This window comes from Numenius arquata, chromosome 12, assembly GCF_964106895.1.
Source record: "Numenius arquata chromosome 12, bNumArq3.hap1.1, whole genome shotgun sequence".
Classification (NCBI taxonomy): Eukaryota; Metazoa; Chordata; class Aves; order Charadriiformes; family Scolopacidae; genus Numenius; species Numenius arquata.
The window spans coordinates 35,626,107-35,770,285 of NC_133587.1; the positions used below are offsets into that span (position 1 = coordinate 35,626,107).

The 144,179-nt window shown below is 40.2% G+C and overlaps 3 protein-coding genes across 3 annotated transcripts in view; 1 reads left to right on the forward strand and 2 right to left on the reverse strand.

Annotated features, from left to right (window-relative positions):
• Positions 1–5,242: 5,242 nt before the first annotated feature.
• Positions 5,243–82,580, reverse strand: UBE3C (ubiquitin protein ligase E3C). Its single transcript, XM_074157038.1, has 23 exons — positions 82,515–82,580; positions 73,135–73,188; positions 70,140–70,214; positions 69,319–69,465; positions 68,473–68,588; positions 66,398–66,555; positions 64,153–64,306; positions 63,118–63,338; positions 62,682–62,836; positions 61,419–61,606; positions 53,957–54,043; positions 53,053–53,210; positions 52,249–52,481; positions 47,048–47,152; positions 46,321–46,408; positions 42,689–42,786; positions 39,590–39,722; positions 35,876–36,123; positions 23,494–23,706; positions 15,539–15,727; positions 15,375–15,441; positions 14,378–14,508; positions 5,243–9,138 (listed from the first exon to the last, which is right to left on the reverse strand). The coding sequence occupies exons 1-23, from the start codon at positions 82,578–82,580 to the stop codon at positions 8,968–8,970; spliced, it is 3,255 nt and encodes a 1,084-aa protein (XP_074013139.1). The 3' UTR covers positions 5,243–8,967.
• Positions 82,581–125,722: 43,142 nt separating this feature from the next.
• On the forward strand, positions 125,723–129,132 carry MNX1 (motor neuron and pancreas homeobox 1). The gene is made up of 4 exons (XM_074157565.1): positions 125,723–125,877; positions 125,918–126,541; positions 128,546–128,706; positions 128,797–129,132. Exons 2-4 carry the CDS (start codon positions 125,923–125,925, stop codon positions 129,130–129,132), a joined length of 1,116 nt encoding a protein of 371 aa, XP_074013666.1. The 5' UTR covers positions 125,723–125,877; positions 125,918–125,922.
• Positions 129,133–141,239: 12,107 nt separating this feature from the next.
• NOM1 (nucleolar protein with MIF4G domain 1) overlaps positions 141,240–144,179 on the reverse strand; it is a 14,547-nt gene continuing 11,607 nt past the window's right edge. Inside the window, exons 8-11 of the mRNA XM_074157451.1 lie at positions 143,714–143,846; positions 143,233–143,364; positions 142,428–142,537; positions 141,240–141,429 (exon numbers count right to left, since the gene is read on the reverse strand). Coding sequence (XP_074013552.1) covers positions 141,252–141,429; positions 142,428–142,537; positions 143,233–143,364; positions 143,714–143,846 — 553 coding nt within the window. The 3' untranslated portion in view covers positions 141,240–141,251. The remainder of the gene's footprint in view (positions 141,430–142,427; positions 142,538–143,232; positions 143,365–143,713; positions 143,847–144,179) is intronic.

Genomic DNA, 144,179 nt, shown 5'->3' on the forward strand with positions numbered 1-144,179 from the left:
AAACAGAAAAACATAAATTCAAGGCTAGTTTTGAAAACGTTTATGTGTTCATGGTTATGTTTTCCTGGCTTCTGTTTGTTCTCTGATCAGAAGAACGTGGCTTGCTGGTGAGCAGGGAAGGATCATGCCCTTCTGCCCAGTGCGCCTGCTGCCTCAGCCCAGTTTGGCAGCACACCCACCTCTTACCCCGTCAGGTCTTCAAGGGTCAGCTCAGCCTCTAAGGTTTTTCAGGCTAATGTCATCTAATCCATATGCGTCCAGGCAAGGTCTCTGCTTCTCCCGCATCACCCAAAGCTCAAAATAGATATCATGGCTATGATTACTTTGCTTTTCAGAGTAACACTCTGATAAAACAACGTTCATAACGCTAATTGTGTACTGCTGAACCACCTCTTTACCCTCCTTTCTCTCATTCAAGTTACATAGTTCAGGTACCACAGGACAGGACTGACTGGTTCCCCAAGAATTCATTAAAATTCACTAAAATTCTTCTGACCCATAGTTCGATTTGATCTGTATATTCAGCCATGCTCATTTCAGTTAGGATTTCTCAGAATTATTTTTAAACTTCAGTGTTAATCATATTTAGATATCTTACAATGGGTTGAATGTCCTTAAGTGACAACTGCCCGTGTCGGTGTTTTCTATGCAACAGAAGGATCTTGCAGTGTCTGTGTAAAAAGTTAACACTGATAAACAAAAGGAGGAGGAACTGCATAACATAAAGAGCCAAAACCACCTTCCTCCTCATCAAAGGTAATGCCATGGGAAGGATTTTAGAAACAGAACTTATGGAAAGAGGGAACATATTTAATTAGATCTACTTACAGGACTAATAAAACAGAAAAGCTTTTAGATTCAGAAAACCTTCTTCGAAGGTATTTGCAAAAGTATAAAGTAAAAGCGTTCCATGTTTTTATGGCTCGCTGCTTGCAGCAAAAGCCTGGAGTATTGTGTTAAATAGCATTAAATCTGATGTTGCTGGCAGAGGATCAACATTCCACTAACAGAAGCTGATAAAGGCTGGTGGGTCTGTCGAAGCTGGTGTCAAAGATCCAGGCAGCCCTGGGCAGGTCTCCAAGTGCTGAGTCATAAGTCAGAATAAACTCCGTTATCAAAGGATCTTCATTGTTCAAGAACTGTCAACTTTCACCTGGGAACTCAAGGCAAAGGTCTGGTTTCACTTCAGGTAACTTCAGCTGCCTGGAAGTTAAACATCTAGTTTAAGGCCTCTGACTATGAAGAGAGAGAGACGGCGGGGGCACCTCCAGGGGGATGATTTATTCCACCCACTTTGGAGATGTATTTTAGAAAAGAAAGAACCAGCCTCTGGAGCTCTGTCTCTGGGTCGCCTCTTTCATCGGAAGTGCCTCGACAGCCACCTTACAGATGGCTGAAGTTAAGTGAGATGAATTCAGACCTAACGGGTAGCTATAACCTAATGATGGAAATAATGTGGCAGCATTCCAGGAGGTATTAGCAATTCACATAGTTCCCAGATTCCCTTTTTTAATAATTTTTTATGACTTATGGAGGTCAATTATGAAAAGCCCATCAGAACACAAGAAATGCTTGAAAATGCTGCATTAGAGAGATATTAATATTAGTTCCTTTGATGCGGTAATGGCTGTAGCCTTCCCGGCCTGCTGCTCTGGCCTGCTGCTTAATGCATCCAGTTTTTCTATTTACAGATTTACAGACCCTATTTTTGGTATTAGCAAAGAATATGAGCATATGTATCAAAGACTGTTCTCACATCATTTAATTATAGTACTACTGGCAAAGTAATTCTGGAAAGTGCCACTTAATTAAATATAAGCATTAACTTTTTGCTGATAGCTTATCAGAAACAATTAGACTTGAAATATGGGCAATACACCTAATGTTTAAAACTCTAAGTAGAAGCATTAAAAGCACAAAATAACCAATTTTCATTAGCATTCTCCAGAGTTTTTCTGCCGAGCATAATCTCAATTTTCCTCAGTACAAAGCTTCTCAGGTAACCAAGAGACTGCAAATTTATCTGGACTCCTCTTTGTCAGCAAAAGCTTGAGCCGAGTGGATGTTTTTGAAAGTGGTTGAAACATTTCAGGATGGTTGGGGGTTTTGCCAATTCCTCGTGAAGTATCAGATCTATTCTACTGGTTATTTGGGGTGTGCAGGCAACAACTTAACAACTGTTGTGGGCCGTCAGATCTCACAGCTTACGGCAAGCGCTTATTCTTTGCAAGGACAGCTTGATCAGCACTTACGTTCATTAACTCAACCAGGGATATGCTTTCTTATCCATATGCCAGTGCCAAATATTAGTTAATTCTATGTCATTTTTCATCAATAGCCAGATAGATCTAATAGATAATTAGACCTAAAATATCTCTGCAAAACTTTGAGCTCTGCTGCTGTTTCCCTGAAAGTGCAGAGGGGAAAAAGAAAAACAGTAAGCAGAGCTGTAATGAAAAGAATTATTCTTAATTAAAGATACAAAGGCTAGAAGGAACTAATTTCTTTAGAAGGTGTGTTTGACAACATGCAACAAAACTACATAGCAACTGATGAGAGATGCTTTTCCGAGATCTAACATTTGGGTAAGCAGAAGTAGCAAGATGATCTGAAATAACACCATCTGGTGAATGCCTGTTTCCTTCTTCAGCGATCAAGAGCTATGTGTAACTATAAACAGAGAATAAAATAATGCAAAACTACTTTTCAGTCAAATGTTACACAGAATGAACTAACAGCTGCTCTGGGAATGCAGGAAAGAATGATCTTAAATATAGTAGGACATTTGAGCAAGCTGTTCCTATAAATACTTTAACACTGCAAAGTGAGTCTATGTCTTCTGCAGAGCTGTGGACAGGTAAACTTCGTCCCAGGCTGGAAAGCATAGAAACATAGAATCATAGAATGGTTCAGGTTGGAAGGGACCTTAAAGATCATTGAGTTCCACTCCCCTGCCATGGCCAGGGACACCTCCCACTAGACCAGGTTTCTCAAAGTCCGGTCCAACCTGGCCTTGAACACCTCCAGGGATGGGGCAGCTATTCTGGCAATAAAACGTAGCAATGATTTAACCATCTCACAAGAGAAGTTCATCCCTTGACGGCTTGAGATCAAGCCTTTAGGAATCTGTGTGCGCCTTTATGCACAAGCAGTCCCGTTGCACCAGTCAGAATTCCCACGTTTCTCCTGTCTGACATCCTTTGCTGGATTGCACTGAGCACTGGGCTACCCAGCCTTGGTAGAAGACAGACAAATCACAGGAGTTTGTCCAACAAATTGCACCTTCGGAAGAAATGAATACACATTGAGGTGATTTAAGATTCAGCATTAGTCCAAGCTCAGCAGAAAATGACCTGGGGTTCCTGGGAAGCAAGTTGAGGATGAGCCAAAAAGGTGCCCTTGCAGCAAAAGTGGCCAACAGCACCCTGGGCTCCATGAGGAAGAGCATTGCCAGCATGCTGAGGGAGGCGATTCTTCTCTGCACAGCACCGGTGAGGCACATCTGGAGTGCTGGGTCCAGTTCTGGGCTCTCCAGTACGAGAGAGAGATGGACATGCTGGAGAGTCCAGTGCAGGGCCACAAATACCATTAAGGTTTTAGAGCATTGGTCATATGAGGAGAGGCTAAGAGATCTGGGATTGTTCAGCCTGGAGAAGGCTCAGGTTCCTCTTCGTACTGCCCAGTGACAGGACAAGAGGCAACGGGCACAAACTGCAATATGAAAAATTGTGTTTAAACCTGATTAATGGTGGGTTTTGGTAAAGGTGATTGAAAACTGGAACAGGTTGTCCCGAGAGGTTGTGGAGTCTCCATCCACAGAGACATTCAGAACTCCACGGGGCAAGGCAACCTGCTCTAGGTGAACCCTGATTTGAGGACTAGGTAATCTCCAGACACTCCTGCTGACCTCACCCATTCCGTGTTCTTTGAAATCGATTAAAATGGTGTAGCTTCATCATCACTTTTTGCCTTGTGCTGTCTCTCTGCACACATCAGAAATTTTATGAGCTTTCCAGACTACCTGATACATACTGAAACCAGGGCAGGTATCTGGGTGTTTGTGTTCTGTTCATGCTAGGAATTAGCCTCCTACAAGAGGAATTTTCTTTAATTTTCTGTTTACCGCATACATTTTTACCGGTAGACAAGCTGAAGCATATGTATTTCACAGAATCACAGAATATTAAGCTGAAGCATATGTATTTCACAGAATCACATAATACTTTTGGTTGGATGGGACCTTTGAGATCATCAAGTTCAACCAACAAAAAAAAACCAAAACAACACCCAAACAAACAAAAAAAAACCCACACCCAAAAAATCCCAGAACACCAAACACCAAAACCAAACCAAACGCCCACAACCACACCCCACCCCACCCACAAACAGACACAAACCAACAATCTCGGGCACTAGAGCATGCCCTGAAGAGCCATGTCTACACGTTTCTTAAATACCTTCAGGGATGGCGACTCCACCACCTCCCTGGGCAGGCTGTTCCAGTGCCTGACCACTCTCTCAGTAAAGTAATCCTTCCTAATACCTAATCTAAACCTCCCCTGCTGCAACTTCAGACCATTTCCTCTGGTCCTGTCATTATTCCCTTGGGAGAAGAGGCCAACAGCCACCTCTCTACAACCTCCTTTCAAGTAGTTGTAGAGGGCAATGAGGTCCCCCCTCAGCCTCCTCTTCTCCAAACTAAGCATGCCCATTTGTAAGCATTCCGAAATAAACATGCACAATACTAACGTTATAAATGTTATCGTGGAACTAAAAAGTGTATTTAGCAAAGAAAATAACAGAAAAGCAAAGGGAAGCAGATAATTGTATTTATCAAAGAAGACAGAAAATAAATTACACCTTCAGAGGGGCCCACACGTGATTAAAATTCCAGAAGCTGAAAGAGATGGTTTTATGTGTTTGCTGAGAGAGTGGCATTCTTCACTATGAATTACAGCTTCTCATCTTTTTATCCAAGGAGGGAGTTTCGTTCTTTCCAAAGGTTTTGCAGAAGTTTTCCAAAGCACATCAGTGATCAGACTGACAGAGCGGGAGCTTCAGAGCTCGGAAACCGAAGTTACAAATCACCCCGAAGGAGTGGGAACTTCAACACCAACAAAGAGTTAATATTGGCTTCCCTTTTAGAACCTGCTCAGCACCATCAATCTTTAGCAAGAGAATGCCAAATTTACTGCAAAAAAAAAAAATGAAAGAAAAGAGTGTTTCTGCAAAGTTTCAAGAAAACTCAAATTATTTTATTCACAAAAGCAGAAGTCAATAAAAATATAGATATCCTGATCAGTTTTACAGACCATTTCTTCTCTCCTTCACTGACAGGCAAAGCATCATGAAAAAAAAATAGTAACACGCATTTACATCACAAACCATTATTAACACAGATCGATGTATATGAGCAAATGTTTTAAAGTTTTTTGCATATAATTATAAATACAAATAAAATTACAGCTCCAACAAAACATTCCAAGAAAAACAGCTCTCTTGTTTTTCCCTTTTTGCTTCTGTGCTGTACTATTTTTCAGTGGTGAAAAAGAGTATGTGCTGTCTGTCTGGCATTTAACAAATAGCTTTTGGGTTAAACTGAAATTTAGCATGAGCTCACTGCACTCCTTAGAGTCTTTTCTTTGAATTCCAAACCCCTTTATAGATCAAATTAGGATGTTTGTGCTAGATTACTCAAGTGATGCCAAAAAAACAGTCCACGTTGCTACTAGTAGCATCAGGAAGCTCTTTTTTTTTAAAATACGGAGCACCCCACTCAAAAATAACTGAAGATCTCCTTGTTCAAATCAAACTTCTATTGGCTCAGTGTTTACGCGTGGAACTTTGAGCCAAATCTTTCCTCTTTTGTAGACATAAATTCTCCCTAGAAATCACGAGTGAGTTTTGTGAAATTTATACAAGTCTGGCTTTCAGGGCCATGATGGAAGACAACTGAGATTGAGGAACGAGGCCAGTCATTTCTGGTTTGGTTTGTTGTTTCTTTTAATCCAGCTCGTGTAGGACTAAACCCACATCTGGAAAAATTGTCACTGAGATAAACAGATCAACTGCTAATTTTATTTTTTTTTATTCCGCTTTTTATGCCTTTTAACTTTGGAGAGATGAAGAATTTGTGACCTCTTCCATCATAAAGATAAACCTTAACAAAAATGTTTTAAAAACCGTTCACAGAATTATAAAACAAAATTATTTGAAAACGAAAACCAAAAAGAAAATGCTGTCATTTTTCAAAAAGCAAGTACTGAACTAGGAGGACAAAACACTGAAGGACAGAAACTGACTTTAACGAAGGGTTGTCTTGCACAGAAAACAACTCCAAACCCGTTAATTATTACTGCCGTAATTTTGATGGGATCAAAATCTAGAGTAACATTTCAGGTTCCTTGCATTGCAGAGTGCTGCCTGCCTCTGCCTACCTAAACTCCGGGAGCATCACCACTGGGAGAGAGTTCGCCCTGCTTTTAAAAAACAGAAAATCCGGTTTCATATATAAACAATTCTTGCTACGTAAGAGCTAAAAGAGGTCGTTTAGACCACTTAGCTCCTCAGGACATGATTAACTATACCTATATTATTTGTCATACCTTTATCGCCTGTTCCTTAAAATATCCAGCAATAGATCATTGAAAAGCAGGGACTCGTGCTTCATCCTGACTCCAGGAAAACAGCTGAGGGTCAGAATTAAAAGCACTCATTGCCAAAGGAAAGCCCTACCCTCCTCTTATTGCAGTCTGGCTACTGAGGGTGGTGTAAGCTGCTGCAGCACGGATTTCCACCCCACTGCCTGCAGGGTGAAATCTCGGCTACAACCCCACAATCCAGTAGGGCAGAATTTCATACTTAATGTACTGAATATACAAAGAAAGATCACCGAGTTCTATATACTGAAGAAATAAAGAGTCAGAGTATTTTCAGAAAATTCAAATTCTCTTCTGAAGTTTTCTTACACGACTACACCTGTATCTGCAACTCACACTTCCCCCAAGCCGACCCTTTCTGTTGCGATCCTGGCGACAGGCAGGAATAGTGTGTACCCTCTCCTTTTCCCAAAGCAGAAAGCCTACTTTACCAGTCACGGTTACTTGGCATGACTCCCAACACGATCTTCATAATACAAATATTCAATAGAAAATTTAAATTTAATTTTACAAAATACAGATAGAACACTACCCACAGTGTAGCAAAATAATGGGATTGAAAAATAATTTCAAAATATTTAAAGCATTAGGTTCTAAAATAAATAATGCTATCTAAAAGAAGTGTTCAGGTTTTGCAATTAGGAGGAGGCAATTCCACTATTACTGATCTCTTTTTCAACTTCTTTACAAGTTTCATAATTTATGTAGAAAAATATACAAGAAAAGAATTTTGGGATAAAGAATAGGTTGGGTATCTAACATTTAACATAAATAAAAAGCCTAAAGCAAAACCAAAAAGAAAACCAATCGTTTTATTTCTGTACATCACAACTACAAATAGCATTTTAACACTTCATTTATTAATCAAATTAAGAAATTATACATTTTTATACGGTTACTAGTAAACATCTCAAAATCACTCGGTTTCCCCACCTTTAAAAGGATATTGCTGGTTACTGCTTATTAAATATTAAATCCAACATAGTTTCCAGTAACAGCAAAATATTTTTTGCATAAGAGATGAATACAAATTTGATTGTAACTTTTGATGATTTAAAATATAAAACTAAGGTTCAGAGGGATGCACTTATGAATCTAAACAGTTTGAACTATAGTTCCTTTTTGAAACTGACTGCAGTTTGCATACAAATACCCAACAATGTGCCTACTACTAGAGGATCAGTTCCTTCCTATGAAATCAATTGTTTTTCCCATATATCGAATTATATTAAGCAGCATATCCCCACCTACTTTTCTTAGCAGAAATGCCGCAGGCAGATGGATACAGAAGCTGTTTAATCACAAAAAAAAAAAAAAGGTGGGACTAGTGCCTACAGCACAGGTATGATATTTAAGATGAAAAGAAATGACAGGGAAAAGGAATGTGAACACCACAGGCTTCAAATATAAAAGATAAAGCCTGATAACTTTGGTTCAAATAATTTTAATAGTTGTTACATGTATATTTTTCCAAAGTGATGACTTTCGTATGTACTGTTTATGCAATAGGAGTCTGATACATTGAAAAAAAAAATAAATCTGTACAGGCACAAAAGAGAGAAACAGAAGAGAGGAAATATGGATCGTCACATCCATTTACGACAGTGTTCAAGTGGTAATGACGCAGCCGAAGGTTGAACTTAAAATAATGCAAATCCGATTTCTCCAAGGTATTTCAGAAAGCACAAATGGAATATTATAAATGTTTTATCTCAGTGCCTACCATCCTGAGGGAAGGTAGTATATAAAACAAAATCAGTTCTGCAAAACTATGATTTGTAAACAATTCTACAATGTAAGTAAAGATGTCAGGTTATCGGTAATGAGCATTTTCATCCTCTCAGTTCTGGGATATCTGCAAACATCTGCTTCGCTTCCATCTAAAAGATTAATTACAGGATGTTAGCCCTGTCTCGTCCCAATGTGCTGCACGGTACACAACTTTATTGCCAGTTTCTGAAATTATTTATATTTGAACAGCACAAAGCCAAAGCTTCATCTTTGGTTCATTTCACTGAGATGTCACTGTTCTTTAAATGTCCTCTTTCTTCACATAAACACAGAAAACAGCCACACTGCACACGGCATTCATTGTTTTGAATCATAAAGCAGTGTCAATGTAATATTAATGAAAGCTAACTAAGAAATCGTGTTTAAAAATGAAACCTATTTGAGGACATTTGATAAGACACAAGAGCTGCAGAAATCTAGACAGAATTCCCTTAAAACTGCTTGGGTTTGGGTGCTGCTTATAGAGTAGGCACTGGTTAGTTCCTCTGCAGATCATCCAAACGAGCATCAGTTCAACTCAGCTCAGTTCAAATCCAGCAGCACATTCAATGGCATAAAGAAGTTTGCTTCGCATAAGATTTTCATCATAAAACTCGGGAAGCTTCAGCAAGTTCATGCAGGTACTGGCAGTAGGCAGTCTGTCTAAATCAGATCCTCCATTGTGAATGCAAAATGCAGGATACAACTCCTGAAAAATGCAACAGGAAAACACGTATCAAAAAATGCATACAATCCAAAACCTACCCTGTAACAGCTGGCAAAGATTTCTAGAAATAAATTATTAGGTTAAAATCTGCCACAGTAACATATTCAAATGTCATTTTCTTTCATTCCTGGTGGCCCGCAAAGCACTCTTGAATCGCACAGTGCCTCCCTCCACCCTGTCGCCACCAAATAATTTGCAAAACAAAGTAATTTTTCTGGTTCTAAGGAAAAAATAGTAACTTGTTACTGCTCATGCACTCTATTCTGCAAATTTATGATGCTACAGAAGCAGTGAAACACAAAATGGAAAAAATAGTACAGCAGTATGCAAGAAAATTTTTGTTTTATTTGGGAGAAACAACTGGGATTCACAACTTCAGACTCCCCTTGCAAACCCTTCCAGATGCCCATGGGTGCTGTTTGTTCTGTAGGAACAGGAAAAGGCTGGGTTCCTGCTACACTGCGGTTTCTGACAGTGAAATACCTACTGAACACAGGGGACTACAGACCACTAGCAGTAACACGGGTAGATGGAAAAGGACATTCTGCCATGTTTGAATGACATATAATATTTGTCATTGTATAATGACTTGGCTTCTTTGGAGAATTATACGTTCTGGTTTTTCTTTCCAGGCAGGGAAGACATTGTTTCTGCATATACAAAAATCCCAACAAAGACAATTTTTCTCTAGCTAATGAAGTAATGTGCTATACCAATTTTATGTACAAATTCTCTAGCTGTCATGTTAAAGTGATGCTCTGTGGAGAATGATGAGTAAGTGACCAGATCTAAATACAAATTATAGTAAGTACTACATCCATTTCTTTGTGACAGCCAACAACAACAACAAAAAAATACCCCCAAACAAATCAACAAACCATGATCAAACAGACCCTTTCAGCGCTTTCCTTCTAGAGCTTTAGTTTGTTAGAATACCCCAACATATAAAAGAAATTATCCAAGTGGGTACGTCTTAAGCCATCATTTTCCTTCTACTCACCACAACATACAATGATCATTTATTTCTCTGTTAAAATCAATTGTCTGAGAGAATGCTAAAGGCATTTCTTGCCCTAAAGGGATTTCTGTCTAAACTAATCTTTCAGCAAGCCTACAACCTATGAATTTCAAGACAAACAGAACTAATGACTTCAGTGGATTTGTTCATGTATAAGATTAAGCAAGTATTTACAGTACCGTGGTCTAGAACGCTGAATCAAAAAGTACTTTATATTCTCAAAAAAAAAAAAAAAGCAAATAAACATCTGACTTTAAATAAAGCAATTATATTTGGTGTTTCTTCACAGAGTGTTTATAAAGTCACTCAGCTGTTACTGGAATGATATCAATGTGCATAGCGACTCTGTAATGACACAAACTTGTCAAACCCTGATTATTCTTCTGATGTGGTAACTACTGATCTGAGGAATGGATTTTTAACACATTTTGTATGTAATATTTAATTGTTTTAGTAAAATGTGGTTGTTTTTTTTTTTCTTCTGAGAAAGAGTATAGTGAAAAAGATATTTTTTTGTTACCTCTAAAACACTGCTTTTGCTGGCAGGAAAGTATTCATTTTATCAAATGCTCGCCTGAGGTAAAAGAACTCTGATTTTAGAAACTGGGAAAAAAAATCCCAGCTCCAAAGGCAGAAGGTCAATTAGATTCTAAGCTAAATTATTGTTCAAATGGAGGCCTTAAAAAGTATTTCATGGCTAAAATGCTGCATTTTTAGTGTTCCTTTCAAAATGCTAATTGAATTCCCCTACTTTAGCTTTAAAAATGGAAAAATGAAGTTCTAAATTGAGATGTCATGCCAAGGGCACCATTTGTTGCATAATTAAATACTGCGCAGCGGGAAACTGCAATAGTTTGGAAGTGAAAAGTATCATCAATTTATTATGTGACCTGATTGGAACTTAACAATTTTCAACCATGCTTTAATGATTTTTTTTCTGTCTGTAACAATCACATTTATTAAACTTATTAAACTTTAATTAGCTTTCGGAAATGTTATTCTAAGTCTGAATCTGAGAGTGAGAGTCTGAAGTGAGAGTTTAAAATTTTCCAATGATGCAAAGCCAGACTGTGCTATCTATAAGCTCTGAATGCCAAGACGTTTCCTTATCTTAGGATGCACTAACTTTAAGAAAAAGTGAAGGTTCCACAATACAAAGCATACAGAAGATTTCAGAGTAAGAACCTGAAATTGCATTCCTCTCAGAAAAATGTAGCACCCTTATTAAAACTTTAAACAAATCTTGAGGATAGCTTGTGTTAACATCTGTCATCAACACTGCTATATCCAGACAGTTATTTGGCTGGGAATATTCAGAGTGAAGGCTCTACGCTCTTCATTTTCAAAGTTCTAAACCACACACTGGCACAGGCTACCCAGATGTTATTGCTGATGACAATAACAGTTACCCACTTCCTTTTCTGGCAAACATTTCCTGGTAAACCCCTGCTTTGTTGGTAAATCCATGTTAACAAGATACTGCTGGAAGCACCAGGCAAGTACTGACCTAACTCCCGCTCAGTGCTGCCCAGCAGAACAGCAGTAAGGCCTTTTCACTCTGCTTTCTGGTGCCAAGACTGTTGCATGTGGCTGAGCTTGCAAGTCCATTGTGCAGTGAATTAATCTTTTAACTTATTGCTATCATGCTGAAAATTTGATGACTATTTTACTTCCACTTTTTCCTAGCCAAGTATGTTAAAGTCAGGTTATGGTCTATCTCCTAAGTACACACACAAACTTCAACTTTCCACATTCGGCTTCACTACATCCTGTTGCTAATGTGTCACTGTCAGCCTTAGTATTTTTAGACTTTTGATTCACTTCCTCCATCTCTTCAAATGTCAGGCTGGCAACCTCAAAGCTGGGTAGCTACATCTGCATTTCCTGCTCTCCCCTTGTAATTAAAAAGGATGACAACAAATGGAGACTTCTCTTTACTTTGTTTCCACACAATTGTTTCCCAGTTCTCCCCTCGTGACATGACTGATGTGCGCTCTTCTCTCTTGGTCTCATCCCACAGGTTTCTAATTGTTCTTCCCACTGTCCCATAAAATCCTGTCTGTTGCTGGAGTACTGTACAGTGATATTCACACTGACTTGGGGAGTTTAAGAGCAATGCTTGCAGGCGTTTAAATAACCCATCACAGAAATCAATCAATGAGTGCCCTAGATAGGATTCATGTGATTAACCAGCCATTGCTGCTGTCTCCACACCCACATCTAGTCACCGCAGGCTCTCTCTACTGTTCAAGGGGATGTAGCGAGTATGTTTCGTGGAATCTAAGACATGATTCATTTCATCTTGAAGCAGACACATAGAACAAACTGACAAATTACCAACTGAAAGTCCTGATTCCTCTCCTAGGTGCCTATAAAAGGAGTGTAGCTGAGATACAGAATATACTGAGCCTATCCACTCGCCAACAGCACCACTGTTTAAGCCACTGGGAGTATTCTTTCCTCAGCTGTAGCAACTGATCTACATACTACTGTATGACAGCCCACGTATGCTTTTATATATTTTAAATCAGTCAAATGGCAAAGGTCTGCAACGGAGACTACTGTGATTGCAGTATCAGAGTATCATCTTGCCTGTTTTCCAGAGGAAAACTGTTTTTATGAGAAAAGTAAATCATCAAAAGTTTGAAGAAGAAAAACAGTGGTACATACTACAAACATCTAAGTTGTGTGTGGAAGAGGAAGGTGGGGTTTCTGTTTCATTTTTTACTTCTGACATCTTTACCATGTGTCACCCCCAGGACATGTCACAGGAAAGGGCTCAATTCCTACAGCCAAGAAGTTGTTTTTCTAGTATTTGCCTTCCAAGTATTCTTTTAAATGCCAATTAAAAAAAAAAAAAACACAAACCTAAAAAAAAAACCCAACCCCCAAAAACAAACAAAACAAAACAAAGAAAAAACAACAGCAACAAAAAAAACCCCACCAGAATGAACTTTCACAATATGATTAAAGAAGAAATTGTGCAAAATTTCAAGTATGTTGTTTCCATCTCCAGACTGTCAGGTATATCTGAACTCCTTGTTCCTACATAAAATGTTAGTATCTGTCTCTGAAGTACTTCTACAATGCCAAAATGTTCATTCAACACCACTTGTTTTACAAAACAGCTAATAAACCTTCAGGACTTACACAATATCTGCATTCATTTCTTATGGGTTCATCTACCTATTTTACCTAATAAATGTAGGAAATTAGTTATTATCCACTGCTAATTAAATATTGTATCACAGTAGCTTCTAATGTGAAAATTTACTAAGTACAGGTAATTCAAATTTTGTTTAGCAACAAATCTTATTCTTATTTGTAAGCAACCGGATGATGCAATGCCTGCATTTATGTTCCACAAAAAACCACCTTTGCATTAATTTTACTGAATAGTACATTCTGTTTACAATAGTAAACATGCTGCTGACCACTGTACTGAAGGTGATGGTGTTGCTATGAAGCACTTTATTCTTTTATTTTCTTACAGAAAAGCACTGAATGTTCCTACATTTTAGGGGAAATGAGGCCCAGGGTCGGTTCTTAGCCAGAATTTTGCAGCCCAACTGAAACTCACAGGCAGAACATCCCCAGAATTTAATTTCAAAATGTCTTCAACTTGCCTTGTCCTCTCTTTATTTTTATAAGCAGTACATGGAAGTTTCCTTCATACTTAAGCTTTACTGTAAATAGCAATCTAAAGATAGCAGCAAAATATTTAGATTCAAAAGTTAATGAGCTGTGACCCTGTAAGCAGATAAATGGTAATTAGAAGGAAACAATACATCTCCCACTTCAAATGGTTAATTTAAGAGGTTTAAATTTAATAGCTGCTTTTATATCCTAAATCCTCTTTTGCCTGATTTAAAAGACATTATTCTTAACTCAACCTGTTCCTTGGAACTGGTAGCAGTGCTGCTTCTGTACAGCAACGTGAAATGGCAGCAAGGATCTACCATAACAAGGAATAAGCACTCTAACCGATGTGGTTTTAGGCTTATCAAATTTTGCAGTTAAAATAGAAAACAACAGAACAACATTTCATGAAATGTTTTAAAACTATACTCATTGTACGTGCAAGTGCAAACATTGAAGCTGTTTCTGTAGTCACAGAAGAACATTCTTCTCAAATTGTAAATGCCTACAGACAAGAGAAGCTCGTATCATAATCTGTAGTATTTACAGAAACTTGACATGTACCTTAAACCCCAGAAGAGGCGGTCGAGAGCAGCTTGTTACAAACTTCAGTAATTTGCGTTTCTCTTCATCAGTGAAGCTTTCTACAACTCTCCAGAATATTTTAATTACAGGATGGTCTGCTGTGTAGCCACCTATAATGAAATTTAAATTATTTATAGGTACAATAATTTTATGTAAGAAATTAATTCTTCAGAAAACAAGCATCAATCCTGAAAAGCTTGGGGAAAATATTAAAATGAGCAGGCGTACACTGCCGACTACCAGTATCTATACATCTCTTTGATCACTGCCTTTTGAGTTTTTCATTCATTACTTACCTATGGCTACTATCTCCCTCAGCTTCTTAACTGCAGGGTTTTTTCACTGAATCCTACTTGCTTATTTTAAATTACCTTATTTAGTTTAACATTTACCTGGTAACTTTGGATTAGTGCCTTCTACTCCCAAGAGTCTGCAAGACTCAGGATGTTATTTAATGAATCAACTTACCTTGAGGTAAGCTCGGATGTGATGATATAATAGCTACTTTTTGATTACATTCATGATAAATGCAGGGGAAAATTAAGTAAGAACCCTTGCATTTGTCACAGGGAAAAAAAGTATGAGCTCTCTCTTCAGGCTGTCTGAGAAATGGTAAGTATCTGAATGTGGTGGTAGAAACAACCATCCCAAAGTCATTTGCAGACTTATTTTCAGGGCAACCAGATACAGCATTGACTAACATCCATTTAGAAAAGGAATTATGTGTCCTCTAATTATCTGGCTATAAACTTGTATTTAAATGTACAAATAAAATAAACTGCATACCTGTATCTCCCAGCATTTATAAAATCAGGTTGTAATTTTACCCAATCTTTTAAAATTCAGGCCCGTCTACAAAGTTTGGTCAAAGTTACCAAGAATGACCCTACAGCTTTTATTTAAAAGCTAGGATAAAAGTTTATTTATTCCTCAGTCAGTCATAATACATCTTTTTATTTAAGTAAAATAGACTCACCTGAATAGTTTGTGAAAGATTTAAGGTCATCCAAACTAATGGGAACCTGGGCACCAGAAATCAGAACCTAATAGTGAAGGAAGTTAGGCAATTACATTACAGGCAAAAATTAGCATTTATTTCTGTTTAAAGCAATTGCTTTCTGCAGTTTTAAGCAGAATTACCTGTATTTCCTGTTGATCAAACATTCGAAGCCATTCAAGATTTACAACATTGGCCAGTCCCTGACGGAAAGCAAGGCAATGCTGTCGAATTTGCTTGTTTAACCTGTAGTCTGCCACCAGATGGATGTACGCGATTCGGTTAGCGCTGGTAACAGGAATGTCTTTTCCACCGGGCTTCAGCTCAACCACCTACGAACATAACCATTTTCATCATCTTGGTAAACTTTAATTCTGTGTGCTGTAACCGTAAAATTGAAATGCAAAACATTCTAGTAAATGATGCATGTATTTGAAGTTTACTAGAATATAGTCAAGAATATTCACCTCAAAATAATATAAAAGATTATAACGAGTGATAAAGTTTTTTTTGTTTACTCCTAAGAGCTCATTCTATCTCATCCAGTTCTTAAACCTACACCTCCAGCTGCTAATGCAGCTGACTGCATGGCCTTGTGGTTAAATACCATAAAGCAAATTCAGCAAAGTCGGAGCTCTTTTATAGGAGGACTGTGTGTAATACTAAATTCACCACTGCAAGCCAGACAGAAACTGAGATGAAACTCTTGCCCTCGGCAAGCTCACCCCTGGCTTCACCGGTCCTGGTAAGTGCCTGGAAGAGAGAGTAGCCCGTACAAGCACGGATCTCACACACAGCACTCTCCTCCCAGTTGGACTAGAAAAGCTGTGCTTGACTGCCCAGGCTCTTCCCTAACTGTTTGGTGACCATGAATTCTGCAGGATCACACCAAAGCAAAAGTAATGTCCACTGAGTCAAAATCAAGATTCTGATACAGGTCTAATTTACAGAACAATAAGCATTCACAATTCCTACTGTTGAAAATCCAAGTTATACATGTGCAGTTCTTTCAACAAAAATACAAAACAAAACAAAAAAAAAATAAAAATCAAGCCTTGTTTTTCTGCTGAGAAGTTTTTGTCCTTCAAGTACACTAAGATACCTCAGCATTGAAGAGCTGGTAATGAAAAAAGGAAAACAAAGATACTGTAATTGCACTAAGATATAAACCAGGATCAACAGTAGTTGTTATTAAAACTCTACTGACCTTGACATATTCTACTTTTTATTACAAGATGATAATTTTGCTGAGTAGTAGCCAAATCCAAAAGGGATTATTTGAGTAATAAGAGGAGGATTAAAAAAACCTGAAAAGCTGAGATCTTTCAGTCACCTTCTGAAGCCTTCAGAAAAAAGTCTGGTTTTCTACACTTTGGAGTCCGCAATTTTTTTTTATTTTTTTTTTACATACCCTCATTTCAGTTTGTGATAACAATCACATCTTTAGAGTGCAGAGTGCAGAGAATTAAGCATGTGAATAGCTTCTTTTGTAAAATTCTACTTAATAACGTCAGCTGCTCCAGTACTAAGCAAAATGCAAAGTGGCAAGATTAAAAAAAATGCAGTGCCTTTGAGCATTCAGATTTTTACTTGATTCATAGGTTTTTAAGGCCAAAAGAGAACATTAAGATCTGTGAATTTGACCTCCCAGATAACATGGCCCAGAGGATTCTGTCTAGAGATTCCTGTATTTAACTCAATAAATCCATAGATGAGTTAAAGCACATTTTTTAGAGAGACAGGCAATCCTGGTGTAAGGCCTCCTTCCCTTGATAAGCTAGAACAACCTGGATTACAATAGGTGTTAAAAATGTGTCTTCCCACTTTAATCCTTCAGCTGAAAGCTTCTTGATTTTGTTACACCTATAGTAAAAACCCCCATAACACCCCACCATCTTTGGCTGTAGGTAGTACTATGTTTAAGTCCTACTCCCTGAAGAATTAAGTAAAATGAAGATGCCAGTTTAGCTGACTCTTTCACACCCTGCACACATGAGCTTGCTCCGTTCTGAGCGAGTCCCCTTCCACCAGAACCGTGGACCCCAGAGGCAGGATGGCTTTTTCTGGGGAGAGAGGCTCCCTGGTGGAGCCTTGCATGCGATACAGTTGGCCAGTGTAGGGGGTACAGGCCAGTACCTGGTGCCACCGGCTGACCTGTGGGTGAGGATAATTTCCTGGTCAAGTCCACAAGGAATATTAGTAGAAATACGGGACAAGTTTCATACCACAATGGAAACATCGGATGAGAAGGGGCTCCTGTGCTGCTAAGCCTTCTCCTGCTGCTGCAGGCAACAACGCCATCTGGAAATCTGTGTTTCTTCCCACTGTATTAGTTTTACTATTGTCACTGGAAAGTTAGTCAGTAATTGGATTCATCTAACGATTAGAAACATTCTAATTTCCACTTCGAGTCCAATGGGTAAAGTTTGTTCATACCCATTGTTCTTATTTCAATATTGCACTACAGCTTAACCATCTCTTTACCTTCCTCCCCAATTATTTCCATGATGTATTACTTATGGACAACAACTTCATTAATCTTCCTGAAGACTTTTTCACAGAACTGAAATAAGTCAAGTTCCTTTAATTTCCTCCTAAAAAACACCCTTTTACAAAGCCTAACAAGATCAGAAAGCTTTTTCTTAATTATTATTTAAATTCCTGTCCTCTTTAGTGTTGCAGGACCAGAGCTACCAATGGTGTTCCGCATAAACAGATCATTGCTGAGACCTTAACACTAGTAATACTTCGCTATCTGCCCACTTACAAATTTTCTGTGTTTGTTTTGCATCATTACTTGTTCCATTGTCCTTTTTAAAAATCCTACTTTTGCTTTTATTTTTGTATTTTTTAAGAAGCAAAGCTTGATTTCTGATCCTGCAACACTTCCCCTTAACGCTGCATTGCCACAAGTAAGACTACAGCATTCATTAATCACATTTGCTGGGGTTTTCCAGGGATCTAACTATCCATTTTCAGAGTTTGTCAACGTGAGATTAATTCTACCACGATTTTGTGGAAGTATCATCACACTCTGAAACAAAGGGACTAATGTAGCAGGAATAATATATATATTATGCCATAAAGGCTAGGGAGGATGTAAAACACAAGATAGAAAATGGTAACACCCGGGCTGGCAGTAATACTATAATAAACGGAGATGTAGTTCACTTTTTACTCATTCCTTTCTTTCGTGGCATTTTAAAGGGCATATTGCAGAACTCCCACTTAATCCTAAATGTCAGGAATGATTGTTGAAGAGTTTCTTTTCAAAAAGGCCACAACACAATTTATAAGATCTAAAAAGATTTATCAGCTTGCATTTTTATTTTTATCCATCCAATATTCACCACTAGATGGTGCAAGACAGTTACACAAGACGGGCAAGAATAGAAAACTTCCCAAAACGTGCAAACTTGTGTCATCACCTTATTTTCTATTTTTTATATCTAAGTTTAAAAAAAAAAAAAAGAAAACGAAACCAACATTTTAACTTGGCTCTTTATCAAAATCACATATTTTAAAAGCAATCAAATTATACATATTAATTAGACATGTATTCAGATGATTCATACAGTACCACAGACAACTGAATTTGATTCCATAGTCACAACATGTGTCTTCAAAATGAAAGGGAAATATCAAAATGGGATGTAAAAGTCCCATATTTTAAAAAGTCTGCACCACGAAGTGTTTTGCATTTTTTAGTGATGTGGACAGAAGTACTGCATTGGCCTCTGACTGCAGGTTAGATACACTCGGAAGTACGGCTGCACGCACTTACTGTTTTCTTGGCTAGAAATTCAACTACATGTTTCTGCAAGTACAATACTACAAAAATGTGCTCAACTTACATTTATATTCTTATTTAAGAAAATCACTGTAAAAAAAAGTAAATGTCTATTTTATGTATGGTTGTAGTTCAAGTGAACGGTTCAACCAATTGATCATTTTCAGTATTGTATCTACCGTTTTTAACATTAGCATAATGATGAAATAAATAAGCAGTGAACAACATAGTATTTGTCAAGCAGAATTCAGGGGATTTATCTTCTGGTTTACTGATAATAATCTGTCACACATAGTTGCTTTGTAATGTGATTTTGAGCAGACAACGGCAACTCTCCCTTGGTAGACAAACTTCGTGCTAGCTGCTGCTTACACAGACCTGGCAGTGGCAGCTGCTTCCCAGGATAATGGAGGAAAGGGAATATTTAGAGGGTAAAGTGGGAAATATTTTAGGAAAGAATAAGGGACCTGTCATATCGGTATTCTTTTTTTGTGTATGAAGACGTAAAACGTATCTTTCAAAAAGCACTCTCAGAGATAGTCAAGAATTCTTACAAACTTGTTTATAGGACAGATTAAAATATTTTATCTTCTCTGTTGGACTCTGATCACTTTTGTTCACATCACCCCTAAAGTTTTTCCCCATTCTGAAAACAAGCAGATAAAGGCTTGCTTTCTTTCCGTGTCATCTGCCTTCCAGATGTTCAGGCAGGAGTTCCAGGTAGGACACTGCATTTGAATGCCTAAGAATGCATTTATCATAAGTGTTATAAATCTGCCTGAGAAGGATCAGCCTCAACTTAAGTATTTTCCTTCCGAATAACCTCCAAAGTCATTCATCTAAGCCACTGTATCCTAGTAAAGAAGTTGCCAAGACAGAAACTTTCAGAATTGTTTTTAAGGGTTCAAAATTTTCTCTTGGGGAAATTTAAAGGCAAAGTACTGTCCTTTAGTGAGTCAACATATTTTCAGTAACAGCAATGGCATTCACATCTGTTTTAAAAAGCCAAAGACAGTGTCCTGACACCAACTTCTTATACTATATGGATTTCATAGAAACTGCTGCTATATATATATATTATAATGCTTTTCTGGGGATTTGTGCTTCCACACTTCATTTATGGAGTCTTCTGATTATGGAGCCATCACATATTCAATCATTCCGATCCATGTAATCTCAAGAATCAATGTCTGGGAAGACTCGCTGGAGTACAGAATCTAACGTTTCTGAAGGAGGAAGAATACATATTTGAATTTTCCTCTCTTCGCTTGGGCAGCCACAAAACTCACCTTCCTCGCTGAGAGAGAGGGGGCAGGAAGGGAAGAAAGTCTGAAAAGAGGAGGTACTTTCTTGAATTTGTTAACCTTCCACTTACTATATACATTTTATAACCACTTTATCATCACCTAATCTACAAGATAAAAGGAAAAATAAATAAATCTACACGGCTACCTGAAGGCACCTGTAACTACAGGCTGACATTCTTTTGAGACATTTTTACTGGCCACTATATTATGCAGCAGATCCAACGGTTGAAGTCTAGGCTGGTATCACGGCGTTAGATAGATCTTTATCAAAAGCTAAAGCTCTTTGGGGTTGGAAGATAAGGTTGATGGCATAGCTCCCCTAATTAGCAGGTCTAATGTGCAAATTATTAAGTACCTTTTTCAACTTCTGGTGAATGCACTTTGACAATAGTTTAATGGGATCTAAAAGCACATTACAGGATTGGGATCAATACGCTGATAATAGAATTTCCACCTTATATTACTGACAGAGGCGATAGAGCCCCTTTTGAATGTGTCTTTCATTGCAGATAATGCTTTTGTGCCACAATTGCTGGATGGACACTGTCATGAGGATAGCTATTTACAATGAGAGATTTATGATGCATTTCTTGGGTGTTAATTTATTAGCGGCTAAAGTGGTTGTTTAGCTGAAAACTAGAGATAATGTACATTCAACGTAAGGAGTGCAAATTAAGCTCTTTTCCCAAAGTGAATTAGCCTTACCTTGACACAATTAATTAGTATGCAACGGTTACATGAGTCAAATACCAGACAAAATGTATTTATCCATATGAGGTCTATTAAGATAATGAAATTAAATATAAAAAGTAACTTGTTGCATTAAAACACAGAAGACAGTGACAAGAACCGATTAGTTCTGTTGAACTACACTACCATGCAGTCTCATTAAAAGATGGTTAATGCTTCACGGATACTGTGTTCTCTCTTCAAGCATAAACAGCAATATGGGATCAGAATATTTAATTTAACTTACATTTCATTTAGTTACTCAGAAACTTGCTATTATATTTAATCTTCCTTTCAGAGTTATGCCAAACAATTAAAAATGAAGTCTTGATAATACTAGCCATAGCCCTCAGAGAATTTTAACAAACAGATTAGGCTTCTTGGCAAGAACGCACTTTTTACAAGCTTTTTTTGCAGTAGGTAGAGCTGGACACATCTTTAACTTGGACCTCCTTGTATGTTATTACTGAGCTATTTCTCTTTTCTGTGACCTCCTACCTTCCATGTTGAAGCAGGTTCTAACTTGCTTGGCTAATTTTTTGAGGACATACAGAGTAGATGTATGAAGTATGGAAACCATAAGCTCTCCAGAAAATATTAGCTACTTCTCATTTTTAATTAGAGACTGAACTGCATTTGTATTACCTGTGATAAACAAAACTATTACTTTAAGTGCAAATGAATGGCTTTGGAATAGAAACAACAGACTTTTATTTTCGCCCAGAAAATTCTGGGCTATATTGGAAACTGTCATCTTGTGTGTTTTGCAACCAAGTAACCAAATAGATGGATACTATAGAACTCATCCGAGTATGGGTCACTTAATAGCACATGCTAGAACAGAGCACAGGCTCAACTGTACAATATTGTACAACAGAGTAGGCGCTCTAAGAACATACATCTGTACCACATGCCTTTATTTCAAGGTTTTGAATGTTTTTCTAATGACAGTGCAGGTCAGAAGTTTTCATATAAGGAGTGTAACCCAGGGCAAAAATGACATATGGCCTATGTTTAATATGAAACATTACTTCTCTCAGGCAATTGTTGACTCTCCCCTTCAGTATGATTCAGGAACCCCAAATCTGAGGATGCTATTATAAAATTGTAATGCTATCCAGGTTTCAGGATCTTCCAAAATGTCAGGAAATGGATGACAGAAGACTAAAGATAAAGTCCAAGTCTCAACAACCTAACAATTTCCAGGCCTCCAGTGATGCTGCTCTGTGAGGTGTGCACGGTCCCAGGCTTCCCTGACCAACAGGCAAAGCCAAGAGAACTGCTCACACCTCCCTTTTACAGCCTCTGCTTCTTCCACAAGAAACAAGGCTGAATTCAGATGCGGCTGCATGTCACAATGTTGTCAGTCAATGATCAAATACCTTTTTGATCCAATTATTAGTTAAATACCATAATCAAGTATAAGTAGGCCATGAGTAGTGCACAATTTTAAATCCTCAAAGACGAAAAGAAGCAGCATGACAAGACTTTAACCAAGGAGGTTAACCCTATTAGCAAATAAAGGCACACGTTTCAAGCTCTGGTGATGTTGATTTTCTACTATGAGCACGAGTGATCTTTAGCACCCACAACAGAGCAAAGAAAAGCCATAACCTAATTATATAGTATAATTGTGTTAAAAACTCGTACTTAAGGACCTAACTAACTGGCTTAATTTTTAGATGCATTGAACACCCAGTTCTCCCAACTGATTCACCTGGTGTCTCAGCCCCTCAAAAAAAAAAAAAAAAAAAAAAAAAAAAAAAAAAAAAAAGGATTTAAAATAAAAAGATTTAACTTCAGGCCCTCTACTTTGAAAATTACAGCTAAAGGAGACCACACTTATCTCACAATAAAGAGTCATTATTATTTAAAACCATTCTGATTTCTGATTCCAAAATCAGACTTCTATAGTTTACATATCATGTAACTTTTGCAATTATTTGAACTGCAATCAAAGAAACAGCGTAATTTCTTAAACAAAGTATTTTATCTCAGGCGATAGAACTTTTCATGAATGACTTAGAAAACAATCACTACAGTTTACTCTTAAAAGACCAGAGCTTTAAGTCATCATCAAAAGTTATTCTTTTTAAGCACACAATTAATTATTGTCTACTTCAAATATTGAATCAGAATCCCTATGATGCCTCACAGCACCTTTAACAGTTCTTTATGATCACTTTTAAATTAAAAAATGAATTAGTAGGGGTAGTAGTGATTCATCAGTCATACAAAAAAAAAAAAAAATAAAAGCAAAAGCCATTCTTACCTGTGCTTCCCCAAGGTCATTATTTACCACAGTGAAGTTTAGTCCAAGTTCTTCCACATCCCCATCATAGCTCTTGAGAAAAAGCAAATTTTTGTACATTTCTGGATCCAGTGAAGCTAAATGATGAATGTCAACATCAGCACTTGTCCCCAGTAATTTTGAGAGGAAAAAACTAGCAAATGGCAGCTCCACCAGCATATTTTCATAAAGAGCCTGAAAAACAAAGCAATTAAAAGCACATTAGATTTTATCGTTGTACATGTAGGAATTTTGAAGGCTATTGTCTTTTTCTCAACTTTCTGGTAATTCCTTCTTAATTTGGTGCCTGAATAGGATCTTCTGGTATGGCAATAGCCTAGGTATTGCATGAATTTAAAAATACTCATCCAAAGCTAGAAATTCGAGTATTCTTGTTAAACACCAAGCTCCCAAATTTTACAAATTAAGTATGTGGTGATTTAAAAGGTAAGGTCACTGCTTATCTGTCATTAATCTTCTTGTCCGAAGTATGATACCAAACAGGAAATGCATCAATTGCACAGACTGGCAAGAAAAGAAAAGTTTGCTGAAGGATAATGCAACTGCATCAAGAATGTCTTTCCAAAAAAAGTGAACATCTCTACCTCCATTAGCATCATCACAAGCAACATTTCGCCATTCATATCAATTGCTACATGTAAAATAGTCTGCCCCTTAAAAATAACTATGAAAAAGCTTTATTTTAAACTACATTTTAAACTAATCCAAATAAACTATTTCTCTTTTATGTTATACAGATTCATCACTGCATACTTTTAGTGAATTCTACTGCTTAATGCATCATCAAACCATCCTAATTTCCAAGCAGAGAGTTTACCAGCTATGACTGTCTTACACGCCTAATCCTTCCTGTGCCTAACACTGTTACAAGTGTCAAAAGATTACTGAACCAAAAATGAGCCTGGCTCCAATATGCAGCACTCATGAAAAACGTATTTTTACTGAGTTCCCTCAAAAATTTTCAAAAAACATCCAAAACTCCAGCAATGCCATTCTCAGTTGATCTATGATATGACCACATTTCCATGTAACACAAAGCAACTTTCTGTATTTTTCATACAATAAGTAACAACTTCTTGATTGGAAGAAAAAAGTACTTATGGCAGCTCTCGAAAGAAGGAGAGATGGAAACTTCAGAGCTAGAAAGAGAAAGCATGACATCATTTAGAGAAAGCCTATATGGATAAATGGAAAAATAAAAGACCGATGCCTTTGAAGAAAACATTCCTGAAACACACTGTCTGCACATGGCCTTTCCCATTGTCCAGTCTGTTTGCCACATCAGCATCTCTAACAACGACAACCAAATCTTTATGGCATCGTTAATATCACTGCCAGGCTGATCAGAAAAGGCATCATCAGCATAACATTGTTTTTTCTCTTTCTACTCTTCAAGAGCAATGTTTTAGCATTAATTCCTCCATAACCTGCTGCAAACTTAGAAAAGGAAGCACAATGAACAAAAAAAAAAAAAGCAAAAAAGAAGAATAAATGTAGCTGTAATCACTCAATGATATTCCAACAAAGACGCTAAGAAAAACATACACAATTCCTTAAACTTTTGAAAGAACGTTTCTGTGAGATGAGTTAAACCTTACAGAAAGAATGGAGAATAACGAGTTCAAAGCCAAAGGGTGCATTATATTTAGAGCTATATGATTTATTCAAGGTGTAGAAGTCGAAATCCTCATTTGTATAGTTGACTTTAAAAGCAAACTAGAGGGATAAATCATTAATTTGCAATGTATAAGGTCAGTGTTTGCTGTTCCTGCATTAGTAACAATAAAGCCATTGTAATTCCTTAAATATATCAAAGCTACCCGAATTTAAAATGGAATTCCATCTATGACTCATAAAATGTAAATGTAGAGGTGTAATTTTTTACACGAGGCAGGTTTAAGCCTTTAGAGCATTTAATATACAAGGACTAATAAATGATAGCACTAAAAACTATGATCACATCAGCTAAATGGATTATAAATTAAATTTCCATAATGTATGCAACTGAAATACAAATGTAGACATAAATCAAGGTATTTTCTAAACACAGGTTAATTACACAAATTCAAAACCTGTCTATTTTTTATGCAAAATAATCCACTTAGCATTTTTCAAACTGGTCTTAAGTCTTAGCCACTTGCAACACTTGATCCTAGAAGCCTATCAATAATTCCTTGTCAGGGAAAAACAGCAATAGGTATATTGAAGAAACTTGTATGTTATTTTTCAAGTGTCTGTCTTTTATGAGTGTTTATTGCTAGAAATTGTGCCAAAATGATTTGAAATAAAAAGGATTAATTATAGTAGAAGCTTTTTAATATAAGTGAGTGCAGCTGCAATGCAATTAATGCAAATTGTGACGCTATCAGGAAAATAAATGTGAACAACATCACTGGCTGTTTCTGTTTGCTGCCAAATAACTTCAGTAATTTACTACATTAAGAATCAATAAAAAAATAATGCATTTCAAATGCATCACTATTAATCTTCAGGTAGTTCCAAAGTGAACATTTATAACTTCATCTAAAAACTATATAAAGCATTTTTAAATAAACTAAATTGTGCAACTTGAGAATAACTTTAATTATTCTTTCTTCTCTTGGCTAAGTGATTGCGATATTAAAAACAAAGTATTTTTGGAAACAAGACAAACAGTAGTGTTTTAATTAGTTTGAAAGTCAAGCTGTCCTAATGAAGTTTAATAAAAAATGCACTCAAACTGTGGTAAATAAAATCATGATAAACTTTGGGTTTGTTTCAAAGAGGTAAATGACACCATTGCTCCAGCACTGTGCAGAGATGCTGAGAAATACTCTGTACAATTGAATACAACTAAATAAACTGAAACTTTATTTTTCGGTTTCCATCTAATTTCCCTGTTTCTCAGTCAGCATAAATTAATCAAACTACCTCTTGCTGCCAAAAGATGTGACTCTACCCATTCCTGCCAGAGCAATGAAACAAATCAGGCTGCCGATTCACTTGGGTTTGTTTGTGTGTAGAGTAGTTGTGTAGTAGAGGTTACACAAGCGTTATACATGCCAAGTAAGATTCAAAATTTGCAGATTATTTGTGTTGTGCTTATTTTGGGGTGTTGGGTTGGGTGTCGGTGGACACAGCACAGACACTGAAGTTGAGCTTGCTTTCAAATCCAAATCAGATCCAGCTCACGGCTATGGCTGAAACTCGGTAGGAACAGCAAGACCATTTGTTTCAATGGAAGCACAACCTTGGAGCTGCCAGTTGCCCATGGCAGTCCACCCTGATGGGTATTTTTCTTACTGCAGCTAATTTAATGGCCACAAGGGGAGATTCACTACTCTTTTCCCCCTTAGTGAAGTGTCTTGGGGAGCTAAGTTACCTGATTTTAAGCTTAGTTTTCTGCCCTGTGAGCTCTCTGAACTGGCCTTCTGCAACATCAACATAAAGGAGGCAGGAGCCCAGCATCAGTGCCAGGGAAGGGAATGCTGACCACCTCTTACAGAGGTAACCAGCTGTCAGATGGGAGTATGAGCGTTCCACTTCCACCAGAGTGCAATTTGCACATGGCAGCTTGGGGCAAGAGGCTGGTCTGAAGCAGAAGCAGGGATGTCTACATCAAGGGCAATCACACAAGCAACAAGCAGTGATGCATTCCCAGTAGCTAAAATGGTATGTCTGCTTAAAGGTCAAATCTGGATTTCCCAGCACTACTTCAAACTCAGGTAGGTTAGGGATGCTCTTTAGGCAAAGTTATGACATCTCTAGATAACCATGAAAATAGCTTCTGAAACAACTAAACAAAACAAAGCAAACAAAGCTGGTTTTCCATAACAAATTATTTTTTGTACTCTTCATCACAGTGCTTTCCCAGTTATCTCAAGATACCTTGTTAGTCTTGTTTTCTTTTTTATTGTTTTTTTTTTTTTTTCCTTTTCCCAATGGTTAAAAGAAGTTTGTTTTTTTCTGGTTAAACGGCCAAGAGCAATTACTTCACTACAGAAGTAGTAGTATTCAGAAAAAGGAATTTTATACACTTTCCCCACCCCTTCGCGTGAATGCCTGTAGAACACAACAAAATAAAAACCAAGGAAAATAACAGAAAGCCTACTGTGGTTAATAGGTGTTGACTTCACACAGAAAGCACGCAGTCTGAAGTCTACTGTTTCTCTTTTAAATAATACTAGCAAGTTGCAATTACAGTATAGTTCAACTATAATTGATTGCAACACAAACTAGCTACAAATGCCTTTACTTAGTTCTGTGACACAGATCGCAACTTGGTCATCTAAACTGAAAAATATTACATTCAGATACTTAAAAATGTATGAATGCATTCATTAAACACCTGTGATGTGAGGAACAAGGAATGGTTCTTTAAGGTAAGCAACTTTCAGAATATAGGCATGCAATTAGTAGCTCTAATATATCATGGAAGAAGTATCTCAGCTGGAAGGACAGCTGTATACAATACAGAAAGGAAGAAAGAAGACACGGTTCTCTGGGCAAGGAAGTTTTTGACATAACGAGAATAATCTCTGACTGGGACTACTGGTGATAACTATCACAAGATTATTTAAGCACTATATGGTCGCACGAGGTATTGTTCAGGTATGATCTCAAGATTTAGGTAAGAGTTCTTCAGAAATAAAAGACTTTGCACCATAATTTAAAACCCGACAAAATTTAAGCTAGACTAGACATTTCAGATAAATTAGTTATATATAGTAGAGGTTACATGAGCGTTACAACACACTAAATAAGGTTCAAATTGTGTAAACGAATTCAGATGAACCAACTAAACCTCCCTGACTGCGAGACAGCTTTAGTGTCTTTACTTACACTTTCAGGTCTACAATTAATTATCTCATTTATTATTTCAACTAAAATCTTTCTTAAGAAAAATAATTAATCAGTCACTGCTCCTACTTTCCATTAATTCTTTACAACCCAGAACTGTATTTTAAAACCTAAACAATGCTAGAGTCACACCCCTAGAAAGACACACGGCTTATGGGCCAAGGCACTAAATGACCGGGTTTAAATTCAGTTATTTCCCTAATCAGCCCCCAAGACCATAACCCTTTCTATTTCAGTCATTTTAAACAGTTACTATTAAATAATACTTAGCACTTACAGAGTGCAATAGATCTTCAAAGCTGTACAGAACCATTAATAAAAATGATAGAAAAATAGCAAAACCATTAGAACTTCCTTCTACCTTATTATTTATATCCTTGAAATAATTCATCACACTCACAAAGCTTTTGGGGCCAGCAAAGCCCTTTCTACCCTAATGAAAATGATAAAATTAAAAAAATAAGTTACATTAAAATTAACACATACTCGTATTTTTGAACCCCTTTTAAAGCTAGCATTTAGTAATTTTAAGATAAAATAATTTCTTACAGATATATTGAATAATGTGCTTTAAAGTGAACAAAAACAAATTAAGAATGTTCCTAATGCTAATATGATAAAATAAAACTAATTCTACCAGGTAGGTGTCACAATAGAGTAAGTGTGCTACCTGGTAGCTTTAAGTCACTGTTTCTCAGTTCCCTGAGCTCTACTATAGCAGAGACTTCTAGATGCATTTGTATAACCATAGTAATGGGAAATCCGGTACCACAGCTTCCTTATATGACTGCAAAAAATCATGGTCGCTTTTTGTTCAAATACTGGATGCCTTTTCCACATTTTAGAAAAGTAGGAGTCCAAAATTCCACAGCTAGATGCCTGCAATTAGGCTTCTGAGAGCACTTCATTAATACTCTTTGTGGCAGTGCTAGTATCCTCAGACTTAAAAATATTTTTTTCAGAAAAAATAAAGGCTTTTGTAAATTGTTTTTACTTCTGATTTTCCACTCACTGGAAATTTGAAGGTCAGGAAGTACAAGTTCACAGAAATTCTGGAGATTTGAGGTAGCAAGACTTGGATGGGAAGGGCCAGCCTGTGAAATCTGGTGCAGTCAGTGCAAATACCTGAACTGGCTGCAGGTGTGTGATAAGCACCAAACGAACTCATGCCTGACTCATGAACACATTACCATAAAAATATAGGGATCCATTTCCAAAGACTCCATTGGAGCATATAAAGTATAATGACCATGAGTTAATTTTTAATTTAAAAATGGAAAGTCATGCTAGTATTTTTATTCTAGAAACTCAGGGCGTATTTAATTATATTACAAGAATTTTTATGACCAAAATAGAGTGCTTCAGAAATGCTGGTATCTGCAACCATTCACCATTTCATCAGCTTGGTATTTCCTCTCTGTTTTAATGGGAACAGTTATCTCTGTAACTTACGCCGTATCTGTGATATAAATGGCTGTCAATGTCATTTGGGAGGTTTTGAGGGATGGGAGAGGGAAGGAATAGAGGTAACTGTGGATGCAAGGGATAACTGATAGTTACCATTTACTACTGAAGTTCCAGTAAAGGCTTAATAGATTTTTCTTGTCTCAAATTTAAACATAATTTAGTAAGAACCGAAGATAAAATGAAGACATCTCCTTATTTAAGTTCTAATCTTCTGAAAAACCGAAACATTTACTACTATATAACTAACCTCTGGATATGCTTTTAAGATAAATTTGTATTTTAATTGCAGTGAAACTAGTAATTTTTGAAGACAGTTCAAACAGAATAAAGAATTTCAGTAAATATTTGAAACCTAATTGATTGAAATGGATGTAGGTGTTCCCAACTGTGAAAAAAGATCAGGATACCATTACCACACACTCTTAGCTGTTTATTTATTCCCTGTCTAGGAACCTGATTTAGAGGCAATAAAATGCAATCAGTACACAAACCAGAAGCAGGAATCATCTGCTAATGGAACTTTTAATTGAGGAGTGACCACTGACATGAGGTAATTCTTTCCATACAGAACTCCTTGCAGAGACCTCTATGCACTTTATCACGGTAAACAATCACTAACATATGCATTAAAGAAAATTTAAATACATTATGACCCAATAAATATCACAATCCATCAATACACACTTTTCCTTCTTAAAGATTTAGAGTTAAAATACCACATTTCAGTAGTCTTTTAGTGGTAGACATATATTTACAGGGTTAGTACTAACATAGCTGTTTGTAATCAAAAGATAATTGGTTATGTTAAATGAACCAGTACACAAAGGAATTGTCAGGCTGAAAAACAGTGTCAGAAAATAGATTCAGATTAGTTTACATCTACATTCATAAATCACGAAATAGCTTCCATAAGGTATCAATTCCACTCTCTTATGATTGTGTTTCTGCACGCTAAGTGTATAATTAAAAGAGCACGCCATGTTACATGGTAAATCCCTGTTTTGATTCCATTTCAGATGATTCAGGATTTTCTGAGACAAATAATCAGTTAACTTGCTTTTAAGCAAAATGCTGAGTCTACAAAATCAGGCACAGGGTAACTGAAATAAATAAAACAAAAAATTTATACAAATTACCTTCTCTTTGTATCAGTATCACTAATTCCACACCTACCTTTCTAGGTACTAGTAGTATCAATTGTGGCTGCAGCACAAATCAATTAAGAGTGTACTGATTTAAGCCAAGCCAAAGTGGATCTTAACTAAATGGTCAATAAGCAAACAACTAAAAAAACCGCTTCACCAGTCAGAGAAACAGGAAGAGCAGCAGCACAATGTTTGATGCACCAGCCCATCAAATATTCAAGTACACAAACCGCAGTTCTTCTCATTGTACACTTTCGTTGCTTTGTTTTCTCTCTACAAGCTTTTCGTGCAAAAAGGGCACACAAATATGTTATCAGAAACATTTGCTTGAAGGTTTTAACTCAGTATATGCAGTTTATTAATGATTTAGGAGTTTAGGATCTGATCCAGATCTTGCTATGAAAAGACTCCCACCAATTCAATCCATTTTAGATGAGGCCCCAGGATGATTAAGGACTACTTTAGTTTTTCTACAAAATGGATATTGTAGATGTGAGTAATCTTAGAATTGTACCTTCCAGCCAGGAATAATATCTTGCACAAGAAATAATCTATCACAGCTGTATTCAAAGTTACGAACTGGAACCACAAGGCACGCACTCTAACATATAGAAAAATAATTTAATCAATAATTAACAGTCCCAAATTCACTACTAAGGTAATAAAAGTTATATTTGTTCTATTATTACCCTGCTAATGTTTAATTTTACCAGAAGTATTTTATAACTTTTTTTTAATTATGTATGTTTAACAACATTTAGGTATGTTCACAGAACAGTTTGTTATATTTTAAAACAGTGCAGTAATCTATAAAAAGTCGTATGAAAATAAAACAACTAAAACCTTCATCAATATAATACCCACCAGGCCACGCAAATTACTGACCTCCTATATAACATTATCTATCAATGATCAAAGACTAAACCTAGATTGCCTCATCCGTCATCAAAATAATGCGAAAATTTAAAATAAACACATTATTTTTGTTCAGTCTTTGCTAATACTTCTACTATCCAAGTTCTTAATTTGCATCCACAAAGGAATGACTCGGTTTAAAACAACAACTCAAAATCCAACATTTTGTTCTTTATACCGCCTTCCCAACCATTTAAGACAAAAGCTAAGTCTTGGCAAAACAAATTTAAAACATTTCAGGAATCTCCAGTATTTTCCAAGGACTGCAGATTCTATTGCTTAGGAAAAGACACTTAATATTTTTATTTCAAAGATAGTGTATATGTGCTTCAGCGACATGAACGCATGACTCGCTAGCGCTCTTCAAAATGCTGGAGTAAGAGGAGAGAAATGGAGATGTTTGAATTCAGTATAACCAAAGATGCTGAATGTATTAGACAAAAATGTCTAGTCATTTTTTAAGAGTGCAAAGACAATCATTGCAAAACATAATCATTGCAAGACATGGCACTTCAGGGCATGCTCTAGTGCCCGAGATTGTTCGTTTGCGTCTTTTGTGGGTGGGTGTGGTGTGTGGTTGTGGGTGTTTGTTTTGGTTTTGGTGTTTGGTGGTGGTTTTTTTTTATGTTGGTTGGACTCGATCTCACAGGTCCTTTCCAACCAAGAAGATTCTGTGGTTCTGTGATAATACATGCAAGAGCCAGCAGGTTTACATCAAAAAGAGGAAACCATAAAAATCATCACTCTAATCTTTCTATGGACTTCCTGCCATATTCTTAAACTAATGCTAATATTTCATGAAATTTAAGTACATTATCATAAGAATTATCTACTTGATGTCAAATAACTCCAAATGCAAAGAATGTCTTTTTCCACAACGTCTGTCACATTAACATTTAATAAATGCAAATGTAAGCTGGAAATGGAGACAGTTAATATGGTATACAAATCTGAGTTTAGGTCTGAACGTAGGGAAGTTCAGATTTTAGTTCTGTATCTGCCACTGTTCTACAAATCACTGTTTCTGTTGGAATGGTTAACCAGTGTTTCCCTCTTTCCAGATTTGCAGCAGACCATTCAAGACCACTCAGAAAATCCTCACTGAAGATTCTCAGGTGGTGCTTCCAAACGTCCCTTCTCTGGTTACACTGCTCAACGTTTTGGTGGCCTGCCAGGGTAGCAACCTTTGTGTTCTCGTGAGCTAAGCCCACTACGCTGCCAAAGCTGCGGCAGGAAGGTTTCCCTATGGGAAGATTTTTAGCTTTTACAGAACTACTGCATGTGGTAAGGAAGCCTTGGACTCAGAAAGTCACTGCTACACTTCCACAGCAGGGAAAACAGCAAGGTTCCAGTTTCAGACCCCGGCAGTGGTGGGAAACTGCTGCCAGAGGTGTGCAGGGTACATTGAGCTTTTATTTTCTCTTCCTTAAAAGGAAAAAGCTTAAAAGCTAGCAATGTTAAAATAATATTTACATTACAGAGTAAAAGTCACTGAAAGTTGAGAAGTGTAAACCATGGAAGTGTTTGAGTAGCTGTTGTTTAAGCAAACTCATTTCTGCTTTTTTAAAAGAATGCTTTCAGACAACATATGCAATTACATGATCACGCAGTATTATTTCTACAAGGTGTTTTGCTCATTCAGTGATCAGTTCAAGTTGCATGGACAGCCATGCAGTTTGTATAGCATACAGATTTCAATTTCTTCACTAAGTACAAAAATACACCCCAAAATAGTCAATAATTTATCTAGGGTTAAAATAATTTAAATTTTTGGATACACCACTTTTAAATGTAAGCTTTAAATTTTCAGATGTTTCTACACCTGAGCTGACCAATTAACTCGGAAGATGTCAAGTTGCTAGAAACTTCATGATGAGAAGAAAAATTGAATTGGGTGTAAATCTATGATACTGAAAGTTAAATGCATTTGGGTATTAGTATGAAATGGTTACCAAGAGACAGAGAATTTCTATAAATTATTATATTTTAATGTATTTGTTTTCTGAACATTGAAACTTCTTACTTGAGAGTTTTTGGTGGCAGCGCTCTTTACATACTGGTTTCCACAAATAAGAAATTGCTGCGGATGCCTGATTGCTTCCTTTGCATTATATCTATTTTGTTTACAAAAGGGCTTTTAATAATCCACTATTGCTCTCAAATAACCCTGTGCGAAGCATAAAATGGACACATTTTTGAAAACGGGTGAGTGACTATTCAATAACTTAACCATGATCACAATACTGGCAGGTTTTGAATAGTATGGTCGTGCCTTATCTTTCTGTTTAATTCATCAAGTCTCTAAATACACTTCTAAAAAGGTGTCTGTGCACCTGGGTAGGGGTAATTATTAAGTAACCCTGTCAATTCTTACCTTATGTAAACGTACTGCAAATACAAAAAACAATTTATGTTTTCAAAATATTAAATAATAGATCCTCTGATTTTAAAAAGACAAAACCAAAACTATACTTGTGGCACCCTATAGGAGGTTAAACACGTTTTGCAACTTCTGTCTTTATGCTAATATTTGTAATCCAATTACAGAAGGGAATGTGTTGTTTTGACAGAGAAAATTAAAGGTTCAAAATTACAATCTTTTTTGCGAAATAACATTTCAAACTTCCCCTTGACAACTGAGCTCTGCCCCGTTCCTAAGTAAACATTTTTGGAGTAACTTCCTCGCAATACCACAGCAGTATTCGCTTCCCCACTCCAAAAAATCTATAGATGCATAAAGAAAATGAAGCCTTGGATATATAACACAGGTCATAATTACAAATTATTGTATTCATACTGAATCCTTCTCCCATTACGAGCAGGAACATCCTTCAAAGATTATTTTATTGAAATGGCTGGCTTGAAATTTTCATTATTTAACGAGTTTGGATATTGCAATAGCTAGGATGCATTAGCAGAGAATTTGCCTACAAATTGGCAGTTTAATCTAAATCAGTGGACTGGGAACTCTAAAGAACAGCTCTCTGTTTCGACAACTGGACTTTGCCAACAACAACCTCTTAAACTGCTTCCAGCTACACTGAAAGGACATCCAACTATATGTTAAATCTCACTGCAAGTCAGCAGGATTTTAGCCTCCAAAATAACTCAGGCAGTTAAGTGTGACTTTTACATCTTAAATACCTTCAGTTTTAGACAGCTGAGTAGCAATCAATACATTTTCTTCTGAAACAGAATTTGTATTCCAAACTCTCAAGTATTATCTCTACAAAAATTATTTCAAGGGCTTAGAAGGAAATAGCCTCATTACTACACCAGACTATAAAAGAAAACTGAATGTAATGTATGTTTGTAATGGTTTCTCTCTTTTTTTTTTCTTCCCCCCTCAAGGCAGGATTTTTCATCTAGCTCAACAAGTGTGTCTTTGAACACTCACACCACCAAAATATCAAGCACTAAAACTCAAGAAAGATGCAAAATGTACAAAAAACCAAACAGATTAAGTGAAAGTTAATTTGTATATGGCTCTTAAGCATGGTAAATGCTCATAGCAAATTTTAAATACCACAAGAATTGTGTACCTCGTACAACTAGTAACTTTGTTTCTGAAAATATTAATTTCATGTATTCCAAATTATGACAATGTAACTGCAGTAAAATTCCAGAAAGCTCCAGGTTAAAAATCACCATAAGAAGAGCAGTTCTATTGGCTTCAATCAACTTAACTTTAAGCAAGAGGATAAACACAGAAGCAGACATATGCACACTTTGCTCAGCTGGCAAGCCAGGGTATTTCAAACTCTCTGTACTTCTCAAGTATGTAACTTATTAAAATGAAGCAGAAATTTGGGTGATACATGGAAATAATGTTCAGATCCAACATCTGAAAGTTATTTTTTCTTGACTCTAGAAAAATCATCATTTTTTACCATCTACCTCTATATAAAAAGAAAAAAACACATTACTGAATAATCTCAGTACTGCTACAGCTTGATATTATACAACACAGTTTTTACCTTTCCAAGCATTCTTCCAAGAAAGTAGTAATGTCGGGCGTAAGAGTCTCCAACGAGCATCTGTGCAGCGGGGTTAGGGTAAAGAAGTCCCTCATTGGTGGTCTTAAAAAATCCCTGGTTAGGGTTAAATCCTGATTTAAGTAGTTCATTCAGAAATTCTCTGAAAATTCCACCACCATCAATACCGGCTTCATCAAGACCATGTGCATTAAGTAAGTGAACACGAATGCGCTTTTTTAGGTCAGGTTCTGCAGAGAAAGGAAAGAGACAAACTCAAATACAACTATCTGCTTGAATTTTGTCTGGATAAAAACACATGTAACTACACATACAAACATCTACACTAACTTTACATAAAAAAAACCAAACTCCTAAAGAGTACTGTAGCAAAAAATCTATTACTGGCTTGCATTTTGGAATATTCAGTACGTGAAACTCACTTTGTACAAAAGGTCTTGCTTTAAGAGACATCAAAAGATGGGAGTGGAAAGACATCAGGTAGGGGAAGAAAAAAAATCCTGAAAAATATTTTAAAGAGGCCCAAGAGTAATTGGAAAATTCTATTTATCTAAAATACTGTGAATGCAAGCTTCAGCTTTCTCCTATCTGAAGGAACCGTCAATAAGCACTGCATTCCCTTAGAGGGGCCGACTGTTAAAGCTACACTGTTAAATAACATTCTTTGAAACTGAACTTAGTATTTTTTATACTTTGGACTCATTGCTATGTCATGTAATTCCAGTGAGCAAGGAGTGGTAAAGATGGGCACGTTCTGAAGGCAGGTGTTCTGCTTGTTTCATAGAATGCTGCTACCTGAGAAAGCAAGCAATATTTGGTCCTTGAACTACATATACATAACAGGGAAGGAGGACTTTTTTGCTCAGTTCACCGAAGGCTTCCAAAGATCTAACCAAATACACAGCTTTTATTTGAACCCTTGCATTGAGTACACTTGCAGCCCAGAAAAGCAACCAGTAATAAACCAGTAACAATAAAACCTTCTACTGCTTCAATGTGCTACCAACGCACACATTATGGATAGACAGCTCATGGTGCTCATGGAAGAATCTTCAGCACTTTGTAGCAACATAATTTCTTCTGAACCATCGAGTATCTTACTCGCACTCACCCATTACCAAATCCCTCTACATATACTAGTAGCTTCTCATTCACACTCAGCCAGTTTTAAAAATTACTTATTAGTTCTTCATTCCAGTGAAATGCTCTCCTGCACAAAAATTCTGGAAAATGTTGGTTTAATGCTTTTGGGAGCCTTATGAAGAAAATCAGCTATTTGTATCTTCGTCTGCATACTGACAACCAGATTCATAGCAAGGAGGGAAAAATGGTCCTAAAACAATTCACTTGTCAAAACAGGTGAGTAGGTAAAGGTGGACCCCAAGTTAGTGCAACCTCTGAAAAGAAGAGCTAATTTTGTAACTCGTACAGCTACAATTAAATTAAACTGTTACTGGAGTCCACTAGAGGCTATTATGGAATATGAAAATTCCAGTCACAGAGGAAAAAATAATTGAGAAATATTAGCACATTATTAAGCATATGACAACCAAATAAAAATATAAACCCACAAGAACCAACCTAGTACACTTCTGCTATTCCAAGCTTGTTTTCTTAATGATCCCAGTTAAGGTACTAAGGAAACATTAGCTGTGAACAGCTCTCTTCTCAGAGAATGTATACATGGTGTGTTATGCACACATGCAGAAAAACAGATTTTCGGACTTCAACAGCCAACTACCACTACGGCTTCTCTGTACCTGTAAACAAGACAGAAGTCTTCACCTAGAGATTACTACTTCCAGTTGCTGGCTACAAGCTTATTTGGTTCTCCCTTGTCACTGTTTTATGAGTAATTTTCTTCCTAAGGATAAAATGTCACCACTGCACCTTATGAAACTGGCTTCTGCAGCTTCCCAGCTGGAGTGATACCAGCTTTTTCTCATATGCCACACGCCTCAGTCCCCTGTATCATCTCGTTGGCCTTCTGGAGGACACATTCTTATATGTTAATGCTTTTTTTTTTTTTGCACTGGGAAGCCCAAAGCTGGACACAGTTAACTGGTGCTATAACTGTGAGCTATGTTCTTGCTAATACAGCCCAGTAGGCCGTTAGCTTTCATCTCCTCAAGGGGAACTCTATTTGTTCAACTTGTTGTCCACTCGGAAGCCCGGAGTCCTTCATGGAAAACAACTTTCTAGCCAGTCAGTGCTCAGTCCATGCTGCTCTATAGGGTTATTACAGCCCAGGAACAAGATTTTGCTTTGGTCTTTCCTAAACTTCATGAGGCTTCAGTAAGCCCTTTTCTTCAGTCTGTCGAGGGCCATCTGAGTGACAATGTGATCTTCCAGTATATTGATTATTCCCCTCAATTTCCTATTGCCTGTGACCTCACTAAAGTTGGAATACATGCCAGCACCCAAATTGTCAGACTGTAGGCGAAGTTTAGAAAAACTTGCATTCTAAAACCACTTTCATAGTTTAATAAAACTACAGTAAGTGAAAATGTAGTCTTCAAAGAAAATGTGCTTCTCATTTAAAGCTCTCTTCTTATTAAACAAATAGGTTGACTTGCCTGTTACTTGACATTGCATTACTCAAAAGCCTAGACCACAGTTTCTGAGTTGTATTTTACTACATTTCAGGGAGTGGAAGGGGAAACACAACTGACTCGACTTTTTCTATTTTCCAATTCCATCTCACCTTTCTCTTTTTAAAAATCAGTTAAAGACTCACATGAAACTTAGTACAATGAAGCTATTCCCAATCTCTAAGAAAGAGGCTAAACAGTCAATTGCACATATAATCTCAAGATGGCTATAATGTGGCATCCCCTGATTAGCCTTTAAAACTTTCCAAAACCAGAAGAAATCAATTTGCAAATAATTTAAAAAAAAAAAAGTAGTCTAAATATATCTCTTTTAGGTAGTTACAGTTTTAAACATGGGTATTGAAATACAAAATTCTACTTATAAATAGAATAGTATCTTTAATACTACTAGAGGAAATTAAGGAAAGGCATGCTCTCCAGTAATTTTATACTAACAAAGAATACCAACACCTCTTCTTCTTCCTCTCTAAAATAAGCAGTTCTCCAGGAAGGAAATTACGTGGCACAGCAGGTGAGGTTCACATGGCAAACGTCAAGTATTTGGCAAATATTCTTTTTATATGCAAAAATACCTTATAACCAATAAGGACTTTATTTTGGCAGGTTTTACCTACGTTGGAATTTTACCTTATAGAGCAGCTGCTCTCACACAAATTCACACTAAGGTATGATTTAAATCAATGTGGTAAACATATAGTACTACATACTATCACTACAAAGTGCACTGCATTATCCTCATCAGCCACACTGTACTATTTTTGTTGACACAGATTATCAAAGTAGATAATCTATAATGAACTACATAGGTAAATATACAAAGTACAGTTATTTGGACAAGTAAATGGGAAGAAAAGCCCTATAAAAGTACGTTTGAATTAGGAAGGGTGTGTTACAGATAATGAGACTGCAATAATCAGAAAGAACATGGATGAGAATTACTTCACGTGAAAACAAGGAAATTTGACTTTATAAGAAGTTTCACACCTCAGAGCTGATACACTTTTAACATCCTACTCAAAGTAAGCAAATATGTAACTACAGAGTAAGAATGGTTAAATGTTATAAACATTTATTGTAAACCTACCATTTTCGGGAGAAAGTTTATCATAAGCATCTTCATAAATATAATTTCTTCTGATAGTGACATTAATTCCATCCAGAAATGGCCCATCTCCTTGAACTTCTTGTTTATCAGCATAGATCAGTCTTTGAAAAATCTGTTAAAATGAGCAAAAAGAGAAATCCTGTCATTGTGCAGACCTAAATATTCAATGAGAGATGGTTATTCACTACTATTACTGTCCTTTGAGTTGCTTCTGGGCACTCACTTTCAAGTGATTTGGCGTCTCTCTCATTGAGCTGCAAAAACATAATACAGAGCCATGCCCCAAGGGAGGGAAGGAGAGGGGACAGACATGCAAAAAACTGTTTTGTGCTAAGATATCATCCTCAGTTCTTTCTACATAGAGAGGCACATCTACAGACATCGTGTCAGTGATTCCAGTTTCCTCTCCCTAACTTTCAGAGTTCTGAAATGCAAAGTATTCAAAAACAAAGAGGAAAAGTCACATGAGTATTTTGCACACAGAGACAATCCTCAATACTACTAAATAATTTTTTGTCATTTTTTGTAATGCTTACAAACATTTCCAGTAACAAGAAATTAGGTATCAGTTCTCCTCTCAGGAACAGCAAGCAAATAATTCAAAGCAAAATAGTGGATAGCACTGCCCTGTTAAACTAAGAACCACAGCATCACACCAATTCAAAAAAAGAACACCAGCTGAACTACAAATCAAACTTCACCTTGTCCCTTTTGTAAGTCTTCACTAAAGGAACCTGTTAATAGTTCACCTGAAGAGTAACTGTAGCAAATCAGGTTTCTATGCCAAGATATAGCACCTAATACATAATACTGTTCAATATACCCTCAATCCAGGAAATGTCTGTTTACTACATCCTCTCTTGCATTTTCCATATTCAATAAACAGTCCAGTACATTTTCCAAGGGATGTATTCTCCCAATAATATCACAGACTGCTTTCTTAATTAACAAGATTAAGTAGGAGTCTCCAGGGACATTTAAAAAAAACCAAATATACCATGAAAGAGGAAAATCTGACAACAGCGGACAAAGCTAGAGTAGATCTCAAATCTACTGTTACTATGGTCAACTGTAGCTGGTGGAGGAGATGGTCTCCAAGCAGGAAGATTATAGTGTGGACAAAGCCAGATTCTTCCCTAGAGTACACAGGAAGAAGGCAAGAAAAAAAAGTCATAAACTGAAGAAAGAGAAATACTTATGGATCTAAAGAAAAAAAAATTCATGAGAGTGATTAAGTATCAGAAGAGGTTACACGACGAGTCTGTGAAATCTCCATCTTTGGAGACAGTCAAAACTCATCTGGAAAAGTCCTTGTGCATCCTGATCCAACTCTGAAGTTACTTCTGTATGAGGAAAGAGGTGGACTACAGTACCTTCAGAGGTCCCTTCTGACCTAAATTTTTCTACAGTTGTACAACATCAAAACATATAGCCACAGATACCTTCTTTTTACAGGGCATGAGAACATGCTCCCCACCATTCTCTTTCCTGCAGCATGGCTAGATAAGGTGTGTTAACTATTGCTACAAAACACTAGATGGAAAGAATTGCTTGGAGGTATATCTCATAACAAAATTTTTTTGATAGTCTGGACTCCTACAGAACCCAATGTTAATGCATATGTTAGTCCTGAAGAGCCTACCAGGAAACTTGACTCAATAATTGCTTGTAAGAGTATGTAGTATCTGGTAATTCAATATAAAAATCTCACTAAGAAGTCTAAAAATTAAAGGACATGTAGAACAACCCATATACGGAAACAGCACTGAGCTGTATTACCACATTAAATTACAGCATAATAGATGGCAACTAGTTGAAAGAAAAAATAAAAAATAAAAACAAAACAATCGGGCCATGATAAGGTATCTTCTTCCTTTACTGCAAGTTGTTTTGCAGGGGCAGTGGGAGACTCCAAAAGGATGTTGAGTCCCACTATTAGATTAAAAGACCGTACTTTGTCCAACAAGCAGTATAATAGTTCAGCTTGTAGCTTTATCCTTCTCTCCAAGCTCTCATCCAATTGTTATTTCAGTTTTTGATTTTACTAATCAAACAAGGTTTTATGAATTGAAGAAACTTAACATATAGGCACCTCAACATAGCTTTATGAAGTCCAGAGGATGTAGACAGTGACTACATCATGACCTGGAGAACCCTGCTTGAGCTCACTTCCAATTGTTTCCCTGTAATCCTACTGCAATATTGCCATATGGTATTGAGATGTTTTGTTGGCACACAAGTTTCATAGAAGCCTGGAAAAAACACTCCTTTCCTACCAAAGCTGTCACTGTCTTTTTTGAAAAATACTGATTTATTTTCCCTATGGAACTATGCTTCATTCTTTTGATGGTGTCCTGCAACTTAGTGTTTCCAAGACAATTCAGGGAGCAGTTTTTAAGTAATTGATACCGTTAACAACAAAAGCAGTTCAGAAAAGAAATTGTAACAGAGTAATAAAAAAAAAAATTTAAAAAAATATGATGCAAACTGAAATAGGTAGCAGAACTAACAATTACATATTTAAAATCTAGAAAACATTCAAAAGCAAATCCAATAATACAAGAATCTTGCAAGTTTTAAACTACATACTCTATTAAAGTTCAGCTACTCAGCTATGAATGCAGAAATTTAATCTCTAGGCGTTACTTTCCCAAAATGGACATCCATCATTTCATTCTGAGTAAATCCACCCACTGCACAAAAGTCTCCAGTCTTGACCTTGCAATCTGTTTATTACAGATACACAACTAGTTAGTGCTCTGCTTACCACAAGAGGGTGCAATCATGTAAATCAATCATTGAATCAGGATCGCAGTTTATTATAAACATCTTGGAATACATGGTTCTAATTTTAATGCAATCATTACAAAGGGTAATACAACTAGCAAAATAAGAGAAAAGTAATTAACTTCAAATGTTCACTTGCCACATGAGTACTGCAGTAAAACAGTATGGCCTGTCACACCCTTCTGTAGGGAAACAATCCAGTTTCTACTCACCAAAGTGCTCTTTTCACACTTATTGAAAACTTTAAAAAAACTAAAAAACCAATTGCATAATAAATTAGAAATTAGGTACCTTTACTCTTTCTTCAAAAGGAACTACAAAAGGTAGCTCTGTCAGAATTGCAAGTTGTCGTTCTTCAGATACAGAAAGAGGTGCTGGTTCCAAACCCACTTAAAATAGAAATAATAATTTTTAAAATTTTGGAAAGAACATTTTTTTAAACAGTTTATTCTGTATCAAGTGACTCAATTTACTTTATATAAACATATGTATATTAAAATAGTTTATTTACTTAACAGTCACACAAAGCCTTACCTTTCTTTAAACATTAGTTTCTACAGGCAAACCGAAAAATAAGTAGTGAAAACAAACTGAAAGCAAAACGTGTGTAAAACTAAGTACTCCTGTGTTGTTCATTTTATTCAGAAGAAAAAAATGGTTTTCATTTTTTGTCTCATGGTTGACATTTTAATTTTTCAATTAAGAAAAAAATGCATGATAGAAGACAGTTAAGAAGGTGTAAGTAATTAGAATTTTCATCACAGGAATACACAATATTCCCATACCAGTGATCAAAATAGTTTAAAGGTACTGTGCTTTCAACTACATCACCTACTTTCAATCAAATCATTTTAGGCGTAAAAACCTAAGAATTAAACCAAATCTAATGAAACCAACAGAAAGATAACTTTTATTTCAATGATTTTTCTCTCCCAACAGCAAGGCCACAGTGATCACATTAAGTCCTAGTCACTGCAGAAATAGTGAAAAGAACATCAAGAAATTGTATAAAGTGCTTAAGAAAAAGAGATCAGAAAAGAATTCAAGAAGCCACAGAAACAGAGAGACTCAATCGCATGCAGGTCCCAAGCTACCATGCAGCTCCTTCTTTTACCCACAGACGATGTTCTCAGGAAACAACTCGACTTTGGGGGATGCACAGTAGAAGCGACAAAGTGACAATCCTGCTCTAACTTCATGAGAAGAAACTCAGTTACTGAGTATGTATCTGACTGTAAGTTAATTAACTGCAGCAATAAAAAATGGTATCGCTCACTGACTAGACACTGTAGTTAAAGATCCACCCAGCTTCACTCTACTGAGGAAACAAAACCCACAGCTCCTTCGTAGTTTCATTTTCGTGTTTAATAACCACCTTCTCCAAAAAAGACTCCAGAGTGTAGACTATTTATAGACCATATTACAAAAGCGAAGTAAATGCTTCATGTTACTATCCAGTCTGGAAGTTTATGAAGACAGTTTCAAGTTCTTCCTTTGGCTCCTACCTGTGGTGACTTGCATCTTGCTGCCTTTCTGCAACTGGACATCACTTCTTTTCTTTTTCTCTTTTTTTTTTTTTCCTCCACTCCTCAAAGCACTTTAAGTAAGGATATTTTAAGCACCAATTTAACATGACATGACCCAAAACATCACTATACTTGATGTATGTTCACACTATACTTGATGTATGTTCATTTGGGGCAGGTTTCAACATTGCAAGCCTTTGGAATTTCTGATAAAATGCTTATCTGTGCGACTACTCTTAGTTTACTTAGTAAACATTTTTAATTAAAGTCAATGTATGCAGCCTATTAAGCTAAGGGTTAAAAGCATTTTAAATAAAAAGTGCATGTACAGCAAAGGTAAACTACTACACGACTTCGACAGTTCAATTATTCCAGTCAATTAGTCAATTTTATCTGCATTTCTCCATCACAGCTTCTTTCTTTAAAGAGAAATATGGGATGGAGTCATCAATGCAGAGGGCATTTAGAACTCACGAGTCTGCCATTAAAGTAAATGAAAAAGCACAAATAAACATGACCATATGTGATTCAGCAGTACTTTCATGCTAATTGGCTTTAACCCATATGGAGTCAAAAGGGATCAAACAAGTCAGGTGCACATTGTTACCTGCTTGTTTTCACACATTCATGTTGACTGCACCTTTTTTATCCCAATTTCATATGAAAACAAGGTTTACATGAACACACTCTATCATCTTTCCTCGCTATCTTGCCTCCAACACACCTTTTGAGCTAACCAGCTGAATTTTAACCGTGACAGAGAACAGGAGATTCAAAAATACTAAGTTTTGTGAAAATGTTCAGCTGGATAGAGAATAGAAATTCCTTTAGTGACCCGATTCCAGAAACAGCAAGGAGAGCTCAGTATCTGCTCCGTTCAGTGTGTCAGCTTGTCCGAGAACCAGCCAGCAAAATGAGGGCATGCAGCTGCTCCGCACCAGCCCCAGCACGTGAATTCCTGATCTACCCACTGCCCAGACCAAGGCAGCTAATGAAACAGAGGAAACTGGTGCTATTAGGGGAAGGAAGACAAAGGAGAGAGCACAAGGCATTGTATGTGTGAGGGGAAGGAGACCAGTAGACTAGTAGCATGGGGTAGAATCTGGGAGGAATAACTGTTGGACACGTCTGACAGCGGAGAGCATCAAGACAATATAGCTGTCAAGAGCCATGTAGGTCAATGGAAGAAACAGGGATTACTGATGTAGAGTCCATAATGCACATAGGATACAGGCCTGTTGAGGCCTGGCAATTTTTGCTAAAACACCTGCTTTTAGGATTTCATATCATCAGTCATTTAGAATAGGCCATTTCCAAAGAGAAAAAGTAAATTGAAAAAATTCAATTCAAAATTCTGAGGAGTACCTACACTGGACCAACAAGTTGTTACCTGGCAACTAGACTAATAAGGTAATCCATGTAAACTTATAACATCATAGCTATTCGATTAAAAAAATATCTTTTTAAGAAGTTCTTAGGTTTCAACCTTGGACAAAGCCCTTAATTCTGTACAACTCTATGGCAGCATTCAAAGGCTACAGTCTTCTCTAAATGATCTACTGTATCTGGCTAAGATATTCAAGCAGATTACATCACCTTGAAAGAGAGTATGGACTCTCGTAGATGAATCATTTTGCTGTTTAAAGGCTCCATTTTTCATTCATTATGAAATCTTCATAAGTATTAGTGATTTAATGATTATTTTACCTGAGCATAGCAAGGTAAAATTCTAGAATAGTGAAGATACAAAGGTATGAAAAGCTGAAAGAAACAGACTGTCTATATGACAAAGTATATTGGCACAACTAAACTAGTGTAAATTTACCGATTGCTAAGTTGGACCAATTCTCTCATCTTTCCTTGGAAATTCCATAAAGTCCAGATATTTTGAATAATTCAAGGGGTTAAGTTGCTGCCTTATCTAATTAGAGACAATATTTATAAACAGTAATTAATACTTATCATGGTACCTAAAGCTTGTTTGTTACAGTTTAATATATAATAAAGAAGTTTCATATAAGTAAAAACAAAACATAAATACTTTGTCTCTTCTGCAACTATATTAATAAGATATAATACTTTATATCTTACGTAACTATAATACGTATATTTTTAACACATATCATTTGTCCACCTCATCATTTTCCCTCATCAATGCCAGCAGAAGTTTGGAGAAAGCTGTTATACATTAAATACTCTAAAGACGTACACTCACATACGTATACAAACACATTTTTTAAAATATCTGAAACAAAATTATGAAAGATTGCCTTGCTTTTGGCTATCATTAAGACTTTTATACAAAATACTCAACTGAGCTCTATAAATATTTTCTTTACATAAGTCAAACTGCTATTTTGACTTAGTAAAGCAAAAATTGCATAGACAGTATCTCACCATCCAAAGTAGACTGCAATGGTCCTATTCTTCCCATTCTTCTGACTCTCCAGACATGTCTAGCAGATGGCACATACAGCTGCGTAACCTAATAAATTAACAGTATTTTACAGTTAAACATTACCTAATTACATATTACAATTTACTGACATAGTAAATAAATAAAATTGTCGTGTTCAAGTTCTCAGTGATTCCAAGGATGTACTTGCACGTTCATACTAGTCTTTCTTTGCACCATACACACTTTTTAAGCTCAATGTCTTTTTTTTCAAGAGCTCTTGGGAAAAAACAATTCTAGAATACGTAAGTACAGAAAATGCTACTTAATTTTCTTTTATTTTGGAACAGAATCTTGTGCGTTTTTTCCCCACTGTAGAGAAATTCTTTTATTTAGCATTTATTATTATGAGAAGCACTTAAAATAACTAGAAAATAAAATGCTACAAAATGCTACCAGATTTTCAGTTCTCCTCTGCTATAAATGCAGATGACTTAACATCATCGCACTACAGCGTGGGTTCTACTTTATGGACTGGAAATGTAATTTAACAAAAGTTTCTGAAGAGATGCAAGACTTTTACATTAGAGAAAAGCAGCATTACTCCAGGTTCCGCACCACGCCAAATCTGTGCAACGTCAACATCGTTAATGCAGTCAGGAATCAAACACTTTACCACCGAAACTTTGGCACCTGTAAGGCTATGGGGAAAAAGGATATTACTCTTACCTTATCTGCTTTAATGTTTTCTTGTTCTGAGAGCCAGTGATTTGGTGGGCAGAAATTTCTCCTTGTATCTCTAGATTTCAACATTTTCACTAAGTTTGTGATGACCTAGGTAACAGAAACACGTATGTTTCAATACAGAATATTGTATATATCAATATTGTATAAGCAAAAACAAGCAAAAACCTAAGAAAATCTTTCAGTAAGGTATGAAACTGTTCCTTATTTTTAACTTACAAAAGCTTGTTCTTATACTTCAATACCTTAGAATGCAAGTAAGTAATTGTGGCTCACTTGTAAGTTGTCAAAAAGAATTGGCTTATTGAAGTCTCATTCCAAAACCTACGAACTAGGACTACCCTGCACACCTAAAGTTTTATGCCAGCTCAGGGAAGCCTAATCAAATCATTACCAGCATTAAGCTGCTTATTTAAAGAAAGTAACACCTAACCAGGTCATCTATCAAATGGTTTTCAATATAGATTTTTTTTCTTGTTTTGCTTATATAGGTTTTCAGAACCATTAAGCATGTGAACAGATGTGTGTTTTAGAAGAGAAAGAAGACAGCTATTCTTTACTACTACTCATTCCAAAACTGAGATTTCAAGCGATTTGGCTCATTTGTAGGTTTTCTTTCAAGGAAGAGGATTCTTAAATGCATCATTTTTCAAAGAAAATGATCCACAGAAGAATGGAACTTTTGCTTGCTGTGTCACAACAAAGATCATGTGTATCACTCCACACTAGGCAAATCTGAGTGATCAACTAATAAACAGTGGGTATTTCTGCCCACAGTCAATAAACTTAACTAACTAGCCAGCACAAGATCCTGCAATGTGCTTCTCAATGGCCAAACTGTACAAAACCCAACATCAACTCCAGAAAGTAGAGGACAGGGCAGAAGCATTAAATTGGCAGCAAAACTTAACAGCAAAAGTTACATCTCTGAAGTACATGAAAGACTGACTACTTCTGGTTGCTGCATTAACAAACTAAAGCATTTCCAGCTAAAGCTGCCTCAGATAAATCATAAGTTTCTGCTGATGATATCACCTCATCAAACACTGAAGTGATTATCTGTACATGAAAACACTAGCGCTGGAATTTTTAAGGGTAAAGGTCTACATCTGGAGAGACACTACAGGCTCCTTTTCTTGTCAATTAATATCATCTTATCCAGAAGTAGCTACCAATTTGTCAAATGAACTGTACCCTTAAAGTTCTTGCCTCTATTAAATCCTAGTGTGACTAGCTCAGTTGTTTATACTGTACAGTAAACCCTACTGTAAGGTCCAGAAGATCCAACACACCAGATCAGAAAGTAAAATCACTCCTGAGAAGGGCCTACAGCTCACACACCTGAAAGCAAATCACAAAATGACCCTTTCCAGAAAAAGGATGGTTACCGAATATTCTTCTGGTGATGACCATAGCAAGCACAAAAACCACCTACAGACCTAAAAATACATGTATGAGGTGGCTGGTTATAATTTCCCTTTAATATGCACATATATACTGTAGTATCATAATGTTATTTACAAACTACAATGGATTAGGTAAAAGCCCTTTAGAGTGTTAAGTCAGTAAGACCTTCTCCAACAGAAGGTGTAAGCTTTCACCTGAAAATCACCTAGTAAGAGTGGTCATCATCACCCACTATCATTGCTTTCCCCACCCACTACACCACTGCTTATCAGCTGAATGATAGTGGGTGATGACGCATATGCCCATACTTCACCCAATCACAAGCACATCGGCTTAAACAACTACGTTTAATTCACTTTTATTCACAAGGAACTCAAATGATGAAATTCTGTCATTATTACAACCACACAGTGAACAAAAAACCTGCATAGGTAACTATTTTAGGCACATCTTCATAATTGGGAGGCTGAGAAAAACGGTTATCATGGTCACCGGAGTGTCTTTGCAATTTTAAGATTTTTCTTGGCAGTTTCCCTCCCATCCAGTAAAGAAAAACAAAACAAAACAGCAAACAAAAAAAAAAAAACCAAACAATTAGGGATATCAAGCTGTATCAAGCTAACAACTAGTTCAGCTCAAGCATATTTGTCATACTTCGTTGCATGCCTTCTCTCCAAAGCAGAACCAAATTAGCCTAACACTACATAAAACATAATTCAGTGGAATCACCAGAATATTAAATTACTAGTCTAAGAGATGTTATCACTGCTACAATGAACAGCCATCCGTTTTGCAAGGTAGAACTCTAGCACTTGAAAAACAAATAGGAAAAACCATACACAAAGCTTTTCTGGAGTAATCTTGCTAAAAGACAGTCTTAATGGCAGGTGTCAAGAGTAACAAAGAGTTTAATGGACCTTCTAAAGGATTCTGTGTCTAGGTATTACACAAAAGACCTTTTAAGATCCAGTTTGTAAAGTAACGTCTTAAAGACAGAACAAAGACGAATGCTATTAAGGGAACTGTCTGATTACACAGGAATTTTCATCACCTTGCCCTTATAAAAATCAGTGCAGGTTAGATGAGTCACCGAGGCTCTGTGGTCCCATTACCACTATACTTAAAAGAAAGGAAAAAAAAAAAACAAAAACGGGAGGGAGGTGTCAGAAAAAATTATCCACGTGAAGATAATGCTAATGAAGTATTTTACAAGCAGTTAAAGATTCCTTAAAGGAAGGTGAATCAAATTATGTGATACTGGAGTTCCTTTTACATAACAACTGGGTATTGAGAACACTAGCATTCTAAACTCATGACTCCTTCGTAAAGTTTTTGTAAGTATATATTTTATTGAAAGACCCACTTCAATTAGTAATATTAAAATGGGGATTTTTTTCCAATACAGGACCAAGTACAAGATTAAAAACTAAAATTCAGCAGAATTATCAGTTTAATTTCACAGAATTAAGTCAGGGGAGTGAAATATATTCTTTTATTCGACAAGACCCATTTTCATGTACTCATAACTTAAGTCCTTCTATAGAATCTGTAACAGTAGACTACACTATTCAATATTATACCAAGCTAAAAAGGGAGATTTCGCTGAATAAAGATGTTTTCACATGTAAATCTTACCATTGCAAAGACCTCCAGTCTGCTAGCAAATAAGCACATCATTGTCAGCAGTCTCACTGTTTTCAGATTTATCATTACCTTGCATAAGTAAAGGCTGCATTTGTGTCTATATACAGGAATGTGTTTCATTAGAAAACAGTGGCCCGGAAAAATATGCAAAACAAGGGCGAGAAAAGAAAAAAAGAAAAAGATAAATTAAAAGCATAGGGAAGGAATGTGCCTTTTTTCTCTGCAGGCAGCTTGCAAAATCTTTAGAAAAGATGAAACTCATATATTTGACATAGCGTAAAAGAAGTAAAAGGATTTTCTACTTCAACACCTCGAATTTATGATTAACTACTTCAGCTTTGTTTTAATGATTTGGAAGAAGATATTGCTGCCTGCTTACTGGCAAGAAGCTATTTTAAAGCTGCCCTCAGGAAAGACTCAGTGCTGCACACAGCAGCCTTCTTGATGAGATGAACTTTAACCATGTTGAATTTTTATCTGTAACAGATTTCAGGAGTAAACATGGGAAGCTTTGTTACTGGCTACCTTTTGGGAAGACCCAGAGCCTTCACGATACCATCAAGATTTACATTTGTAATTCAGCTAATGGAAGACAACTCTAGCTCCTGAAAATAGTAAGTGCACACCAAGTTTAGACAGTTCTGCTATGAGTTCCTGACTGCCAAACTGGGGCAGAATACCTTGGGATTTTACAACTTCCTGATTGACAGCAAAATATTATCAACTTCATCTGAAATGTAAAAAGATTGATTAAATATAACAAACTAAAGAGAAGAAACAGAAGATAGTGTGATATAAACCACATACATAAGAATACCCCTAGTATGCCTCCCTCCTTAGAAAAATAGTCATATTGGGGTTTTCACTTGTGACCTTTAAATCGAAAGTTTATTTGGCAATTTAAAGACAAGTAATTAAATTAAATTGTGCAAACATATATTAGATCAATCCGTGCAAATTACAAATTCAGTGGTGCATTAGGACTGTATTCAATGCAATCAAAACATTATCAGTTACTCTCACTGCTATTAATGCTTATGCTCATAAGTGAAATGTGTTGTAAAATCAGGCAGAATAGGCTGGATAGAGCCTATCTTAGACTTGTAGAATGAATAAGCATTCCTTAATTAGCCCATCAGGTTAAGTGCAAGCCTTAATGGGCCTTTCCTAAAGTCTAGCATGACATCTTTCTCCAAACATGGCCAAGAAGAAAGTTCCATTAGCAATATTAATACAAGCTTAGTTGATCATTTTCATTCAATTAACTTCTTTCAATTAAATAGATAGCTTGACAAAAGCAGTGATAAAAGACCTGAAGGGACAGCTGATGACTCGAACTGAACATTAGTGTGCGAGAGGTCGCCAGTATTAAACAGACTGTAAATCTAGCATTCAATTTGGAAAATGCATTTCTTCTGCTCCCACTTCTTTAATGAGCAATTTTAGCTGACTAGATGTGTTTGCTGCAGAATTTTCATGACAAGTCAAGCACTCCTTTTTTTCGGCAACAGTTATATTAGGTTTTTTCCTGCCAACGTTTTCAGCTTCTCTTAACTCATGTCTTAGGTAGGATGCCACAGATAAAACTAGCAGAAATACATTGGTAGATATCCAGAAATAACGTACATTAAAGTTTACATTTGCCTAAGCCAGATTCACCACCCCATTAGTATTCCAGCCAACCCAAAAGGAGTAATACCAATGTATTTTAGCTGAACACCAACAAAGCCAGTGCAGCATGGTACCAATTTAGTAAAGCCTCCAAAAAATAAGTACTCAAAAAATTGTATGATTCAGTTAGAATTTCACACTTGCATAAAGTTCCAATGATGTGCTTAAGTACCTTGCTGAATGAGAGTCCAAGTTAAAACCTAAATTCTACACAGTAACTTTTCTATGAACAGAATAAGCATGAAAATTAAGAATGGCTAGAAAAAAAAAAAGTTACAGTTATCAGAATTTAATTACTCAAAGTTCAGCCAAAGTTAGCCAAAAGGCAACCTTCCCAAATCCATCTTCCTTTTAACAACTGTGTTAAAAGTATAATTAGGGAAAAAAAAAATAGCTAATCTCATATTGCCAGCACAAGCCGGAAAACTTTATTGAAATATGTTCTGAAAATTGACACAATTTACCTTGAATAATTGAATCCACTTTTTTTGTTCTGTCTGTATACATTGCTGCATTTCTGTATTTTTTGTTACTCCAACACTTCTAAATGCTGCAATATATTCCTCACGAACCTCTGGTTTTGTTTCTGGGTAAGCCAACTTTATGATTCCTAAACATGCATCTCGAAGGCAGCGTGATAATATTACAAGCTCTTCTAGTGTAAAAGGCATCATTGATGATTGTCTTTGACCTACAACTACATAAAACACAAGTTTAAGTTTCTTTAAGCTGCTTTATTAATCATTTTGTTATTAAAAAACATGTCATTTATTAATTTTAATATTACCACACAAAATCTAAAAGCAGAGAAAAGACATCACACAACAAGAGAATGAGTATACATTTATAAAAGGCAATCAGCTCTTGTAATTGTTTGTAGTCACAATGCAGTTTTAATTACAATATTCTCTTATTCTCTTTTTTGATTGCTGCTATGTAAAATTTTTACATTAGACTACAGGTTCAGTCCAGAATAACCTCACTCTCTTCACTAACTCATTAAAAAATTAATCACGATTAAGAACTTTCATATCAGACCCTGTAAAGCTAGGGTTCCCAAGGTGCAGACCATCATTTTTTCCTTCTTTTTTCTAAATGTAATCACCATGAAAAGAGCCAGCTGACAGCTGAGTGCTCAGGGGACTATCAGCAAGCGAGCCCAGAAGAGCCTTCCCCGCAAATGTCAGCAAATCATTGCCCAGGGAACTCTGTAGCCTTACAAAAAAACATTTTGCAAAGCACTGCTATTTATTATGCTTGAAACTCACCTTCTATTGGATCACCAAAGAATTCATTATCATGAATAGAAATAAGTGAATGACTAAATAAAGAACTAAAAAGGTAGAAGAGAGGGATAATTCGACTAGAGTCTTCTAAAGACATTGGAGAGCCTCTTGAAATCACTTGAAGGAGTGGCACCATTGACCTTAAAATATACAATGTAAATTATAGAGATGGTTAATTAAATACTCTAATTAACTTCAGCATTTTATTAAAAATATTTAGTAGCAGTTCCTACAGCAAAATAAGGACACTCTCAGTTAAATAACTACTATTTCCCATTCTTGCAAAATAAGGTTACTCTCTGTAAGTTTCTGTCACTATAGGATCTCAGTGTCTTGGTGATATATAAACTGTGGCATTAACTGCAGGATGCAGTTAATCAGTTCTCAACTTTCTGGTTGAGAACAAGGACACAAAACAAAGAGTAACTAATCTGTGTGTCAAATCTGTGGAACAAATCTGTAGGTCCAATGCCTCAGTTCCTGGGAACATGCTTCTGCTACCATCAATTTTTGGGCTGGTCAAAGTATATGAGATAGAACTCACACACTTGGGATGAAGTATTTGGAGCTCCAGTGTTTGTTATACTGAAGCTACTAAGCACTCCAAAAACTAAAAAATAGTCACCTTATTTTAAATAAAGATTTTATTTATTTATGTGTAATTATTTACAACTGCCCAATTCTTGAGTTTTGCTCAGTTTTATGAAATCATAGAAGCTAAGTAACCATTACAGTTTTTTTTTCAACCATCTTCCACGAGCACTGTTATGTACTAGTTGATGTACTTTAAGAAGGTAGAACAATACCACTAATTCCCTCATTCTCTCTTCACTAGATATGCTCTATTTTAACAAAGACTCCATTTCAGAAGTGGTGTAATACATACCCTGTAATCATTCGTGTAGTCATTGAAGATATCAAATACCAAAGATGCCTCAGGAATCTGGCATTAAAGGCTAAACTATAAAGAAGCCTGCAAAAGGAAGTTCAAATAAATTATGTCTTCCAAAATACAGTATTTACAAAACACAATGCTTCTATAAGAACTTTTCTGTCAAGCATTTCTCAAACATTAACAATTCAAATTTGCTTTTTCAAGATGGAGGTTCTTATTCTAATCAAATCTGGTGAAAACCTCAAAGGTGAAAAACAAGTATATAAATCCTTATACCTAAAATACACAGTTATTAACTCAGCAACAAACCACATGATACAGACCCAAGTTCGCAGCATTCCACAGAATTAAACACACTTTGAATAAAAATAACATACTCTCCACATTATTTATCGGTGATTTCTTAAAATTCTAATATGAGAAACACCAACTAGTTAACAGGACACTTCTGCAGTTCTTCTGACATTAACAAACATAGCAATTTTTGTGAAAAGCAGATTAAAATACTTTCATTTATGCTAGAAGCAACTATTGATTTACAATTATGTAGCAACTTTACTGGTATATTCTGCATGGCAGAAGTAAATATAACAACATGAATGGAACAATGTCTGTCAGGAGAGTTACCCATACACATACACTAATCCATCTGTAGATAGAAAATGGTTTATGTACCTGTAAAAATAAATTTGTATGTACACAAGTCAGTTATATACAGGCCCAACTTTAACCATATTATTTCAGACATGATTTCGGCATGACAAACTTTTTATAGAAATGAGAAATAAAAAGCTTCCTGGAATTAAGAAGTCTCCCTCAGGCTATTTTTTTCCCCTACAGGAAGCAAGATATGTGACAAACATAATTTGGAACAATTCATGTCTAATGTCCTTCCTTCTAGGAAACCAAACAGGATTTAACTGACCGAACTGTCATTTTTCAGATATTGAAGAACTATAATCAGTTAGTTATCCTAAATGCTACTTTTCAAGTTCTCCTAATTACTATTAGAATAAATCAGGTAAAACAGATACTTAGGTCCACATCTTCTCTCAGAGGTCAACAGCCTCATAATATCAAAATTCCCTGTATACAACAAGTAGGAGGCTGGGAAATGGGAGCAAGGAGGGTACAGATTAACTGCTGCCTGACTGCCTGAAAAAACAGTATTTATTACAGACCACATGGATAAATTAAAATTTGCCAGATGGCAAAAAGAAAGGAAGCGCACATTTCATTAAGGAAAAAAGTAAAACATTTAAGTGTTTACTTAAACACTTAAAAACATTTGAGAATAAATGAATTGTCACTTAAAGCAAAGACATTAAAACAAAAAAACAACACAAGAAAACCTACACACCCACTCACAAATGCTGCATAGTGCCATGTGCCTCTGGGTCCTCACTGACTGGCTGCTCAAGCCCTGTGGGCTCTTTTGGCTGCCTTGGCTAAAGCCTCCCTCATGCATCCACCCAGCTGGTCCCTTCTTCAACTCTCAACTGCCACATACTCACCAAAAGCCAGTCGCACAGACAAGGAACTGCGCGAGGATCAAGCAGCGTTAGAAAGGACAATGTTTCACAGGTACAGGGAGTTTTGGAAATAGAATGGGGGTACACAGAAGAAGGGAAAATGAAATACGAGCAACCTCTGGTCTGCGGTGCCTCTTTTCTGAAATATCACCCTTCTTGTTTCAAACACTTTGAATTTTAAATACATAGATCACTACCTTTAAAAAGAGTTGGGAGCTTCACATATGCCAGAGAAGTTGCATGTTGGTGATCATTACTAAGTTTGAGTCAAATTTGAAACAACTGCAGCTAAAGCCCATTTAAGATAAGTTTTATTGTAAAATTAAGTTCTACTTTAAATATGTGAAATTTTTTTTTAAAAATTCAATGTGAATTTGATACATGGGAATTTTACTTCCTTCTAAAGTCATATTATTTTGACATTTGCATGGAAATTACACATTATCATGTAAGGAAGGGCTTATTATATCTAGCTAATTGGGAACAAGCATTTGTATTCTAATGTTTAAATATCTGAATGATATAGCTCAGATGTCTCGGTTTCTGAAATGAGAAATTTCCTCAGTGACCTTCAGTTTTCAGCCTCGTATTCGAAATGAAAAGTAATTTGGCACAGTGCCGTTGGGTCTCACAGGGCTTCCAAGTAAAAACTTATTAATTTTACAATCATCCCTGGAAATTATGTAATAGTTTTAGCAGAAATGAACAAACATTATGGACACTGAACCTATCATAATGTAATTCATTTTTTCATTCTAGTAATATCCAGCAATAATGAAGGGAAAAAAAGGACAAACCTTAAGAGCTTATAATAATAACCTTTGTCTAAGTTTTAGCCATTTTTATTCCATATCCGTGATTCAGGCAGTCAATTGTAGCAACTGCTATATTTCATGGCCCAATTCCAGAAATGCTGAATGTATTCAACTTTCACATTTCCCTTCCCTGAAAATCTGGTTAAATACAAAAATGCAAATTTGGTAGAAGATGTTATCATACAGCCTATTTTACCAGTATGATATACCTATGAAATATGAAGCAGATTAATTCATCAATTCACAAGTTTCGATACTGTTACCAGAAAATAAACATGAAACTACAAACTAAACACAGAAGGGTAAATTAGGCCTTGCGTTACAAAAATTTTACATCACTAGATTCACCTGAAATATAATCCATTGCAAAAGGAATGACAGCAGGAACAATCTACTACCCTCCCACTCCAAGTTTAGAAATTGGCTTTCAAAGTAGAAGATAACAACTGTAACCAAAAAAAACCCAAACCAAAACAAAATAAAACCAAAAAACCAAAACCACCCACAATGCAAGAGTGGTCTTGAAAAGTCATAGCTCTGCAACAGTTCAAGAAATTGGCTGTACTGAGAAGTTTCAAAAATTTTTGGCTTCACATTAAAAAAAAAAAACCTATGAAAAAGCCTAAAAAAAAATTTAAAAATAAAAAGTAAAAAAATAAGAACTTTGATAATTAAAATAAGTCAATCTACCTTATCTAGTCTTTTTCTCTGGCAGAAAAAAGATGTGCATCTGCTAAAAAACAGTATTTCCAGATAGAACTACATTAAAATGCCACAAGACAAGATAATAATTCCTGATAAACTGCAGAACATTACAGGAATAGCTTATATACCCTGAAGACAAAGCATTATCAACCCACAAACTTCAGAAATCAGTTAATGTAAAGCTTGAGTGTCTATACAATCTTGATTAGTTTTTCCTTTAAAAAACAAACAAACAAACAAAAAAGCAACGCACACACAAGCACTAGAAATCAAAAAGATTAGACATTATTTCTTTTTCCTGTAAATTTCTATAATCTAACTCAGGGGTTTCATTTTCAATATTTGTACTATTCTAAGAACATAACAGGCAGCTAAAGTTTAAACTCTGCATTTTTACCCCGCCTATCTAGTGGTTCTGCATTTTCTTGAAAATCTCACTGCATACCACCAACTTCTTTATTATGAGATCATTATACATGGTTTTATAGAATGGATTAATTAATACTTCTCTAAAGTTTAATATTCAGATTTAGCACTGTAGTCTGGGAGAAGAACCACCTTTCTACTACCAGAAAGGATAAGCTCCTTTCAAGTGGAAAAAGGCACACTGTCTCAGCCACAGGCTATGACAGAGTTAAATTCATTCCAGGGATTTCTGTTAAGTATCTATTTTAATCATACCAAATTAAATTATCTGCTCCCAAAAGTGAGTACATAACAATCACTTATTTAGAACCTTGTTTCTCTCCATAGGTATCTAATTGTCCACAAAGGCTACATGATTTATACGTACTTGCCAGAACAGTATTTTGGACACCTCTGGTGTCAAATTCCTCCTGCGCAATGGGACAGATTAAATGACCCATTAAGCTTAATTTAGCTGAGGCACCACTACAAGTTAATTAGTTAAAGGCAAGATTTTCAGTCTAGGTCATAAATTGGGCCCAGTTTCCCACTGAGACCATTTAAGTTAATGAAGAGAATACACTAGAATGAGAGGAGCTCATACAGTTTGTGAAAGGTCACTGCTGCCGGGGCAGTGGATTTTGACACTTCCGAACTGCAAGGTGTCACAGGTAGGAGACTGCAGGCAAAGCCACCCTTAAATGCACTATACTGCTCTTTAGGATGTTTTATACTTCTTGGACCAAGAATGTAAAGCGGAGCTTAAAAAAAAAAAAATTTTAAAAAAAGTTAAAACTTCATATACAATGATTCTGGTTTTAAGAAAAACACCACAGTGTAAGAACATTCCCTAAAGAATTACCAAAATTGCCTCACGCAAAGCCTAAGTATCTTCAGCGCATGGATGTATACAGGCTGCTAATATGACACCACAATGTCAGTTTTCCAAACAATTTTCAACCACAGGTTAAGATTACCAACGTTATATTAATTAAATAGTAGTAATGTACGATCACTATGAAACTGTTAAACCAAGATTAGCAATTACTCTATTAGCACTAATCAGGTAGCTGAAAGCAAGTGAAGTCCCAACGCAAGTAGAGTTCCCAACGCTGTTTAATATTAAGCCGTAGTGATGACCTAAAGTCTATGGTATTAAATTACATCCCCAAATATTTCACAGAAACAGAATTTACTAGTTATTTAACATATAGTTTTGATGAACAAAAGTCTTGCAAATCTCTTTATAATGAGAACTACACTCCAAGACTCATTTTTTCTTCTTTTTTTTTTTATTAACTGTATTCAATAATTTAAAGATGAAAGCCCTGCCCCTCTGAAAACAAGTACAATTCCCAATGACATCATCACAATCAGGATTTTATTCTACACCTCTCATCTGGCTTGCTGGAAAAACCTAGCTGTACCTAGTGTTCAGTCTTGTATTAATTTTCTTTAATTGGGCTTGATTGCATCTTTCTAGAACTTACTCAGAATTTATGAAAATTCCCAATGACTAATCCAAAGCAACATGCTTTTCCATTAATCCACCTTCAAATCCCACCAGTCTCTGTAGAGAATCAGAAAGGAACTTTAGAGGCTTGCTCCTTCTGTTCAAAACTACGTTGCACTTTTTGGTATCGTGTTCTGTTCTCTCTTGGTCTCTGTTGCAAAACCAAAGAAACTACTGAGCTAACGCAGCGACGCTGACTTTCCTAACACCATACAGTATTATCACCAGTCAAATCAAAGATGTACTGAGGAGCCACAAGAAGAAAAGCATTCAGCTTTAATAGAGTGACATAAGTCTGTATCTTTTTTCGAGAAGGAAAAAAGCCTCAAACTATAAAAACAACACAGAGATATTTGTTGTTTCCTCCCTTCTAAAGCCCGTGTTAATCTTAGCCTAATTTTCTTTACAGTTATTGAAAAGTTATTTTCAGTTATTACTCACTTTATTTAACATCCCACTTTGATTTGCAGCCTTTAAATTCTTAATTACCATTATTTTCTATTACAGTTGTAAATGCTGTTAAATAAGCAACTTTTTTGTAACAACCTTTTCTATCTTTTAAACCATTTGACCCAGTATGTTTCCAAACAGAAAATAAAAGAGCTTTTTTGAGCTCTTAGAATGGAGTAAATTTAAATAATTTATTTCTGCTTAACTATTTCTACATGGTTTAATTAAATAGATACATTTTACTCTGAACATTAAGTAATTTAAAAGTTAGTTTCAAAACAAGTGAAGCATCTTTCAAAAGATTAACATTAAATTTGATAAAATCATTTGGGCATTTAAAAAATCATTCAGCAATTAAAAAAAGGTGGAAATTAATGACAAAAAATCTTTTCATTCTCTTTTGAAATGGCACATGGTTAGTACCTTTAAAACAACATCAAATGCCCTTTGAAAAACACCCAGAAAGAATGTTTAGAATAGCTGCTTGGTAACTTAGGCGAGGTCTAAAGCGCACTGAGAATAGGGCAAAAGACTGAGAACTCCTGGCATGATGATGCCAGGCGGCTGGGTTATGACTGACTTGGAAGTCAGAACTACTTTAAATGCCTACTGTAATTTACCAAATACCTTTATGAATTAACTTCCATTTTGATTATGAAAGTAATTCCATTGGTATTACTGACACAAGTCTTAGTATCTCTAATACTTATTTCTAAAATTAGTAAATTCAACTACGTTGGAGCTTTTCAAAAGTTAAAATTTGTAAATCACTTTCCATGACAAGATGATGAGTAGAGCTTTCCTAACTCCTGAATTCATCCCATGTGTAACTCGCCTGTTACCACAAATAATTGCAAAGACCCAACACGGCTTCTCAGAGGAAACAGATGCCACACTCATACAATTAAAGTCCTGTGTGACTTCTTTATTCGTTAAACACCCCGTTCCACACAGTTCACCAGTGAACCTCAAGACAAAGCAGTGATGCATTTAAACTCAGTAATTACTATCCAAGGCAATGTACTACTTGCAACAATAAAGCAGGCATACTAATTCAACTGCTGCTATGATCTTCAGCTCTCACATCCTGCTCTAATGCAATTAGTCTACAAAGAACTAATTACCCTAATCGAGCAATCACAGTCTCACTGACATCTTACTTCCTCTAACAGTTATAAACACCATTGGGCTAAGATAGCACCTAATTAGTTTTCTGTATCACTGTTTACAATGCAGTTTGAATTGATTATGTTTACAACATTCCCTAAATACTTACTTTACTACCAGAAACTACAGACTTATTCAAAACTACTTGCACCAGAACGGTGTTAATACTTATGGGTCTTTGCTTGAAGATAAAAAGGCCACAAATCTTCCTCCACTGTTACTGACATTTGTGGTTTGCGGCCTTTGTAAGAGAGTGCTGTACAAACGAACAAGTCTTATCTCCATCTCAGGTGCCAAAGCCCTTCCCGAACAACAACAGTTGGTTTCAACAGTTAGGAATTGTTCTCATTTGTAGCAGGACAGATTTTGGCTATATATTAAAGGGAGTAGAGAGCAAGTTGGTTTCAGTGCTCAGCCAGTTACAGAGACTGGAATTCGTATCACTGAAAGTTTTAAAAAGCAACCTAGACAAATCTGCTATAATGACGCTTAACGCTGCCTCTGAGCAAGCTGATGGATAAACTCCTTTCAAGAACCTTTGCAATCCCCATTTGTGTGTGATTTTTTGATCACAAACATTACTTGTTCCATAGTCCTCAAGGTGGTGATAGAATACTAACTTACTTGCAACCCACTAAAGAAACCAAGACATTACACTTTTGTGATTACTCCAGAGAGAGCACAATAAACAAGAAGAAAAATAAGAAACAGAATGAATCCACTCTTTGGTTTATCTGGAATTATTATTTAAATTCTGAAATTCTTATTCATTTCAGCTGATCATAAAAGAAAAAACAGGAAAAAAAAAAACATGTATATAATAAAACCAATCTTAGATGTACAACATCACTATTATTTATACTTGCCTGACTTTTGGCACCATCATTCGGTGTTGTACCATTAACGTGTGGCAGATTGATGCCATCAAGGTAAAGACCTCTTCACTAGCTGAATCTCTCCAAACCATATTCAGTAGAGTGTTTGTCTGCTGCTTTGTATCCAATTTCTTCAGGCACTCCTCAGTTATATACTGAACTGATATTCTCCCATCACCCTACAAATATATCAAAGAAAAATTTGCTTTAAGTCTTTTTAATGATCAAGTATCCCCTTTTTAAAAAAAAACAAAACACTTCAGAATTTTATGAGAATGTAAAGTTTTCTTGTACAATAATTAAAACATACACACGTATGTATATCACAGTACCGTTATTAAAAGCATCAGTCCCAAGAGACAACTCAAATCCCAAGGTAGGAAACTGTTGGGTTGTGGTATCGATCATTTAACTTAGGCCAGTGGGAAAGACTCCCTTTAAAGTCGGCACATTCTGCAACGCTTGGATACGATAAAGCAAAATCATTTACTGGCATAAAATGTGGGAATAGTCATCTCTTCCCCTCCGACATCAGTCAGCATTCGACATGAAATCCAGAAATGGACTTCAACTGTAAGTTCCTTTACAAACAGTGTTTTCACATTCATAACCCATGGGTTAACAAACAACAAAATACGTCAGGGTGGCTATTATGTGTTTGTGTAGTACTGGAAGCACAGGAAGAGGAATGCTTTCTCTTGGCATAGAACTGAGTGGAGCTCAACCTTTTCTTTTCCTTATTTCCTCTCTTTATCTTGCCCTCAGAGCAAAGCAGTCTGGCTCATTGAAGGACACAAGTTATCCAATTACTAATTTTTAAGAGAGAGGGGTTCCCCACCCACTCTCCCCCCCTTTTTTTTTGGCAAGATGGGCATGCATAAAAATCTGGAATACATGAAAAAGTCACAGGAGAAACAAGAAAAGCATATTGCAATAAACAGTATTATCTATTAAAGTCTCCTCAGAGCAGATTTTCTCTAATTTACAAATTATTTTAAATTACCTGTAAATAGAAATGTATTCTTTGTTTTCAGTTAATCTCATCTTAAACATCACCAGTATCTCTAAGCCACAAGTAGAACGTGCCAATATTTCCATTATGACTATTCTATTTTTAAGAAGTTTCATCTATTTTTAAGAAGTAAACATGCTCCCTTCTACATGTACCTAGGAAAATAATGGACTTATGGTAATCATGTTTTTGCTGCTGCTGCTGCAATACAAATTTATTCAAAGGAATTCTGCACTGCTTACTGGTGTAGTTGTCATTTTACTGATCTCTTCATCCTCATCTTCAGAATCACTGTTTGCATCTTGACAATTTGTACCAGCAGCAGACACAGGCAGCTGAGAGAGGAAAGTCTGGAGTACCCTCAGATATACAAGAAGTCCTTCCTCTGAAAGGGATCCTATAGTACATACATTGAAAAAAAAAGATCATTAGTCAGACCACACCATACTATAAAATATATTTTACCAGAAATACCTGACCAAAACATATTATGCCAAATTTCCCCAAATTAAGTGTACTTTTTACTGAAAAGGGTAAGAATAGCTAATAAAACAGTTGTCTCCAATATTTGCATCCACAAACTGTCAGTTTTGCTTGGCAATGAACCATTTTGTGGAAATACATAATATATTAACTCAAATATGAAAAAACAATGAGTTGACCATTCAGCTTTCTCACCTAAGTATGTTTCTCCAACTGTTAACACAAAGTAAAAAAGCCATGGGGCTTGATCACTTCTTCTTGAACACCCACTTTCTGCTAGTAATAGTGCATTCAGAAAGAGTTCATACGGGAAAATGGTCTGCACATCAGCAAGCGCTGGAATGATGAAATGGAATATCTGATCCGTAAAAGGTGCTGCCAGAAACTCCTCTGTGAAGGCTGCAAAAATCTGCTGCCTGAAAGGAAGAAAAATTATCTTTATAGAAAATATAGACACAATTTCCCACATTTATACCCATGGAATAATACATCAATTTGCAAGTTTGAACATGTCCATCAAGAAGACAGCAAAGACGTGCTCCATTAATTCTGTGCTAATAAACCAAATTTCTCAGATTTCTCAAAAAAGAACTTCTTACACTACGTTTTCTGACGATGCTTTTCCTGATGATCTTATACGTAATTTTATCCTTAAACTTTTCAGGAACCCACAGAAAACTATTCTGAGGTTAAATTTGGTTTTTATAGTCTTGAAATAAAAAAATACATTAAAAAACCACAGTAAGGCTTTATTATCCCCAAAAATACTACTTTAACACAAAACACTAGCACATGATATAACCAGAGTTTGATTTTTGTTCATCTTTCTACATACCTGACTCCTCCCTCTTGAAAGAAAAAGCTGACTTAGTTATTTCTCTTCATAAACCTCAGCTATTTTGTCAAAGTTCTTTTTAATTGTAAAATTCTTTTCATCTGCCCTTAGCTGCAACTCTGTTCTCATCTAATTTTTTTCCACACCTGTTCCTACATATTATGATACCTGCTATTCTCTGTGCTGTTTATTGTTGTCTTCAGCATTTTGTTGCCTTTCTTAAACACACATGAAACTACGTTGTTTCAACGATGAAAAATATTACAAAAAAATCATTAATATTGCAAATAAATCAACAAACTGCACTGAAAGAATAGCTAGACACTCAACAACAAACTGTGCACCTTCAAGAATAACAAATAAATATACAACTAGCCTATATTATCTTTATTTACCTTGCACCTTCTGGACAGGAGCTATATGTAAAGTGCAATGGCTTCAGAACATTCTCCAGAAGTATTTTTGCAATAGGGACTCGAGAAACATCAGAATACTCAATACTTGAGGGAAGCTTATTGTTAATTAACAAATAAAGCGACTTGTAGTAGCCTGAAAATAAGAAATATCACTTTTTAAATACAGTATTAATTTTCTTCTTTTCTGCAGAAAACAACTTATATACATAACATTTTTAACTTGAAAAATACTTTACATTTCATTGCATGAAGCTTTACTTAGGAGTACGTTTTACAATAGTAAGTCCAAGTCACATTCACGTAACTAACAGGATATATCAACAACCTCTTTGGAAACATAACTTTATAAAAATCATAGATAGATAATTGCATTCAGAGTCAGTTCGATCTTTCAAACATCAACCACTCCTGCTGATGAAGTGAATAATTAATTTTTTTTTAAACAATGACCTATGGAAAAGACACTCTTTTCTCCTCTGAGTGACTCTAGGCATGTTTTTGACAGCTGCCCTTCCACCTTTTCAGAAATTATGAATTTCCTCTATACTCCAAAACGTGACTCTGTCATACAGGTAACAGTCCTGTTGGCAGAATGTCTCAATTCTATGAACACCTTGCCTTAGTAGGCTGAAGAGTACAATTACTGTTCCCAGAATAGGGATGTCTCAGACAGTAATAAAATGCATTACCACCCAAGCTATGAAGACATGAGTAGAGCATAAACTATTTTTGTCTTACTAAAGTACAAATAGAATCATGTGATTTCATTCTTCTTAAACCAACTTCCTCTTGCTCAATGAACTCCTAAACTAAGCCTCAAGTTCCAAAACTAGAGGAACCCCCATAAATGCGTAAATAGCGTTGCATTATTGAGAGGTCCAGTCTAAGACCCTTTGTCGGGGACTACTTACCTTGACACACAATACAAGTGGAAATCACTGTAAAGGAATAACTTAGCCATGCTGACAAGAAAAATTATACAAAACCATATCCTAAAAAAGCTGATTACAGATTCTTTACAAAATAACCATAATAAGCAATTAGGAGACAGAACATCTGTAGTTGCACACAAACACTTATTTTTGGTTTGATTGTAAGTGATCAGAAAGCTGATTTTTTTTACTAAAATTTATGATCTAACATCTTGATAAACTTCCATAGATCAGTTGTGAGAACTTAATATTACACTAAAAGAACAAAAGTGTAATGTATTAAAGTATTCTGGAAGATATACTTATTATATAGTAAGCAATAAGACAAATACAAATACTTCTATACGTTTAGTTATGCCTGGTTAGTTAAGTAAAGTAAAGTAAATTTAGTTAAGTAAAATAAATGTGCTACAGTAATAGTCATTTTTTTTCCTCATAGTGACTTCAACATGCAGTAGTTAAAACCAAAACTGTAATGACAGGATAAGATAGTCTAGTTGGAAGGTCCTCTTCTTAAGTTTTACACCAATGAAGCTGGATCCGAAATGTTTTATTTCATGTCTTTGTCTTTCTTCCCCATCCACAAGTCTTGCAAACTCGAGCTATGGTATCAAAAAGCCAAACTAATTTTTTTGCACATTCCCATAGTAATAAAGTTTCCTCTAGACAAAACAGAATTTTAGTGATAACCACACAATTCATTAACTTTCAGTATGTTTGCACAGGTGTAACTGATTGCAGTTACAAACAGTTTTACTGATGATGGCACAAGGGAAATAAAAGCTAGTTCACCATCTCTTTGCTAAGGTATCTCTAGTGTTAGCAGGACGAAAAGGCAATGACAATTTATGATACTAATGAACGCTAGCAGTTACAGAGAACAGTACCGCAAAACAAAGCCCAGCTTCTACACAACTAAAGCTTAGGCCTAGCACAGTGTGTGTGAGTGTGCACGTGAGTGTGCGTGTGTGTGCACATAAACAGCTCCTGGAATAAAACTTCCGTCAGGTAATATCCACTTACTCTCAAATTCTGTCGTAGAAGTCTGTATAACTAACTTGTTAGAATATTCAATTTATAAACAGAATTTCCAAGAAATCAAACCGTAATTTCTCAAGTAATGATCTCATTACAAGCAAAATATCCATCTAATATACAGGTTACTGTATGCAGCACTTTACCACATTGTGTCTGTGGTAAAGGCAAAACATGACTGAACATGGTCTTCAGGTATTACGCATTCTGTTTAATTTTTCAGTATTTCCCAGAACTTACACTTCCTAGCTACTCACCTTTTTGAATCATGTAGTGCAAAATTTGTTCAATTAATGATGTCACATAGCTGACATCTTGTAAAATAGGCAAATACGTATTCTCAGATGAAAATACCTCAAGCATTCTCATAGGAAGTGCAACATTCAGACTGTCGTCATTGCAATTTTGCAATAGCCTATAAATTAAATGAAAGCAAAATTATTTAACAAGATATTTCTCTTATTTCACCACAGGCATATGCACACCAATTTAAAAATAAAACTACCAAAAAACCCTTTTCACATTCACCTCAAAATAACTTATTTCTACTTAGTTTCCAAGTGTCCTCAGTAGTTTAGCCACATCTTTTTATTGGCACCTTTATTATAATAATAATTCCCAATTTTAGGGTTTCTATGAATATTGCACACTCTCTTTAAATCCTACTGAATTATTGCTTTCATTGACTTGACACTTTGAAGGTCTACTGCATGAGCTGGAAGAGAAGCAAAGAATAATACATGTTTTTCCAACATGTATTACTACCCGTATTAAAAATGAAGTCATGAAAGCCCCAGAGCAATACGGGCTGGGAACAAACTCTAGGGAACGTCTTATATATAACTAAAGCAATATGTCCTTCATTACAGACTGAAATATTAAAAATACAAGCCATCCCATCCTTTTAGCAAATTGCTTATGAAACAACCACCAGTAACCACAGATACGGTGAAGATTAAGTGCCTGTTTAGAATTAAAAGAGTGTTAGAATTAGATGTGTATAGGTATAGTTACTGTAACAATGTGCTTTCTTTCACAGCCATTCAGGAAGATGGGACCTATCAGCAAAAATGTATTTTGACACCATATCTAAGACATTTCACTAAACAGAAAAAAAAGATACTCTGACCTTTTTTGTAGATGTAGCCGCAAACTACTATTTTTTTGCTAAGATATTACAGAGTCACCTTTTTTTCCCTAGCATCAAAAGCTACACCTTCTCATGAAGCTGAACTCATCCCAGGGAAACACTTTTTTGGCTACCTGTCCCACTGCTCACTTTCCGGGCTTTTGCAGAAAATTAAAATAACTCAGAAAGCAAGTATAGACACCCATCATCATGCCGGCAAGGGGAAGTTAGGAAGAGCTTCTTCCTCGGTTCCCCCTATATGTATAGGCAGGAACAACTCCTTCACTCCTTTTGCTTTTCCACATCACCCAGGGAGAGTGGGAATACTAAGAGAGCTGCATTTATAAAACCACAATTTCAACTGTAGCAAAAATGTACAATTCAATCCAGTGAGACCACAGCTGTGTTCCACTGTATACGGACTTTGAAGCTCACGACTCAAGTCTTCTGTAGTATCTGCTGTCGCTATTTATTATACGTACAGTTGACACAATTATAAGAGCACAAGGTTCAGTGACTTGAATGAAACCATTTTCTCAAAAAGCCTCAACATTAAAAGAGAAAAAAAGAAAAACATTTTAAAGGTATAACTAGTTCCAATTATTACTAAGAGCAAATACATTGTTTTCTAACACTAAGCTTTAGCTGCCAGTTATTCAAGCCATCTTGATAGATTTACCTTCCTGTGATCCTCCCAGGATCCATCCAATACAAATAATAACTGTACTGCTGAAGCCAGTAACATAACTGCTTAACAACCTTACATTCAAAACAAAGTGTGAGGAAAGGCATCTTAAATAACCTTAGTTCTAAAACAAAATATATCCAAAGCACATCCTTAGAACATTACTCTAACTCTGATAATACCTTCTAATCACTATCAGTTCCCAAGAAAACCTTCTGGTTCTCACAAAAATTGCTAATGATATCGCTATATGCAAGCAGTTAAGATCGTACTTAAGCCTATCCTTAGGCAGGGCATCCCTTAAGCACACACTGAACTTGAAAGTCAATTCCACTGTTCTTACATAGGAACAAGTATCCTATACCATGGCCTACATATATATTTAACATAAACAGTCCTCTCCATCAGATAAATGTACATTTAATCATATACCTGCTGAAAAAAAAAGAAACAAAAGAAGTGCCCAACGTAATTTCTTAACGCCTTTTAGACAGTAGCATATAGAAAAAAGAATTTACCTGCAACACAGCCCCAACAGTCTTTTTATTTGGAATAAGCAAGTAAGTCTGTCTGGACCATCCAATTGCTTAACAAACTGAGAACTTTGTTTAATTAAATTCTGACACATCCATACCTGGGAAAAGATATGCACAAGTTTACTGTTTATAACAACAAGTTGTATTATTTATTGTAACACAGATACTAATATTTCAATCCTGTTTTGGATACCTTTGGAGGACTTAAAAAACACAAAGCAAGTCAATCATGTTCATCTGAGAAAAAATTGTTACACAACAAGCTACATGACTGCTAGTACTAAACTTCCAAAGTTAAGACTGAATTACACTTACAAATAACTTCACTCTCGCAACAAATTTATCTGCCATAATTCTTTAATGTCCATTATTAATATCCACTACGAATTATACTTACTTGTACATTTGGAAAGTTTGCAGGGACTTGCAATTGATATGCCAGAATTATTGACCAGTGAGGAAAAAAAAAACCAAACACCTTATGAATGACCAGAGGGCTAAGTGGAAAATATTGTTTAAAAATCAAATTATAATAGAAGAATATTATTTTTAATAAATTACTGTGAATAATACACACAGGATTTTTCAAGGCTTCATATCAAAGATTTTATGTGCGTGTGTGTGCGTACATACAAAATCTGACTTTAAGTTGTTCTGTCTGAACAAACACCAACAGAGTGCAGGTCAACAAAAGCCAGAATTCTTAAATGAATTTACTGAACTGGTCAAAGCCTTTTTTTGCATCCCTTCAAAACTATCAAGTGAAAGAGTACTTTAAAGGTGCATGAAATAAAAGTACTATAGATTAAAGTATGTAACAGTACTCACCAAACGCTTAGAATCTTCATTCTGTCTATAGAAAAACAGTAACTGACGAACTAAGAGAGTCAAATTCGCTCCATTAGCAGTGGAAAAGGTTCCTCCAGATTGGGCCAAATTAGCACAACGATCAAATTCACTTCTTTGGATAGAGTACTTAAAAATAAGACATGCATCAATATATCAATGGTTATGATTTCAAACAGAGATGCAAATTTTTTAAAACCTCATTTCAGTTTTCAGTCATCCAAAGTGGAAGTAAAGTAGTAAAATGGATACAACACATATCTATTAAGAGACCAAAACATACACATGGTAACATAGTTACTGTTACTATGTACAAGTACACATGGCAACAAATTTGTTGTTTTTCAAGAAAAGACTATCACATGAAACATTTCATCTATTTTACTCAACAAGGATTAGTAAATTTAACCAGACACAACCCTTTCTTAGAATAATCTACCCAACAGCAGCTTGGAAAGAATAACTTTTTGACTCGAACTACTACCTTAGGAAAAAAATAAAAGCTCCACTGACGTGTGAAAACTGCTAATACCTAACTGTTTTCACATGCTTTGTGAGCTCAAATAAACATCGCATAATCCTACTGAAGTCCACTGTCACATATATGCTTGCAGAATAAACGTTCATGCACTAAAAAATTGAGGTTCAAATGAAAATGTCAAGAGGGAAAAAGAACTTGCACTTTGTGAGCTTACACAATACTCAAAAAGATGAAGATTTTCCAATGAAATTACTTATTACTAGAAAGTTTCCTTTTCAGCAAAACTGTTTTACGCCTTTCTAAATAAATAATAAATACTTACTTGATGTTTTCTATCTCTGTACCCTCTTACAAATGACTGAATTATTATTGCATTTTTCAGCCTCCGCCTTTCTTCCTGTAAAACAAAGCAAAAAAAAAAAATCAAAATCAATGTTGTGGCACCAACTCTAAATTATACAAACATATATATTTGTGTTCAACAGGATTTTTTTTAAATTAAAATTAAGCACTAATCATTAGTAAAATAAACTGTAAAATCAAACAAAGCAAAAAATCAAAATATTGTGGCACTAATTTATACAGTCATATATATTTGTATTCAAAAGGAATTTTTTTAAATGAAAATTAAGCACTAATCATTAGTAAAATAAACTGTTTGAAAGTTTCCATCCAATATACATAGATCAGGAAGAAAGCTTTTTATGTTTTTAAGTGTAAACCTACCATTAAGATATTGCAAAAGAATGTTTAATACTCATAAGTACATAATACCACAGAAACCAAAATAAACACATTTGTGTTTTTTTAGACAAAGACTTAATACTAAAACATTGAAGAATTCATTAATTCAATTACACTAGTCCTCTTTCTGCATAGACCACCTAACACTGAAGACCTGCTTATTAGTTTCCATTAAAACAACAGATCAGTATTATGAGGTTGGTGTAATTTAGAGGAGGGAAAAAAAAAAAACCACAAACCACAAAAAACTGAACCAACCACACAAATAAACAAAAAAACCCCAATTATTTGGAGAAAATACTGCTGTCAAAAAGAAAATCAAGCTTAATTCTTTAAGTCCAGGAGCACAATATGGAAATTAATAAAAATACTTGCTCTCTCCTTCAAACCAGACATGTAAAGTGAGTCATTTTGTGATGTCTTCCTCAGTAGCTAGAAAGTGTATTTAAAGTCATCCCTTTACACAATGGCTCACTTTCTGGGGGGCTGAAAGCCAGCTTGCTTCAGGTACTACAGAGAGAGCACTCAGTGCATCCCCTGACAACACCCCCAGCATATCCCATCACAACAAATATCAAAGGGAAGTGGCTAATGTAATTAGGTTTCTAATAATGTTCATATAGTTTCTTAGGGAATGAAGGAGGGAAGTAAATACGGTAGTTTCTCATAAACCTAGAGCTACAAAGCAATGGTTGAGGAAGGGCAAGTAGGAAGATCAAGAGTAAAAATCAGAGACACCTGCTTTGAGAAGATAAATTTTAACCTCAATCCTTGCACTATAATGAGTCCATAATTCTGAGGGCAACCAAGCAAAACAAACCATCAAGACGTTTTTATAAATTTCATTAAAATACATTTGGGAAAGTTCACATAAACTTTCAACTTGCAAAAACTTGAACTTAACCTGAACTGACCAGAGAAACATCAGATGAATTTGCTATTCAATGCCTACCTTGGAAACCCCAACTCGTAAAGCAATTTCTCAGAATAAGCATATACTTGAAAGAATCTAATTACCTCTAGAGCATGGACCAAAATAAAAATTTTGATAGGCCAAAGGTTATTTTTCTCTCCAAAGTATCTAACAGGAAAAGTGCAAAGTATGGGGGCAAGCAGGAGAGAGTTTCAATTACAGAGAGGCACTGTCCCTTCATAATCATAATGTAACGCTCAACTAAAAAGTAGATACGTTCTCCTTTTCTCTAGTTACAGGTTTTATCCTGGAATACATAATTGTCAATTAGCGACCCGTAATTGCAAAGGTTTTAAGTCTGAGGTCACTGTTAAGATTCTGCTACAGGCATTTTTTTTTAAAGCCATAACTGGTTTCATTCTCAGAGGAGTCATTCATTTTGTGAGAATCCTATATATGTCACAGAAAAATCGTTGTGTGTATCTGTGTGCATATACAGATATGAGTATATGACTCTGCACCAGCTGTGCAGACAGAATTAAGCAACTGAATGCGTTATTTCAGTATATGGCCAAAAGTTTATGATGCACAAAAAACTCTTTTTGCATACGTTGATAAAGACTCACTGATCATAAAATTAATTCATACAACATCATTCTGAACTAACTGGCGAAATCCTAGTAACTTCATACTTGAACTTGGTCCATAATTATACATACATGTCAGAAAGAAAAAAAAAAAAACACTACAGTTACTGTCCTCAGAAACAAAAGAGCCACTGCAGAACCTGTATCTAATCCAGCAAGAGTCAAACCCATCTTTAAGGGCCAAACAGCTCTTTTTTCTTGATTAGCATGAAAACTACAGTTACACTTTTAAAATAATTTTTAAGACTAAAATTGTTTCTACTCTTATCAGAGTAGAAAAATGACAAAATAAAGATATTCACTTTAATTCCATGTTACTAAATTTTGATTTCATATTGCCACATATATTAACGTTTTAAAACCAGTAATTTTCCTTTCAATGCCTATTCCTCCTTTGCATTACTCCAGACTGAATTATCCATGGCAGTAAACTTCAATCTCAAACCAGTTTTAAGATTTTTCTAAAGCCTCACAACTGCTTCTCATTGCTCCTCAATTACCAGGTGATTTCAAAGCACTTGAGGACTCAGTCAAGTATGATTGTTTTGATTCTACCTCCACAGAATAGAGGCACACGCTGGCAAGTGAATTGCTGAAGGTCACTCAACAAACCATAGCAGAACCAGGAGCAGAAAACAGTTTGCCAAGACCAACCCATAGTAACAGATTATGGAAAAGGCAAAATAAATGCAATTTACTATCCAAAAACTTGCCTTTTCTCAACAAAGACTAGATCAAACGAGCACCAAAAAAAAAAGAAAAAATTCCCTTTGCACCTAGTGCATGCTTAACTACCTTCTTTTGAGATGAAAAATCACTTCTGGGAATCACCTTAAAAGCAGCCAAACGGTTTGTCAATTCTAGTATACTGGAAGACTATGTAGAACTTGCAAACTGAAACAAAACATTCCTAACTAAGCGCGACTGCAGCAGCATAAAGTACTTTGCACTGTAAATGTTACTACATCAAAGATAAATCCAGTGTCCATGCAAACGCTTACAGTCTACTTTACCTCTCGTTTTCTCCTTTCTTCCTGAGTACGATGCAGGAGAGAAGCCTTTTCTTCCTATGAAGCACAAAAAAAAAAAAAAATACAATTGCATTTTCATTCAAACACATGATTCAAATATGTTAATGATATTTAATCTAGACTTCACTTTGGGGATTGTTCATAATACAGAATACATAAAACACTGGAGAAAAGTAATCACTTTCCACTCTTACAAATACATGTAATGCAGCCCTCTAAAAAGCACAGTGACGGAGGGAAGCTATGTAGAAAGAGAAAGGACAGGCAAACAGCAGCAAACTGTACTGATCCCTGTCCAGCTCTGTGTTCTCATCATCCAAATAATCTAGGCAAACATCATGGATTTACAAATGAGGGAGCTCAAACATAATAGGATCCCAATCCTACCAGGTAGGACCAAATGTTTATTGAGCGTTTTCCTTGCTTGGAGCATACGTAAGCCATTGGCCCAGGTGCATACAGCAAGTTGTGGCATGTTCAAAGTAATCACATACTGTTCCAAATATCCATGCTTTTGTCTAACTTGCAAAAGGCATTAAGCTCTTATATTTACTTATCCTTTTCCTCAAATCTTGTCCAGAAAAGATGTCAAAACAGACCTATATAACACAAGTGGTAGGAATTTTTTCTTCTAAAAATTTGAACTCTTCACCCAAATTAAGGCTACAAACTGAACCTTTCATAACAGTGACCTCTCCAATAGAGTAAAGAACACTAAAGTATTTATAAGGCCTCTAAAAAACAACATCATTACAACAGAAAACCTGTGTGCTAGCTTTTGAAACCACAATCTTAAATCAGTACACAAAGATCACAAAATATAAACAAAGCTTTATTTGCAAGGATCTCTTACTGGATGGTTCTGTGCAGTTTCCAAGGAAATATACAAAATAATTCCTTTTGATGCAGAGTATTCAGCCCCCACTGCAGACAATGAGAGTTGAAAGTAGCCTGGCACCTTCCCAAATCCAGTCTAATAACAGACAATAGATTTAAGGAAACTATTTTCTTTTTTTGCTTCTAGTACACATATAACAACTTCCTTTTTCACCCTATGCCCTTAGTAGTCTAGAGAAGTAAAGAAATAAAATACACTCAAGCTGAAAATGTATTATAGCAGAATACACAAAAATAAATTTGAAGTTGGCAAACAAGTGTTTATAAACGATTTACCACATCTAAAACAACTGTGCTGCAACATTTTCAATCTCCATCTGCAGATACAAAACCTGAGGGCAACTCTTCTGCATTTCTTTTCTGACGACACAGAGTAACCAAGGTCATAGTTGATTCTCCTCGTTTCATTAGGATAGAAAATACTTTAACACAGACCACCAGGAGAGAAAGAAAGAAGAAAAACACAGATGCAAAAAAGGAATTTAAAGTTGGGTTTGTATTTCAGATCATTTACTGGAGCAAGCATAAAAAAATCCCACAAGAAGGTTAACCATCTTTTCCTCTAAAGACAGTATTTATGTCCAAAGACACCACTAACTACCACTATTGTCCTCTAAAGACAGGGTTTTTTCCATGTGTTAAATGCAGTATAAACAAATCATAACAAAATCTGTACATAAGATGATGTATCTCCACTCAAGCAATAGAAAAGGCTCCGGGTCTGCTTGGTAATATGAGGCAAGAGATTCTGACCTCACACATACAAAAAAAGGCAAAATAATGTACTAAATTAAGAAATAACCAACAGATGGCTAAAAGTTTCATGACTTTTTTAATAGATTACTTATTTTCCAACAGCTGATACCTGATGCGTTACAGAAGTTATTAAAATGTTCCTTCCTATCTAGAAGTGAACACAGTGACATCTCTTCAATCTGCTTGGAGAGTTTCATTCCGGAGGCAGAGCCATATAGAGAGAATTTCTGCTTAGAAGCAGAAGTTGCTAAATTTGTCCTTACACTTCAGAACGGATTGAAAGAAAAAGCAAAAGAAAGACAAATTGCTACATGTGAGCAGAGAAGAGAATGGTATGAAAAGATACAAACACAGTGAATGTAATGGATTAGTTAATAAAGGAAAATAAGTGGCCAGAGGGCTTATCAGAGCCAAACAATTTTAAGTATTTGGAGAGAGGGTGAGATATAAGAGGGCGGAGTATCCTCACTTAGTGTATCACCAGCTTTGCATTGATCAAGAATCTGGTCTCTATGAAGCAAGCACTCTTTAAACCAAACCGCTCAAAAAAAAAAAAAAAGAAAAAATAACCAAACTGCAGCAGCTTGACCTCCAAAGTGCAGAGTAGGGAATACACTGTGTGTTTCATGCCACATTTAGTGTATTCCTAAGAGCCCCTTTCCTGTCCGCTCCTTCCTTCAACAGGAGATCTTGGTAAAGACAACTAACCTCATGCTCCAGGACACAACCTGCAGGACCACAAAGAGCCAATTTGAGACATTTTCTTCAAATATGTGAGACATGACACAAAGAAACAAGAAAGCAAAGAAAGAGCAAAGAGACAGCAAAATGCAATGTGACGTGGATGATGACTCAAAGAGTAAGACAGAAGGTGAAAACAAGGAAGCAGAAGGAAAACAGTGTACAGAAAGGAAAGCTTGTGACTACCATAAAAAAAAATGTTAAGTAATATAAGCAATATTTAAAATGGTAATTTATACATCAGGATAAAACTGCTATGTACCGTATTATTCATCACAGCAAAGTTCAAAGTCACACCACTGCTGTAACAGACCAGCTGATAATAACAGCCACATCCAAGTGTAACAATGTCAATGTCAGTGCTTCAAAAACTCCAAATACCAAAAAAAAAAAAAAAAATTAATTAAAACTGCTTTTTTGTCCTCATTTTGCTGAAATACACTATTTTGCTGCAGAAGTATGTTTACTCAACTCCTACCCTTTACATATCCTAGACAAAGACTGAATAACATAAACACACACACACACACACATTACGATTCTTTTTGTCCTGCATTTTGACACCTTGCATTAAGAGCACTAATAAACTTTCAGCCCTCTTGGCTCAAAATTCAGGTTCAGAAAAAAAAAAAAGTACACATAATTAATTTTTTTTCAAATACTCTTAGTATTTGCTGACTCTTTCAAATCTGAAATTGAACACTCCTGGACAATCACATTAATCAAGCCACCTTAGCTCCATGCAGGTAAATTTAAAACCTAAATACAAATGTGAAACTGCGTAATTATTTTCAGGTATTGTCTAAACAGTGAGCACATTTTTAAAAAAATAGCAAAAATACAATGATGCAAAAAATTTAAACATTTTATTAATAAAAGTTTGAGATTTATTTGTAAACCACAGGGGTTTATTTTCTTTCTTTAGTTGAGAACGCTGTTCTATTTAACATTACAGCAGATCATGCAAAGTAGAAGACATTACTTTTCGGGCATTTTCATGGAAAAACAAGTAAGTACTTGATCTTTCAACTTTTGGGCACAATTTTAAAATCTTGTATGGTTTTAATCTACAAAACCCTGGACCTTGCATCTTTTTTCTTTCCTTAAAACAAGGAACATGACTTTTCAGCTGAATTTAGCTTGAACCACAGAACTCCCAAAGCAGATTAAGTGACATAAGCAATTTATAGAATAAAATTCCTTTCAACACTCATATTTGGTAAGTCCGACAAATACAAGGAAGATTTTGTAGCATCTCTTTGTAGAGAACAAACGTGGACACTGGGGATGTCCCCCTCCAAAGTGGTTCTCAACAATGTTTCTAGTTCCCAACATTACTTTAGACATAATAAACTCCACTTCAATTGGCTTTTCTGAATATTAAAAGAAAGTTGCATTTTAAAAGACTAACAATGTCTCAAACTGAACTTCAAAAATTTAAATTCCACTGAACTCACAGCTCAGCCAGGCTGAGTAAAACATGTTCATCAGCTTGAAAAAATCTGCTTTAGAACAGTTTGTGACTTTTCATATCTCTGATTATTTACATCATGATTAAAATTATACCATGTTCCAGAAAAAGGTATTTTAAAGTACTTAAAATATGCTCAGGAAAAGGCATTTGGCCAGGGAAAGCCTGGCATCACTGAAATCAATGTCACAGTGCTTGCTAGAAAACACCTCAGCATTTTAGCTCAAATTTTACCGTAGGATGTAGGGAGTATCTGGAAGCCCCTTTGACACAGTAACTACACAGTGGAACTAGAACTTGACTGGAGGCTCTAGAGGCCAAATGAAATGCAACTAAGTTGCTCTTAAATTTACTCTCAAGTTTGTCTGTATTATGATTTTTAAGATGTATACTGTACACATGACTGTAGTTGTTGAGTAACTTTTCAATTTCTCAGAAACAAGCAGGGGGGATATCTATATAAGCAGAAATTTTTGTTTTTAATTTGAGAAAATTGCACATAACTGAAAATAACTGTGATCACTGCTGTTGGCTAAATACAATTCCATCATTCATAGCTTCCTTTCAAATGAGGAGAAACTCAGATGTCACAAAGAGGGGGAAAAATCCACAAGAATCTAGTATGCATTAATTATATAGTTTCCTACTGACAGTCATTATTTTACAACATAATGGTCTCCTCATATTTCCCACACCACAGACCTGAAATTCAAAGAGTATTTCAAGACTTAGGCTTTGACGTTTCAATGTTCTGGACAAAACACACTTCTGACTCAGAATGAGGTTATGTACTTGCATAAGGACCTACACCATGTGCCTTATGGGACAAAGGTCTTATGGAGCAAATCTGTGCAATGCTTTCCCATCATTCAAAAATAAATTGCAAATTTCTAATTGTAACCTAGAATCCTGTACTATAAATCCCAAGCATCATTCATTTCCATTGTGATCTGGTGTAGGTTCAAATAAGATATAATAAAACAGTAATTCTTCCTTCCCGAAATTAACAACTTTCCTCAATCAATTGGAAAGAGAGAAAAAACTGTTTTTAAATCAGTCCTATCATTAAATCTTACAGACATCTATCACCATAAGCAATCCCAACCTGTGCAGATCTCTCCATACACTGGCAATCTTACAGTTTTTAAATCATTCATTTTTATTCCACAAGAAGTTATTTCATGCATAGAATACAGAAAACAACGGGCAAACAAGGTGCTTCTGGAGTTCTATCTCTGCACTTTAGCTGAGAGCAGGGGCGAAAATATATGGGAATCTAATGCTTAATGTTACGCTATTAACTTTAGAAATCAGTAACTACCAAAACAAAACATAAACCTTGTAAATTAAAGATCTTTAATTATTAAAAGTGTCCACATTAAAAGAAATTTAAAAGACTTTTAAAAATACAGATGGAGTCATCACTATTTGTTCATTAATAATTTTCCATGTCTTCCACAAAAACAAAACAAAAAACCAAAAAGAAACTCAGTGAAGTCAGTTTCACTTTCACTTTTATGACAGTGCTAACTCATCTGTATTCCTGAAAAGAAAGATTTTTTTTTTTTTAAAACCATCCCATACTGGCATCATAATTTAAAAATATTTTAAACAGTTTGGGGATTTATAAAAGCATGTCTTAGGTACCTCAAGTGACACTGTAAATTTGACTTAATAATATTATTTTAACCATTTTTCCTGTTAAAGGCTTACAAGATGTCATTAACACATTTCACAGCCTAAACAAATAAGGTAGAGCTACAGTGCTCCTTGTACACCTCAGCACAGGCACGGGGATCCCCCTGCACGAACGTACTAAAGGACTGGTACCTCATATTTTTCTTAACGCTGATAAAATTAATAAAGGAACACTAGGCCTGACTGTACCAAATCAAGCTGACGTGGTGTTAAACAGATTCTGCACTATGCCACCAAGAGTCCAACTTCACGATAAAATTAGTGAAACCTGCCAGTTGCTACCAGAAGGCACGGTGACACTCCACCCTGCAGAAATATGTTCACTATATGGGAAACAAAAGATGAGGTGAGAACCATCTGGGTGAAGAACCATCTCTTTCAGTCCACTGCACAGTTAGGTTGGACCAGCTCAATTTGAACCTCACCCCAAACCAACTCTTCAGACGCACCTCTTTTTTCCTGCCTGATACACAACAGAAATTCTGCAGCCACAGCCTTTCAGGCAACAACTACTGTCCTGTGCAGAAAGTCCATGAGTAATTCAAGATGTTCCTGTACTGGACTCCAATAACAGTATTCATTTTTGGAGATTATTTTACTTCCAAAGTAAAACAAAAAAAAAAAAAAAAAATGTTTTGCCAGTTTTAATTAAAATTTAAATCTGAAATTAACTTTTGAAAAACCTCATAAAGCAGGGAATCATGTTTTAAAGGTGACAATAAGCACCCGCAAAAATTAAAAAAAAAAAAACACACAAAAATTAACTTACCACACTGTAAATAAAGCACAGTATCTATACCCCCAAAGAAATATACAACTAGTGCAAATAGTCCAAACTAATCAGTAGATTTTTGAAAGTAGATATGGAAGGAAAAGTCCAAACAGTAACAATACCACCTATATTTTTACATTTAATGTTACAATAATGTTCTGAAAGGATAGGTCAACAAGGATAGTCATTTCAAGAACACTAATTTTGTGACCTAGGATTTAAACAAAAATAAGTGGTACTTAAAGACTACTTTTTTGGCAAAAGGTTTGGTTGGACTGAAACACCTCTCTACTGCATCTGTAATTCAGACCATCATGACACACATGAACATAAGATGCAAACAGTGTAAAAACACGCCCGAAGGTCTCTGGTTTTATCATTCAAAAACGCCATGAAAGTTAGTGGTGAGAAAGCACGCTAGATTCAGTACCTTTCTAACTACCACAATGCCACAACTCCCCAGCTGTATTTCTATCATTGTGCCTACACTGAAAGGAGCCTTCATGGAATCACAGAATCATTTAGGTTAGAAAAAACCTTTAAGATCACCGAGTCCAACTGTAAACCTAGCACTGCCAAGTCCACCACTAAACCATGTCCCTAAGCGCCACAACTGTGAGGCCTAAAGAAACACTACAAACACACGTGGCGATGTCAGACAGGGTATCAACACATCCGACCCATAACCAACACATTTACTGTTTGCAGTTACATTAGCAAAGCAACTCTTCTAATAGGTTTGCTGGTGGTTTATTCTGGTGTAGTTGTATCCAGACCAGGAAGACTGCTGGCATCTTTAGCACTATCTCCTCAGAGTGAAGTCCCTGCTTTCATACGGGGAGGGTTTTGCTAATATACAGGTATTTGGGAAACCTCCCCTAATTGGGTAGAGACTTATTCTTAGCATAAAGCAGCCTGCAAACATATTCTACCAGTATTTCTGAGATGCGCTTTATTCCACCAATGGAATCAAAACAGGCAGTACTAAGCATCCAGCTAAGAGAGTATCGCAGAGATACAGGGATAGAACTACACTGTATTTCTCTAAAATTATACACATTAGGGAGGGCGAGGGGGTTTGTAAAAGAACAATTGGGGTGTTTTTTTCCATGTGCACAAAAAGCTGAGAGGAAATATTTTACAATTCAGCCTTCTGTAAAACTGAAGCCTGTAGGTATGAGAAACATCATCACAAGGAGCCTGTGACGCGAGATAACAAAAAGCTCATGGAACCCATATAAGCACATGCCACACCAATTCCTGCTGTAGTATGTTTACATAAAAGTTCAGGTGCATTTTTAGAAGTAATTCTTAGTACTGTTTAAATAAAGTCTTTCATTAGTACTGTACATAGTTTCTGAAAATAAACAGCTATTGCAAGGGCAATCTACAATGTCCATATAATCATGATATCCAAAGGTGCAACTAACTGATCTGCACTGATGCAGCACAAGCTCTTCAGTGTACCAGTGGAAAATCATGAAATCTGCAGACCAGTCAGTATCAATCTGATCATGAAATACAACCTCTGTATTGGACAGGCTGAAGGTTATGCATCAGTTTCAGTTTCCACTTCCTTCACCTTTTAATACTTGCCCTTGGAAATTTCTACCTGCGTAACATTAATAAATTTGTCCCATATAATTCAAACAGACAGAATCCTGCTGAATTTTCATGAAGAAATCAGTAGGTGTAAAAGAAGATATTATGACAGTTGTTTACTTCTGTAGAAGGAAACAAGTTCTGCAAGTAACACTATCAGCAAGTCAGTGTCAAAAGTTGCAAAGTACCTAAAGTATACAGCTAAGGACCATGGTATGTTCTGCCAATTCCTACTTCAACTGGGGAATATTTATGGTACTTTTGACTCGCGTAATGCCATTTTATGTATTCCAATGAACAGAAATGTCTTAAGATAAACAGAAGACTATTCAGATGAAATGCTGCACAATTTAAATACAGTTCTGTTACACATTCTCTTTAATAAATTATGTAAGACAATACAGCAAAATGCAAACGTCACTGTGATTTTAATATCATATAGTGTGGTATTTTAGCTCAAGTTTCCTAACTGTACTGCCAAACCTTAAAAGTTTCAGAGAACTGAACTTGCTTACAGTGCACAATACAAAAGCTTAAGATATTTTCACCCCTATTAAGATTCAAAAATACTAATGAAAACTCTCATTAGCTTCCCACACAATCATGTCCAATGATAACATGGGGAATCAGTATTTTAGCAGTGAATTAAAGTGACCCTTTCAAATCAGGCCACTTCTAAAAACACCTTGTCCTTTCTCTTGTTCTTCGGTAGTTCTATGCCCTTCAGAGCTTGACTAAACATTTGACTACTCTGTCCAATCAGCAAGACCTAAATAAACCATTTCGCTTCTTTTCCGTCAATAAATCCAAGGAGATTCAATAGTCTGGTAGAGCAGACAATTAGCTGCTACTCACCCTGCAAACAACAAATTGACAGAACGCAATCTTGACAGAGAAAAGCTAAATCTGCGACCCGCAGCCCTCCCTCATGTGGATGAAGCCCCCCCCCCCCGCCATTCGCATCCATCCCCAGTCGCGTCAGCCGCCCCCCCGCCCGGGGGGACGACCCGAGACTTTCCCATAGGAGGGAGGTGACGGGGGGTCTCCGCGTCCTTCCCTCGTTCCCCCGGGAGACCCACAGCTCCGGGAGGTGCTCCCAGCCACAACAAACCGGATCCCGTGCGGCTGGGGGGGGGACGGGACGGGGACGGACGACGACGAGCTACGGAGACATTTCCTCGCTTCCCACAATTCTTACTACACTACCAGCCTGGGAGGGGGTGTGTGGCCTGATTTAAAAAAAAAAAAAAAAAAAAAAAACACAACACAGAGATCGTTGACACACATCATCAGGAGGGGACGATTTCCCCTCTCTGTTAAACCTTAGTCATAGCTGCTCCCATTTCTGAAGGCCCAACGCTGAAAATAAGGATAACACGAGAACCCGACACAGACACGAACGCGGAGACAGGCGCCGCTTCTTACCTTCCTACTCGCTCCTCCGAGAGACACCTTGGGCCTTGTTTTGAAATCCCCTTCAAAGCTAAACATGTTTACAGCTTATCCCATCTAGAGCGGGGTCCGGCCCCCCGAGCTCACCCCGGCAGAGGCGAGCGGAGGGGCCGCCGCCGGCCCCGGGGAGGCACAAACTGCCCCCTTCCCGGGCTGGCAGCCCGCGGCCCTCCCTCCCGCCCGCCGCCGGCGAGCCCCGCCGCCCGCCCCCGCGGGGCTGCTCCCCTCACGGCGGCCCGGCTTCCCCCCCTCCCTCCCCCGCCTTCCCCGCCCCGCGGCCTTCGCTTCCCCGGTCGCCCCTTCTCTGACCGGCGGCGACGGCTGAGTGTAGTGGGAGGGAGAAGGAGGAGGAGGGAGGGAGCGGAGGAGGGGGGCTGCTTCACTTGCACTGGGGGAGCAGCCGGCTGTGGAGAGAAGATGGCCGCCGCCCGCAGCGTCCCCGGCGCGCTCCCGACGACCGGGCGCGGCGGCGCGCGCGCCGCCCGCAGCCGCCGGGGACGCGCCGGTCCCCGCGAGGCCGCGCCTGAGGCTGCGGTGGCGGGTCGGGGCCGGCTCTCCCCGGCCGCCTTCCCCGCCACCCCCGTAACTTCTAAAGCTCCTTTCCTGTGGGATTAGGAGGGCGTTTGGAGCTGGGCTCCCAGCCGTCGCACCGCCACCGGCCCGGGCGGGCCGCTGTGAGGACGGGGCCGAGCCGAGGGTCCTGCTCCGGCCCGGTGCGGGGCCCCTTCCTCAGCCTTGGTGGGGACACACAGCGCTGCCGTGAAGAGCAAGCAGAGGCAAAAATGCAAAATATTTGTGTTTGTAACAAATTCTTATATATATACAATTTGTCCATTTCGTAGGATAAGCATATGACAGATAGTACCCCGTTGCAAAGGCTTCACGAGCAGTCCGAAGGCCGGACGCTGGACATCCAAGTAGAGGCTCCTGAGATCACACAGATCTGAAAATCCACTGGAGAAAGTTCCCGGTACAAATGGGGTCTGCACGGGATCAGGGCCTCACGAAGAGCAGAGAGCAAAAAGGGCCGTAATACAAAAGCAGCAGACCTGAATGGTGAAACTACACCCGAGACTCCTTTATTTTATATTTCTCGGCCTGTTCTCCATTTTTTCAGTGTGGTGGTTGCATCCTTCCAGATAAAGAGGTGATACAGATGACAGCAATAACAAAAAACAGTTATTCAGTCAGCAGCTATGAGGTGCTAAATGGATATATGTGGCCAAATCCAGCTTTCATTTCCTTCAGGGGAAATTTGATTGAGCCCTAACTCATGGATTCTTGCATCGGCATATCACAACAAACAAATGGCAAGGATCCATGTCAGGAAACGACGAACACGCTTCAGAGCTATTTTGTACAGAGAACACAACGCCATTTAACTGTCGCCAAGCTGAGTCACAAATGCAATATTTGTTGAGATTTCTTTGGATTTGGATGATTCAGAAAAGTCTAAATTTTAACATTTTAAACTTTTCATAAGGGAACAAGTGCTTGGCAAGAGTCAACATTAACCCTGCGTTTCCTGAGATAACATAGTTTCATTATAAGCAAGCCTGGCCTTCTATAAATACTGTTTACAAATGCAGTTGAGGTTTAGGGCATTGTGAAATACCATGTCAAATGTTCGTTCATAGTTTCAGCACGTTGCATTGCTGATGTAATATCACACCGCTCTATATGGGAGTGGTAGCAATTTTTTTTCCCAAGCATGACAGCATTCTTTTCAAGTGGACTTAAGCCTTGATAAATTTTGGAAGTCTCATACAGAAAAGGACTAGTCTAGGTGTTTCTAGCAGTTAATTGATTTTCATTAATGCAGAAGTAAACTGTTAGGTCATGAGTTTGTGCCTAATTTTTATCAGTGGCAAAGCCAATTTAGGGATTTAATCCCTCTTCATGTGAGAAGCCAGAGAAACACGAAACTACAGAGAGCAGGGTTTCTATGAAGTAGTTTTTGGACTGATACGCGTTTGACAGGTTCCAGTTCCAATGTCAGAAGGACACAGGCTCTTCTGCTAACCCTGGTTGTTACATTCTGAAGAAGTAGTTGGTAAATTGCATGGGCCCAACTGATGAATGTTTGTCTGAGAAGTCTTAGTGATTTGCATGTGCCCCTAGAGGCCACTCTAGGTGTAATTTTATTAAATGAAAACTTACATAACAGAATAAACTGAGTGCTTGTATCTTGGATACAGTGAATTTATGGAAGCATAAAAGACTGTAAATGTGGTTTATTTTTATATTTATTTTTTAGGACAAAATATATGTTTGTATCACAGTGGATAAAATATACAAAAGTCAGAAAACTCAGTGTCAATTAGTCAAAAAGTCAGAGTGGAGACTGGTTTAATGTTCTCAGGGAGCAGCAGGGCTGCCCCATGAAGAAAGACAAGCGGGCACCAAGCATGACCCCAGGACAGGCCATGCCCTCTCTGGTCAGGACGCTATCCCACAGGATCCAGACACAGCGGGCAATGGTCACAGGGTCCACCAACAGCTCCAGCCAGTGTGAGGGGATGAGTTTGGAGGAAGACAGTGCTACAACATAGGTCCAAGGTCCGTCCAGGAGGCAGGGCTGGAGACAGGTACACTTGAGATTAAATGGACCAAAGAGCACTGGGGTGAGTGAGAGGGGGGCCCAACTGAAGCTGTTCAGGGAAATTAAGCCCTGTCAGTGCATTCAGAGCCCTGACAAACATATACTTGAGGATCTAGGAATATTGCTCTTGTATGCATGCATATGGATGTTACGTGTTAACACCCACCTGTTTCACCCACTGCAATGAAGTAGCCTCGATACCCAGTTTCCCATCTTTCTTATCTCCTTATTGCACATTCCACAAGGTTTTTTGCTTTCTCCTAATCATGGGTCTCTGCCCTTTGATTGTTCTTTTTTCCCTCTGCAGGCATATGTACATATTGCTTCCAGGTACAGCTGGACTGCAGAAGTCCAATTGTTCATCAGACTCCACTCTGTTAAAAAGATGTCATTACTCAACATTTTCTTCACTGCCCACAATCAATATCACTTTTCTGCTTTTTATTTGAAATCAGGTATGTAGGGCCGTTTTGTCTGTATATGTGAGAGTCACCAACGACAAGTATTCCATCCCCACTCCATCCACCTCTAGTCCATCCCCATGTTCTAAGAAAAGAATCAATAGTACTCTAAATTCATATATCTCTACATATATGTTGCACTTATTCACTTTTCACACATCAGTACTGAGTATAGTTTAGGTAAACCACTGCAAACCAGGAAGTCCAACAATGTGCCTCGCTGCTCACAGCAGAAGTCGTGGGTTTTCTCCAGGCATCCAATTTATATTTTCATCCTTCTTTGTGCAAGTAAAATCTGAGTCGTAACGTATGTGTATAGTGACCCAGTCTCAACATGTTTTACATCTCCTCTGAGATGTCCTGTAGGTTTGATAGATAGAGAGGGAGACATCAGAAGAGACTACAATTGAGCAGAAGTACTCTTAAGTTCTGGCATTGGCATAGAGTGGGGGTAAGTTTTCAGAGGGTGTGCAAATACCTTCTTTTTCTTGTAAATGCATACCATAGAAATTAAAACAACAACATGAAGATAGTCACATTTGTCAAAATAAGGGAAAAGTGTGATTCAGTCCACATTACAAAGAAACTTATCTATGGATTCTCTCCTGGGCCTGTCTCTTGGTACTGACAGGAAAAATTTTGTGGTTCATATCTGACTATCATAAGATGGTGCTCCCTGATCTTTTTCCTTTTTTACTATAAGTGACTCAGACTAAAACCATCTTTTAAATGTAGCTTGTTGCCACCTTGGTACTGAGCAGAAGAAAATCAAGAATTAAGATTCGTTGGGGAGAAGTAATGAAAAGAGTAAACAATACCTTCCCAACAGTGATAAAGATCTTGAGTTCATGTTGTGCTGGATGCTAAGGATAACATTACTGAGGTGACTTAAGCACTTTGAAAATGATGGACCTACTGGTACCTTACTGTAAGTAGACTAAGACACTCTGCCTCTGTCAGGCACAGATTTTATAGCTTTTGTAAACAATCTACATATTAAAAAAAATCAATGGCATTTAAAAAGAGAATAAATATTATAAACTCTGGTTTTACCCTTTGAATAAGCACCATTTTACATCTACAATCTTTTCTGTTGTCAAATTAATCCCTGAACGATTTAACTTCTGATGCATTGTCCTTCTGGCCCCACTCTGGGCATATATTCCTTATTTAGACAGGGTAAGCAATCAAAAGTATATTTGGCAATTGCTCAGTACTGTAGGGTATCATGGCCAAATTGTCACCATCTAACCATTACTTTCCATTCCCTGTGCAATTATAATAAAGTGTCCTAAACTTTTATGCTGACTTGCTGAACTCAGATGAAAATCTAAGATGCACTGACAGCGCCTCATTATGTGCTACATTTCTTCCCAAGATGCAGAAACATTTTTTACAAGAATGCATAATAAATGAACAGTAAATAAGTTAGAAATACTTTAATTTACAGGAGATGAGCCTTGAGATTAGTCCAAAGGCTGTGTTAGGCCAATATCTGATTTCTAGTAATGCTTTAGTAAGGTTTGCTATCATATGGACTGATGGTGGAAGGTAATTTTTTTTTTTCTAATTTATTTACTCTGGTTAAAACACTGAAAATTAAATCTATTCTATCAGAGAAGATACTGGCAAGACTGTAATGTAAAAAGCACTTCACTTAAGCACTTCCTTTAGTTAAACCTGAGTGCCAACAGACACTGCCAAGGAATGAAGACATTTTATTTAAAATTACACTGGCAAGAGACCATCAAATTATCCTTAACATTTTCATTAAATTGAGATACAGATATAGTTAGGGTAGTAAATCTTTTCAATACAAGGAGTTTATTCCTGAGCCAAGGCTAGATTCAGCAGTAATTGTAGGAACTATTAAGACCTAAAGCCTCATCTACATTACCAAAACAACTGTTCAAGGCTTTAGCCCAGTTTTGAAAAATGGACGGGATCCATCCTGTACTACAGAGCTAATCAGATCAGCGCACTACAATGGTGTGTTTGGATTCCAGTCTGGGGTGATCATTCCACGTTCTGTTGGCTCATTGGTTCAATGACATTTTGGGGTTTCCATCAGAAATGTGTGAATTTCCATAGGTTGTCTGCAGTCAATGATCCCAAGGCACTAAAACAGTCAAACAAGTTGTACCTTTCATAATATTGACACCTTGTTCCTCTATAGGAATGTCAAGCTGAAGAGACTAAGGAACCTTATAGCCATATAGTTTCTAAAATGAGAAAGTTATTACCCTGTGGTCTCAGCTCCTTTATAAGACATACACAGAAAAATTTCCCCCCAGAGATTCCTACATTTCATTCACAGCTTCTGATTGAACAAGATCATTTATTTTAGGCATCCAGTCTTCTGAGGAGTGTTGGGGTAAGGGCTTATTACAGTTTTATAGCTATAATTGGGAGACATTATTATGTTACTTGGCAAGTGTTAGTTAACCATAAATCCTAGTTTGTTTTCTGGGTTTAAAAATTATAAACATAGTTAATTCCACTATTAGTGCTGCAAAGACGTTCAGCTAAATAATAAAGAATGCTCTTTTCCAAGTGTGCCTAAAAATTTAAGTATCAATTTATTTTAATAGGAATGGAGCATTTAGGATCCTTATATGTCTTTGAAAGCCCAATTGTAAAGAATAATTGCCCTCAAGTGAGCACAAATATAACTTCATATTTACCTTTGTTATCTTTGGCTCACTTTTAATATACCTGGAAGCTTTCCCTGTATATAAGCATTATAAAAATTGCCATTCCAAGCAAATTCCAACATGCTGATTTTATGCTGACAGAAACATGTGTGCTATGGGCTAGTACACATCTAGCTGTTGTTAAAACGTGTTCCACTTCATTTCCTATTCAAATTGGTTGGAGTATTTTCACCTTCCCTTGGTGCCCATGTAAACAAGAGCCTTATCAAAGTCAAATCTTTCTTGGGGTTTGAGGAAAACCAGACCAGATTATTTCTTTGGGTTAGGTCACCTGAACTTCCTTCTGATCCAGAAAAACACACGTACACGCACACTTGTATGTGTATGTATTGATACATGGATATACGCAACTGTTTTCTTGCAGAAGTTCTCAGAAGAATTTAAAGAGGTCCTTCATAAGAAATTACTCATAATTAAAGATGTTAAAGGTTTTGAATATCTGAAGAAGAAGATTCCAGTACATCCCAACCTATGTCCATTAAGCATGAACACTCAGACAAGCTGTTCGGTGTACAGGACTTTGGTTCTTGTAAACCAAGTGAAAAAAAATGTGAAAAACTTCAGTGAAAAAAAAATGATGGCAATGCCATGCCCACTCAGAACTCAGAAGGTAAGTTTTCACCAATCAGCTCTTATGAGACAGAAATGACCTTCAAAACCTACCGGAAAGAGTGGAAATTAAAGGCAGCTGATAAACTCATATTGTGAAGACTCATCCAAAAATTATTTAAGGGGCACAAATTATGATCTTGTGGAAAATAATTAAGAGAAAGCAAGAAAAAAAATCCCAGAAACCAATTCAGATAATTGAGAGGAAACAGTAGTATTCTGATATTTTAAATTATTCTGAAGAGTTTATTACAGTAACACCATGGAATCCTGGAAGATTGTTCTGACTTACCTCTGTGCATCATTCAAGTTATCCAGATTAATTTTCTGCATAGGTGTATTAGCTTAGTCCTAAATGAGCTGTATAGATTTTGCACTGCTCAGATCCATTAATTTGGCTTTGCGGTTGATAAAAATCAGCATGGTTACACAGGACTCAGTGGGGGTGAAGGCAGTTTATGCTGCCTTAGAATAAAGTTCCTGAATTTTACTTCTACCTACTCTTATATTTCTTTATGAGTGAGAAGAGTGTAATCTAATCTTAGCTGTCTAAATACTAGGCATCTAGTCTAGCCTCTCCATCTACCCCTCTCAGCAGAGAGAGGCGTGCGCTTCACCTTCTAAACGCCTCTCATATAATGGGTTCATCTCACTGCATGTGTTTATTGACTGAGAGTTCATGATGAGATTAGGCACTTGCCATGTGCATGGCTGAAGTTAGCTGGGGAGAGTTCACCCTCTATGTGACTAAAGACAAGCCACACAATAAAGAACAAATTTGTCCTTCATCCATAAAGAAGGAGCGATGATGCTTAAACACTTCTAAACAGACTTTAAGACCTAAATGACAAATGAGCAATAAAGTTGTTCAGGATTATTATTAGTGTCACAGAAGGTTGTTGAGAAAAGTGCCAGAGACTGTTGAATAATTCCCATTTTACTTTGGTGCTGATTCTGAAGGCTGTAGTTAGCATCTTCTGCTGTGGAAAAACATAGTAATGACATTTGTCTTTTGATCTCTGCCAGTAAATTTGGATTTTCAAAATACCGTTAGGAAGGGATGAAGATGCCACAGCCAGGATTCATGATATGTAGTTTAAATGCCCAGCACTTCCACTAACCTTGTGTGTAATCAAGTGAGCTAGAAAACATCTTTGCAGAGAAGGACCTAGGGTCCTCCTAAGCAAGAAGTTGAACGTGTGGTAGCAGTGTGCCCTTGCAGCGAAGAAAGCCAACCTTGTAGCAGGCCATATTAAATAAAGCATAGAGAGCAGGTTGATGGAAATGAGTCTTCCCTTTTTTTGGCACTTATGAGACTGCATCTGGAGAGTTGCATGCAATTTGGATTCCTCAGGGAAAGCAAGCCATTGAAATACTGGAGCAAATCCATCAGAAGACCAACAAGATGATGAGGAGCTGGACCATATAGTATAAAGAAAAACCGAAACAATTTGGTTTGTTCCGCCTTGAGACAAGAAGGTGAAGGAAAGACCTTATTGCTGTTTATAACTATCTAATAAAAGGGTATAGAGAAGGTGGAACCAGACTCCTTCTGGATACTCTTGCACAGTGAGAAGACAAGAGGCAATGGATACAAGTTGCAACGAGGGAAATTAGGGTATTTTCAGCTCTTTATTAGGAAGACATTTTCATGGTGAAGGTACTCAAACACTGGAATGGGATCCAGACAGATACCTTTTGAAAACTCGGTCCTTGGGGATATTGAGACCTTCACTCCACAAGGTGCTGAGCAATCTGATGCCCCGCTTTGCACAGAGGGTTTGGACTGAGTCCACAGGTCCCTTCCAACCTCAACTGTTCTCTGATTCTCTCATTCAGTTCACGTAACTAATAGCTATAGTGTGGTCATTTACATCTGAGCTGGTTGCTCTGGGTTCCCTTTGATACCAGCGTTGTGACTCATCCAACATTGACTTTAAGATGAGACACACCAGTCCATGCTCAGTAAGGTTGCTCAATTGCTGAGACAGAGGGGAGTCCCTTCTAAGCTACAATGACTTAGTCATATCAGTCCCACACTCTTTACCTCTCTTTCACATTTGTAAAGCAGAGATACTTGTACCACAGTATTTTTTTGGAGGAACACATTTGTTAATATTTGAGCCTCACTCAGAGACTGTGATGTTGGCTGCTATATGTGGAAAGAGAAAAAAGAAATAAAGTCTTCCAGATGATGACAGCACTGTGGCTCCCTCCTCTCCCAAGCAATGCCAACAATAATTTTAAAACAGCCTTTTATCTTCAAACGTATTTCAGAGCCACTTCAGAGTGAGAAGAGCTTCTTAACATATGAACTTTCAGATGACTGGGTTGAAGAAAATATGGAGCTTTCCTTTAAACAATTAGAGCCCATTTTGCTAATCAATTTTTGTCAGGCACCTAGAAACATTTTTCATGATCGGATTCCAAATTGTCTTGAAGAGTATGAACCAATGACCTTTTATCAGTCCAGTTTGGGGCACTCTGATACATCCCTGCTTAAATTAAATAAATCACAAACCTTAATTAACAAAGACTGGCATGACTGCAAAAGCAATGAATTAGTTTGTACGCTATCTGAGAGATCACAAACGTACAGGAGTTACAATTAATGGATTTAATTTTAAATGCTAGGGCTCCTGCATGGAAGTGCCTGAGAAGTCCATCCTGGCATTCTTATTACTCTTTAATTATAATTGATGTACCTGGGAAAGATGTCAGCAGTGTACCTTTTAAAACAGATGCTAGTCTCCCTTAAGAGCTCATAGTCCTTGCTTGAAACAGTCAATGATATGCAACAAGGTTTTGATGAAATCCAAATTTATTAGGGTTATTAAAAGTCATTAATTATTTGGCACTGTAGAGATGCAATCTGGTACTGTTATTTTAATAGGCAGCTTTATATATTTAAGTTTGAGAATTGAGGTTTATTTTTAGTTTAAAATACTTCTGTCCCTCTTGGCCCCCTCCTGCCATTCCTGTTTCTTGCAGATTTCTTTTTTTCTCTCCTTAGGCTGAGCTCTTATCTTCCAAGCAGATATTTCCAGCTATTTTCCATGCTTTTTTTTCCAGCCTCAAGAGAGGTCTTCACTGCTCCACTATCACTGTTCTTATGTGAACCAGCTCCCAGGAGGTTCAAACAGCAATGAAGTCTAAAAAATAAAGTCAGCTAACATCAGCAGAAGAAAAATCCATCTTCTGTAAAATGGCATCAAGTCCACTGGCAACGTTTGAGGTGTCAAGCTTGATTTGAACGTAAGTGGCCTGAAAATTAAATATTTTCCATGGGTCATCCTCTGCTTCCCTCCATCCCACGTGCAGCCCAGCAAGCAGGGTTGACACCAGGCACAGATAAAGCCGATAGCTGCCTAGGGCAGCCAGCTCTCAAGGGCAGGACAGCAGCTCTGCTCTCACTGCACACTTGACTGTGCTCTCTGGAGATCAAGGCGAGCAACTCCTGCCTCTGAGGAGGAAATGGGTTATAAAAAGTGGCAGCAACAAGGAATAGGGTGGACAGTCCCAAAAGTAGACAGCATTGTCCAACCCATCTGTCCCCTGAGGAATGGTGGCAAGGTCAGCTCAGCTGGGATCTGCATCTCACTCTCCTTCCCAGCTTGGCCCTTCTACCTTCTCAGAGCTGGCTGGACCACACTTGCAGCCCTTCATCCCTACCGCACTCCAGCCCAATCAAATCTCCCTGTGAGATACTCTACCCTTTTCCTGCAGGATGAGTTTAAAAGAAATGTTTGTTCTCCAGTTGACCCTCATAATGACAGCACAAACCTTCTGATAACGTGCCCTTCTCTTGTTACCTCAACTTCTGGAGTTATTAGACTGTGGGAAAACTCCAGCAGTCAGTTAAAGAGGAAAATTAATTTTCTGGTTACAGAGACTGGAAATGGCAAGTAGGTGAGCCCTGAAGTCTCATAAAAAACAAAAGGCAATTAAAATTAATCCCATATGGATTTCGTCATTGATTTTACAAAAGGTTTGTCATTGACTTTAATGAAGACAGAATTTTCTTGACTCCTTTAAAAAAAAAATTTATTTTTTAAAGAAGTATCATGATCATTGGGGTCTGATTCATCATTTTGTGGAACTGTGTAACGCACTGGTATGATCATTTGCTAAATCTTGTGTATTATACATCTCTGGAGCACAAACCTATAATTTAAAAATTAAATCATGTAAATCAAATCACAGAAATAACATCTAAACTCTGTTTTGTGTTAATTATATACTAACTTGTATCAGTTCCATTTTCTATGCTTACAAATTTGTTCCTACAGCAGTTGAAGTCAATAACTGATTAATGGTAGAGAATCAAAACAAAATACTTCTAACTGAGAAATGGAAACTTGCCTACAAGCTTTGCTTGCTTTGCACTATCTGGTACCCTAGTCTTAAGCAAATAAATATTTTGACCAGATAAGAACACTGATTTGGTCTCTTGTGGAATACAGGACATGCGATTTGATCCATTTGCCTCTCAGTGATCCATACGCTTTGGACGTAGGACTTGAAAAGGCATCCTGCGTCATGCACTCTGGTCCCCTGCTACCACAGGCCCCATACATACAGTCCTTTGCACAAATTTATGGAGCTGCATCCTGGGAACACTTGAGCTGTTTGAAGTAGAAACTGATGGGTTTCCTCTTCAGGAATTTGTCCGATCCCTGTTTGAGTCCATTTATCCTTTTGGCCTCTGTAACGTCATCCAAGAGCTGAATCTTGTTGCTGCAAGCCTATAAATGCTCTGTGTGTGAAAAAGTAACGTATTCTGTTTAAGTTTTTTATTTGAGTATTTATTGGTTGTCCCTCAGTGTTTATGCCTTTCCCATTTTCCTGACTAACCCCATTAGAAGCGGTTGCAGAATCTGACTGATATGGAGCCTAAAACCCTTCCAATTTCTAGCACAACTCTGTTCATGGTCAGTTTATACCCATTTGTTCTTGCAACAGCTTTGGCCTTTGTCTTATCTGGTTGAGTGTTGATAGACAAAATCTTCTTTCTGCCCCATCAAGTTTTGCTAGGCTGAGCAAGCCTTGCTCTGCTGAGTTAGGTGAGGTTGCCAGGAACAGGCTGAGGCAACCTGTCAGGCTCTTGCCATTGAAAGGGATGATCCCTGATTTTCTCCTCCTCCTCTCTCCTGGCCATGCATGTTTCCTGTGCAACCGGTTCTGGCTCTTGTCTGACCTTTCAATTCAGCTGATTAAACCTGCAGAAAAATAGTGAGCAGGATCAGTTTGGCAGGTGGTCAAAGCTAGGTTGGTTCGGGCCACCTCCAGGAACTGTACCAACTGTGTCTTCTTGTAAGATTGGCTCCCCACTCCTTTCATCCTCCTTGTAACCCTTCTTCACGCTTCTTGTCGACATGGCTGACCGGAGCTGGACGCTATGTTGCAGAGCAGGTCTCCCCTGGCATAGGGAAACTTTTCTCTCACTGTTTGAAGTACTTCTGTAAATGCATCGTTTCCATTTACTTTTCTCATGTCTGTGTAACGGTGTTGTCTGCTAATAGTCCTGGTATTCACTCCTACATCCTGATCTTCCTTTTCCTCTGACGGTTTCAGTTGATGAGTTCAATTCATGGCAGAAGTTCCTCTGATGGTTCCCCTAAAGCAGGACACTTCTGCACGATGAAATTTGGGCTCAGGTTTGCATTCCAGTAGTTTCAGTTATTCAGTACTTTCTTTCTGACGAATACTCAGATTCACTTCAGTATTGACAGTGCCTCTCAACTTTTTGCTATTGGCAAGTTCCTCATGTGTGTCACAGTCACTGATGGAAATGTTGTACAAGATGGGCCCAAGGCTGGACAGGCGCTAGAGAACATCTCTGGTGACCCTTCAGCTTAGACAATTTCTGCTTGACTGAGGTTTTTGTTCACTAAACTTGGATTACAGTCATTTTAAGGAAAATGTAATGTTGCAAAGCAGCCAGATTATGCCAGACAGCTTGACCTTGATTTTTTTTCTCACTGTCCAAAGCACTGTAAAGCTTAAAGAACAAGAAACATAAAAAGAAAAGAGTACAAGATGTCCAGGTTAAATATCATCAATTACTGTAGTCCTCTTGTTATTTTCATTTGTTCATATGAAGCTTTTTTAATAGGATTTGTTTCTAGGGTAGACTACCTTTGGAAGTCTTCCTGGAAATAGTATATTTTAAAGTTTAATTTAAGTGAATAGAAGGTCATTAATTTGTCCAGGAGACTGACTTGTGCGTCTGATCTCCTTATTGCTTACAACTGGAGTTAATAATTTTCAGGTGACTAAGCTAAAGGACTTTAGGAAGCTTATTGTTATTTATTTTGCAGCTAACTAAATCCCCTGCCTCCATGTTAATTATTTTTAAATTACAATGATGTGGCATGTTTCACGTGGTTGGGAGTCACCAGGTAGTATACCACAGATAATCTTCAGATATTTATTTACCTGACTATAGAGATAGAACAACGAGATCTTGAATATTGGTTTGTTGTTAGTTGTAATTAAGTTATTTTTAGAAACTGTCATGATAAAGTTCAGTCTTTCTTCCTGACTCTGCGCCAAACTGACATAATTCCTAGTTAAAGCTCCTGTCCTCAGGAGCCACACAAGCAAACAAAACACCCTGTGAGGAAAAAGAAAATACATACAGCCTGTGAAATGTATTTGTTGGCCCCATACTGTCCACTATCTATCAAGTTCGCAAAACTGAAAAGCGAACCAAATTTTACAGATATGTTTAACTTTTGAACTTAAAAAGAACTGTTTACTTAGTTTCAGACTGTTGCTGCTAGAATGACAGTTTTGCAGAGCAGTCTCATACTGTACTTAATATGCTAGCAATATGTCACTGCTGATCATTAATTTACCAAATAAAGTATCTCTGGTAACAATTTCCCGAGACATGATATCTTTTGTAGATCGTATTTTGGTTTTAAGAACATTAATCTGAAGAAGTCCAATGACAAGGCCTGATGGAAAGCGACAATTTCCATAGCATAACCCCAGCATCTGGAAAAAAAAATAATAGCTGAGTGAATACAGAGAAAGTATAATTATATTCAGAGAGCAGTTATTGCTGTACTTGCATTAACCTTGCAAGTCTCATGCCTAAAATGTCTATATAATGTATTTAACCTTGCATTGGATAATGAAATATGATGAACAGGTCCCTGTAGCAAAGCGCAGAAGATGATGAGGAAACACTCACCATCCAGCACTGCCAGAGCGCACGTGATCAAATGCTGCAATATGAAAACAAGAAATATGGCTGTAAAAATATACAACGTGACAGACAAGGAAGAACAAGGAGAGAGGGAGAAATGGCAAGCATTCAAGTAATTTTGATCATGGTAGATCATCTAGAGACTTCCTGAAATTGGAGTTTCATTGTGTTTTAAGAAGTAGTAAAAAGTAGACATTATTTTTGAGAGTTTGGGTCTAATAGACATGAGAGTGAGGGAAGGCTGAAAGTATTTATTACCCTGAAGAGACAAGGCAGAGATTTCATGAGTTGCCCGAGGTCGGGTAGGAAAGAGACAGTAGAATTCGATATGGATCTCTTTCTGTCCTCTTTCCTGTAAATGCGCTGGGCTGCAAAGGTTTACTTTAGCATGGAAATTTAACCTATAAGCAGAAAATGCTATCAGTAGTTCTGTGGTGAGGTTATCTATTGTTCATGTTCAATCATGCCAAAGTTACTGCATCTCACGATTCTATTTGTCAACACTTTACTTTTTTTTTGTCAATCCATGATCCTTCAAAAACAGGTTATTGATGTGCAGGAAACCAAGTGACAAATAACTTTGGAATTAAAAGAAAATAGACATATGGCTGCTTTACAGCAAAGTTAGCTGAAGTCATCATTGAAATCTAATTTCTAGTTATAGTCTAGTCCACACACACAAGCTTTTAACGTGAGTGAGAAAATGTGTTGAATTCAAGTTGGATAAACCACCAGGGTAGCCTGGTCCATGCTCAGTACTTGCACAGCCACTGGGTAGTGGGAACCCAGACCAGCTCTGCTCATCCAGCACCTTCTCACAATTTTTCTGTGAGCCCAAAAAGAAATGTTCTTCCATGTTCACTAGGAATGAAGTTGCTGAGCAGGTCAGCTTTTACCAGTGCTGTGAATTATAAAACTTGGCTTTGTCAGACAAATGAATAAATGCAGGACAATATGGGCACAACTTCAAAGTTAGTTTGCAGTGCAATTCAATTCAAGTGAAGCTAGCTCAGAAGAAGAAACCTAAGGGAAAATAAATTGTATTACCTCGGTAGTGATGACCCTACTAAGGCTAGATTAATTCATAGCAATTATGGACATTGACCCCTCCTAGTATCAGACCAAAGCTGGCAAATGGCGCAATTTTCCATCACCCAAAAAAATAGAACATTTGTGCTTAATATTTGAGCATTAAAACTGCTGAGGTCGTTTAGCTATACAAAGTTTGCATCATTTCTTTACAGTTAGCAGTCGTCTTGTACAGAAAAAAAAAATAAATCCAAGACTTGTCATGTTATTTCTCCTATACATTTAATTTCTATGACGAGATGACAGATACAGTTTTGGAGTACCGTTTAGTCTGAAACTACCAAAATGTCTCTCCATTGAAGTTTTCATTGAGAAATGCCCTTAAAGCAGGAATGTAGATATTTTTGTACTATAAAAAGTTGTAGTTGACTGCAGTAAGTTTTCTGAAAATTTACAAAATGCATTTGTCGAACAGCTTATACAATATAAGAAAATCAACATAGCTCTTCTGGGGGTTTCACTGTTTTTCTATTTATTAGTAGTAGCAATATGAGGTTTTGGTCATGTTCACCCTGTACTGAGCCCTTCATATGAAAAGCAGTGTTAAAGGTAAAAAAATAAAACATTTCACAGATTTACTGCTGTGAGATCTGGCTACTGGACTGCAGCAAAACAAAGATAGAAAGTACATTCCAGTTGTATGAATCTGCTAATGTAGCATTTCTTATTCCTTGGATTTACAGCTCCTTTTTCTTTTTGATTATGTACATGGCAATAGCAATATACTATATTTAAATTTTGGCCGTTTAAAAATCTCATAAATTTAGGGGAAGATGAAAACTTGGTTCAGTAATATCTTTTTGTGCCTTGCCTCTGCAATCTGCAGATCATCATGTGGGTGTTGTCACTTAATGTTCCACTGATTATTATTGTAGAAGAAACATTGTCTAATGTGACAAATGGATCTGATCACAAATGGACTTAAAATTTGGAAGATTAATGGATTTGATGGCAAATACTTAAAAGGCAGCCCAGCACTAAGTTTTGCACAGACATCTGCATTTAAAATAGAAATGAAATTATTTTCTAATATATGAATAATAAGATGTATCTGTCCCAAACTCTTAGTCACAGGAAATCAAAACCATTAGCTGAAAATGTTAGATAAAGCCATTACATTATGTTCTAACCATTTTTAAAGCAGTTCCTTTGGAAAATTTTATTGGCAAATAGAATTCTTCTTTGGATCTGTCTAACAATAGTTTCTGAAGTCTGTAGGTTGAAAAATGACCCATTTGTAGATTATTTTAAAATCTAGGACACAGACTATTTTAAGGTTTACTAATGTGTAAATGTTGGCTTTAATAGAGTCACCACAGTTTTACATTCCAGAGCTTGCCATATAACACTCTTCCCAAAATCTATCTGTTGTAAATTACTTTCCAAATTAGTCTGTCATAACATTTTTTTCATGGCAAATATTGCGTCATACAATTGATTTTGTATTAATTACTTCTGATGAAGAATAAGCTACGCACTGTATTTTTCTCCAGGACAAGTCAGACAGAAACAGCAGAGATAACATATTTTATCGGAGCAGTAACTTCAGCTTTGCCAGTTGAGTGATTCAGCATTTCGCTGAGTTACAAACTCATCTCCTGCAGGGCCTCTTGGCCAAAGAAACCCCTCGCTAAGGCCCCATCGCCACAGTCTGAGCCCCAAACTTGCCCCTTTTCTGTCTCCCTGCCACTCTGCCGGCTCCCAGAGCAAATGGCTCTGTGGGAGTCCCAGCTTTCAAAGTTACAGTTCCCACAGCTCTAGAAAAAAGCTTGAAAAGTAAATCAACCAAGGATGATAAGCTAGCACTCAGAAGCGCTCAACTATTTATGGATTTTGTTATCATTTTTAAGCCATACGAGGTCTTGCAAGAGATCTTTCAGAGTGACCCAGTTGGATGTCTTCTCCCATTCCCATGTGCAGGGGATTCTCCCACAGCACATAAACCCCATCGTTGCTACTTCGATGCACCAACCTGACAGAGCAAGAATGTGGTGAAGATGCTCAGCCACAGGTTTAAAGGCCAGAGCACCATGAGAAATGGATCTGATTCCACGTAACTAAAACCAAGGAAATCCATCAGCGATCCTGCAGCAATCCCACACCTTTCCATGAAGGATGACTTACTCCATGGTACTGGGAGGCTGGTGCCAAAAGTTCACCCAGTGGCTTCTCGCAGTTAAGCCATTTCAGATGTATATGATCTCTGACTATGGTACAAATCATTCTGTTGTTGCAAGCAGTACAATAACATGTATTACCATGCACATACAGACAGGAAAAGAGGAAATGGGATGAGACAGCCTGAATATCAGCCAGGAATTGCCCCTTTACAGGACAAAGATGACCTGAAAATTTTTCGTTTAAACCGGGCTCATATCCGTTTTCGCTTCTTCATGACATTCAAAGAAGGCCTGAAATCTGTTGCATTTATGCAGTCTAGGCTTCACTAGAATTTTTTTAGAAAAATTACTCTTTTATTGCTTTTTTTAGACTTCTTCAGCCAGCTCCTGGCTGGACCAGGAATCTTTGCAGCTGGTAAGTCAGGACATCACAAGAGACTGGCAGTGGTGGAGATGATCAGTCAGATAGCTTCCATGGGACTTCTGGGTAGGTTTGGTTTTAACAGTTTATCATTTAAATCTCTGACATTTGGGATATAAGACATCAGCTCTCTCTTTTGGCGAGAGAATGCTCTCACCCTTGACACCTGTGATCAGAGAAGTCACAGCATGCACCTTCCCAGTTACCCAGCCCCACCTAGGAAAACCAGAAATGGCCAAGATACAAAAGCTCTGCTAATTTTAAGGCAATAATGAAGTAGAAGAAACCTTTTATTTAAGAAATGAGACAAACCCTTCAGGTGTTCTTTATAAAAACTTATAGGGAAAGACACAACCTGTTCTTAAGAGTCATTTTCATGTTGCTTTTAAAGCACAAGACGGAGAAATTGGGTGTTCTGAAAAAAGGGAAAACCCTAAAGAAATTATAGAGGTCAATTTAACAACTAAATCAGTTATGATTAATACTCCATACTTTTATACTTCCTAGTCCTTATAGAGGAAACTTGAAATGACACAAGTGTCTGATGAAAGATGGCCATCAGCTGGAGCTTCCTCCTTCTCCCCTACAAGATTTTACATGGAGAAGATTAAATTGGCTGCCTTCACAGCCCTATTTCCTCTTAAGCTCATTGCTCCATTCACTCAGTCACTGCCCACCCCTTCCTAAAGTTATAGCTGAGAAATTCCCCACAACAGCAAACAAGAATGACATATGAGAAATCCCACAAAACTCTCAAAAAAAAAAACCTTATTAAAATACTTTTTAGAGCATTAAATATATGCCTCACTGATTGAAAAGCATAAAAAAACCCCAACAGTATGGTACCAGTATTCATCCATAGTCAGCCCAGTGCTGACCCGCAGGAGCAGGTTTACACTGCACCAATGCACTTGCTTTCCAGTTGGTATCTGCACCCACAACACATACACCATGAAGCAGCAAAATGTGAGGCTTTTCCCAGCATGGGGAGGAGGTGTTCTTCCCTTCTGGCCCCTCAGATGTCCAGGAGATGAGAAACCCTCTGTCCTTCAAGAAGCATGTCTGTCCCCATCACCTGTATTCCCACTCCCCAAGATGGCAACACGCGTGTTTAAAAACACCTATGGCTAATCTGCCCCCACAGGTGTTGACCTTTATTTACTGAGAGAAAGCTGTGCCTGTGGGAGAAGCTGTGGTATTCCACTCCTTGTTTCCTTCTGCGTTGCCAGTTCCTCTCTCCAAAATCCTACAGAACTCAACTGCTCCCAGTGTTATCCTTAGAATCACGGTAGAAGATGCAGGGAGGCAATAGGAATGATGTTGCTCATGCTGATTTCTGGTTCTTCTGATGGTTTTCTAGGTGTTTTGGATTCCTTCAACCAGTTTTGTGCTAAAACACTGTTTTTCAGCTTTGCAGACTATTAATTTAAGGTGATAGAGCCACTTACAATGTAATACTGTCAAATGCAATAACGCAGGATAAAGTTTACAATATCTAAAATCATAATTACAGTGTCATGGTGGTCTGGAGTTATTTCTTTCTCAGTTTCTTTCAGATCACATCTGGTACAGTTTCAACATTTTTTCATCTGCAAACTACATGTGGAATGAGAACGATAATAAAGTTGCAGCTACAGAACTTGGGCTGATAATGAATAAACCAGAACGGAATCCAAGGATCCAGGATGGAAAGCATTGTGACTTTGTTAGCTGAGTTTTTATACTTAGTTCCCAAAAGTTTAGAACTTGGGCCTCAGCTTAATCCAGCAGGATTTGGGTCTTTTATTATTTTTACTTCTTTTTTTTTAGGTTTTTACAACATGGAGCTGCCACTCAAGTTTCTCAGCAGTTTGGATAACTCACACAGGAAGGGTGAGCTGTATTTTGTCTGCCAGAATACATCCCAAATTCCCCTGACTTCAAAGAAGGCAGGGCTGGATCCTGATGGTCTGCTTTGCGTCTTTGTCAGAAAACTCTGTTTTTCACAAGGTTAAAGTACTACTTTACAAATCCTGTTTGTACATGGTGATAGTACAAGAGGATTGAGTTCACCAGTCAGGCTGAGCTGTGTTCAGCCTAGAGAAGCCACAAGGAGAAAGGAAACCTGGACACGAGCATCCTAATCCTGGGACCACTGGGCTGTTCTTCATTAATCCCAGCTGCCTGTGGCCCCCAGGATTTATGGTTCACCACAATGGTGGGATTTTAGCTATATCCCTTTCCCTAGGAATGCACACAAGGGTCAGGGTAAAGCTGACTTCCAGGGTCTTTGCAATGTTGAATTGCTAGAAAATAATTTCAAAAAGTATAAAATAAAATTCAATGTCTCCTCTCCTTACAACTCCCATTTGCTTTGATGCCCGATGAAAACTTGTCAATAGTTCTGATACGCTGGAACTGGTGTCTGTTACGGTGTTTGATCATTGTTTCTTGCTTTCCTACCTATCGCTTTTCTTCAACTTTTGGGCTTAGAACTGTTCTGTCTTGGGTTTGTAAAACACCCAGTCCCAATACTCAACACAGACAATAAATAGCATTGCAACAATAACGAAAATTAGAGGCCAGTGTCCAGTACTGCCAGGGAAAAATATCAGGTTTTCCCATTCAAGGCATTCAAAGCAAAAGCAAGATCCCTTTCCTTCCTTGGCACTGAATCACTGATGTGACTGTCAATTAGACATTTTAGGAGCAACAAAGATTATGATATGAATGCAGTTTAATCAGTCATTTTACAGCAGCAACAGTGGCAATTAGAAGTGCTTTAGTACTTTTAGGTCAAGATTAAAAATGATAGAATTTATTGCTGCTGATTTAGAGATTAACATTGTGCCAATCAATCAATTACCCAGTATAAAGAATTGACAATTCGTTGACATTCTTCTTCCAGGCTGGCAAACTACAATTTAATAGTTGAGGATTTTAAAATGTATGTATGAAGCTAGAACAACAGCCATTTCAGAAGAAAGGCAGCTGGGAAAGCATAGGCAAAATAAAAATAACATTGAGAACCTTGGCAGTTTTCATCAACCTCTGTAGCCACAAGGTTATTTCAGAATGAAAAGTCAGATACAGCATTTGATTTTTGTGCAATCCATAAAAATACGGTGCAGCAAGCATCCTGGGCTGCGGCACACAGTCAGCCTAGGAATCGCCTCCTCTCAGACCTAGTTCCACTGCTGCCGTTCTTAATGAGTTGTCTGAAGATGTTTGGGGGGAGTGGAATGAATGAATAACATAACAGGCAATTCCTCTTTAGCTTTCTCATTGGGCTCGACTATGCCTACATTTCTTGCCTCAAAATAATCCAACCTGCATGTTAAATCTAGGCTCCGAAAATAACCATTCCCACCCGATGCCCTGTTTTGATACCAAAAGTCAGAATCGCCTGGAGAGCTATTTCTGATTTGTGCATAGGTGGAGTGAAGTCTTGAATGGTGCCTTCAGACTAGTGTTTGTGCTGGTGCCAGAAGAACTAGCACCAAGGGAGTTACACGGCTGTGAAATTTGTGTGAGAGAGGAATCTGTCCTGAAATGCCAGTGTGATTCCCACCCAGCCCAGGAGGGAGAGAGATTATTGTTTCCAAGGTGCTGAGAAATCATCGGGCTGGTGGACTCTCTGGTTTCTCTACTCAGAAGATACTGTCTCAGTAGATAAATAATCTGCATCAAAATGATGTGGCTACTATGGCTACATAGTACTGTGCTATTCAACCAGTAGAGTATCCATAAAGTATATTTGCAGGAAGAAGATCAAAAAAGAGCAAGTCAAAAGTCCAAATTCTGTTTGATATGAATATTCATACACACACAGAAACTGTATAAATGCAATATACCAAAATGTATTTGTTATTTGCATCAAATCTACCCGTAGGAAACGGAAGAGCAAAAGAGGGCTTTTGCATTTAAATAACTTGTTAATGTCTGGAAACCAAAACAGTCACAGAACAGCAATAAAGAAGCTCTTCAATTGTTGCTGGAGGATGTCCATAAAGAGGATATAATGAAAAGGACTGCCCAAATGTGCAAGGATAATATAGTTAATGTATTACTTCTTTTATTATTTTATCATCTTTCATTAATTGCTGGCATCTTTCCTGCAGGAGCTGGTTCCATGAAAAGGGCTTTTAGTCAAATGTCCTAAATGAAACAACCACTTAGAACCCAAGAACAAGGTTGAAACAAGGTTCACCTGACTTCTCTAAATCACACTGGAAGCAGGAAGGCAAAATACCACATTAGTTTCATTTTGTGGCGTCCTAATGTTAGGATTGAACCAGACCCCACAGAGCCATGTCCCCAGGAGTACGGCTGCATCTGTATTCTGGAATAAAGACCAGGTCTGAGGGCATTAAAAGGTATTTCTCTCCACCTTGCTGGCTGTCAGTTCACCGGGACCTGGGCTTTAACCATCTTTACTGAATTCAGAAAGAATCAAGCCTGGGATATATGCTGACCAAATAGGCTGTAATATTTTTTACTGTTCCTAGCCAAATGGCCAGGCCAATGGTGAGGCACCAAGCAAGCTTGGACTCTCCACTCCAGGGAGTCTTGAGCTTGATTTTAAACAAAGAAGAATGAGTCTTGGCCCGTGCAAATATTTCCTCTCAGTATTGGCTATTGAAGGTCAAACAGCTTTTCCAGAGACCCTGTGAGCACTTTAGCAGGACAGGAGAAGCAGCGTGGAGGCAATGTCCTTGTGCACAGATAGCTATAACAACAGGTAAGTGGATGTCCAGGTGAAACAACGGGGAGCAAAGGCTGGTACCCACAGTAGGGTATGTTCATCGGGGTCACTCCTCTACATCTCCCACTCACTCACCTAAGCCAGCAGTCTACTTTGTAGGAACGCCCATAATGAGCACAGGGCCTGGCTCCAGGGAGTGAGAGGGTCAGGTAACATTTGGAAAGGCCTATTTCAGTTGTGCCATGAAGTTCCCATGTACAGGCACTTCAGAAATGTAGTCCAAGCAAGCGAACACACCCCCTGCTCTGGGCCAAGTCCAGTGAAGTCCACAGAAACATTCCTACTCCATCTCAGTGGGCTTTGAATCAAATCCCTCATTTGGAAGGGCTTGGATAACTTCTCTTCAGGAGCAGCAGTGACCACAACTACACACCATCCTACCACCCGCTTGAGAATACCCCTGTCTCTTCTCTTGTAACTTTTAGGATCCACAAATACACTCCTAAGTCCGGTGGCTGCCCCCATCTTCTTTATTAGAGAAAGGTAATGAACTCCACTGCATGAGGGCTATGGAAGTCACCGGTCACATGGAGATATCACCACTTTTGACTGACTGATTTTTATTAAAACTCAGTGAGACCCAGATACGATATTTCCCAGCATCCAACACGGGTGCACGAGGTATCATTTTTATGTTCCCATTGCAATCGTTTGCCGTTCTTCTGTAGCAGAGACTCGCACTTGTCCCTTTTCCAGCTACCAAACATTCAGCTCACATTGAAAATATAAAACAGCAAGGATATTCTGAAATTTATGGAGAAAATGTCTAGAGAGAAACCCATTCTCTGATACTGGAGTAGGCACCACAGAGACAACTCAGCAAATCAGAAATGCAGGCAGATTTTCTTTGTCAGAACAAATTTTACAAAAATCCTGTGCTTTTGACCTTTAGAGCATAACAACTGATTTTAGTGAAATTGCTCCCAGGTTGCTTGACAATAGTTGGGAGGAGAATGAATCCACATGTCTTCACTTTATATTAATTTCTAACGCTGTAAGTAAAAGGGCTGCTTTACCCTGGGCAGTGTGTGCAGAACAAAAGAACAGCCCCTGCCTCTTGCACAGGGAATGTTGCTGCTTTCACTTAATGACACTAATTAAGCTATACTTAGTTAACTGGTTTTAACCAGATCTAGTTAAGCTGATATAAGGGAGACATGTGGAAGTCCTGATTATATTGATTGGGACTGCACCAGTTTGTACCATCCTGGTTTGGGTCTGTCTGCATCCCACCGTGCTTGCTGAGAGTGTGGTGTCGGGATGCACCAGAGCCAAACAGAAACTTTTCAGCAAAAATCCTTTCCAATTAACAAAGTGTTTGGCAGAAACACGGTGGTTTAGAAGAAAATGTTTCCTCACTCCTGGTTAGAATTTCTGGCCAGAGAGAGGAACAAAAAAATTTATTTTAGGACTCACCATCCTCCAGGGGAAAGGGACCACGTCTCTTACACAAGCAAGTGCTGACTGCTACCAGGTTTGGTACCTTAACAAGGTCTGTGGGGAAGACTCAGTGCTTTCCACTCACAGAGTACAGCCTGCTCTCTTCCCTTCATGCCCACGTGAGGACTTTTTCACAATGCATTCAGTGTTGCCCAGCCCTGGCACATCCATTCCCCAACCTGTTTTGGGCATGCCCTTGTGACAAGAACCTGCATCCCAGGGACCCAGACCTGTGGATGTGGGAAACTGTCATTGCATGCAGCCTCAGACATTGCTCTTTCCCACTCATCCCACCCCAGAACACACTTAGGATCTCTGATGCCTTGTATCAGAGGCAACTGCTGCTCATAAATAACTGCTAAGGCAATTGCAATGTCACCTGAAGTAGCATTAGGACCATCAGGCATGTTAGGTTCATGGGATCCCATCCAAACCCATTGAAACGTAAGAATGGTTCATTAATCAACGTAACTTCAAAGCATGAAGTTACTGTTTATTCACAGATAGAGGAAGCGAGACACAGAGCAGCCGTGACATTTGCCTGTTACAGCACGGGTCACAGGTAACATCCACCTGCTTACAGAGAGTGTTTCTGCACAAGGGAAATAAGAACTTCAAGGCAGTTCCTTGCTGAATAAATTTAACTCTTCTGTTCTATTCTTTTGCAAGATCATTCAGAAATGACCCGGGAGCTGTAAGCAGTCACTAAGATGTTGGGTGAGCAGTTCCAGCACACGTTTACAAATTACAAAGTTATTTTCCGTGGAGTTTTTGCTCTCTCTGGCATGTGCCACATGGTGATCTTCCTGCTGATTGATTGGCAGGGTGAAAACTTTGAGCATGAGAAATGTGATGATTCACAGTAAAGGCCATTCTTGGTAAAGAAAACGGGGTTTCCCATTGGCAAAGGTTGACCATCATGTGGTGGCTCAGAACAAGGGCAGAAAACACACTCGCTCCACAGACACAAACCATACACCATCCTGGGCCTGAAGAGGAAATTAAAAGAGACAAGGACACACCTGAATCAAACAGCTCCTGGGAATCTGCGTGGTGGTTCCCATACACTGATGTGTCCAAGCAGCTTCAGGGCTTCTGCGATGGCTTTTGGTTTTGCTTTTTAACTGGGGACAGTAGTGAAAGGGATCTCTCTATTTCACATAAGACTCGACAGTCTGCGTGAGTTCCTGTGCGATGGCTTCTACACACCCAAGACTGGGTATTTCTACACTGCCTGTTGAAGACCACCCAAAGGCAGCCTTCCTGGCCAGATTCTCTCCGTGTAAAGAGAAGCTCTTCAAGCACTGGTTGTGTTAGGGCTCACTGGAAACATGAGGAATCCTTCATACCCAAGATTTGGTCGTTTACCTTCTCACAAGAGGAACTCTCAGCCAGGCCCAGGTAAGCTGTCCACAGGCATCTTGCAGGTAGTCTGCATGGGAGCCACATGGGTGGAAGATGCAAAGAAGGACAGAGTGGGAGATTATGAATGAATTTGTGAGGCACAGTGTGTTGGGTTAATCCATCTATCAGCTGAAAAACTCACCCTAAAACCAAAAGTGGTTAGTCTGCAGACAAATCCAAACTACATGGATTGCAATCAGATGATTGCTAGGGCTGACACATGGCAGGAGCCCTGGCTGAGGATGAGGAGGGACCACTGCTCTGGCAGCAGCATAATCTAATACTGCCTGAAGTCCACCAGGAAACCACAGATTTTTTCACTGACCGGACTGAAGGAAGATTTGTAACTGTGGTTCTGTTACAGTCAGCCATGGGGCTGTTGAGAGGCTCTGATCTGGGCCTGGGACAGGATCGAACAAACCTAAGCTATCCCTGGGTGCTGTGTTTCTAAATCCCAACTGTTTTTCAGACTTCCATAGCATTGTTCTAACATACATCCATGCTCCAGAAGTACTTTCCATTAAGAAAATCAGCAGATTTTTGTTTGTTTGCATGTCATTTATTTGTTGAGGGGGATGAGTTAGGGAGGTGGCTATGAAAAGATCCGTATTTGGGAAGGTTTTTCTAAACATGTAAAGAATAACAATTCTCCTACCAGACAAAAAAAAAAAAAAAAAAAAAAAAAAAAGACTCCTTAGGTTGTTGAGGTCAGGTATCCAGAGAGATGGACTCTGGTTCCCCTTCATCTTCCACAGCAGCAACTTCCACTGTTAATCAGACCGAACCAGAGCTTTTCCACTTCAATTCTTTACACTTGATAAGTAGGGGTGTGCAAACATCCTTCTCCAGCGATTTGATTTCAAAGCTCTTGCAATTTTTTCTTTCATGCATACTTTCAGTCACTGCCAACTATTTCCTTCTTTTTCTTTCCTCCCTTCCCATTTCAAGGTCTGGTGGGACATCAGACCTTCTTCAGCTTCTGCCTTTTTAAGAGGTTGACAGACAGTCAGTCTGTCAGTCTGTGGTCCCAGAGTAAGTCTGGCTTCTCGTCATTAAGAGAGGCTCCTTTTTGCTGCAACGTTTTGCTGACCTTGTTGCTTTCTTTCTCAAGAGTTTAATAGTTGTAGGGTTTGATGACTTTTTGCCCTGCTTGCCAAAACCCAAAACATTTCAATGCTTTGCCTCTTGCAACAGAAAGAACCTCGCATGCTAAAAAGTGGGTTTGGGAGTTCAAAACCCAGGCAAGAGGAGATTGCCAATGCTTTGAAATCATTCATTTCCAAAACGGAGGGGAAAGCAATTCTGTCACGATCTGTATTTTATTATCCATCTTATGATTTGTACACCAGGAGGACAGAAGGGACATTTTCCCTCTCTTGGATTGGCCGGAATAACTCATAGCACTTTTTAAAATCAATTATATTACATAGCAGCTTTTCAGCAGTTCAGCCTGGAACTGCTGTCAGATCTTAGAAAATAAGGTTGTCAGAGACCTTGAGAAGCCCTTGATCCAGCCCCAGGGTGTGATCAAAAAATCTACATAATCTCTGATTGATCTTTCACTAGTCTAATCTACTAAAAATGGTTTTGCTGCATAAGGCTTCAAGACCCCTTGGTTCTGTGTATATCCCTTCATGCTTTACAGCCTGCTCGTGCAGGTAGGCTGACCTCCGTGATATAGCCCAATCCATGGTCAGATTGTGATTCCATTCACCACCTTCTTAAATTCCAACTTTACTGTATACCTAGACTAGGAGATTTATTCTTAAGACTTTGGTTTCCTTTAGTGAAAGCGAAATACCCAAAATATGTATATTTGTTGCTATGTAGTTGTGTTCCCCCTATGGTTCTGTTTTGGAACTGGTGGGTTCTAGAGGTATAAAGACTAAAGCTACTCAAACTTTTTCTAAACATTTTTTTTTTTATCAGAACAGACAGTTTTGTAGAGTCTGAAAGTCTGCACAGGCAACAAATTAAGACAGTTTTCACAGATGTGAATTCTGAACTCCTGGGTAAGCCTTTAGGTTACTGCAAAACTGCAGATGGAAAATGGGGCTTGCTTTGCTCCAGTTCTGGATGCCTGGGTCTCCAAGTCCTAGGGGGCAGCTACAAAAGCTCTGACTGTGGGTTTAAGAAAAGGGCTGCCTTTACTAATTCCTACCTTTCTTGACCCCTTTTTTTCTTATGGGTGGGATAGAAAGAAGTAACACAGCAGAGACTGGAGATGCATTGGCTAGAAGGGCTGTCAGCCCCAAGTGAGGAAATTTGTTTGGAGTGAACAATGTAGCCCTAGAAAGTGAGCCTAAAACCACCTATTTGGAAAGGAGGCAATATTTCTACTGGAGTGGGACAAATGTTCTGTAACATCTACTAACTAACGCCTCCCCTAAATAAAACTTCACTAGAGGCTTAGAATCCATTCTTTTTCACTGCTCCTTGTGCAAAGTTTCAAAGTCCTGAATGTAGTTAAATAGGTTCATTTAATTCCAGTGCTGAATGGCAGCAAAGGTGAAAATCTCGGCAGTGCCACTAACTGAAGCTGTCCTGCTCTAGCAAAGTTGCTCCCGTCAGTGGCCCCATCTCACTGTCCTGCAGAGATGGCTGCTGACAACATGACGGGGAATTTTGCAGTAGGTGACTCTTCAGCCATATCCACCTGCACAACGGAGAATTTGCTCAAGAGTAGACTTGGTTACAAAGCCCAAAATACCTCAAGATAATCACCGGCGTCTATTTGTGTATAAAATTGTCATTGCATTACAGCCAGCAGTTCTGATAAAGGTTAATTACTTAGATAAATTGAAAAATCTATGTTCATTTACAAATGGATATAAAATGAAGTCTCAATTATTATAATTTATTTACACTGTCAACTTGGATGAAAGCATATTCAAAAATATTGCTGAAAGCTGGGGCCCTGGGGCCTGATTCTTCAAAGCCTTAACGGCACTAGTAGTTCTTACCCTCCGCGTGGCAGCATTTGAGTCAAGTGAGTGAAGAGAAAACAGGGGGTTTGTTTTGCGGAAAAATTAAATTGATCTTATTTAAAAAAAAAGTGCATAAAGAATTCCTTCCTTGCCCAAACGTCATGCATATTTGATTTGGATAGTCTAGGGCATTTTTGTGCTACAGTAAATTCATAGCAAATATAAATAGACACTTCCATATATTTATTACTCCAGAGAGACTTGTAGATGGATTTCACCTCACTTACCATACCACAAGCAAATTATGTTGAAATCCTTCCAAGATCTGAAATGATATGTTTATAAATTCTCCTTATTGAACTCTTGGCCTCAAGTAACTTTATTATAATAAAACATTTAGGTGTTTATTTTATTTATTTATTTTTTGAAATGTATTCTGTTTACTGTGAGTAATTTCCCCTCCATCGGCTGAATTTTATGCTGCAAAACAATCATAAAGCATAAATGCACCAAATAATAAAATAACACCCCAGCCTATCAGATATGTAATGAATTTCTGCATGTGCTGTTGTTTTCATTATGCTGATTTACAGCCACTTTAATGTACACGGTCTTCTTAAACAACTTAGAGTTGATTGTTCTGGAACTAGACTGTGATTCAAGATAACACGCTGGCTCTTTGCCATCTTTTAGGAAAGTTTTCTAAATCCCTCTGGGGGCCAACAATCTTGGATTAAAGAGTTTAGGTTGTTCGACGTACGGATGATGTTCTAGCCACTAAAACCAAATGCTGAAATGTGGTAGAAGCAAAATCAACCCCACTGGAGCGGGAGACAAGCAAGCAGCGAGGGATCACGGTGTCCGTAGGCGTATCGGTATCTGGCAAATCATACATCGGTCCTGAAATCTTAACTCAAGAATTCCTGGTGCACTCAAGGTAACTTCACTTGAGGATTTGCCTTTAATGACATGGTGCAATTCTAGGCATCCTGTGCATTATTTGTGTTCACATGCAATAGCTGGGCAGAGTCCTTTTTGACAGTGGCCCTCTGGTTGGAGTGTGCAGGCAGAAGAGCACCCAGCATGAAAGCCTTGCTGAAGGAGGACAGAGCTTTCCAGCAAGGTCGGGAGTTCAACCAGTGCCCCAACTTCCCAGAGGCTGAAGGAAGGACACACTCCTTGGAATAGAGCCAATATCAATGTACCTGCTGTACTTCCAGGAGATATTTGTGTCTTTTGAATTAGCAGTGGGAAAAAAGGCAAGTTTATATGTCCCAGAGACAAATCAATGTCACTAGAAATCCCTGAGTCCTATTAAAGAAAAGCATCACCCCAAGCTTTCACTTGCTGTTCACTGCCAGAGTTTTAGCCCAAGGATGGGTTTTAATACTGGTTTTCCAGAGTTCTCCATTCACCACAAGACTCTGGATGCTGGTACATCCCCAGCGTCCCAGCTCTGGGTGGCGTGCACAGAGCCGTGGTTCCCCTGCCCGCCAGGAGGCTGGATTCACCAAACCGGACTCTTCCTCACCTGCGGAGCTGCCCCTGCTCAGCCCCTCGGCATGCCGGGGAGTGACACCAGGTTCTGAGTCACAGGGATGCTTCCTAAAATGTCATTTGGGGATTCCTCACTCTGATCAGCATGAGGCTAAGCCAATAACTATTTGTTGTAACTGTGATTAAAGATAATTTGCCGGTTTAGTGGCAAGGCCTGGGAAGCCAGGTCTGAAACGTAATTAGAAAACACCCCACAAAAACCTGTGAATGTCACAGTGGCCACGGACCATGCCAGGAAGGGGCTCTGCCTTTTCCTCCTTGAGCAGCTCCGTGTATCACTGCCCACAGGCACATGCTGTCATGGAGACCCTCTCCGTCTCCCCGTTTCATCAAGACGGCTCTGAGCAGCAGCCACTAACGTTGCACTGCACAAAACAGGGTGACAAAATCTCTCTGATTCGTTCCCAAATCTGCCTTTTCCTGCTCAACACCCTTTGCTCCTCTTTACTGCCGGGCTCTCAGCACCCTCCGAGGAGCAGTCCCCTAAAGCTACAAAGCAATAAATGCCAGCGCTGACTGTAGCAGGAGTTAAAGCAAGTGCTGCGCTAGAGTTTCCTGCCAGAAATATGGCTGGAATTACTGCAACTGTTATCTCCTTTAATCTTATCTCTTTTACAGGCTTGCTCACCAGCTTCCCAGTGAGCTGTAAGCGTTGTAATAACATCAATTAGGTGTCCATTAGCATTGCAGATATCACTTTTCATGCAGCATTATGGAGATACGGATGTATAAAATGTCAATATTTTCTTTCCCTGCATTATGTTAATCATGCTGTAAGTTGCCACACTAACGGCCTTCGTGGAGGCTGTGATATTTATGCTGATTTAACATTTACAAGCCGCCAGTCTGCCTGGGCGCTGCACTCCACACAAACACATGTGAAAGGCTAATGGGCTGAACTGAAAAATGTGTCTGACTTAAGTAATTTTATAAACACTTTGAACACATTAGGACACTTACACTGCTCTGCAGGCACAAGGCCTGGTCCTACTCGCCGTCAAAGTGGTGGCAAAATTCCCAGTGACTTTCCTGAGACCCAGCTCGCTGTGCCTCAACTAAATAAAAGTACAGTAAATGTGCAATAAGTGTAGAAAATGCAGAACTGATTCCCACTCACAGCGGAGAACTCCCTGAGTACACGACACACAGGCGATGTGCTGGGAGCCGGGACCATGCCCAAGCTGGGCTGAGAGCCTGTGATGTTGAGGAGATGTTTCCAGAATAGCAGCATTTGGAGCAGGATTTATTCCTCCCCTGTTCCCAGGGCAGGTGCCCACGGTACCTGTGCTGTGTGTGAGCTGCCTCGTAGATATTTCAAATTAGGGGAGATGGGTCCTACCATCCAGTTATACATATAGTGGTGCCCTTCTAGGCTTAAGGCTGGACTAAATGGACATCTGACAGTGCTACTCAGCTGTGCAGCATGTGGAGTGTGGGACGGACAGGTGGATTGGGGCACAGGCAAGAACACTTAATGAACCTCACGCTGCAAGGAGATAAGAGGATGGGAGATATCAACTCACCCATTTCAAACATATTAGTCATCTTCTCAAACAAGGGGTTAGTTAGAAAAGGTGTTGAGTGACTTCACCGTCAGCTTTTCTTTCCCTTCCCATCAGTATCATCTTGCCTACTCCCACCCCAGTTCTCCACCCGCCCTCCCCTTCTGCTCCACACACAGTCCCCAGAGCATCACCTTCCTCATTCTTCACCTCTCCCCTTTGTGTACAGAAAATTCAGCAAAGCAGAAGCCGCTGCCACCACGCTGACCGTGTTGTCCTTTTTTCTCTCCAGACACTGTTGTCTTTACAGATGTCTGCCATTCCCCATCTTTGGCAGCTTTCTGGGCCAGGAGAGATTGTGTAGGTGTGTGTTTGCTCAGCACCAAACACTGCAGAGTCCTGATCCACCACGGGAGCTCCCAGGCCTGATGGAGCACAGTAGCTGCTGCTGCTGACAAGAGTTTGTAATGGAGAAACCTGTTGGTTTCTTTTAATGAGAGAGTAATTTCTCTTGACATTGTTTGGTCTAAATGTCAGTATCACAGTATCATCTTCATTTTGCAGCACTTATTTCACATGGTCCTGAGATGATAATAATGTCCGCTTAATCTTGCATGGAAATTTCCTTTCAGTGTCCACTGATTTATGTGGACACTGCTTTCTTGTGTCACTGTGAACTGCTCTCCATAGATTTTCTGTGTCATTGATTTGCCATCATCCCCACAATCCAATACAGTTTTCCTCCACTTGCATTTGGTATTCTCATGTTGACACCAAAGACCTGCATCACTAATATTGTATTAACATCATTCTGACATGGAAACAAATCCTCACGCTAATGCTGATGATAACTCACCATAATGCAGTTACCGGTAATTTGCTTCAAGAGGATTTAGTCTTTGGACTTGACATCCAGACACCCTCTCCAAAGGGTTTCTGTTGATCATACCCTGCAATGCAACTTCCTCTCTAAACGAGTAATAGTAACTACAATACCGATCATTCGGTAGACTGGATTTTCAAAGACCTTTGCAAGCAAGTATTTAATTCTCACAACAACCCAGCAAGAAATAAGCTTCCCATTCCATAAAAGAAAAAGCTGGAGAGGTTTTTTTAAGTTTGCTTTATGAAAAAACAGTAGACAATCCTTGGAGTAAGCAATAGCCCAAGGGCTATGTCAGTTATGTGGGAGACTCACAGCCCATCCGCTCCTTTACCTGACCCAGACAGGCTCCAGATGGCTGCCTTGACCTGTTGGCCATTCCCTGTTCAAAGATCTCATTTTTTGTTACAGCCAGAAATTCTGGCTCAGACCCTAGCAATCTCTCTCAACAAAATTTAATCAGTACTGATATGTTCCCATGAAAAGTTTCAGTTTCAATAAATCAGCATTTTCCAAGAAAAAAACATCTGGTTGGAAAACTCCCAGCCCACTCACATCTCTGCTATCAGCTACAGAAAGTCAATATTATTCTCCATCATCAGGACCGCCTCTACACTCCAATTTTTTAAGAAAGAGAAACTAAGGTCCCACTAAAGGGTATGATTTTTTTCACAAGTGCCTGAATGATTGAAGACCCCAGCAATTTCATAGGACGCCTGTTCCAAAGTCACTTGTAAGCTTTTGAAAATCCCACCCCAAATCTATCATTTTGAAATCTGTTTGGTTTTTAAAGTCCAGGGTTAAAAAACACAGCAAAAGCTAAACAAAAGCTTATTCAAGACCACACAACAGGATCACACTGTCCTCACTGTGACGAGAAGAGAAAGCTTTGAACACTCTTCTCGCCAAGGTGCGGGTAGGGCAGCAAACCCAGGCTCTTTGCAAGCCACACTGGTAGAGGTGGCCCTTTTTTCCACTTAACAGCCATATACGTCACCCAGCCACGGTTCAACTCATTTACCAAAATAATTTGAAATGCCTGAAGCCACAGCAGGGCCCCTGCCAAAAGGAGATGTTGAGGCCATCACCCACAGGTGCACTTCAGCAAACTTCCTTGAGAAGGTTCCTCCAACCTCAGCCAGCAGAAGCTATGGATGAATCCACTCTCCTGTGTATTGTCCCTTAGCAGAAGACCCAAAGTAGCCCAGTACAAACTTCCAGTAGGAAACCTGACATACTCATAGTCAACTGAGAAATTTGGGGGAAAACAAAAGGATTTCCAGAGTTGCCCACAGCCCTGTTCTACTTTCTGAACCAAACAATGTATTCAGCAGAGAGCTTTAGGAAAGCTCAGTATTAAATTGTCATTTTGTCAATAAAATGTCATTTCATCAATAGTACGTCCAGGTGGCCAAATGTTTCTGCATAATTAATTCAACTGATGCATTAAGGAATGTTATACACAATATTAATCAAAAAGTACTGTCAATATAAGGACCATATATAAACTCAGCTAAGAAAACTACAAACCTGTTTGAAAGCTAAGCTCTTTTTTCCAAGATGATCCTTCAATCTAGGGACATGTGGATCCTGCTATTGAAAATGCAATTAAGAAAATAGCATGATGGTCCGTGGAAATATATTATTTAATTCCCTAAACCATTTCCTTATCAGCAGGGCTTCCCTGGGACCTGAATTTAAAACGTGCCATTTGGTACACGGGGGTCACTGAGACCAGAAACTTAAAGGAAGCAGGATTTGTGGTTCTTGGGGAATTCTACAACTTTGCTATTTGGGTTTGTTCTGAATAAAAAGAAATTGCAAAACATTGTAAAACTTTCTGAGAAACTATGGCTTTCAAAATATGCTGTCAGGTCAAGTTAAAAGCATTTTCTTGCAGTTTGGGTTAAAATGCTTAGCTGTGTAAAATTTTTTTACAAAGTCAGTTCTGCAATGAAAATGAGAGTATTAAATCCCAGGACTGTCAGAAATTCCCCTCTGAGCGGTTGCTGAGCGCAGCAGCAGCCGACCACACCAGGGGTTGACCACCACTGACCTCTCCCTCTCGACGCTGACGTCCTCGTTGCGTGGCGTTCTCCAGACGCTGCCTCCCGCTTCCCCGCCACCCCTCCCCAACCCCACACCGCAGACCCGGACCCCTTACCCATCCTCATCCTCCCCGTCCCTCCTCTCCTCCCACCACCCTCTCTCCTCCCAACTTCAGCATCGCTAGCTCTGCGGTCCCCCCCACCTGCCTCCATCACGTCCAGCTCTGAATTTCCCTGCAAGCCCTGGTTGCCGGTGTGGTACCCACGACGCGCGGTGAGCATCACTCACCCGGCTCCTTCCTAACTCACCTCGGCTCATTTCCCTCGCTGTGCTTGGGTTCCTCGTGTGCAAGGGACACCTCGCTCCTCCGGTACCAGCTGCTGCAGCCCACAGGAGGCAGAAAAAGCAATGACAGGGAGGGAAATCCTACTCAGATCCTGGCCAGGGTTATCTCTGGAGCAGAGGCAGACCCTGGGAAATGCAAGGAAGGAAGCTGCGTAGTTCGCGGAGGAGCTGCTTTCAAAAGTTTTATGATTTGGGCAAAGGCTGGGTTTGTGGGATCGATGACAGGAGGTGTGCCCCATGCCAGGGGGGCCTGATCCACACCAGCTGCGGCCGTAAATCACGGCTCAAAGGGTGTGCAAACACCCGCGCTGGGAAGCCTTTGAGCCAGGCGAAACAATGACATTATTCCTTAACCTGGGTCTCGGGAATGGCTGAGCCGTTTTTTGCTGAATAAAAAAAAAAAATAAAAAGCCAGCAGGTATTTTAGCTCAGGAATTTCAGCTCACATTGATCAAATGTGGTGAAATTAGAAGCAAGCAAAAACAGGTCTTAGAAGGGGTGTTTTAGGCATTTTTACTTACAGGCGAAATCAGCAGCTCTGCCAATGGCAGCAATAATTCAGGCAGGGTAAATACAGTATCGCTCTCACTCCTTAGAGAGAAACCACAGTACAAGGCTCAAGGGAACAATGCAGCAGCATCTACAGGGACTGTGTTGGATTTTCTATTGACTATATACCTGAATATAGTCAGAAAATTTTCCATCATTTTATTTGCATGAATCATTCTACCACGCAAATACCTCCACTGTAATCAGCAGAGCTGCATGAGTAAAGCAAATTAGTTCTGCTCTTAAAATTAAGCATTTCTTCTGCAGTTAATAGGATGAACTTTAAATTATTTTCTAGCCTTCTGTAAAGAAGATCATGTTCCAGAAATTTTCATCGGAGGTGTTATTAATTCCGTTGCCTTCTTGTAATTGTATCCTATCCTTAACACAGGAGAATTGATGCTACAAAGTGGTATCTGTCCCCAGAAAATTATAGGTGGCACAAGTTGCCACGTTCTGCACAAATAAGCCAGTAAAGCAAAGAAAACACTTAGATTTATCTATTTTATTTGTGTTTGATATTTTCAGTGTGTCTGCATTTTAAATGTATTTTAATGTAAAGGTTAATGGAGTTTTAATAAAGGGCAGATGGCCACTCTAATTGCAGAACACCCAGCATACTCTTTTAAAAACCTCTTTAGCTGGCTAGACAGATATTAATAATTCTGAATGCCATTAGGAAAAGCAGAGGTTTGAATCAAATGATTCTTCAAAGTTAAATTTATTATTAAACCAAAACTGCAATCATTGCATACATTTTGCAAAGAAAAATTGTATTATCAATATATTTCCCATCAAGTGATCCTGTGAACTCTCTATTATCTATTATCTATGGCTAAATTATATATACGGAAGCACCAAATGTTGAACTTCCTATTATATATTGGTTTTTTATCCAGATGTCAACTTTCAGCCTTCTTTCTTTTTTTTTCTTTTTTTTTTTTTGATTCTCTAAACATTTCGCTAGTCACACAGTCTCCTCCCTGCTTCACTAATTTGATCTTTTTTTTGCAAGAGCCTGATTCCTGGGTCACATAACATTATGCATGCACATCGCAATCCCTGGTATGTGTCTTAAAAAAGAGAAGAAATAAAGGAACTAAAAAGCATGAGCTATTTTGTACTAGGCCCTGTGCCAGGCAGAGCCTCCTGCCTCCAGAAAATACAGTGAAACCGGGCTGTATCTATGAATATCTTCAGAGCAGCCAGTTCACAGGGAGTGGAAGGTGACTAAACACCACAAGGGAATGAAGAAGCCACAGGTACAAATCCTGTGGGTTTTACCACCAAAATAATTTGATTCTTTGAGCACTTAGCGTCAGGCAGTTCAAAGTCCCAATTAAATCCTCAGGAGCTCTGTCGTGAATCAGAAGTCACAGCAAAATAACTGTGTAACACCTGAAATAGTTTAAACCGGGCAGCAATTTTCTGCTTTGGAAATAATTTCTGTAACCTCTTCCTGCCCCCACTGCAGACCCCTCCACACAAGCCCATGTACACCATAACCATCACCATCACCCTCTGAAATTAGCAGTTACATTAACAAGGTTTTGAAATATTGGCTGGAACGCGGTTTGGGGCTCTACAATGGAAGAGAAGTAAGTTTTATATCATTTTATGAATGGACATTAATCAATGCTAAATCACATTGAGAGTCTTATGGAATCACATATTACAATCTCCTAAATCGCATGAGGAACTCGCCGTGATTAATGTTGCTACAACGACATTTGATGCAATTAATAGTGGGAGCGGTTCACGTTTAGATTTTACCACATTAGGTCCTTTTTCTGAGCCCGCCATGGATGAGAGGGACCTTTGGAGCCCAGGCCAAGAAACAATAGTATTTGTCACATTATTAATCTGCGCTTGTGATTCATCTTTTAACCTTCCTGACATTTATGTTGTTCCTCCGGCATGCACACCAGAGGACCAAACAGTCCCGGAGCTGAATGATGTGAAGGTGAAGGAAATCTTCATGTGTCTCCTGGAGAGGTGGCAGATACCACACTCCCCATCCACATGGATCTGTTATTTCTCCAAATAGTCCCTCTAAAATCAATTGCAAGAAGGCTTGCTCCACTGGAGAGGGGTCCCGTGAAGGCAGGGCTGGAACCTGAGGCTGGGACCACCTGAATCTCAAAAGCTCAAGGCAGACGCCAAGATCTACAGACCCAAGATCCTCCTGAGACACTCCCATGTGGAGGAACCAGTGACACAAGGTATGCTGGGGACAGCAAAGAGCAACTCTGTCTGCTACAGGGATGATTCTGAGCCTGGCTTTTCTCCGCCCAAGCCCACAGCTGTCAGAGAGAGGTTCAGTGTCAGCTCAGATATGGGTGGGTGACTTCTCTGTCCCAGGTGTTAAAGCACAAGTCAGTCAAGGGCCACCCTAAAAGGCCCTTGGGATGAAGGATGTCCCAGGTACCTGTGTACAGACATGGTGTCTGAGACACACAGCCCTCACAGTGGCATTCACATGCTGGGGGGTAGGATGGGGTGGGCTGGACCAAGCGGGAAGCACCAGCTGAAGGATGATGAACCAGGAGGCCTGGGGAGTTTGTGTCCATCTGCACCAAGGGGGAGCCTCAGGGGGAAGGGGGAGCAGAGAATAAAGAAGCCACAGGTGCACGTCCCCCACCCCCTCACGCTGTCACAGCCCAGCCACGTTCACCTGTGCCCCTCAGTCCTTCTGCCAGTCCCCTCCCTGGAGCCAGCCTGCTCCTGTGGGACTGCTTCCTCAGCCTTGTGCATGTTCAGGTGCCCCCCATGGGCTTTTGGGGTCGCCCCCATGGGCTTGTGGGTTCCCTCCCATGCCTCACAGCCTGGGGACAGAGCCAGCCCAGCTCACGGAGAAGGTGGGACTGCATAGGGTCCCCTGCTCTGGGAGGGGGGGCTACACCGGGGACAGGGTGACACACGCTGTCCATCCTGCCTTTTAGGTCAGGTCTTGGGGGTCTTCTCCCCTCCATCCTGCACATCCCTGGGGCAGTGCTTGGGCGGGGGGGGGGTGCACACAGACCACCCCAGCCAGGAGGACTGGTTATTTAATACTCTATTATATGTATTTAATGTCTATTTAATACTCCGCTATTCCCTCTCTAGTCCCCAGCACAGGCTCCTGCCGGGGACAGACGGGGGGGTCCCTGTGCACCCCCTCTCCTGCTGCGCCTGCACTGGGCGGGGGGGGGGGGTGGTGGTTACGCAGGGGAAGGTTTGCGGGGGGAGCCCCAAAGGCGTTTCGCAGCCCCCGGAGCAAACGCCGGGGCTGGGCTGGGGAAAAAAACCCGCAGCTTTTCCCCAAAACCGCACGGTTTGTCCTTAAACCATCCGTTTCTTTGCAGCGCCGGCGGAAGGAGCGGCGCGAGCGATTTTTGGAAAGCTGCGCGGCGCGCAGCCACCGCGGCCGGGTCTCCGCGGAGCGCAGAGGGGCAGCGGCGCGGCCGGTCCCACGCGCGTAAAACACGCGGTGTTTCCAAATGATGCATTTAGCCAGATGTTTAAGACGTATGAGAGAAGAGTAGTTAAAACCCACATTATATAGTTCTGCCTAGTCTAAAATTGCATGCGCTGACCCATATATTTTAAACTGTAAACGGACTCCAGTCATTTAAAATATTGCAACGTCGATAGGACTAATTAATTGGAAATAAGAAACGAAAGAATACAATTAAACGAGGAGAGAATCATTTTCTAATTTAATAGCGGGACATTTATAAAGATCACAAGCTAAAAGGCATCGAATGATCCTATCGACGGAGCGTTAAATCAGCGCAGCTGGAGGGGGGGCACGGCCTCGGCCCCCCTCCTGCGGGACGCCATTCCGACCTCGGCCCCCGCGGAGAGCCGCGCTCCGGCCCGCGCCCGCGGAAGCCCCGCGCCGGCGGCGCAGAGGCAGCTCCCCGTCTGCGCGGTGCCCTCAAATATTGTGATATTTTATTAGCCCCCATTTCCTAACAATAATTTATTGCGATAAAACAGACACCCGGGGTCCTCTTAAATTGTCTTTTCATAATGAATAAATTTAAACTGGCTAATTAATATATAAACTAACCCAATTTGTCAGGTTGATTTGTATTTTAGTTAATTGTGAAAGTAATTACCACATGGGCAAATTAACAGCTTTCTGGAAATGACCAAGGCAGGGTTTTTATTTCCTTCCTGGGTGAAGAAAATTCATTTTTCCCAGCTCTTGATGTGATGAATAAAAGTCATAAATCTGGGTGATTGGTGCAGGCAGAGTCTAAATGGCTTCATATTTCATTTTAGGTTTAATAGAAATATTCATGCTCTGTTTTAATGAAATTAAATTGAAGGGGGGTGGACTGAGAGGCTGTCGGTCGGGGCTTAAAGGGGCAGCGCACATTTGGTGGCCTTTTTGTTGTTTCCCTGTGGATGAGCCCAAAGTGTCAAGCTTTCGTTCTTCCAGACGTTTGATCCGCGCCTGATGCGGGGATCGCAGCAGTAGTAGAACTAAATTTAAAATTTTCCCTTGCCGTTAGCTGAAGAGAGAGGAAGTCTAACGAGGAGCAAAACTTTGGAAGATGGTTTTTAGGAAAAAAAAAATAACGCAGGGACAGCTTTTTCCCCGAGGGCGGGGGCTTGGGGTGAAGAAAGGTTTTTAGCAGCCCGTTTGCAGACCGGTCCTTCTCTCCAGGACTGATATCTGGGAGCGTATTAAATGTCCTTTTCCTGGGAGGTGAGGTGCAGAGACGACCCCCTCCCCCCCCCCGAGCACCCAGGCAGGACAGTGGGCCGGTGGGGACCCAGCCGCGTTTGTGACCGGAGCTCTCCCGGGATCCCCGTCTCTTTTCCTGGCCGAAAGAAAAAAAGTTTGACAACACATAGGCATTTTCCAAATACCTGCCGTCGGTTATGCCAACCCGAGTACCGGGAGGGGCTCATTTTCTCCCCAGAAGAGCCGGCACCCCCACACCCCCCCCCCCATGCCTGGGGCAACTCCCCCTGGCTTGGGACCAGCCCCCCAGGCCCGGGAGCCGCCCGCAGCCGGAGCCGCTCCGTAATGGATCTGATCTGTGACTTGTTGATTTCCCCTGAGCAAATAAGGCTTTGATGCAGTCCCGGCGAGAGTGGTTAGCTGATGAATTGACAAAAACTAATCAGCTTTATTGGGAAACAGGTTAAGGGCAGCAGAGTGTCAATAATTCTCCGCCTGACCCCCTCATCCATTAAGAGAGGCAGGCTGATTAGACCGAGAAGACCCTGTGCTTTTTGCACTGAAATTGCTTTCATAAACTCACCATTATTAGCAGTCAATGCAAGCGGCTAATTTAGAGGAGACATCCCGAGGATGTCACATTTATCAGGGAGGTTTATGTATCATTATCTCATTTACAGAATGTCGCAGTGTAATATCTGTTTTTGGCAATAACGCTGGCCCCGCGCCTGAGGTTCGTAACGGCTTCGGAGAGACCGGGGCGGGGGGCTTTAATTGGGAGGAATTAAGACCCCCCCACACCGCAGGGCTCCGGGCGCTCTGCCGTTCCCACCGGGCAGCGGCCGCCCGGGGTTCACCCCACGCCGCCCCCTGCGTGAACCACCCCCCACCCTCGCACCCCCCCAGCTTTTTCAAAAGGCGAGATACGCATCTGTTTGCCAACGGCCGGGGGAGCGGGGGCTCTGCTGAAAGGGGACCACCCGGAGGTGTCGGGGGTAGCGCGGTCCTTGCGCTATCTCCGCCGAGATAACCGCGCATTGTTGGCTCCCGGGCAATATACTGGATCAACACAGGTGCGGGAGCCGCGGGGAGTTCAGCCGGCCGGGATGCCCTGCGGCACCTGGAGATGGGGGGGAAACACAGGGAGCGGGGAGGGAAGAAAAAATAATAATAATTTTAAAAGAACAACAACAAAAAAAAAAAAAGAAAAAAGAAAAAAACCCCACAAAAGTAGGGGGAGAAGGAAAAAAAAAGAAACAAGAGAAAATTAAAAAAAAAAAAAGACAAAAGAGAAGAAAAAAAAAAAAAGATGGGGGAATTGTACTCGGTTAAAAAAAAAAACAAACAAAAAAAACCAAACCAAAACAAACCCACAAAAAATCCCACAAAAACCGAAAATCGAAATCCTTCTCTAAGCACTGAATATTGTCCCCCGGGCGGGAGGGCAGCCTGAGAGTGATGAGGAGGGTCGAGGCGAGCGGCCCCGGCGGGGGGTGGGGGGCCGGGCTGGCCCCCTTGGGGTGCTCCCGGAGGGCGGCGGGGGGCGGATGGAGGAGCCCGGCCGCGGCGGCGCCGCCGCTCGGGGCTGGCTCGCCGCTGAGCTGAAGCTTGCGGGTCGCCGCGGGGGGGCTTCTCCAAACACAGGTCCATCAGCCAAACGATGGCTGCGTTTGGAGGCGCGGGGTGGCCGGACGGGGCGACCCGCCCGAGCCCGCCCCGAGAGACGGTGATGGAGCGCGGCGGGGGCGGGGAGCGATGCGGCCCTGGCCCTCGCCCCGCACCGGACGGCTGCACCTTCCACCCGATCACCGCCTGGAGAAACGTTCACGGCACCGGCCACCTTCGCCCGCCGGCCGCTGGGAGCCGCGCATCGCCCCCGGCCGCGGACACACGTCCCCACCCGTGTCCTGAGCGCAGCCCACGGGGTGATTCCCTCTGCAGCTCCGCTCCCTCCTCTCCCAAACTGCACCGAGAAGGGGCCCAAAGCGGTCTCCGTATGTGGGGAACGACCTGCGGCACCGCCGGCCCGGCCACCGGGAGCTGGCACCGGCTCTGCCCGGTGACAGCCGCGTCCCCGTTTCCAGCGGGCTGGACGTGCCCCTTGCCCACGATGCGTTGAAGGGTGGTGACCCTCGGCCCCGCCGTGATGCAGGGATGGAGGAGGCGGGTGCGGGTCCAATATCCTCCCGCCCGCCTCCGGAGTCGGTCATGTGGACAAGCCCCTGTTGGGGACCCTCGCTGCCGTGGGACTGTCCCCTTCGTGGGGCCCAAGGGGAATCGTAGTTCCAGCTGGGAGCCCCGGCGGAAGGCAGCCATCCCCGGGGCAGCCGCCGCGCTCCCTGGGCCCGGTCCCTGGGGCCGCCCCGGCCCCTCGGAGCCCCCGGTGGCCCGGTAAAACCCAAACGGTTCATAAAAACGATCCTGCCACTCTTTGTCCCCCTCTCCTCCCCCGGAGCCCGGAGGAGAGGGATGCGCGGGGGCCTTGTGTGTCCCCGGCGTCCCCCGCAGCGTACGCGGGCTGTGCCCGGGTGCGTGTCCTCGTTCCCTGTGCGGGGGCGTCTGCTCCGCCCGTGTCCGTGCAGGTGTGGGGACACCAGGTGGTGGGGGGACACCAGGGTGCGGGTGTTTCCTGGGTGCGGGTGGCTCCGCTGTGCCACGCGTGTGCGTGTGTGCGGTGATGCCTCGGCTGTACAGGCGCATCTGTGCGTCTGCCGTGCTTGTGTCGGTGTGTCTGTCCTGGTTGTGTCTGTACGTCCGCTGTGGTTGTGTCTGTCCCTTCCTGTGTCTGTCTGTCTGTCTCTCTGCTGTGGGTGTCAGAGAGTGTGTCCGGAGGCTCCAATCAGGGAGGTCAAGAGAAAAACGGTCGGTGCAGGAGAGAAGGGGGGTATCGGGGCACAGAGCACAGGGTGCGTGTCTCTGCGTGTGTGTCTGTGCGTGTGCACACACGTCCGCAGGGGTGCTCTGGGCCTTCTGCCCACGGAGCAGTGGCAAGCGGGGGACCAGGAGCGAAGTTGTCGGATGTTTTCTTTGCCGTTTTTCTTCATTTTTTTTCCCACTCTCTCCCTTCCTTTTCCCCTTTTCCTCCTCCCTTTAAATCGCTTTTATTTTTCCAAGCCCAAGGGACGGGGGGGAAGGGGGGGACGGGCAGCGCACCCTTGTCGCGGTGACACCGGCAGCCCCGGGGGCTCAGCCCCGCCGCCCCTCGGGTGCGAAGCGGCTCCTCCCGGGGCGGGGGGGGGACGACACAGGGCAGCGGTGCCGTGACACGGGCGCTTCCCACATCTCAGCGCCTTCTCCCGGGGCTGGCGGAGGCTTTTCGAGGGGAGAGCGTGTTTACCTTGGCAGCGCTCCGCGCCGCAGCCTGACCTTCCTCTCACACCGCCTCTGCGGAGTCCCCGCCGCCCCCCTCCCACCACCCACCCCCCCCCCGGGGAAACGGGACCCAGGCGAAGGAGCGACCCCTCGCCCTGCTCTTTCCCGTTTCTGTTCGGGCCTGTTTGCCGTAGATAAGCGGGTCTAATAACGCTGTTGACAAACCCGGGGGTTGGTGGCAGGCGTGACTCCCTGACCCACAGGTGTTTATTCTTTCCGACTCGTTAAAAAGCGGTCGGCGGCGCGTTTACAGCAAATATTTGCCGGGCGCGGGAACGGTGGTGGGACGCCGTCACCGAGTACGCGGCGGGAGCCACCGGGGGCGGGGGGAGACACGACTCTCCCCGCGGCGAGGAGCCGCTTCCCCGCCCCTACACCGGACCGTCCCCGTGTCCTGTGTGTGTCCCCCCGCCGCGCTGACCCCCCGCCCCTCCGGAGTCCCCGGGGGTGGGAGGGAGGGGGCGGGCCGCTCCGCCGTGACAGGTGGGCGGCGGGGCCAATGGCGGGCGAGGCCGCAGCCCGGCCGGCCCAATGGGGAGCCGCCTGCGGCCCTTGAAGGGGCGCGCCGGGGAGCGGGGCCGCACTGCCGCCCGCCGCCGCCGGGAGACGCGGCCGGCCTGGGGCCGCCTGAACCGCCGCCGTTCCCCCCCTCCTTCCCTTCCTTTCCCTTCCCCCGTTCCCCAGCCCGCCGGCGCTCCCATGGAAAAATCCAAAAATTTCCGCATCGACGCGCTGCTGGCTGTCGACCCCCCCAAGGCGGCGGCGGCGGCGGGGCAGACCGCGCCGCTGGCCCTGGTCACCTCGCTGGGCGGCAGCGGCAGTAGCAGCAGCGGGAGCGGCAGCCCCCCGTCCTCCTCCTCCTCCTCCTCATCATCATCCTCTTCATCCTCTTCCTCCGAGCATCCCGCCGGCGGCCCCGCCGACTGCCTGCGCACCGACAGCCCCTCTCCGCCGCGTCTCCTGGCAGCTCACTGCGCCCTGGTCCCCAAACCGGGCTTCTTGGCCAGTACCGGCGCCGGTCCCCACCCGCATCACCACGCCTCGGCGGCCGGCATGGCCCTGGGACTGCACCCCGCGGCGCCCGGCGGGCCGGGCATGCCGGCGCAGGCGGCTCTCTACGGGCACCCGGTGTACGGGTACTCGGCGCTGGGCGGGCAGCACCCGGCTCTCTCCTACTCCTACTCGCAAGTGCAGGGGGCGCATCCATCCCACCCCGCCGCCGACCCCATCAAGCTCAGCGCCGGCACCTTCCAGCTGGACCAGTGGCTGCGGGCCTCCACCGCCGGCATGATCCTGCCCAAAATGCCCGACTTCAACTGTGAGTATTCGCCTCCCGCCGACCGCATCCCCTCCGTCCCCCATCCCGGTCCAGGGGCCTACCGGGAGCTGTCTCCTTCCCGGAGGGAAGAAACACCCCCTCGCTGCCCCCACGTAAATGCGCTGCGGATTTAAGCAGGCGGTGACTTCGAATTTTTGACTTTTATTAGAAGGAGGAAGCCGTCATTCCCAAGGGGAAGCGGGGCTGCGTGGGTCGCCTCACCGTTCCCGGCCCCGCACAGCCTGGTTTTTCACGGCAGGTTAAATAGGAAGGTGGCGAATCGGTTCCTGCCGTTGCGAACGCCCTTTCCCGCCGTCCGAGGGGCGCAGAAGCCACGGAGGGCCGGTGGCGACAGGGCAGGAGCCACGGTGGTCTCCCCCAAAAACCCGGTCTCGGTATAATCCCCCCCTAAAAGCGAGGCGGCAGGTCCCATCACCCAGCCACCGTCCTTAATTTTATTTCTCTTTTATAGGAAATGAGCTTATAATAATTACGGCAGACTCCTCTGGGCAAACGGGTGTAGGGAGGATCCGGGGGGGGGGTAGCAAAAACGGTGGGGTTCCACGTTCCCTGAGGATAATAAATGCATGTGAAATACAGAGGATCGGAACAGTTCGGGAGTGGGATTAGGGAAGGCTGGAAAGGCAGAGGTTCCCGCAGTCCCAGCGAAGGCGGTGCCGAGCACTAGGCCTCACGGCGACGGGGACCTTTCATGCATCTGTTTCAGGCAAAGATCATTTTCGGAGGTGTGAGCTCTCTGTGGGAATGGCCGATTTAACAATACCGGAGGTGTAGTTTTACGAAAATCATGCCAGGAAAGGAATTGTGATTTTTTTTTTTTTCAATTTTTTTTTTTTCCCCTTCTACTCTGCACACACATTCGCAGACAAAAAAGTCCATTGTTTTCTCTCGAATTGGGGCTGTTTGGACTGGAACGTTCAGGAAGGAAAAAAAAAAAAATAATTAGGAGAGTTGTCAGAGCTGTGCCCCTCAAACAAGGTGCGGGGGGGGGGAGTGTGGAAATAAATAACCGGAGAGGAACGAGAACGGAGCCTCGGAAAATCGCACCGCGGTGAGAAAATCTCCCGGGCGCTGCTGGCCGGGGGCGGACACCGTCCTTTTCTCTCGCTGCCCGCTTTAGCGAGCGGGCTCCGAACGCGGCCGGGGAGCGAGAGCCTCCCCTTCGTAGTTTTCTGATTTATTTTTTGTTTTTCTAAACTAAATAAGCCAGAGTGCCAAAACGCTTCGAGAAATGGGCGGTAGCGCGGCCGCCTCCTATCCCCGGTGGTGTTCGGGCGCCGCGAAGGGGCTCAGTCCCCCCCCGGTGTCCTTCCCCTCGCCCATCACCGGCTCTCTTTATTTAATTTTTGTTAATACAATCCTTGATTTTCATTATTATTTCTGAATGCGGAAACTACGACAATTTTTGTTATTATTATTTTTTTTTTTTTTCGTTCAAAGACAGTTTTCTGCCCCTCGCTGCTGATTTACGCTCTGACGGGCGGCCGGTGCCCGGCGCTTCCAGGCGGCGGAGCAGCCCCCGGCCCGGCGGAGGGGTGTCCGCCTGCAATCCCCTTAATTAAAGCCGGAGCGCTGGGAGTGCGGCAGGTTTAACTAAAGCATTAAGTGGAGCGAATTGCTGCTCCCCGGAGAGCCCCGTACCCCTTCGCCACCATCCGTTTTATTGTCTCGCACTTGTTAGGCTCTTGGGAAATCAAGAGACATTTTTTTTTTTCTTTCTTTAAAAGATTTAATTTTTTCTTTTTTTTTTTTTTTTTTTTTTTTTTGGTCCCTATGGGGGGGTCCCTTGACACCGTGCAAGCCGAGAAACCCCGGAGCCGGAGGGGCTGGTCGAGATCCCTCCCTGGGTCCGTGCTCCGGTGGATAACTCCCCATCCTTGCCTCAATCTTCCCCTCACCGTCTTTCCTGCATCACCCCCGTCCCGGGGGATGCCCGGCCGCGGCGGGGGCGGCTCACCTCTGCCTCTCCTCTCCTTCCCCCAGCCCAGGCGCAGTCCAACCTGCTGGGGAAGTGCCGCCGGCCCCGCACGGCCTTCACCAGCCAGCAGCTGCTGGAGCTGGAGCACCAGTTCAAGCTCAACAAGTACCTCTCCCGGCCCAAGCGCTTCGAGGTGGCCACGTCGCTGATGCTCACCGAGACGCAGGTGAGTCGCTCCGGCCCGGCGGGGGACGCTGCCGGGGATGGAGGGGGGGGCGGTGGATGAGGCAGTGTCTGTGTGTGTCCCCCTTCCCAGGTGAAGATCTGGTTCCAGAACCGGCGCATGAAGTGGAAGCGCAGCAAGAAGGCGAAGGAGCAGGCGGCGCAGGAGGCCGAAAAACAGAAGGGGGGCAGCGGGGAGGACAAGGGGGATGAGGACCTGCTGCTGCCCGCCCCGGAGAAGAGCAGCGGGAGGAGGATGCGGGAGCTGCCCGACAGCGAGCCCGAGGACGAGGAAGAGGAGGAGGAGGAAGAGGAGGCGGCGGCGGCGGCCGGGCGATGCTGCCCCTACCACTCCTCCGACTGCTCCGAGGTGGATGAGGAGGACGCTCAGCCCCGGGGCCGGCACGGAGCCCCGGCGCAGCCCCAGTGAGCCCCCCCGCACGGCCCGCTCTCTCCAGCCGCGGGCTCTGTCCGCCCCCCGAGGGGGGGTAAGCCCCGCCGCTCCCGGTCGGCACCGACCCCGATCCCCCCTTGTTCCGATTTCTCCCTTCTTTGGAGGGGGATGGAGAAGAGGGTCCCCCGCATGCCGGGCGGGGAAGAGGATTGACGGTGAATACAGTATTATTATTGACTGAAAATCAGACAAAACTTGAGCTGCCTCCCTCCTCTCCCCCCATCCCTGCCCCCTGGAAGCGTGCTCCTTTCGCTGAATATTGGGAATGTTTTGTTCTTACTATATATTGGGAAAACTGTTTATGTCATGATCGTTAAAACTGCTGGAAATCTCAATACTGTCTTTATTTTTGTATATTGTATTTATATATATATATATAAAAAAAAAAAAGTTACTTCTACTTATGCATGCTAAATTATTCCCCAGGCCCTCCCACCTTGCGCGATGGGGTGGAAAATAAACGGCGTTTTGTACTTGAGATGTATGAGCGCTCTGTGCGGCGGGGGCGGGGGGGGACACATACGCTGGGCTCTCCCGGGCCAGGGGCTCCCGGTGCTCTGGGCGGTGCCGAAGCGCCCGGGAAGGAGCGGCGAACCGGTTTTTAACCCGAATTTAATTCGGTGCCGCAGCCGTCGTGCAGTATGTGACACGGGCGTGAGTCTGGCCCAGAGGAGCGCCTCGGTGCGGGGAAGGAATCAAGAGGGGTTCCCCCCTCCGGGGCTTGTTTCGCTGCTTTCCAGCGCTCTCGGCAGCAGCGTTGCGTGTCCCACCGGGTACCTGGGAAGCGGTGACGTCCCGGGGCTGGGGAAACCTGGGCAGCCTGGGGGGGCCCGTTTCCCCCCAGGAGCCGGGGCGTAAGAAATGAGGGAGCTGCGCTGGTTTCCAAGGGCGGGTGAAAGGGGGCGAGGGTCTCCGCGCCCTCCCCGGTACCGAAGAGAGGACCCTCCCCCCCCCCGCCTCCTCGCCCGACGGCCGCCCCGGCAGCGAAGCGCGGGCTTTTCGATAACCGCGGGATTTATCTCGCCAATAAATTTGCAGATCAATTCATCCTTGTCACCGCAGCTCTTCCCCAAATCAATTATAGCGAATTTAAATATAATCACTGGCTCATCCCCACCAGCTCGGGGCCACGTCTGGCAATTCATCCCCGCTAATGAATTACGGCGCGGCGAAGCTCCCGCTCCCGCGTAGGGCCGCGCAGGGGGGCGAAGGGACCCGCCGGAGCTTGAGGTCCCCGGGCCCCCGCATCGCCCCGCATCCCGGAGGCCGCTGCTCCGTGATACAGCCCCGGAGGATGAAGAGCTCCGAAATACGGAGTGTTCCCACTCCTGGAAATAAAAAAAAAAAAAAAAAAAAAAAGGCAAAAAAAAAGAAGCGATTTTTTTTACAAACCCGCGTTAACCTTCCACGCGAGAGCAGCGTGGCCCCTCTAAACGGCCTCTGCAGCAAGCCGTCCCGTACAGCACAGGCTGGAGGATACATGAGATTATGGCACGAGACGACACGAAGGAAAAGAGTTGTCCATCACGGAGAGCTTGGGGTGGTGGCGGCTGGAGGTGGCGTTTAGGGACAATGCGGTTTTAGCTGTGAGTTTGCCGGCCCGGCACAGCCGGGGCGCCGCGGGGGATTCGCCGTAAATCACGCACGTTCACGGGGTGGATCATAAATCTGGATGGATGCCGTGTGTCAGAAAACTTGATCGGGGTAAACTTCATTTGGGCTTGATCGATACCTCCCTCCCACCCCCAACCCACCCCCCCCGCCCCCCTCCCCGCACGCAACGCAAAAAAAAATCGTGTCCGAGGCTCTGATTTAAGTTTGTAAACGATTTCCTTTCGGCCAGAGGTTGTAGGGGATTTAAGGCGCTAGAAAAACGAAAGCATTACTCGCTCTGCGATTTTCCACGCCGCTGGTTGCGGCGGCGCTTTCGTGGGTGAAGGGCCGCGCAACGGCCGCGCAGCACCGCGGTGGCTCCTCCGCCCTACCCCCCGGCGGCACCTCCGAGTTACTTCCCGCAGGATTTAACTCCCTGTTTACACCTTAAAATACCTCAATTACATCAATCTGGAGGACGCGTCGTTATCTTAAAACAAACAAATAAATAATTAAATAAAATTATAAAAAATCAAGAGCTACCTGAGAGCCCCACCCCAAAAAAAGATACTGCCTCAGTCATTAATTTTCAATTAAATACCAGCTAATTAAACTGGCGAACGTGCGCCATCGGGCCAGAAATTTACTGTACGCCCAAGAGGTGTGTGTCCAAACGTGTCTCAGCCCTCTGAAAAACAGCCTCGCGGGGTACAGGCAACCATTCACGGGGGCTGTATCAAAGCCCTACCGGTGTATTGTGTCTGTCTCAATAAAATTAATCTCTTTAAAGCCCAGCGTCTCACAAGAATACCTCCAGTGTTCCAGACTACAAGGGCAAATATGTTTTTCAGATTCTGTTTTTATGGACGGATTAAAGTTTATTTTCCATAATAGGGCACCTAATAAAACTCATAAAGCTCTGTCAGTCTTACAGCTGGTGGCCTCATTTAACACTTTCACTTCGTAAATCATTTTACAACTTACCAGGTGTTTCCAAAACTGAAAGGAGAGGAGGGGGGAAGAGAGCGAGAGGGGGGAAAAGAGAAATTAAAGTCACTTAAAATATAGATACGGTCCTTTGGCGGTGGCTGCGTTTGCATTGTCGCTTGGAAGGGCTTCAAAGAAGGTGTCGATCCCAACGGGGGAGAAAAGCCTTTTAATCAGCATTTCCCACGCTCTTTTGAAGTCAGGAGCTTCGTCCTCACGTGCAGCGCAATCAAAGGCTCGGGGTGATTAGCGGAGCCCGGTAACGTGGGCGACACGCTCCGCGCTGCCCTCCGCGCCCCGCCCGGCCCCGGCGGCGGGCGGGTGTCCCCCCGGGCGGTGGGTGTCCCGGGGCTCTCCCCGGCCGGGGGTATCAAAGGTGCCCCGTTATCCCCCGCGGCTCCAGGTCAGCCAGAGGCCGGGGTGGGGACAGAAGGGACACGCTCTCCGGCTGAGCATCGCCCTGGGGTCCCACCCCGCTCCCAGCCCCGGGGTGCCCCATCGGTGTTGTTGGGGTGGCTCTGCCTTGAGAGCCAGCGCCGGCAGAGCTAGCAAGGCTTTAATCTAACCCCCTGTTTATAATTTCATTATTGGGTCGGTTCCCTCCCCCAGACACAGTAGGTAAGAAGCCTCTTAAAACTTTCATTGCTGTACTTGAGAAGTGGTAAGTATGAACATGGACCTTTGCTAGACATTTTACTTTAAAAAGCAACATGGTTTAGGCATGGATGTCATTAACTGGCAATTTCATAAGCATTAAGTGCTAAAACAAAAGAACTAAAATAGGATCCATATGTTCTAGGTAAACCTGCTAAAAGTCTTTCAAATGGGAAACCATAAATATATAATCCCCCTCAAACTCTCCGTGAAACTGCTGGGAATGAAAAACTTCACTAGCAGACAGACTATTGACTATTTCTGAAGTCCAAACTGTTACGTTCATCCAAAACTAAGGGAGTAATGCCAGCTTTTTCTCTAGTTCTCAGTGAGACCCTGTCCCACACTCCCTCCTCCTCCCTTCCTCATACCTCTTCCCTTTGTGCCTGCCGTGCCGGCAGCAGCAGGGCCACGGGTGGGAGGGTGACATGCCCACTGCTTCTTGGGTGATCACGAGTGGCTGCTTTGGTTCCATGAATCCTTCCCGGCTCTGATTTTGGTTCCCAGCTCTTATTTCCCTGCTGGGGAGCTACACTAATAAGAGTTGGTTCCCCGGGTGCCACCTCGGGCACCAGAGATCCCCCAGCGGGGTGAATCTCAGTGTAGAGTCCCTTCTTCCTTCCCCAGCTTTCCCCTTGCGTGCCGTGGGTGCCGGGATAACCCGCACCGTGCTTCAGCCGTGGAAGCAGCTGCGGCATCATTATTTTTTAATCCCTGAGCCATACACCATTCCTGTGATGTGCAGGGTGCTTCCTGGGCAGCTGTTTGAATCCCATGAACAGCAATGCAGGACAAATAATGAAAGGGATGAATCTCCCAGGGGACCTTAGTCACCCTTGGGCGTTGGGTGGAGTGACCAAATTACAGTCCTTCTGCCCTCAAAATGCCGGTTTGGGTCTGGCCAGAGTTAGATACCAACCGCATGTTACTCTGGGACTTACTCAGCAACTGTGATACAGATTTTATTTTTCACTAATACTGATGCAATCAGGATCACATTTATGGTAGGCTGGGGTTGTCCCAGATTAGACGAGGTGGTTTTGTCTTTTCTGGGACTTTTTGCTTTATTTTTCTTGCCTTGAGGAGTGAGGGTTGTGTAATGTCTCCTTCAAAGAGTCCTCTGCAAGGGTGGTGGACCCAGGAGGTACATAACTGAAGTCCTGGGGTTCTCCCTGTTTGAAAATGGAAGTGCCTGCATGGAAATGGGATCACCTGCAATGTGTAGGAGATTGGAGTGGTCATTTAGTGGCCATACTCTGGTCACAAGCTACTATCAAAATTTCGTTTTCAGCTTCCTTTTGGAAAAGAAACAGGTTTTGCTGAGTTAAATCTAACTGGGACTGGTCTCTAAAATCAGTAGATGAGAAGAATGATGCCCTTTTCCTCTTGTAAAACCCAGCAGAGCCAGTGGCGTGCGATGAACTGTGTAGCTGGAAGGCTTAGCTCCATTTTACTGCCTGCAGGACATTTGCAAGCAGATCACAATTTCCTCTAATTAATCCATTATTTGAAATTATTATTCACAGGACTTCTGTTAATGTTCTTGGCCGATGGTAGCTTTTGGCAGGTGGGAGTCCTGTCTGAAGAGAGAGCATGGATGGACAATGCAGAAGCCTCTAATTTGGCTGCCTCCCCTCTTCCCGCACAGAGGAGACGGGGACGGAGAATTCCTGTCCCCATCCAGCCCCGCTGGGCTGTGGGTACCATTTCCATAAATACAAACGAAAGGCAGCCAGCATGGATTTTACCCTGGGGATGGGGCAGGGGAGCGATCCCAATTTAGAACAACGTCTCAAGGGATGGGGCAGATCGTCCATCGCCTGGTATCCCCAGATGCCCTTTCTGGAAAGTACGTGAAAGCCAAGCACAAGCTGCTGAGCTGCCTCCGGTGCTAATTTCTGCAGTGTAATAGCAGCTGGCGATGCGGCATAGACAATCTAATGATTCTTTCTGGACTTCAACATGATGAATCTATAAAGCATGTATTGCTGTAGCAGCTAGGTGCAATTTTAGAAATGTTAATGAGTAATTACATAAAGGTTGTCCACAGTCATTGATGTTAATCACTGTTCTTTTGCCAGGGGTAATTAAGATGACACTTCAGCAGCATCAGCCAGTGCTTCCCGCTGTCTCTGCCGCCTCTTTCTCCCCTCCCAGCTCCTGCCGTGGCTATCACCCTCTTTCAGGGCTCTTCTTGACTATCTTCATTCCTCCCACGCCCCACAACTTTTCTGAAGGGTCCGATTATGTGTCTTGAGGATTTTTAAGCTTTTTTTAAAGCTTCTTAAGATTTTAAGAGCATTTCACGTGGTCTTGTGAGGGTGAGCTGAGGGTGCCGGGAGAAGCACCGGAAGATTCAGGTGATCCGAGGCAGTGATCTGCTGCCTCCATGGTCCCACCCAGAGCCTCATGGCACTCAGCTCCATTTTGCAGGTAGTTTGCTTCGACAATGTCTGCAAGTTACTTCACCTTTCTTTGGCCTCATGAAACAGCTGGTCTTCCCACCCTTTTTGCCTTTTCATGTGTCTTAGAAATCTCTGATGGAGGTTTGGAAGGATCCTCATGATGGAAGGATCATGGCCAGTATTAATGACTATGGAGGAGCTGGAATAACAGCTGTGTAAGTATATGGTTTATTGTAATAAAACTTATACATTTTATCCACATTTTCACTCTTCAGCCTGTGATCAGATGCTGTTCAGTACAAAACAGGTTTTAGGTGATGGAAAGCCCATGATGGAGTTTATAGCAGAGCAGGGAGACCCCATTTGTGCCACTGAAATGTGTGGGTGAGTGGGTTGGGGCGTGAGTTCAGCTCATGCCTCTCCCACAGATTTCACGGGTAAATGAGTCGAACCCAGTTCCCCCATTGTAGGACAGCGAGGAGTGTGGGACCTTTTCACCGGTGGGGACCATTGAGTCACGTTGAAATGGGAAGGCCAACTTAGGTGCCTGAAGTTCTTGGATCACCCCTGGAGAGCAGGAGCTCCCAGCAGCTTGCACCATGCACCATGAAAAAATATCTGTTCTGTTGATGCCGAAGCTGCCCAGAGAGGACACCTCTGTCGTTAGTACAGATCCTCACGGCTGCTCTTTGCTTTGGGGATGGGAGGAAGAAAGCTCTTTTGTCAACTAAGGGAGGCAAGATAGCCGAAACCTCCACTTCTTTATTCTTCCAGACCTTCATCTTTAGGACTGATAAATACATCTAGAGGTTGGATTTGAGGGTCAATTTTAGCAGCAGAGGAATATGGGATAACGCTGAAAAAGCTTAATGTGTTCTTCTGCAAAACCTGTTAATCCTGTGCCTCTGACAGCTCCACGTCAGCCCCGGGTAGCCCTGGCTCCTCCCTGGAGGAGGCCATTTCAGGGAAAGTGTTACTCAGCATCCGTGACGGTGTCAAAAACCTGGCCAGGAATAAAGATTTGCATCTCCAGCCCTTAGCAGCCTGAAGGCTCCTTTAAACTCACAGGCTTGATGTAACGTCTCACAATAGAAGGGCAGCCCAAGAAATACTGAAAGAAAGTAGTGTCCCTCCAGATCCAATCCTCACGTTGCTTTCAGACCATGGAGAAGAAAACCGAACCGATTCAAAACCCGCAGTGGCTTTCCAGCCTACCTACTGCTCGAGCTCTGAAGCGCTGGTGAAGAGATCCCTAGAGCTTCCCTCGACAGCTTTTATCATCATAGGAAACGCTTACGATTCGCAATTGCTGTCCCTGCCTTTCTGCACTGCTTCCTTATCCCTGCCGCGCAGCACCTGCAGAACAAAAATCTGCAAGAGACCAACAGACTTAGTTTCAAACCATTTAGTTAGGGGAATTTGGAAAGTAAACACCATGTAGTCAACGTTTTAAGGGTGAATTGAACTACAGAGATAAAAAACCCCCTCCATCCAGAATCTACAGCTTTGGCAGAGCAGGAGAGATGATTTTGTGAATAAATGCAAGCCTAGGAAATGCAATCAAGATGACTTATTTTTCCCCCAAGGTGACACGGAGCATATCTTGGCTTATTGTCTTTATACTAGAAAAATGCGTTGCTCCATCCCCTGACTGCAACCAAAGGCGGTTCCTGCATTGGGCTTCGCTGACTCCTAACAACATTCCCTGTTATCTGGCACTAGGGCTGTGTGTGCCTGCACACCCAAGAGAGATTTGAGGGTCCTCTGACCGTCTGAATGGGAAAAGATCCCTAAGGGAATTTTAAATGAGAAGTGTGTCATGCCTGGAAATCTTTTACTTATGAAACAACCACTGTTACTGTTCACTGTTACTGACAAGACTTTAAGGGAACTATTCAAAAAAGGTCTCTATTTGCAAGTTTTACTCTATACCTCTCATTCTTGCTACATTACTTAGTCATTTTTTGATGTATTCACTTTGAAGTCGTCCATTTGCATAAAGCGAGCTCATTTTGGTGTCTGAACTGTTTTGTCCTAGGACACCAGTTTTAAGGAATTTTTGGTGCCAGCTGGCTCTCCCTAAACTTATTCTTGATAGAAGCTCATTTCATTTCCTTAAAGCTTTATTAGGGAAACCACATGATATCTGACTCTGAAATGTGCATGCATTTAAATTAGCAGAAGGCTACTGTAATTAGCTTCAAGGGCAAGGCTGCAGGTTGCACCAGAATTTGAGGACAGCACAGCTAGTTTATCCAGGCAGCTGTGGTGTCCGTGCCTGTGGGCCTCACGGTAAACTAAGCTTTACTGGAGGGCGAAGGAAAGTTCCTCCAGGAGATGAAATCACAAAAAGTGGCATATGGTAAAAGACTCATATCTCTACCTCCGATTTCCTGAAATCCATCCAACCCAAAAAGTCTTGGGTAAAACTTACACCCCACCTTTGGAAAAGCGACCCTATGGATCAAATTGTCTCCTGAAAACAAAAGTGCTTCATCTACTGCAGGAAAAAAAAATAAAAATCACATATTGGTCCTCACACACACGGGACGTAGCTGGGCACTAAGCTGCTATTACACTCAATGCAACAAAAAAATGTGAGTATTAGAGCTGCCACTGGCGTATTTATTAAGCTGAAAACACTGTCGCGCACATTTAGCACCGCGCTGCTCCTGGGCTGGAACTTTTCACGTGCAAAGTTCACCGGTAAGAACAATGCGAGTGAAACGATCCCAGATGTGCTTTAAGCAGAGTATTGGGTTGCACACCTTCGCCAGCGCCAGGCAGGGCAAGAGCCGCTTGCATCTGCGCTTTTCCAAGCGCGACTGATATCAACCCCTCATCCCCCGTGTGCAGGACAATGGAAAAACGTCGAGTTAAAAAAGCCCTGCAGATACTTGGCCCATTCAGGTGCGGTGCTAAAACCCTGCCAAAAGGACTTGCGTTATGATTTATCAGCGTTAACACTCCGGCCAAAGCTAAAAACCAGACTTCGCTGCCCTGTTAATTTTGATACAGAAAACAGAGAAAGTTTAAAACATCACTGTCCAGCTTAAAAGAAAACAAAAGTTGAAACCGCGATAATAGCTATGAGTGGATAGTGCTGTTTAAAGGGGGAATTGAAATCTTCTGTTATATAGCTAAAAAAAAATAAAAATCAAACATCCGGCTTTTAGTTAAGTGCATCTAAAGCAAATCACGTCCTGTTTTCCACTGGCTTGTCAGGAGTAAGGATTAGCATTGCAACCGTAGCTCCTTGGTTTTCCACTATAGTGTATTTTTACCAATTCAAAGCCCGTTTCTGCTCATGAAGTAGTAACTCCCCCAAACCTCCTTCATGGAGGAACTTTGGACACTTTAAGTGGCATCTCTCTTACTGGAATGATCAGGGAACATTTCTCATGGAGGTTTGCTGTTGGCTAACAGCCTAATACTCAATAGGAAGAAATCTCGACATGCTGTATGTGTGTTATCCAACATTTACTCCGCGGGAGACAAAGCAAAATATGTCCAAGCCCAATGTAACTTCTATAAAATATGTATAACTATATTCTATATTTTAATATAAATATATATAAAAATAAATATAAAATAATCTCAGGTTTCCTTCTCACATGTGCCTTATACCTTGGGATGTGAACTGGAGCGCAGAAGCGACAGCTTGCAGATGTTCAGGTACAGCAACAGCACACTGACAGGCCTTCCACCTCCATCACACTCCAGCAGTGTGGCCAGTGGGACCTCAGAAAAAGAGTTGTTGAAACGTGGCAAGATCCAAGACTCAGGAATTCACATTTATCTTAGAATTGTCCAATTTCTGTTTGACAGTTACTCCCTCAGGAATCACAGTGAGAGGATGGGATTTACACAGAATCCCTCACAGCAACTGTCCTTGTCCCATGACTACAGCACTGTGGACTGGCAGTGTATTTTGGCTGCTTTCCTTCAAAATTCAGGTTTTTAAAAAAAATTTATGTTTCTATATAAGTGTGACAAATGTAAAAGCTGTAGGCAGGTAAAATCTGTTTTCTTCAGCAACAACGCATAATAATATAACTGTTAAGTTTGAACAAAACACAGTAGCTGTTTGGGATAAATAATAGCTAAATGCAAGTCTCTGTTAAAAAAAAAAATAATCACAATTGCAATTTTAGAGTGTAAGGTTAAAACCATCTCCTCTAATTGCATAGCAACACCTGCATCACACCACCTCGGGCAGCTGCAGCAAGTGAATAGACTCAGACCCATAAAACACCAGGCAATCTTTCCCTGGGCGGCAAAGGGTGGCCAATTCTGGTTGCCAAGAAAAGCACCCAAACGAGGAACCGGCAGCCTGTCACACTGAATTTAAGGAAGATGTTTCAGGATTTACCCCGAGGAGCAAAGTTGCCTCAATCTCCCAGCTAGAGAAATGTGTTTCCGTTTATGTATTATTAAACCACAACCATGCTGAAATGCTGGGTCTACCTAAACTCCTGCAAAAAAGGTAATTAATTAGGTGGCTGCTGCAGTCTAGCGGGAGCAGTTTTTACTCACCGAGGTCCTGTGCATTCCACAGCAGCCAGTTTCTAGGGGCTTGCATAGATTTTCTTCCGAGTCCGGCCTCCAAAACTAAAAACAGGAGGTTCAGCGTGGCTGTTTGCAAGGGAGCTGCTTAAATGCACTCTCCGAAGCTGTGACTTTTGTATCCATCAAAATAATTCAATTCTTCTGCTTCCCATGCTTTGGTCAATTGGTATGAATTTTAGAAATATTTTAATTATTTTTTTCCTCTTCTGCCTGTTACACATAAGATGCAACTGAGGGGAAATGGCCAGTTTCATATGCTTAAAAGCTGCCAGTGGTATGAAACAGGTTGAAGAAAGCATCTTGCTTTGATTTTCGGATAGTAATCTCTTCTGAGTTAGTTATTACCATGCTCCTGTAACCTGGGATTTTGAAACTGGGTCTCTCTACTCCCAGCACACCTTGTTCCCTACAGCTTGCCCTCTCCAACAGCAGAGAGGTGAGAAAAACAGTTCCTCGGCTGCTGGGGGAAGCACTCCTCCGCCTGAAAAACATTGCTCGTACAACTGAGCCAGCGGAGTGCTCTACATTCAACTCTTTGATTAGAAAATAAAAAGAATTAAAAATATTCTTGTCCATCTTTCTTGCTGCAGAACTGAAAATTTTCTGGAGGATGCCTACGGGGAGCAAATTTTCCCAACAGGGACAGATCCAAAGCAGCTGAACAGATCAATTAGTATCAAATGCAATTAGGAGGCCCCATAAGCGAGTGGACTATTGAACACCAGCGGGCAAGCCTGGTTATAGAAACAGGGCTGGCAGCTCTACCACAGGTAGATTATGCAGATGCAGCGCATATTGCAGATGAGAAAGTGCTTCATCCTCTCCCCCAACTTTAAGGTCATTCCCTTCCTGGTGAGCCAGCTAGAGCAAAGCTCGTACAAACAGCAAAGCCTTTGGAAAAATCGCAGTTTAATGTGTAGTGGTGAGGTGACAAAAGAAACAAACCATTAACACCCAGTGTTACTGAAAACAAATGTACATGATTTGATTTTTTTAAAAAAAACATCTGAATAGAAAACGAAAGCAAGTTCTTAAGGAAGGTAATTCTCCTGTTGAAAGACTCATATTATTCTTTATGCCTAAAAAAATCTGATTAACACAACTCCAGTTTTAAAGCTACGAAACCAAGGCTAAAAGAGCAATAAAACTATGCTGTGATCTCTAAACCCAATATAAATGGGCAAAGTCAGATCTTCAAGTCGTTTTACTACAGCCTTGCATCCAACTGAAGACCTTTTCCTGACCCACCGTCAGGTAAACAATTCACAGAATTAGCGGGTAACTTCAACACTTTAAGAAAAAAGTTGCTTTCTTCCAAAACTGACTCACCAGTACTCATGCCATCTAGTGGCCTGTTTCTTCAGGCAAGTACAACTAACAGCCTGTGGTTAAGGGTCCTTCTCTAAGATACAGTGGTCAGTATTATGCTATTATTTTAAATGAAAAGTTAGAATATGCAATGCAGAATGCTACTGCTGACTGGGAGTATAACAGAAGAGAAACTCATCCTCCTCTCCGGATACTAGCCATCTACAGGAAGCACTCATGCTAAAAAGGGACATGACAAAAAAAACCCCAAACGTTTTCTCTTTCTTTAAAAAGGCCTTCTATCACCTTCAATTAACCCTGTAACTAGTGCATAAGGCAAAATAACTTTAAATCAAAAAGCAGATTCTTTGAGCAACCTGCTCAAGTGGAGGTGTCCCTGCCCATGGCCGGGGGGTTGGAACTAGATGATCTTTAAGGTCCCTTCCAACTCTAACCATTCTATGATTTAGAGTAACAAGGCTCTCCTCATTCTCAATTATTTGGGCCTGAAAGACTAACAAAGCTTTGCATCTTCATACAGACTCAGTTTTTTCTGTTTGTTTTATTAGAAAACCAGAACTATAGCTTCAATTTGGGTTCTTTTGCTTCCAAAGCCTTGGTTGCTAGTTCAACTCTTTCTTTTAATAAGCTAGCTTCTTCAGGACTTTTTTGGGCTTGTGCATTTTTCAGTAGGAAGTGCGTAAGGAAGAGTTTCAAGCTTTCCCGTAGCATTCCCAGATTTGGGTTGTCAGATATCCTGTAAAGATACAGATCAAAAAATAGTATTTAGTCTTCTACTGTTTCAGAAGTTTCTTAATTATTTTCTTCTTCAAAAAGCGATGTAGAAAAAAATCCAACCTATAAAAGGAGCTTTTCTGAAGAGGCTTTCAAATTACCAGCAAGTCTGCATTGGTTTGGTGAACAGCCCAAACACACTCAACATACAATTCATCCTCAACAATAAAATGGAATATTTGAGCCTTAGACTCGCTTTATGTAAACAATTACACCGCAGCAAAAAAATGAGGCAAATACCATGTTTGAACTTCCTTGTGTTGCTGTGTTAACGGTTGAAACATCTTTACCCAATTTTTTCTAACTTCATGTAACATTGCAAGTTTAATACAACAAAATCATGGAATTGTGGAATAATTTAAGTCAGAAAGGATGTCGGCAGGTCATCTCATCTGACCTCCTGTTTAAACCTGGACCAGGTGTGGTCAGGATGATCAGAGTCCTAAGCATCTCCGAGGATGAAGATCTCCCAGCAACTCCGGAAACTGTCCCATATACAAAAATAAGATTCTCCAGACAATATCGTTTTTTTTTTTTTAAAAAAAATAATCCTCCAAACCTTTCCCTCATTTTTCTTTATTTTTCCTTCTTACACTAAAGATACCTTCTAGCAAAGACTGCTGAGAGACTGCATCCCACTGCACGCAGATGGTAAAGCAATAAGGAAAGCAAGTAATGACAGAGCTCTGCTCATGAAAATCCTATGACCAAAATGATACATTTAATATCTGAAAGCCTTATTTTGTATAACACTTCTCACAGTTGTATCTATATCACAGCCTGTACTAACACACAAATGATACACTTCCCCCCACTCACCCAGGAGAGCTTACTTTTTACGGGATGGATGGCTGATCTTTGGAAGAGGCACTGTATAATTCCAAACAAAATAAGCAAACTTCTTATCTTCTTAATTACTACTCACCAAGGGGTTCCCTGGAGATCTCTCTGATCACTTACCTCACAAAAATGTCACTAAGTTCTTCAGGATCTGTTTTGATTAACAACATGCTTAATACTTGTCGCAAGAAACGGACTTTGGGTTTATCTAGTTCACTGAATTCAATTACCTAGTAGGGAAAGAGAATTAGATCAATTCAAGCATTTCAAACAGCTGAATTCTCTTCTACATGAACAGCTTTTAGCACATCAACTGGCCTCCCATATATACCAAGTCTTAAGTTTGGCACAGCAGAATTAGCTGAGAATGCTGCCTCCCAAAGCCAATCAATAGGGAAAGCAGAGAACTTTCCAAGGAATAACCTACTAGTACCAGAATACCAGAGATAAGTTCTCAACTAGATAAATAGTTCAGAAGTACCTAGGACAACCCACATAATTGCCTGTTTAACACATTTCAAGTATTCTTCTAGTAAAAGTCTATGGACACCCTGTTCCGAAATCCAAGTGCTCAGTAAATTTCTTTCTGGTCTAATTTAAAAAAAAATCACCAGCAGCTAAGAAGTGTAGCACAAAATCCACTGACAAAGCCTGTTAAGGAAGGGGCCTCAGTTCCAACTCTGGATACTCTAAAGAAAATAATCTTACAATTACTCCAGATACAGAACTGTAGATTTCTGTATGTCTGTGTCTCCCCAGGCTCCCTTTTCCCCAAATGATAGCAGTACTGTAATCAATTGAATTAATTTGGCAATTTTATAAGAAGTTTTGTCTTATGATCACGAATAGGTAACAGAGAAAATACAGTTTCCATAGAACTAGTGAATGCAAGGAAAACACAGAAGTATTTTGAAAACACACCAACCTTGAGAACTGACAGTGGCAATGATTTTGTCCTTAATAAGTGAGCCAACAGTGAAACCAAGTTGGAGACAGCAGCGGCTGACAGGTTTTCTAAGTCTTTGATTTTGTCCCAAAGACTAAACTGAAATGTCACCTAGGTGTCAAAAGAAAAAAAAAAATCCTACAAATCAAATTACTGTTTAAATGAGTAAAAACATAACAAAACCTTTTGACCTCCTATTCTTTATGACCCCTCTGTTAATTAAGAGATTGATTAGACTGTTCAATTCTTTTAAAACATGTAAAACAGAGGAAAGCAAACCTTCTGCAGTAGTTATTTTATTTCCTATTCAGATCTGAGCATGAGTATGCCTTACCAAATGCATAGCTACAAACAGCAGAATTTTTCCTCAGAACCAAGATCTTCACAGGCATGCATTTTCAGGTACTTAACTGTTTTCCAAGCTACAATAATGACAAAGTAGAAACAGGTATTTCTTCACCTGAAATCGTCTCTCACATTGGCAAAACTTGTCAGCCAAAAATGCATAGAAGGGGTTATATGTCTTCTCCTGTAAGCAGCAGTAAATGATAATGTGAACAATTTCTCTCTCCTGCTTGTCTTTCAGTCCAAGCCTAGAATTTAGCAAGAGAACGAGAATCGTTTAGTAAGGAAAAAAAAAAAACAACCTCACAATAAAATAAGAGCTACAGCCAGCATCTGAGACTAATATTTAAAAAATACCCTCCAAACACCACACTAAGTTTTACTTGTTTGAAAGTTCTTACAAAGTCTTTAAAACACTGAATGGAATCGAACCCTTAAGACTGTGGGCTAAATCAGTACCCTGGTATGGCAATATGGACACGCTTCCATATTACTGGTGTCAAAGGAACAGCTGCAAAAGCAAGACCTCAACAGACAGAAGTGTAAAATTACCCCCTGGGGAAGGAAAGGTGGCCCACTCC

Coding starts and splice junctions, on each gene's coding strand:
- MNX1 (XM_074157565.1), top strand. CDS start 125,923: ATGGAAAAATCCAAAAATTTCCGCATCGACGCGCTGCTGGCTGTCGAC. Junction 126,542..128,545: donor CAAAATGCCCGACTTCAACT/GTGAGTATTCGC, acceptor TCCTTCCCCCAG/CCCAGGCGCAGTCCAACCTG. Junction 128,707..128,796: donor TGATGCTCACCGAGACGCAG/GTGAGTCGCTCC, acceptor CCCCCTTCCCAG/GTGAAGATCTGGTTCCAGAA.
- UBE3C (XM_074157038.1), bottom strand. CDS start 82,580: ATGTTTAGCTTTGAAGGGGATTTCAAAACAAGGCCCAAGGTGTCTCTC. Junction 70,215..73,134: donor AAGAAAGGAGAAAACGAGAG/GTAAAGTAGACT, acceptor TTTGTTTTACAG/GAAGAAAGGCGGAGGCTGAA. Junction 62,837..63,117: donor AGTTGGAGAAACATACTTAG/GTGAGAAAGCTG, acceptor TATGTACTATAG/GATCCCTTTCAGAGGAAGGA.